Source organism: Rhinichthys klamathensis, unplaced genomic scaffold, assembly GCF_029890125.1.
Source record: "Rhinichthys klamathensis goyatoka isolate OS25496 unplaced genomic scaffold, OSU_Roscu_1.1 h1tg000369l_1, whole genome shotgun sequence".
Classification (NCBI taxonomy): domain Eukaryota; kingdom Metazoa; phylum Chordata; class Actinopteri; order Cypriniformes; family Leuciscidae; genus Rhinichthys; species Rhinichthys klamathensis.
The window spans coordinates 232,863-372,721 of NW_026606877.1; the positions used below are offsets into that span (position 1 = coordinate 232,863).

The 139,859-nt window shown below is 39.1% G+C and overlaps 1 protein-coding gene across 6 annotated transcripts; it reads left to right on the top strand.

Annotated features, from left to right (window-relative positions):
- The first annotated feature begins 42,232 nt into the window (after positions 1–42,232).
- Positions 42,233–120,507, top strand: mef2cb (myocyte enhancer factor 2cb). 6 transcript variants are annotated; one of them, XM_056233348.1, is made up of 12 exons: positions 42,233–42,335; positions 51,249–51,348; positions 74,039–74,229; positions 84,106–84,309; positions 101,407–101,466; positions 101,665–101,802; positions 104,410–104,554; positions 105,726–105,773; positions 116,421–116,593; positions 117,531–117,660; positions 118,180–118,315; positions 119,301–120,507. In XM_056233348.1, the coding sequence occupies exons 3-12, from the start codon at positions 74,176–74,178 to the stop codon at positions 119,662–119,664; spliced, it is 1,452 nt and encodes a 483-aa protein (XP_056089323.1). In that variant the 5' UTR covers positions 42,233–42,335; positions 51,249–51,348; positions 74,039–74,175; the 3' UTR covers positions 119,665–120,507. The 6 variants fall into 6 exon arrangements, with proteins under 6 accessions (XP_056089323.1, XP_056089322.1, XP_056089321.1 ...); XM_056233347.1 differs by lacking the exon at positions 101,665–101,802 and having other exon boundaries at positions 42,236–42,335; positions 101,407–101,553; positions 119,397–120,507; XM_056233346.1 differs by lacking the exon at positions 101,665–101,802 and having other exon boundaries at positions 42,237–42,335; positions 101,407–101,553; positions 105,726–105,800; positions 119,397–120,507.
- The last annotated feature ends 19,352 nt before the right edge of the window (positions 120,508–139,859 follow it).

Consider the following 139,859-nt stretch of genomic DNA (forward strand, 5'->3'; position numbering starts at 1 on the left):
CCTAAGATTGATACTTGTCAAGTCACATTGTGACATGTCAGTTATCTGAAAATAAGTTTGTGGCATATATCTTTGTGGCATATATAGTGAAGTTTAGCACTTTAGGCAAATACAAGTTTTTTTGTTTTTTTTTCATACAGTATTTACTGTAAAACTAACAACATATTGTATTCACTCTACTGCACAATTAATTATGTATATTGTTGTATGCTGTACTGTATGTCAAATTGCATTGTGTATACTGTAGAGCTAACATCAGTAAAATTTTTGCAGTCCTAACCACAATCTATTACAGGTTTTTTTAAGTTTTCTTTTTTTTTTTTACTGTTTATATTTAAGAAAATATACTATTTTAATTTAAAGTCTTGTTACAGTAATTGTCTTACCTTTCATTCTAACATTTGCCCAACTAAATAATTGGGTTTCACTTTATTTTGATGGTCCCTTTTGAACATTGTGTTGACTATAAGAAACTAGAAACGTTGCACCTACATGTTTACTAAGTCTCATTAGAGTATTAATAGAGTATCAGTATACTGGCAGGGGGTTAGGGTTAATAAGCTGATTTAGCTAATTTACTTTTAATCAACATAATGTTCAGAAGGGAACTTCAAAATAGAGTTTTACCAATGATTGATCGGAAATGATCGGTTACATTAAATTACGTCTAATAAGAATCCAAAGCAATAAACAAATACCTAGTCAAAACACGTTAAAAATAATGTCTGTGACAATTTTACCTCCATTTTAACTGTGAAATAATTATTACTAATTCTTTTCCCTCTGTAGGCCTATATTTTTTCAAGGAATAACTATTACAAATGTGAATGCAAATTGACATCAGCATGGTGTGCGGTTTCTACAGTACAACATCATTGAAAATATGGCAAAACTACTGCTATATTTATCTATAGCTTTATGCTCGTAATGCCTAAAAATTGCTGTGACCTAGTTTGGTCTCCAGACAATTGAGAAATTGTGCAAAGGACAGATCAATTACTATAAACTTTAGCAAAGCGTAAGACAAAATTCCACTTGCAACGATTTCTTGCTTGGGCTGTACTAAGCTTGTCCTTAACCAATTAATCACCCAGAGTAGCATTGCCAGAGCCATTTTCTGGTCTACGGCACAATAACAGAACAGCCCCAAAGAGTGAAGCAGTGGCCCGACGGTACAAGCAGAGAAGGATGTGCTCAAATGTGCCAAACACTCAGTTTATCAAGCATAACCCTGTAGAAACAGCACAACACCTGTGCTCGTTCCTCTGCTCAGTGTTCACTCAGGTAGTTCCTGCTGGCCCCCCTCAGAGATGTGTGGAATATACTCTCTCTCTCTCCTGCTCTTCTTCCTGCTCACTGTTTGAGTCGTCTTCTGCCTCTTTTTCTCACGCTTTCATTGTGCGTCTGTGTTTTTTCTCCCTCTGATCTCGTCTCTCCTCTAGACATCAGTGTGGTAGACTACGGAGGGCTCTACGAGTGAGTCTCTCTTTCTAAACCGTTGGCTCATTAAGCAGCATGTTTGTATAGGCAGACTTAGTATTTTTAGTGTGTTGTTTGTTTTACGTGCCCTCTGTTCTCACAGTGGAAGAGAGGATGCGGCTTTTCGCTATGTTACGCTAAAGCCGAGTTCTTTGCGCTTTTGCCACACTGCAGGGAGGAGAATTGCAAAACTTTTTCGCCTCTCATTACAGCTGCGTTTCAGAGCGTCTGGGAACGCTGTGCTGATGGCACGCCTTTGGTCGCTTCCAAAATTACCCCACAGCAGGTTCTGTGATGTGGTGTTTTCTTGTAAACAGGTTTGAGGATGGCTGTTCCATAGGCTTGGAAAAGTAGGTTTAGTGTAAAACTTTCACCGACGTCTGAATTCTCAGCATGCTCACCTCCAGGCACTGCCTTCGAGCCAGCAGTGTTTGTGAAGGCCAAGGTGGGAGTCCTGGCGATCCAAAAGGTTCTCAGACGTAGTGATTACTCTCAATACCGCAATGGAAGGGATAAACTTGCCCTTTGTGATTTAAAAGTGTCATTAAAAACACAAAAATGTTTCAGAAACCGCATAAGTTCTGCTGTGTCTTTGGAAATGTGTCAGTTTGCAAAAGTAACGTGTAATAGGAATTAATCTTTTGGTTGACAGCAATTCGATTTATGATTTATTGGTTTGTTTGGTTTCATTTTAAGCTGTTAATGAAAGAGCTTTTCAACATTATATACATATAAAAAAAGAAGATATAACCCATTAAACATGATAAAAACAATCATTTAAGACATGTCTCCTTAAATAGAAACTTTTTGGGATAAAGGGTTCTTTAAAATTGAGTCAAGAACCATAGGGTTGTGTATATATAACTCCATTAAACCTTATTTTTATAAGAGTGTATATTTTCAGCTAGCACAGCATCGTTTTATTTAGTTAATGGTTGATTAAGTAGAAAATCAATTTCTCTGAGATAATTCCTTTCCTTTAGTCACAAAAGGCATAAAAAGAAATATTTAACAAGAAGTTCATTCTTGTATGTTGTCATAAGACCACATCCTCCCTCTTAGCGGACAACAGACTAAATAATGGCCCTAACCGTTTACGGCAGTTTCCTTCACTTTGTGGCTCCGACAAGTGGCCTGCTTGCATATAGTCCAAACAAGCTGAGGATGACGTCTACCCAGCCGTTGTTACCCTTTCTTGGTCACCTGACAAGCTAACTCAAATGAACAGGCCGCTGCTCTGGTCTAGTTTGTCCTTTGCCATCCATGTCATAAATATTTTACTTCATACACATTTTTTTGTGGCAGTGAGAGATTCCTCCCTGAAGAACCTGGTGATGTCCTTTATCCAACAAACATCACAAATTATAATGACTGAAATGATCTTTGTGTCTATAAATGACTGAGTCTGGTTTACTTGCTTTCAAGTTATGTTGTTTATAGTAGCTTTTTTCCTCAGTGTATTGTTCCAGAGAAAACACTTATACAAACATTGCAGTACAACTCGACTTTTGTAAACAGAAGTATCTCCTGAATGGAGAGTGACCTGCTAAAAGGTTTGCTGCAACCAATCGATACTCCATGGCTTCTCCTGTTGCCTGAGGAAACCACAGGTGCTCTTAGATATCCCAACCTCCCTCTCCGGTGAGCAGTTTTATGTTTTCTTTCAGGACTTTAGTTGACTTTAGTTGTGTGTGCCTGTTAAATAAATCCCATCTAGGTTACCAAACTATAAGTAACATGTTGTTGTGTTTTCCTATATTTTGTATTGAGGCCTAGAGGCTAAAATATGGGTGGAGAATTCCTTACACTTCAATTGTTATAGGGGAGTGAATCTTTGTGTTGGCATTGCATTTATTTGATTCACTTTGATTCGGGTTTTTTTTTTTTACTTGATTTTTGAACATTGCACAATTTGATTAAAGCAATTCCTTTCAGTATTTATTTTAAATGGACGTAGAATATTTTTTTTAGGATTTATATGATGGTTTCCATGCACACTGAAATAGAATGATTTTTTAATAATTCATTTTTTAGTAAAATGTTTATAAAGAAGATAAATTTACCATTGCATAACATATACAAAAAGTGTATCCTGAATATTTGTATTTTGACCCCAGAGTGGAGCCCAAACCCAGGTTTTAAAACCTCACAAATGTGTGCGGTGAGGACCAGGACCAGGGAAACTCTCGACAGCCAAGCTTTTGAAGCAGCCATACTACTAGTGGAGTGGGCCCGGACAGCCATAGGTGAAGGCTGGCTGGCCGACTCATATGCAAGTGAGATGATAGCCTCGACTACCCACTTGCTCATCCTCTGCTTAGATGCTGGGAACCCTTTCCTGGGTGACCCAAAATATACAAACAACTGGTCAGTTTTTGCCACAGGGCAGCTCTGTGGACATATGCATCTAATGCCCTGACTGGGCAAAGCAGATTTAGCTTCTCTTTGTCTGATGTCCGAAAGGGAGGAGGACAGAAGGCCTGCAGCACAATCGGTTGTGCCACATTAGTGGGTAACTTAGGAATGTACCCCGGTTTAGGGTGGAGAAAGGTTTTCACCATACCAGGTGCAAATTCTAAGCATGAATGAGATACCGACAGGACTTGTAAGTCTCCAATTCTTTTGAGAGACGAAATGGCAAGGAGGAACACAGTTTTGAGAGTGTTCAACTTTCTGAAACCACTTCGATAGGCTCAAAGGGAGCCGTACAAAGGCCTTCCAACACTATGGCCAAATCCCGAGCCAGCACTCGTGTGCAAACTGCAGGCCTCAGCCTCAAAGTGCCATTGTACCAACCGTGCAGTTGACTGGGTTCAGCTTGCAATTTCTGCACCATGAAATCCTCTCCATTTCAGGGCATATGGTTTCTTTATGGAGGGAGCCCTGGAGGGAAGTATGGTCTCAACAACCTCGATCGAGAGACCAGAGTCTATGATCTGGGCCCCCTCAGAGGCCAAACCCAAAGCTTCCACAACTCTGGACGGTGGTGAAGGAATGTCCCCCCGGGTTGAGACAGAAGGTCCCCCCTGACCGGAATCTTCCAAGGAGAGCTGTTGAGGCCAAGGTCCGAAAACCAGTCTCTGGCTGGCCAGAACGGGGCTACTAGCAGAAGACGGGCCCCGTCCCGGCTAACTCTCTCCAGATCTCCTGGGAGCAAAGCAATTGGTGGAAATGCGTACAAACATAGCCTCTGCCACGTCTGTACCATGGCATCTGCCCAAGAGGAGCTGGATGTGTAAGGGGAGAACCATAGTGTTGTCTCCAGAGATGAGAACAGATCTACTTCCGCTCGGCCAAACCTCTCTCATAGGAGCTCCTCCACCTTGGGATGGAGTCTCCATTCCCCGAGCCTCAGTCCCTGCCTTGACATGATATCTGCTCCCTGATGTTGTTGCCCAGGGATATAAACTGCCCTCAGTGAGAGGAGCTTCCCTTGGGCGACAGGAGGATCTGGTGTGCCAGTTTGTATAGTGGGTGCGACCACAGACCCCCTGCTGATTTATATAATAGACCACCAATGTGTTGTCTTTACAAACAAGAACATGACAGCCTCTCAGGTCTGGGAGAAAGCGTTTGATTGCTAGAAACACGGCCATCATTTCCAGGCAGTTTATGTGCCACGAGAGATGATGGCCCCGCCACAGACCTTGAGCCAAGCGACCACTCATTATTGCCCTCACTGATCCCACCGCCAGCCTGTGAGGGATGAATCTGTCGTAAGCGATACGCGATGACAAGGAGCCCACAGCACAAGATTTCTTCCACATTACCAAGGCACGAAAGCACCTGCGCTTGACCTTAATCATGCGGAATGGGTTTCCCCTTTGGGAAAACCCCTTGGTTTTGAGCCACCACTGCAGGGGTCTCATGTACAGCAGGCCAAAAGGGATTTAAGTCGGATGCAGCCGCCATGAGACCCAACAGTCTTTAAACTGTTTGATAGTGAGTGACTGGCCTACCTTTAGCTCGTTCACGGCTGAGAGAATCGAATCAATATGAGCATGAGACAGACGTGCCTGCATCGTCGTCAAATACCATACCACGCCTAGAAAAGTGGTTCTCTTAGCTTTTTCAACTTTCTCATGTGGGTGAGGATGACGAAGGGCCAAGTGCTCTGACTGAAATAGAATCAACCAATTGTTGATGTAATTCAACACATGAATCCCCAGGATTTGCGCAAAGGAGCCAGTGCTGCATCCACACAACTCGTGAAAGTGCAGGGTGACAAAGCTAGGCTGAGTGGAAGAACCTGTGGGGAAGAACCCACGGCTCATCCCCAAAAAAGAACCTCAGGAACTTCCTGTGTTGTGGGAGGATGGATACATGGAAGTACCTGACCTGACCTCCTCGGACCTGATTTGTGACACGATTTGCTTTAGTGTAAGCATCTTGAATTTGAGCTTCTATCTATTTAGTTGGCGCAGATCTAAAATCGGGCGTAACTCCCCATCCTTTTTTGGAACGATAAAATACCGGCTGTAAAACCTGAATTTCATGTTCCATGACCAGAGCCTGCTTGAGGACTACCACTGTTGTTAGCACCTGAACTGAATTCTATAACCCTTTTCTACTGTCTGCAGGGCCCATTGAGATATATTTGGCAGCAGCTTCCACTCTGCCAAAAAATCTACTAAGGGAACCAGTCTCTTGACTGGTATAATTTGAGTAGCCAACTCGGTGGTCTGAAGCAGTGAACCTGCAGGGAACCACCGAACTGACTGCTCAAAAACCCTACTTTCCGGGCGGACACAGAGACATGAGCTCGTTGGAAACGGCTGCGCCCCGAGGCACATGAGGTAGTGGGGTTGGCAGAAAGGTCCCCCGAGGGCACAGAGGGGAGATGGGCACTGTATAATGAGGTGTAATCTATTTCCCCCCTGAGAGGTCTGCCCTCAGAAGCCCGACACCACTGGTGTCAGGGGTTATTCGCCGAAGCCTTCTTAGAGATAATAATTGTCCTCAGATCCGTTTCACCATTCAAAGGCTTCGCCTGCGCCCAATGAGAGGAGCTTGAAGATGGCAGAGACCTGAGAGTGGCGAGGGAGAAATTTCTGGAACACCACTGCTTGCTTTTTCTCCTCCTGAAACCCCTTTGACAACTGGGGTGACAGCGTCGCCGAAGAGGCCTCTTATCTTTCTCCTTAAAGCTGCCGTCGGCAACATTTTTTTTGATCATATTCAGTGAAATCGACACTATAATCTGACAGAACAACATAAATAAAGTGGTTTTAGAAAAAAACCCGAGCTTCTAACTCCACCTGGAGCGTGTTATTTGTTTTGCAAAAATCCACAGCTCCCGGTTCATCATGTCCAATCAGCGCAGGGGGGTGTGAGATCTGACTGTCAATCACAGATCGGGCACACGCCACCCCTCGCGCACGTTACAATCACATGCACACGCCTCAAGTTCGCGGAAGTTCGCGCAGTAACGAAGAGTGATGGCGGAAAATCAAGTAAGCTCATTTAGAGTATAAATGATGTTAGCAATTGCAATCTATCTGTAGATTAGCCAGGACAGCATACCTCCAAATACTCCATGGTGTTGATGGATGCTGATGAGACGGGCGCGTTCCAGGGCTCTCAAGTTTTGAAGACAGGTAAGAGTGACACCCAGCCGACGGGGGGTTGGATACATTTTTGTCATTGGCAGAGGTGGGTAGTAACGAAGTACATTTACTTCGTTACATTTACTTGAGTATTTTTTTGGAAAATTTGTACTTTTAAGAGTAGATTTAATTGTGGGTACTTTTACTTTAACTCGAGTAGATTTCTAATGAAAAAACTGTACTTTTACTTCGTTACGTTTGGCGACGTTCCTCTCGTTACTTTATTTTAATGCAATATGTTGTTAAAAGCGTAGTTTATTCTAAGCGCGCGCTCTCTCTTTTTTCTGGGCATGAGCGATGCTCAATTCACAAATGAATCACTCTTTTGAGTCGATTCTGTTCAAAGACTTCATCAAACAAGTTGGGCAGATCTGTCTAAATCGGTTCGCGAATCAGTTTGAATGATCTGTTCAGTTTCCTGCACGCACTGAATCGTCTCGGAGTCGTAACAGGAAGATTTAAGAACATCAAGAACATTGTGTGGCGGTCCATAGTCTACAGTACAGTCTAGAAAGTAAATCTGCAAATGCATCATATTTTTTGCCAGCGATGAAGATCTTTATTAGTTGAACTTGAACATCTTCGTATACTTCGTAAGCTGTCTGTGAATGAATTATTCCACACGACGATACATTCGATTTCATTCAGGTAATACATTTTACAACCAAACACATTATTACGCCATATAGCACTACTACAAAGTATGGCATTACCCTTTTTTTGGACATATACATTACTTTATACATTAAATAAGCTATCATCGTCCAGTTTATGAATGTGTGTACACACACAATGTATTCTCGGTGTTGTAGTGTCGGTATTGCGCAGTGGCGTGCGAACTCGACTTGAAAACGAATGCCTTTGCCTGCCTTATTAGACTCAGTTAACCAGTTTAAAGATGCTTTCATAAATATAGCCTACATTTAAATACATTTTGGAGAACAGACAGAAGAAGATCCGTGCATTTGATCGTTGTTTATGTTGGGCATGACATGACTGCGAGCACATGTGCAGAGTTTTAACACTTTCTAATCTGTCAATGGTTCCCATCCCTTGAATGCAAAACTCCATAGAGTCACTTTATTCCGACATTGTCTAATAATCCAAATGTAGTTGTATAAGTTACTATACTATTATACAAACCAAAGGACAGCCAATGGTTTTCAGGCTATAGATATACAGAAATAATGTTTGTCTCTTCTGTTTTTGTTGCAAAGATAGCTTATCTAATTATGATAATAATAGTCATTTAAATGAAAAAAAAAATCTAAATAATATCATGTTACATATACAGTATATATATATATATATATATATATATATATATATATATATATATATATATATATATATATATATATATGCCTATGTGTAAAGTAACTAGTAACTAACTACTTGAGTTGTTTTTTCATTGGATACTTTTTTACTCTTACTCAAGTAACTTTTAAGATTATTACTTTTACTTTTACTTTGAGTAAATATTTCTATAAGTACTTGTACTTTTACTTGAGTACAGTTTTTGGATACTCTACCCACCTCTGGTCATTGGTTGTTGCGTTAAATCTTACCCAGATACAATAGTGCTATTTTATGATTGGCTATTGTGTAGCTCGACGAACAACACCAGAGGAAACGCGCTTGATTCATGCCGGTTCCACAGTGAGAGCGGCGCGGCCAGAGTTTTGGGCGCTACGGCATATTAAATATATTACAAATAGTTTTTCAGCGTGAGAAATACAATGTGTGGCGGGAGAGCGTGACAAAAGACCGAAATGAGTGACTGAGTGACTGTCAATGCGTGACACTTGAGAGCCCTGGCGTTCACTGAAAATCTGGTGCACACGCACTGACGAGCATGAACTCGGTGGGAGGGTATCCGTTGATAGTGGGGGAGGGGCATGAGAGTTGTAAACATTCAAAATTTTCCTAAATCCACTCAATCTGCCAGACTTGCCGACTGCAGCTTTAATATTGGACAGATTCAACCATAAGTGCCTCTCCGTGGCCACCAGCACTGCCATAGAACGGCCTATTGACTTGGCCGTCTCCTTGGTGCCCCGGAGAGATAAATCTGTAGCCCAGCGCAGTTCTTTAATTGCATCAGAGCTTACTTTATTTCCCTCATCAAGGTCTCTGAGCAGGTCGCCTGGTATACCAGCAGGATAGACATTGTGTGCAGGCATGCTACGGCCTGACCTGCAGCCGAATACGCTTTACCCACCAGCGTTGATGTGGTTCTAACTGGCTTGGTGGAAAACGTCAGGGCTTTAAGGGATGATGCTGACTCAGGGAAGACATAGCTGGCAAGCATCTCTTCAACCCTAGGCATCGCTTTTTGAATAATTAGATGTTTGGGGACTGAAGGCGCGGTAGGAAACCGGTTTCCTCAGTGTGGAGATCGGGGAAAAACAGTAGACCCCAACAACGAGATTGTGATCAGGACAGCAGGCGAACTTTCTTTTATGGTGAACTTCCTGTATCTCGATGTTCAGTCTGGCCACGGCACGAGTCACAACCTCCAACAGCTCCTCATATGCAGGAGTGTGAGGTGGCGAGTCCTCATCATCTCCTGTCTCGATACTCACAACATCCAACTCCTTAGTGCTGGATGGTTGCAGTACATGTGCTTCACTCGAGGAGGAAGAAACCACTGAGCTTTCTTCCAAACCCTGAGATAAAGCACTGAATCCGGCAGGTGAAGGCAGACCCTGTCTCCAACTCCCTCTACCAGAACCATCTGCGAACCCCATGACCGGAGTCACCACTCTGCCTCGGCAGTAGCGGGGCCAGAGCCGCGAGGAACGTGTGCCGAGACGCCCTCCTTAAAGAGCGCCCGGCGGGTGTGGAGCGCACTTAGCGGTAGCTCCCACAATGTTCTGACCTGACTTGAGCTTGCTCCGCTCAAGCAACACATAAAACAAATGGTAAATGGTAAATGGACTGCATTTATATAACGCTTTCACAGACCCAATGGCCACCAAAGCGCTTTACATTTTTGCCTCACATTCACCCATTCATACACCGACGGCGGTGTCAGCCATGCAAGGCGCCATCCAGCTCGTCGGGAGCAGCTGGGGTTAGGTGTCTTGCTCATGGACACCTCGACACTTTGTCAGGTGGAACCGGGGATTGAACCACCAACCTTCCGGTTTGTAGACAACCTACATGAACCACTGAGCCACTGCCGCCAAACAACACATACAAACCATACAAACAACATTCATGACACAATCACACAGAGGCGCTCCCACAGCGTCTTCGATGCAGCACGAGTTCCCTTGAAAGGGAACTGCTACTGCTATGAAATAAAATATAATGCACTTGAATTAAAGCAAAAACAACATCTTAGTGTTGCTTCTCAAGTAATTATTTCTTGTTTCAAAGATTTTTCAAATGTTTTGATAGTAAAGTTAGATGTCAAATTTAGATGTCATCAAGAACTGATAAGAATTTAAATGTGTACCTTAAAATGCAATGTAAGTCGCTTTGGATAAAAGCGTCTGCCAAAAGCATAAATGTAAATGTCAATTTTATTTACAATACAATGCAGCATTTCATTCCAAAAATGTGCTCTATATGTTGCCAATAATTCACACTTGTGTGTGTATATACACAAACAGTTCATGATTTCATTGTTTTTTTTTAAGCATTTTAATAAGATTTAAAATAATGGTTGATGATTTAAGAGACATATTTTTTATTTTATTTTTTGTCAATCCATTGAGAAAGTTCATGCATTGTCAAGTACTTTGTTGAACTCTCTTTATATCCAGTAAAAGTAAGGCTGTAACTTGACTTTCTTCATATGGTTTAGTGGCATTGTTGCATTGATTAGTGGCATTGTTGCTTGAATTGTTACATAGGGAGAGCTATTATTTGTTGCATTTACAGGTCTGATTTTTTGAATGTGAAGTTTTGACATCACCAGGTAGACTTGTGTGGGAGGACACCTGTAATTTGTATCAAGGTGGAGGCGATGGAGGAGAATGCAAGCGTTGTTGAGATACATAAGGAATATTAAATCAAATAACACTGCCAGACTAGCACAGCAGGTTCTCAGGCCCCAGTACTTTAACTTTCATTAGAAAGCAATTGGTCATGCTCACAGCGGGGATCGTCGGCCGACTACATGGTTGAACATTGTCGGCGGTTCCGGAGTAAGTTGAGTTTTGTTGATTTCTATTTCTCTTTCTTTCACATTATTCGTGTGCTCAGAATGGGACAAAAACAAGAAATTAGATGGAGACCGAACACGGTTCTGGGAGATTTAAATGCTGCTTGGGCGCACTGCTGTGTCCTTGAATATGGCCAGTCACTGAGAGCCGTAGGCAGCTAGTAAAGAGAGGGGGTGGTGTGGAGAGTCCCAGCAGGCCGTTTGTCTGGACGGTGCTGTCTAACCCTCCCCTCCAGCTGGGCAGGGCTGAAAGAAGTAGAGCCCTCACTGACTGATTAGGTCTCATGTAAAGTACCACCTGGGGAGCCTATTAGAAACACCAAAGTCAATGACAACGCAGACAGATGACGCACCTGCACGGCCACTGAGCATCTACATTCCCTCTATCACTTTGCTATCTGCTGGTGTTCAGTATGGCTCTGCAACCATACTTGACTTGTAGTTGGCACATTGTGTTGTTGCTTTATGCAATGTTATGGCAGGATCGTGCATCATTCAGAATTTATACATGTTATTTTCCAGTTCAGTTTCGCAATTTGATTCAAATTGAGGTAGCAAATAGAAATGCCATTTGAAAAGTGCAGCTTTAAAATTAATTAAAATTCAACAAATTCAGGTTTGCAAGGTTTGTTTCAAACTTTTTTGGAAAGAAAAGATGAATGGATGGATGGATGGATGGGGCATGGCCAATCCAGTTCAAATTCACACTTATGAAGTGAAATGGAGCCAATTCTGCAGTTCTGAATGTTGCATAACCATGCATTACGCGGCCTCCTTATTCATCTCCTCGGTCTTCCTGTGCTGTCTACTGTATAGACCACTGTGACTCTGTTAATCAGGAAGCCGCTGAACAATGAACTTCTGCCCAGCCAGATCTGTAAGCAGTAAAAGACAACCCTTTGTTTCTAAAATAAGAACTGTTTGACATTTGAGAGGAGACACAGCCCGTTCCTATGAAGTTCGCCGGCATCGGAGCACAGACCGGAACCCTTTAAGTTATTTCCAGCCTCTGTGAATACCAGTTATTGTGAACGTGTAATTACAGGCCTAGACGCTGCACTTAATTCCCAAACAATATGGTGTACTTATACACAAGGACATAAAATTATACTCAACCCACCATCTAAAAAATGTTGTCAGAGTGTGGATGCCAAAGCTACCGTACAGTGGCCGCCAAACCCTCTGCCACCACCCTCTTCTGCTTTCTCATTATCCAAAGGCCCTGCTCCATGGCCCTAATGATGATGATGGAGAGGAGGCTGCCTCCAACCGACCACAATGCCTTTCACAGCTCAAACAATATCATGCCCATAAAATGGTGACCAAAATAGACATCACAACTTGTTTGGTTTAGGGAGAACATTTCATTTCAGCAAAGTGGGGTTTTGGAAAATTGATTTTGAACCTATTGTAACAACCTTGTTTTTATCAGTCATGAAGTAATCAGAGCGTTTTGAATGGTCATCCAGTTTTAGAAGCTCTCCAAAAGCAGCAACAACTTGAGAAAATGTGATCCTGCTCGAGCTGCCCTTAAAAATACCATTGTAACACAGCAGAAAATTGTGCTATTTAAAAACAGAAGCTATGTTTTCGTAGCGAAAATGAATTGTCCCCTCATATAGCTAATGCCCTTTACTTACAAGGGGCTCCGGGGGCTCATTTTGAATATAGTAATGGAGGACAATGAGAGTTTGTTCTGGGTCCCTCCTCCTCTGAAATGTGAGTTAATGTGTTTGCTTTTCCTCCCTGATCATTTTAGCTCTTGCTCTGCTGTCAGGAGGACTGAACTGAGACTCCCTCAATTATTAGAGGAAATGACAAATAAGTACTTCCAGTAGACGAGAAGAAGTGAAATGAAAAGGGACACGCGTCAGAGGTTTCAGGAGAGGAAATAGGAGGGACATATTATGGCGTCGTACAAAGGATGGAGTGTTTCAAGCGCAATGCATAGCACCCAGCTTTTTGCAAAGGAATTGAGAGGACTCTGGGTCTTCTTTTTTTTTTTTTTTTTTTTTTTTTCTCTCTTTCTTGGACAAGCTGATGAAGTTCCTGAATTGCCAAATAGCCCAACAACAAACCCCTATAATTTCCCCTATGCCTCAACAGAATAGCATGTCCTTCAAAGGAGGTCTGAAAGGGACCCCTGTTTGAAAGGACTAGTGTTTATCCTCAAAGCCCATTCTGGTAAGAAAAGTCGTCCCTCTGCCCTTAATCGGTGGAAATGTTAGCAGCGTTTGATTTCAATGTACATTGTAGAGGGCAGAAGGCAGATGACAGTCACTGTATTGCCAGCCCATTGACTCTGGTCTCGTCTGTGCCACCAAGCTGGAGAGGCTGCCAGTCAGCATTAGGCCAAGGATTCCCTGAAGAGACAGCCATTTCACGCAACCAAGAAATTATGCCATTTGAGAGCAGAATTTGATAATATGCTTATTTTCTCCGTACAGCCGCAGGGAGTGGGGGAGAGAAAAAGGGGAGTGGTGGAATTATATGCTACGTTAACTTTGGAGACATCTCTAAGGCGGCGAAAAACGTCGGAGAGCATTTTTCTTAACTCAGACTGGCTGCTGTGCCTGTGAATTGAGAGAGAGAGAGAGAGAGAGAGAGAGAGAGAGAGAGAGAGAGAGAGAGAGAGAGAGAGAGAGAGAGAGAGAGAGAGAGAGAGAGAGAGAGAGAGAGAGAGAGAGAGAGAGAGAGAGAGAGAGAGAGAGAGAGAGAGTCACTGTGACTTAAACGTCTCTGGAGACTCGTACACCCTAGGTCTTTCTGTCCTCTGGAAAACGTGCATGTGGTTTATCTTCTTTGAAGTGACGACTCAGCTCAGTGTTTGAAAGAATACACTCATTTCACATCATTGGAATGGCTGTATTCCAGCAAAGGTTTGCTTTGAAGAGTAACAAAATCAGTTAAATAATAATAAAAAAATAAAAAAACACAGGTTTTCAGTTTATATTTTGATTGAATGAAAAAAAAAAAAGTTATACAGTAACGGAAATGAAAAGGAAATGAAAGCATTAAAAATGTTACTTTTCCAGATTATTGTCAAAAATGATTTTCCCCTCTGTACTTCAGGTAAATATTTACCTGATTTACTTCATGGTACGCACAATTACTTGTGGGATCCAGATCTAATTATATACACATCAAATTTCCATTCATCTTTATTTGGTAACACTTTAGAATACGGTTCCTTCGTTAATGAATAACTACACAGGAACAAATGAGTAACACAATATTAACAATCTAGTAACTACTATTAACTAACAAGAAATTCTGATTAACGAATTAGTAAGTAATAGCGCACAGATGAAAGTGGTAGTTCACTATTAACTAATTGATAACTACTTTTTTTTAATGCTTCCCAGAGAACTACTGAAGAAGATTAATAGTTCATGCAAAACTAATCAATAACTAATGCAGGACAAATGACTAGCACTACATTAACATTAATAACTGCTGTAAACAAATACACAAGGTTTATCAATATGTAATAGCATAGCAGACTTATGATTTGGGAAATAATTAGCCTATGCTCTCTCCTAGAGGACTATTTATCAACTGAATAATTTTAAAGAAATGGCTTTTTAAATGCAGTTGTCGGGACCTTACTTGTCCTGTAGTGATTCAATGCCAGTCCAGAGGAATGCCAGAAAATTGTCCAGAGTCACGGTGACGGCTGGAACATATTGAGTTATCGGCATCCAAATACCATATACAGTGATTTTATTATTTAACCTATACCTAAAAAAAAAAAAAAAAGATTTTATTAATGTCTCCTACCTCGTACGTGTGTGCACATATCTTGTGAAGGATTAGAAGATTCTACACTTTAGGATTGGCTTTTCATGTAAGAATCATGATAACTAACTAGTAATGACTCAAGTGTTACTACATACTTCTAAAGGAATGACTAATTATTTGGATCCGTATTCTAAAGTGAAGATCATGGTAACTAACCAGTAATGACTCAAGTGTTACTACATACTTCTAAAGGAATTACTAATTATTTGGATCCTTATTCTAAAGTGAAGATCATGGTAACTAACTAGTAATTACTCAAGTGTTACTACATACTTCTATGGGAATTACTATCTAAAACTTCACCAAAAACCTCAAAAGCTTAAAAGAATTAGTAATTCCTTTAGAAGTATGTAGTAACACTTGAGTAATTACTAGTTAGTTACCGTGATCTTCACTTTAGAATACGGATCCAAATAATTAGTTATTCCTTTAGAAGTATGTAGTAACACTTGAGTCATTACTAGTTAGTTACCATGATTCTTACAGTGGTTCTCTGGGAAGCATTAAAAAAAAGTAGTTATTGATTAGTTAATAGTGAACTACCACTTTCATCTGTGCGCTGTTACTTACTAATTTGTCAATCAGAATTTCTTGTTAGTTAATAGTAGTTACTAGATTGTTAAAATTGTGTTACTCATTTGTTCCTGTGTAGTTATTCATTAACGAAGGAACCGTATTCTAAAGTGTTACCCTTTATTTTTATCAGATTGAACAAAACAGTAAAAAGTCACTGCTAAGCTGGATACCTGCCATAAATTACACAGAAGAAAACAGATTTCTGATTGGTTCAGGGTTCAGCTAAGTGCACTAATAACATCCTGGTGGTCATACTGAAATGCTAAATGTAGAGTCCGGCCTCTCTAGAAGTCAACACAAGATAGTAGCTGTCTCCGGCAGCTCTGGCATGCATACGACTAACCGTAGCGGTACCGTGTGACGTGTTCTTGCTTGAATACAGGTATTGAGTGCTGAATTCCAGAGTGTACTGGATTATACTGCACATTCAAGAGCAACAGGGGCTCGTCAAGGTAAACATCACCGCCTGCCAAAACAAGTCAAGCATTTTGATTTCATTTCTTTTCTTTAATTTTGCACTTTGTGCTTCGACATTGATGTCTGATTTTAAAAGACATGCATTGGATGAAATTACACTCACACCAGGTTAACTAGGTCAAATATGAGCTGTAAAAAAAAGTATTTCTCAAGTTCCTAGCTTGAAATAAAAAGAGATTTGTCCAAATTTGTACACATAATTAATCATCAGCAAGCAAGCTTAATTTTCAAGCCATCAATCAGGATTGGATAGAAACGCCAAAGCTAATAATTACACCTTTTTTTTTGTTACCGTGGATGTATTAATTAATTGTAACTGTGAAACTGTGAAATAAGCACAACTGAAATGTGCGCTTCATCTTAACATTGAGGAAAACTAGCTTCAACTCAGTCATCTGAGGCACATTTGGACATAAACAAAAGATCAACATGAGGATGTGGAGAAGACAAACACATGCTGGAAAAACAAACAAACCCACAATGTGCTGTTGCCGGGCGGCTTTATCTCCATGTGTTCCTGTTTGTTTGTTCTGCTGAGAAGAGGGCTGTGGATAAAATGTCATGAAATGATAAGTGAAGAGCTCTTGATTGCACAACTCTACGCATTACAATTCTCAGGTGGCTGATGAAAATCATAGTATGAGATATATGAAATTCTTGTTTAGGCTTTACCTGATCTGTTCATGTGCAAACAAGAACAGAAGCTAAAATGCTATTGGCCCTCCATCCAGTTATAATGATTAGATCTTACTGATGTCAAATATCCATGGCGGTGTCAGTTTTACAATATCAGTGCCCCACAGGACATAATCAAAAAAACCATGAGAGACAGGATGGCTATTCTCTTGTCAGGCCATAATGGGGTCACCTGGGAAAACCTGTTGAGTTTGACGAGGTGAATAAGTCCTAGAATGGCCAATGGCATGTTGTAAAATACAAGATGACCAAATACCCTGGCCAAATCTGAACATTATTTCAAACACAATGTGTTTTGGTTGTTAAAGGATTAGATCACTTCAGAATAAAAAATTCCAGATAATTTTCTCACCCCCACGTCATCAAAGATGTTCATGTCTTTCTTTCTTCAGTCGAAAAGAAATTAAGGTTTTTTAGGAAACGTCTCTACACGGCTGGGATCGTGTAGAGCCCTTTGAAGCTGCATTGAAACTGCAATTTGGACCTTCAAACCGTCGTACCCCATTGAAGTCTACTATATGGAGAAAAATCCTGGAATGTTTTCCTCAAAAACCTTAATTTATTTTCGACTGAAGAAAGAAAGACATGAACATCTTGGATGATGTGGGGGTGAGTAAATTATCAGGAAATTTTAATTCTGAAGTGAACTAATCCTTTAAGGCCCCTTCACACCAACAACGATAACTATAATGATAATAGCGTCCACACCAGCGGATGATATTGTTCTGTTTTTTTCTAAGCGCGTGCTTATCTGTCGCTTTAAATGCTCTAGCTCACTATAGAAGGATTGATTCTGATTGGCTGTCAATGTTTTTATCATTCATCAGCTGGATAAAATCGTTCTGAAAGTGATTCCAGCTAAATTGTTTCTCTATAGCTGTTGTGTGGACTCTGCTATTCTTTAATATTGAAAATGAATTTAAGAACTATTAAAGCATTTTAGATATTAAAGTCCACTTCAAATGTTTATCCAAAAAGTTATGTTATTATTTAATCACCCTCATGTCATTTGCTTTGGTCTGTTCCTCACACAAATAGCTTTAGAAGACTTTGAATATAGTTCACAAGTCATGAAAACCATGGTGCTTCTGTGTCCATTTTAAAGCTTGCAAGCCTCAGTTTTCGTGCACTTTATTTGCATAAAAGACCAGAACAGTTTATGTTCGGTTGAAGAAAAAAAGTGTCAAGCAGTTTTGGAGAAAAATGAGGCTGAGTAAATGGTAGATATTTAATTTGTGGGTGAACTAGCATGAAAAGTTTTGATTTCATTGACCTACATTTTAAAAAGGTGTAACAAACAAATTATAATGGGAACTTTAATATAAGAAAATTAGGTATATTTACTAATCACCTAAAGTCATGATTGTTACGTGAAAACGGAAAACGGATTAAAGTCTATCTCCCTCAGCGTGGGCTACAGACTTCATCAGGTGCAACAACTGATCAAGAAAACTCATGTATCAGCCAGGCATGGAGCACAGTCCAAATGCTTCAACATTAATCAAACATAATTGGTGCTTAAAGACTTAAATTATTTATTATTGTGAGATCTGACAGTGCTGCTCAGAAGCAAATTGGGATCATCTTCCATGACCACTAAGGATTTGGAGATTAAGCCAGAACTAAGTTTATTTCCTCCATACGGCTTTTATCCCTGCAAACGAACCGTTTAAACGGATCACCCGCGACAGATAACCACGTTACTGTAAACGAGAAATGAGGCTGTTCCTCTTAAGATCCTCTTCTCTCCCCCCACCCCCCCTTCACCCTGGTCTAATTGTGCCGTGGATCCCCGTGGGTTTAGATGTTTGACACTGCGAAATGCTCTTAAATCCTCCTCGCTTCTCTCTTCCTTGCGCTGCGCTCCCTATCTAGAGCCAAAAGGATGTATGTCGAATTCGTAAATTTATCACTTTGCAAAACGGTGCATTAAATGAGTACAGACACGCTCTGATTTGAAATGCTGACTTAAGAAAATAAGTTCTGATGTTTCAAAATGAGTTTGGATCATGGCGCCAACCCTCCCCCCCCTCGGGCCTCCCCTCACACCCTCCTCTGCCTCTCGTCCTCTCTTTTCGTCTTCCGGCAGCGTATATCTGTAATCTCTCTCTCTCTGGCTATAGTCAATCTAAAAAGTCCACTGCTTTCACTGTCTCCTCCAGTCCTATACATGCAAACGTCATCCTATCTAATAATTAGTGTTTATATGCGGCTGGATAAACTGAAAATTAAGTAGATTAATTAATTAATCTGGTGCTTTGATGTTATTCTGATTTAAAGAATCCATTATATTATGGCAGACTCAAATATGGTATTACAAGACACCAATGTTCGCAGTTTTACTTTGTATTTAAATCACTAACTGAAGACATAATCCATCTTAATCCATCAAAACTGCTATGTTAACTACTACAAAACATGCAGTGTTAGTTTTATTTTCAAAGTGTAATCCTATTGGTCTTATTCCTTTGAGACGACATGAGCCCAATGGCGTTCTGTAGTGTTCTTCAAAAAGTCTGATGACCTGCTGACACAAAGAACAAAAATGTAATTCCTATAGGTTTAACTTTATATTGTATATATTTTACTTAAACAATTATTCTTTTTTTTTTTTTTTTTGTTAACTTAATGTGGCAATAGGAAACTCTCAGTCAACACAAGGCCCAAGGAGAATCAGATTTGATCATGAAATTATCATTATCTTTTATTTGTGACAAATCTAAATGTATATTCATCCTACGTGACTGCTTATTTTTAATCGTTTTTTACTTGGTTTATGTGAACACAGAACAACTTGCAATATTGCAAAAAAAAAGAAAGAAAAATACCTAATTCATCACTTTTGGTTGAGTCTTGTAAAGATTTGTACAGTTCTGTTACTTTTAAGTGTTTTATTTATTTTTGGTCTCAAAAATGGACGTAGTAGTGGCAGGTCACGTCACAGTTAACACACTGAGCCAGGTCTGCAAAGCTCACATTTGCTTTCTTTGGCGATATGTGTACTTTCCCTCTGATATGTTCTTTCTTGGATTGCAGATAAAGTTGCAGTATAAATCATGCTTTCTGAACCTCTCAAGTCCCAACCCAGTGAATAGAAATCTGTATAAAGTGTGAGTGAACTTCTGCCATATATTCAGCATCCTCAAGAGACATTTAGACACGACTGTGAAAGGCTTTGATGACAACCAAGACCAAATAGCCCCCCTTTTCCCGGGCCGATTTACACTGAGAACTTTCTCTCTTTCTGAATCTTTGGTCACCACTGCATTCTGCTATCTCTCTGTTCCCTCTATGTGTTTGGACAGTGTATGAGACCTGCTACAGGGCCTAGTCTAGACCCGGTAGCCTTGATTGCTTTGTGTGCAAGGTCATGTTGGACACATAATATAGCTTGTCTAGCAAAGCAAGGTCAGAACCAATGGTCTGTATAATAATATAGTATCTAATACACATCACAGTCCCATTAAATCCATACCCTAAACTAAAACGCCACTGCTTGGGACGTGTTGAAATGATGTGCTGAGATTCTGTTGCAGAGCCTCTCCTCTTTCAACAAGTAAACAAGTCATAATTAATTGTACAGTGTGTAAATTTATCCCAGAGGCACGGAGGCCATCTAAACCCTCACCGCAAGGAAAGGTCTTGGCAAATAGCCACAAATTATTTTTAATGTGGCCTTTTCCTGTAAGGCCCAATAACTGTGTTTTCTGTGTAATGTCTATAAATCCAGATTTTTTTTTCTGTCATTTAAGATTATAATAATGTTTCAGTGTCACCAATGTGTTGATTATCCAATATAAAGCATGAGTAACACAACAAGACTTTGAATCATATGATGGCAGTGACAAAAGTGAGAACGATGTCATAGATAGCTCTAGCAATGTTTACAATATGCGCTCTCAATATAGATAGTCTAAAAGGGTATTATGGGAGAGCTTTTCAATCTACATGCCGAGACATGCTTATACATGCACTCACCCACGTTCTCTTTGCATGTCTGATTTAGTAGCCCCCTCATTTAGTAACCCCCACAGTGTTGGGGGTAACGGATTACAAGTAACGTAAGTGAGTTATGTAATCAGATTACTTTTTCAAGTAACAAGTAAAATAATATATTACTTTTCAATTTACAGCAAAATATTTGAGTTACTTTTTCAAATAAGTAATGCAAGATACTTTGTTTTCCAATTTATTTACTGACTCCTCTCTTGTCCCCATGTTGAAAGAAATCAGGAGTAATATGCAGAGAAGTTGTGTGCACTGTGTGAACATGCGGTTATTGTAGTTGTAGACTAAATGCTAGCATGTATTTACTCATCTCACTTGCACACAAAAACAACTGATTCAGTATTCGTTAAGGAACGTGCACACTGAGTCCGAAATTTTCGCATGTTAAAAAAATACGACCTCACGTTGTGTCATTCACGTTTACACACTGCCTCCGAAACTTTCGTCCGTCATAAAAAAAATTCGTATTGGGTTCAATTTTCTGCGTTTTTCGCATCCGTAGCTAGCATTTTTAGCTAGCATTCCAATTTGCCTCGCAGCACAAAGCACTGTATGACAAAGTGCGTAATACAAAGAGACGGAATATAAAGACAAAAGCATGATAAAAATATAAAGCAAAGCATCACACTGAGCCACTGACATCCTGAAGTAAACTTTGAATCGCTTTCGAAAATCCCGCAACTCCTTGATAAGGAGGTGGAACTCTCCTTCCTCTCTACGCAATTTCAGGATTGGATGGACCCAATATTTCCTCTTTATTTTTCTCTTTTTAAGAAGAGAGGGGACAACAAAATCATCCTCACTGCTTGAAGACCATTTTGTATTGTTTTGCGAATTTTTTCGCAACTGATTAATTAATACACATCGGACTCTTTGTAAGGCTTCTGTGCGCAACGAATTTTTAGGACGACGAATACGAAAAAAACACAAACGAAAATGTCGGACTCAGTGTGCAAGGACGCACACCTCCAATAATTAAATGTTAAATAAAATGCACATAGGAAAATGCACATAGGAAAATAACATTGATCTTACACATGGACATATACATGACATAAAAAAGTTGTTTTTGATAACATGGACTCTAAAGATTCCAGGAAGATTTTTTTGACAGAAAAAGCTTTACATTTCACATATGCCAGCAGCCATATCACCCTGTAGCCCAAGACCGATTGCCCACTGAAGCTAAGCAGGGCTGAGCCTGGTTAGTACCTGGATGGGAGACCTTCTGAGAAAACCAGGTTGCTGCTGGAAGAGGTGTTACTGAGGCCAGCAGGGGGTGCTCACCCTGTGGTCTGTGTGGGTCCTAACGCCCCAGTATAGTGACGGGGACACTATACTGTCAAAAGAGCACCGTCCTTCGGATGAGACGTTAAACCGAGGCCCTGACTCTCTGTGGTCATTAAAAATCCCATGGCACTTCTCGTAAAAGAGTAGGGGTGTAACCCCGGTGCCCTGGCCACATTCCACCCATTGGCTCCTGCCAATCATGGCCTCCTAATAATCCCCATCCACTGAATTGGCTCTATCACTTTCTCTCCTCCCCAACTATAGCTGGTGTGTGGTGAGCGCACTGGCGCCGTTGTACTGTGGCTGCCGTCGCATCATCCAAGTGGATGCTGCACACTGGTGCTGGTTGAGGAGAGACCCCCTGATATGATTGTAAAGCGCTTTGGGTCTACAGTAGTACATATGAAAGCGCTATATAAATGCCTCATTCATTCATTCATTCATTCACATTTCCTAATAAAATTTATGAAATTTAAAATATGAAACTTTATCAACAGACACATAACAGTCAAAATTCAAACATAATTGCTGTTCTTCACAAATTATGCATTACACACATGCAGTTTAAATAAACTCTTTGCTATGTACTTTCTTTTAGTTACATGTCCTATATATTTCAAATTTAGCGAAAAGTAGTGCACCTAAAGTTAAAGCAAGTGAGACCATGTCCTCAAAAACTTGATCAGGTCATCCGGCCTCAATTCGGCCCTAAATCAGTACAAATGAACTGATTATTTAAGCGTAAAATGCAGTCTGTGCCAGGTGCGTGCTCTCAAAGGTGCGTTAGATGGAGCAAGTCAAGGCGTTAACATAAGGCCGGAGCGTGGATGTAGCAGCGGGGTCTTTGAACCCTCCAGGTGCAGCTGTATGTTGACTGATGGAAACAGGCTTCGGCCCGCGATCGCAAAGCCTAGGATGTACTAAACAGGCTCCGAGAGGAAGAATCGTTACACTTTGACTTGTTTATCAAAGAATAAGTTACTGAACAATGCATTTTTTTCCAGGAGATAGCTGAGGTCGAGAGATTGTGTTTCTGTGTGTCTGAGACACTCCAGTGGGGTCTTATTTGGCAGTAGGAGAACACAACTGCATCTTTCGTGAACATCCGCAGGCAAGTTCGCACTGTGTTTTCCTCTGTGTGTAGTTGCAAAAACCCTCTTTCTTTGAGCAAAGAGTGTGTGTCAGTAGGTTTACACACATGTGCAAATCCCACTGGGCCTATAGTCTACGTCGAGCTCCATTTTATCCCCTGTTGTGTTGCTATTCAAAAGCTGCTGTCCTTGTCTCCATCTATGTGCCCACATACTCATTAAAAACAAATATGTCCTCATTAGCGACAAGGCATAGATTACACGTGTACACATCAGTCTGCCGAGCGCATTCGCGCAAACATAACAGCCCTCCTGTCATGGATCTCAAAGATGTTTTTCATTTTACTTGTTTTATATCTCACACGACAGCGTGATGAACGCAGTAGCACTTAGTTATAGAGATGCTATACCTCTCATCATTTTCACCCTATTTCCTTTCACATAAGTCGCAGGAAATATAATCAGTGCGGGTTGTAGAACTCAAGTGGAACCGTGGAAATGGCAGCATAGCTAGAGGGTTCTGTCGGGTCAGCAGGGATGGGGAAGAGTGTAAGGCAAAAGGAGGTGAATGAAAAACAGAAGTAAAGCAAATCTCCTCAGCTTTTTGCCCTCTCTTTACACTTTCCCTCCTCCAGATCCATCCGTACCCCGCAGCACACCGCTACTCTTTCTGGGGGGGGGGGAATTGAAGAGAGCAAGGAGCAAGCGTTCCGTGCGCTCTGCACTTATTGCCTTGGGCCGTGATGTGATATCCTCCTCAACCTCTGTGAAGATTCCAGTGTCTCCTCCTGCAGATGTCCAGGAACATCTAAGATCAAAGCGCAATAAGGTTTTCAAGGCCTTGTGTGGCATGGGATACGTTAGCGAAATGAAGGTAAGCTCGACACATAGATAAAATGAGGAGAGTGGTGGAAGAAGCAGCAGTTGATTGGAGGGTCACCATGCTGTGTAAAGGACACAGATTGAGATCAAGGCATGGGCTGTAATTAGTGAGGCGAAGCTCTGAATACGAGCCCCACTGTGCAGTGTGGGGAAGCAACATGTTAATTGCTACCTTTATCAACGCACGAAAATACAGCAGGAAGCGTTCATTCAAACCTTATGAAGGTGCAGAGAAGGAAGAACTTTGACATGAAGACAATAATGAACAAACTGTGTTTTGGTGATATTGTTGTCATGCTTTGAATGCATGGCAAGGGGGGATTAAACAATTGCCACATGTCCTGATGCAATACTGTATCATGTATGTTGAGATGATTAATTAGCTCATTTGATCCGAACTCTTAATGAACTCTGAAAAGGAACCCATGCTAACTTTACGTGAAAACGGAATATGGCATCGATTCAGTTTGTAAATATTTCAGCAGTCTTGTATTTCTGTAATATATAACAATATGTTGTCACTGATTGGTTTTACGTGCACATTTTGGGGTAAAGCAAAACACAATCAGTGCATGTAGATTTGTGTACCATTCAGAAATTTAGGGTCAGATAGAATTTTTTTAAGAGATGAATACTTGTATTCAGTATTTAGGATTGAATTGATAAACAGGGTCAGTATACACTAATCAAGTTCCAAATAAAATACTAATAAAATAAAATAAAGAATAATACTGTTAAAAATAAAATAAATAAATGTTGTTCTACTTAACTTTCTATTCATCAAAGAATCCTGAAAACAATAGTTTACAGATCACAGTTTACACACACACACAAAAAAAAAACTGTGTTTAACAATGATAATAATAAAAATATGTTTCTCAAGCACCAAATCAGCATATTAGAATGATTAGATGAAGGATCATGTGACATTGAAGACTGGAGTGATGACTTTTTTAAACACATTTATTTAGATTTGTAGTTACATTTCACAATATTTCTGCTTGTACTGCATTTACCAAATAAATGCAGCCTTGGTGAACATAAGAGGTATCTTTCAAAACCATTATAAAAAATATATTAGGATTTTGTTGTTTGTACAAATGTACATGCCCTTAAAAGTATTATTCAATATCAGCTGACTCCCCTTTTACATGTATTATTGACTTCAGGCTTTAATGTCCTGTTTTGCTAACACAAGATACACACTTGCTTCTGCTATCTGAAGACATCTGACTGTGTGACAAGCTGATGTACTCGTTTTTGTATGTATTTCATTTTAACAAAGGTCTCTTGTGGGCCCTCCAGACTTGAAATACTTGGCCATGGCCAATGGCATGCCTTCGAGCGACATACTACATTCACTCAACCTCAAGGCTGGTGAAACCCTCTGCAGAGATGTCAGTCATTGATCCCTCTAGCGTGGACATGGTCAGGGGACAGGAATATCATGTCTGGGCTGAAACTGACTTGCCCCTGGAGACTCTAGACTGGTTGTTTTGTCTTGGGAAGTGGCGCTCACTGCTATGATGGAAGCCAGTCGGTTTGTTGTCATGGTGGTATGGAATGTTACACCTTGTCACGTTGCTCCAGTAGACGAAATGTCTTTCAGTGACTGTGTAAAGAGATGCCTCAGGATTTTCTTTGTCAAAGACACATCAGAGAAGGTTGTACAAAAGATGTTTTTAGAGCTCTCTAGAGGAAGAATTCTATAGGGTCTGTTCTGGTCGTCTCGCACTATATAAAAAGCCAGAGTAGAGCAAGCATAGCACTTGTCTAAACTGCTGCGATTTTTAAGTCAGCAAACTTTCCAAACATGATAACAAGCTGGCAAAAACTATAAACAGCCCACTTACCATTAGGTAATTGAAAAGAAAAAAAATAAGACTCCAGTTCCCCTCTGTGCCACCCTCTCTCCCTTTTTTGACATTTATCTTTAGTTAGAAAAGGCGAGCATGTAAATTGCCAGAGACAAGTGTTTGCAGGATTATCTTTACATACTCTGAGATTAGTGGAGGATGTTACGCCATGGTTGTCGGGAGAAATTAAAATTAATAAAACAAAGGGCTAATGAGAGTATGGTGGATATCTTAAATACCTTCTGCACCTAGGTTAACTGGGTTTGAAGTCCTTTTGAATGTTGTTTTGCTCTACTTAAGATTTCAGCCGGCTTTGAACTGGCTTAGAGAGAAAACATTTGAACATCGTCCTATAATATAATATAATATAATATAATATAATATAATATAATATAATATAATATAATGTAATATAATATAATATAATATAATATAATATAATATAATAAAATTAAGCAGGCAATTTTTTTATCACTAAATAATACCTACATTCCAGCATATTGTAGATGAATAAAACAGCTTAATTGCTTTCCTCCTGGAAAACACACACAACTAAATTACTGATAGTTATTGCAATTGCTTGACTCAAATTAATTAATAAATTCTATTTAGTTTATCGAGTGCTAATACAATGTATGTTTTGAATGATACTTGTTTTTATACAGTTTCTCAATTTAATTACATGTATCATTAAAAGCAACACATTTGCAGTTTAATTTTGGTGCTCTGTTTAATTGACTGTGGAGTCTTTTTTTTATAAATAGAGTAATTAATTTGAATCAATAACTACACTCTAGCTTATCTGTGGCAAAGAAGTGCCAAACTAATGCTTTTTGTTCTTATGTCAGTTGTTTTAGTATAATTGCACTTTATCATGTGTAATGGTATTTAATTTGTTTATGAGTAATGGACCTTTAACGGTTAGACGATATTTCAGTTATTTGCTATATGTGATTCATTTTTTACAAGAACTATTACTATAGTTCTTGTTCTTACTATACTAAGAACTATAACTATTACTATCTAATGCACATTTTAAATACAATTCAGATAATTTCAGCTGTAGAGAACTAAATCAAAATAGCTGCACAAGAGCATATATTAGATTGATTTGGAAACTCTTAAAATAACTCTTGTGACCAGAATATCTCTCTCTCTGAGTCTTGCAGACACAGTGAGGAATCTGATGAGGTAGTGTTGCATTTTTGTTTGTGGGTCTGTTGCAAGTGCCGTGCTGGAAATCTCTCGGCACCAAGATATATAAATATGCCTTAATATCATAAAGGATTTGCTCAAATAAAATGGTTTTTTCCCCTACTACAAAAATAACCAGCCAGTGTAAAGTATTTTGTTTGTATGCGCATGGCCTTCTCCTCACAGCAACAGCAAATTGACTGATTTGTTGAAAGGTGTCCATGAGCATGACAAATTCTGCCGTGCTTGATAGTGTTGTTCATTATCAAGTGAGGAGCACTTCATTATTGCATCGTGCCGCTGTGTGAGCCAACCATAATAAACACGACAGGTTCTTCTGAATGATGCCATTAAATAATACTTTTTAACATGCATGCATATTTTTGAATATGCATTTTTAATAAGAGCCTCAAGTTATTTGTCATTTGCAAATTTGTCTGACAACCTGCCATTGTTTAATGAATCTCAAGATCAGATTCCGAACAGGTGGTGTAAAACATACTATGCCACTAATATTTTAAACCCAAAAAGTCGGGGACTGAGATAAACATCAGTACGGATCTCGGCACTATTTATTACCCCATTATAAGTGTGCCCTGGAAGAGTGACGTTAAGTATAACACAAAGTGTTGGCTTAAAGGATGTCTAACAGATGGCTTACAAAACCCAGGATGTTTTTGAAGGGAAAGACCTCAGCTTACATTATTAAGCTGTCACATCTGCACATAGCAAATATGCTGGCAGGGATAAAATCAAATGAACAGAGTAGTAGCAGCAAGGGAGCGGTACGAATAAGGGAAAAAAAAGACCCGGACAAATCTCTCTCTTGCTAAGTTAATACGGAGGTCAGCATTGCGCTTGCCAAAGCAAGACGATATGAACTTTGCATGCGTGGAGTTCATCCCTCGTTCCTTACCCATCAATGTAGCAGCTCATTTAAGCCTTCATTAGACCTGCAGAGAAGCGACCTCAGCCGATGTCATCAAACTCGGGTTCATCTCGCATGGCCTGGCAGCCTATCGTGCACAGAGCTGATGGCTTGGAACAGGTATTTGGGACGAAACCGAAAGCAGATGTTTCGCTTTAAGACCTCTCTTAGATGTCTAATGAATCCGAAAGTTAAGGCCTGTTTATCCAGAGCTGTTTGATTTGCCAGTGGAAATGGGGCATCACATTCATAACGAGAAGCATTACCTAATCACAGTAAGGCAGCGTGGGCTCTGGGGGAGTGGTGGACTGGGGGGAGTTGGGCTAGGAAATGAGTGCTTCTAATGCCTCCTGAATGTTGCGAATGAATCATTGGTGCTGAGTACACACTGCAGAGTCCAATTGATGTCTCATTTCCTTTATCCTACCGGGATGCGGAGAGCACTTCAAACTTGCAATCAGGGAGACCTTAGAGAAAATCACTGAGACCTACACAGACCTTTGAACGGTCATGCAACTGAGTGTGGGTTAAGCAAGATTTGCGAGACTGTGATGGTCAATTTGTGTGTTTGTATGTACTGGGAGTAGGATACATTTTAGCATGCTATACTAGGTGTTTTCAAATGTGCATCTACATGGATGGCATCATATTTCAGTTTTAAATACTTTGCTGTGTGGTATCTATTATTTTGCATTATTTAATTATGCCACATATTTTGCATTATTTAATTATGCCACAATTCATGCTGGGAACTGGAGTCCTGCATCCAGCCAGAGTTGTTAACTAAAATTAAAGCTATTTGTTAATTGAAATAAAATGTAAATATTAGATGAACAACCTTAAAGCTAATCAAAAATTTGAAATGTTGCCTCAGTTTTAGAATAAAATTACTAAAACTAAAATAAATTAGCAAATTAACAAATAATTAAAGCTAAATAGAAATAAAATTACTAAAACTGAAATTAAAAGGAAAATATAATATATAAAAATAAAATATAAATCAGGTTATAATAATAAATCCCATAATAGTATATAAATAATACTAAATACTAAGTCGAAGTGCTCCCAAGCACTTGCTATAGTATTCCGCCATACATTATAGTTATCCACTTTACACGCTTAGAAAAGCGCAACGTTTTATTTTGTGTCACCATTCTTGGTCGAGTTACACTACTCGTGTAACTGTATTTAAATAGGGAAAACGTGGAGGTGTTTGGTCGCTTCTCTGGTTGGATCCTAATGAATGAACTGGGCTAAGTTAAGTGCTATCAAAGTGTCTTGCGCGCCAGAGCGATTGGGTGCACGCACTGAGACGAGCGAGGTATGTATCAACTCGTCTTAGTTAAGGGAATAACATAGTTTAATATGAAAAAACGGTGGAGTATCCCTTTAACACATTCTGTTGACTATATGTAATGTTGCACCTACATGTCAACTAACTCTCTTTAGAGTGTTAGTTGAGTATTAATAGACTGGTAGGGTTAGGGTTAGATTAAGTTGACATGTAGTTGCAAAATTACTTATAGTCCGTAGAGTGTCTGTTGGAGGACCATCACAATAAAGTGTTTGCAGATATTAAGCAGACAATCTACTAATACTCTGATGAGAGTTAGTTGACATATAGTTGCAAAGTTACTTATAGTCAACAGCAAGTTCAAAAGGCACCATCAAAATAAAGTGTTAGCAAACATGGAAATATTTCAGTGATGCTTTGGTTGAGCAATATATAAAAACGGCAATATGAAGAAGAATGATTTAGTGTAATTGCTGTTCGATGCCGCTTTATTAAGGCATATCGCTAACCGCTATTCACGCACTTGAACACCGTTCCAACGGGTATTTTAATTTTTTTACTGATCTCCCGCAAAAAACATGCTTCCTCATTAACGTTGAAACTGGAAGAAGCAAGAAGACTTAACCCTCACACCGAATTATTTTTCATCTACTTCTTATCCACCTTATTCCTGACGAGTTTACTGCGTTTTGAATTATGGGTGGCACTTCCGGTTTGGGGAACTTCCATTCAAAAAGACTGAAACGAGTAATTTCAAATCATAAGATTGCCTTACAAATAAAGCTGATCCGTCAGTTTGACTGAATGAGCTGTCAATTTTCCTTCATGATTTATTTTCAGACATCATGAGAATAACGTAACACTTTTTAAAGCTGCAGTCCGGAGTTTTTCCTCTTTGTCGCCATCTCTGTTCGAAATCTGCAACTTCAGTTGTTCGCGGAATTATCAACTTTACGTGAGTTGTACTTCGACACGACACAGCGCGGATGAACACAATGTTTGAGGAGAGTGTGCAGCTGTCAGTCACCGTGCCGGTGTGGATACTGGCATTCGCAATCACAGATTATTCTTTTTGGAAGTATGACCAACATAATAATTTTCACCAGAAAATGTCATCTGAACACCAGATGGGAGAAATTCCTACACATTGTCCATTTAAATCTAAAAATCGCTTATATCACGCAAAACCGTGCAAATTATACTTTGTTCTCAAATTGTTAATGTTAACAACGTCAGCATTGCGTGACATGTAATGTCCTTCCGATATGTATCCTTGTTTTCGCATGGGTCCGGTTGCAGTCTCTTTTTTTCTGTAGCCACTCCGAAGTCCGAACGAAGTCTTTTGCATTTTACAGCGGGTGAATCTGTTGTCACTGGTGATTGTTGTTTGAACCTTTCTGGATCCGCCATCAAATTGATGAGTTTAATTATATCAAGTGCTGTGAGAAAAGGCTATAAATCTCCACCTCCAACATCCTCACTCGCAATATAGCCTACTAGCCGAGACTCCTTCCTTTGGAGGAGATGTGACGTAATGACGCAAAGACATGCTCGAATCTCCCGCGGAAATCCACCAGTACCACTGAAATTAAAAACATTATTACAAGCTTACCGCTTTGAATCGAGCTAAGGCAAGCAGAGAGTTTTGAACACTTGCTGGTTATGTATTTTCTCAAACATGTATTTTGGATCATTTTTAACCCAAAAAAAGCTACGGACTGCAGCTTTAACGTGACATGTTATAACAAGAATATGGCAAGAGCTCGTTTCAGTTGCTGCATTTGTTTCCTCGTGATAATTTTCTTTTTTCCCCTTTGCATTTCGCTGTTATGAAAAAATGACAACTACTGCACCTTTGTGGTCTGTTCTCCCGATTTAGTTTACGACATATCCCATTAATAATTCACTGGAATGGAATCTGAAAATTACGGAAATCACTTTTAAATAGTATCACGCAATGCTGAAGTTAATGAACATTTTTGATTAAGGCAATGTATGTGACATAATACAGATATATATTACTGATATTTAACCCGTCTGTTATTGCCGTGGAAAGAATCTCGCTTTTGGGGTTATTTATGGTCTCTAGTTGAAAGTAGGCTACCTTGTTGATGCTTTTACACTTTTAAATGTCCTTTTAATGTTCGATGGTTGAAGGGTGAGTAGAATAATATCATCTCATTGTACCCAACGTACAGAGAAAAAAAAAGAAAAACGTATAATTGCGTTCATAAAGCGAGCCTTTAAATGATTGTTTACAGCTTAGCGGAAGTTACCCCCATAATTTGCGCAAAGCTTCATGAATCCGTCCTTCGGATGAGACGTTAAACCGAGGTCCTGACTCTCTGTGGTCATTAAAGATCCCAGGATGAAAAAGAGAAGGGGTTTAACCCCGTCATCCTGGCCAAATTTGCCCCTTGGCCTCTGTCCATCATGGCCTCCTAATCATCCCCATATACTGATTGGCTTCATCACTGTCTCTTCTCCACCAATAAGCTGGTGTGTGGTGGGCGTTCTGGCGCAATATGGCTGCCGTCTAAAGGGTAAAAACGCAAAAGTCTGCTAGACAGTGAAGGCACAGATCTGCTCACGGTGGCTTTCGTCGCGTACGCGTTTACGTCACAGGCATGCGCCAGTACAGGGAAATAACAATTACAGCAATAACTCCACCTCCTTGTCTGTCCTGACAAAATTCTCAGCTTTTGCTGTTCGCTTTGCCATGTCTTTTGACTTCGCGCTACTAGGGAGAGAAGTAGAAGGAAGGTTGAACGCAGGCGCGCGGACTTGGTGTTGTTGTGTGGCAGTGCTTCACATTGCCCCCTAGCCGCCTGGAGTGCATACTACATTGAATTTCACACACTTTTGCGTCACCATATACACGCAGATTTCCCACCCATAACGCTCGTCTAAACGCAGAATAAAAAGTGATAACGCAACGCCACTTTTGCGTTTTCTCTTTAGATCGTTTCCGTGTAAACATAGCCTTAATCTGGAACCCATACTGAAAACCGATAAAACCCCTTTCAATCAGAAACCTACATACAACAAATCAGGTTTCCGGGGTGGAACAGGGATGGGTAGTCACAAGGTGACATATTGGACATGAGCTTGGCTTCTGACGTCACACTTGGATGTGGGCGGGGTTGGATGCCCTATACTTGCTTTTACTTCAGCAATTAAAAAAATAAATAAACAACTGTTAAACTGTTTTTTTTTTCTTATTATTAGTATGGTTGAATTGGATTGTTGAAGGTCAGCAACAAATACATTGGTTAATAAAATGAGATTGCATGCATGTGTAACATGTGACCTTGTTTTCCCCCAATCTGTTTGATTAGTCATTTCATTCACCCGTGTCCTGGTAATTTACAAAATAAATCCCTTTGTTGGCTCTGTGTATTTAGACCCTGTGTTCTCCTTCAGTCTTCGTCCGTTCTCGGTAATATATATATATATTTTTTTTTTCTGGTTCCTGAGTGTTTATGATTAATATATGTTTCCTAGATTATTCCTTGTTGTGCAATTTACTATTATACACGTTACGTAACAGCATGAAGTGTAAATGTATTGTTTAACTTAATTATTGCTGGTTTGTGTAATATTCTGAGTTTGCATTTGACTCTTTTTTTATTCATTTTGAGGGATACTGAATCTGTTTTTGTGTAAGTGAGATGAGTAAATGCATATGACATTTAGTCTATAACTACAATAAGCATTATGTTCACACAGCGCACACAATGCTTCTGTGCCTTACTCCCAATTTCTCTTAACATGGGGAGGTGTCAGTCAGTAAAAGGGAAAACAAAGTAAATTATTTGAAAAAGTAACTCAGATATTTTGTTGTAAACTTTAAAAGTAACGCACTACTCGTTAATTGAAAAAAAGTAATCTAATTATGTAACTTGCATTACTTGTAATATGTTACCCCCAACACTGTTCCTAATATTCATGAATTTGAGAATAGGCACACACTATTTCAACTTGGTCCCCTCACTGTCTGTAAATTTCTATCCTTGTCAATTTTGCACACAGTTCTAAGTATGTATACTGTATATATATATATGTGGTCTTTAGCATCCTTCTTAGCTCCCGTGCCTCCCATGCCGGACACACAGGTTGGAATCCTGCTCGGAGCAGGTCCAGTGGGAACGGTTACATTTGGTGCTGTGACCCGGATCGGAGTGAGGTTTAGGGATGTAAGTGTAACTGAGACAAGCTAGTAAGAGCTGTGCATATAAACTCCCCTGGCCTCATGAGGCACACTAGCGACTGACACTATAGGCTGCGGTCTTTAGTGTCCTTGTTAGTGTACCTGCCTCCCATGCCGATTAGAATCCCGCTCAGAGTGGTGCGAGTAGAAATGGAGGGGTAAGCATCTTTTTCCCACATTTTATTTAGGTCAAAAGTTCTTTATTATTAATTTGCATTGGTAGAAGCATACTCTACCAATTATAATCCTTTTTCATAATCCTCTTTGCTGAATTGTCACTAAATAATATTTTTGCTGAAGCCTTTTGGGCAGAATATTGCTCTTTGTTGTTCAAAGTGTGTCATGAACTTCACTCGAACCTGTTCACCAAGCCTTTCAGGTCATTGTCTCATCATATTCTCAGAACAGTAGCCAACCCTCGAAACATGAGTTTGTAGCTATTTGTGCTCTTTCTGGTAGCGAAGTGGTGGGACACTTTAACCTAATAGACCTTAATGCTTATGGCTCTCAGAGGCAGTAATTGCGCCCCATATCTGTCTGCCCTGACCTCTCTCACCACTGCTGTGCTTTGACAAGAGCAGCTCTTTCAGCTAAGCAAGTGGACTCATTGCCACCAGAATAGAGATGTGATGATGTCTTTTGCGGTGTTTTAATATTTCTTTGTTCTATTTTATGTGAATAATGTTTTGGAGAGGATACTTAAAAAGGTAATTAAACATGTCTTTAACATATTTCTTTTCAAACTTGAATATAATGAATTGTGACAGTCCAATCCATTTTCTATTTGTCTTTTTTTAATCTAAAGAAAACCACTGGTCTTTTCTTCTATAGCCATGGCAACATGAAGGCATACCAAGCTATTTAGAAAAAAAACACTGTCATTTTAACATACGCAAAGTGATAATAAACAGACACATAATCATCGTTATAATTCATCAGTTGCGACAAATTAAAGGGGCAGCCACATAGCCATGACCTTTGACATGTCTTACACCTCTGAGCTTTCATCCTGATGGCTTCATTTGTCACTCTGCACTACCACTAAAACAGCATCACGCCAGCTATGGTGAGATTAGAAAATTACACAAATGGAAGGGTGGAAAGGTATAATTGAAAATGGCAAATGGTTGAATGGGGAAGACATTTAAAATGAGTGCTCTGTGCTGTTAGGCTGGCAGGATGTTGGGAAGCCTTGGAGGGGCATGCTAAAGAATCATTACACTTTGTGACAGGGCTCCAGGACAGCGCCCGTTGGAGAAAGCTGGCACGTCGTGCCCAGACAAACAAGAGTAGAGTTTAATCACGGAGATTACTGCAGTGCCGCTGCTGCCATGACAGGGACTAATTGAGGAAATACAAGACACCTTCTAATGAACATCTAATTAAAGCCACACAATGTCCCAAGAAGCATCTTGAGGAACGTACTAGGGAAAATAAGACATGGCATGGTGCCTTCCAGAGCGTAAGTGGTACTTAAGCCGCTTTGTCTTTGTGGCTTGTTTCCTGAAAGCATTGTTATGCATTACTTAAATACATTTGGAGGTTTGAGAAAGAGTGATAACTGTCAGCCAGCAGCACCTCCCATTTAAGTATGGACATTATTATCATGAGCTGTAGCGATCCAAAACGTGAAGTTTAGAAATTTGTGTTTTTAGATTTCAAGAAAAAAAAACATCCAATGTCACTATTCCGTAATGAAATAACATACAGAACAATTTATATAATATATATGACCACATGTATTTTTGCAAAAGAATGGCCAACGTTCGATGATTTCTAAGCTGTCTCCTGAAGGACCTCCTGAGTATAGTGTCCTCATGTTGGCCTCTTCTTTAACATTATCGTCTGACATGCATTCAATTTAACCAGGGTGCCAAGTTGGATGCCAAGAATGTAACCTTAAATGGTACCATAATTTGGACCACTGCTGGTCCCATTATATTTAGATTCGCAGAAGTCTTGGAGTTGCATCAGAAAATGACCCTTAGCAACCAAGGCATGTAACAACATTATTATCTGCATTCTAACAAGCCGGAGACTTTTTGGAGTGCCTTTTGACATTGCCATTCAATTCTGTCTTGTATAGGAGGCATAACGAAGCCCACTCTGAGGACGTATGCCAAGGATGAGACACATTTTCAAGCTGTCACTTTGCTGGTCATTTCACCCTAATTGGGACATCACCGACCTGCTTTCCCTGAAAATATGTCATGGTTTGCCCTTGTAATTATGCTGTACCTGTCAAAGGCTGTAATATCACACCAAACAACTCAACTTTTGCTTATTTTACTAAAATAAAGCAGACTTTCTATGATATGTGACCTTAGAAATAGCGCTCGTAATATAACACCTATTTAAACACCATTTGAAACCATTTTGTTTTATTGGGGGTTCTTTTTGCACCCATTCACTCCTTGGAATATCAGTATACAAATGTAAGCAATGTAACAGATTAGACAAATCCATTGCCAAGTTTAATCTTAATCTTACTGAATTTTCCATTTTAAAGCTTGAGTAGTTGCTCAATTTATTTTTATTTATTTTATGCATGCCCAAACAAATAATCTGAAGTTGCTGAATGCCACTAAATGTTGGGCTTTCCTTTTTATTTTCCTGAAATGCTTTCCAAGAAAGTTGGGGTAATTGGAATGTCTTCTTTCATTTAGAAATATCACCAGAGAAGGCAAAAATCAGTAATCTTTTTATATATGATGGTAATTATAATATCTTATTTCCTTGCAATTTTTGTGTTTGTGGATGTTCTTTATTGTGCCCTTCTGATGTCTGTGATAACATTATAGCATGACAATCCTCTGGTTTTTGTTGTTGTATCATGCGTTGGATGCTAAATAGGCTCATTCACTCTTTTTTTCTTTTTCGTCAGAATTTTTTTAATCCAAGAACATCTTTAATATGAAGAACGTCATTGAGGTTGTCTGAGAGTATTTGGAGCCAACAACAGGGACAAATTGGCAAATTACTTAGCCAAACATTAAAATATGCTAAGTATACTTACCATCACAAATCCAAAATCATATTCATTGGGGCTATTTTTTCGTCTACATGATTACAAGAACTAAATTTGTGCAATAGAAGGGATCTGGACTTTGTATAGGTTTTACTTGGCTTTCACCACAAACAATCTGCCACCAAGACTTAGTCAGGGACAGAGACATGGCAATAGAAACATACCCTCAGGTTAAAACCCATTTTTTTTATGGATGTTTTAAGTGGCAATCTTTAAAATTCAAACCATGGACATTAATTGAAGAACTCTTTAAAAGTCAAGCTCAATTTACCCACAGGAGCTTTAGTGAATGGTATTCACGTTATCAAATAGTTTGCCAATTTTACTCTTTACTTAGCTGCTAATATGTTTGACAAGTCCTTCAAATCAGTGATACTGAGAAGGCTGTTTGATTGCACTAGTTGTCACTTTAAAAAGGATGCCTGAGGCTGGTGATTGACTCACTCTAGATGGAATGAGAGAGCTTTGTGAGGGATGCTGCTCTGGAAGTGTCCGTTGGATTAAGAGCTATTATGGGAACATCTATTATGACACCTAAATCATCAGCTGCAAGGCGCAGCCAAATGCACCATGAAACGGACCCGAGAAGACCTCGCTCCTCACACTCCATCTGTGCTGCTTGTCACACGCTTTTCAGCGAGTGGAGACAGAGCTGCTAAGAAAGAGCGGGCTGGAGAGAAACAGAGGGATGCACATATGTAAGCGCTCGATCTGTATATGTGGCGCCCAACGTAGGGCACATGAAAGGGTCTCATTGAGCTGCTCCCTTTAGGTGAGATGCCTTTGCTTCCTCCAAACACACTTGGGGTCTTTCCATCACCTTCCTGAAAAGTAGTTTACTCTTTGTTCTGCTTCGTCGCGTTTCAGTTTTGTTATGAAAACAAACTGAGATGTTCTTCATTTGACATGAACAATCTATGTCAAAGTCCCATTATGGGAGCTGACTTATTAAATTTAGTCTTTAGAATAAATCCCGGATTATGAAACAGATATACAGTACCGAGATAACTTAGATGAAAGGGCCATGCAGGGTCTTGCCCCACTTGCTCTTACCTTGAGGTGAGTTCCTTCCATCTAATTAGAAGATAAAAGCTGCCACTTTCACAGTGCTCAGGGCATGCTCGGAGAAACTCGGAGAGTGAGTGAAGCAGACAGAGAATGAGTGGGGTTGAGTGCGCTCTCAGGTTGCCATGGACACCTGCCAGAGCGTTCAGGATCGAGATCTGTAAGCACTTAGGAGATTGAGATGTGAAGATCTATGGCATTTTCAAATGAAGTGAATTGAAAACAGGCCATATGTTCATGTGATTTTTTTAAAACAGATAATAAAAGTGTGTAGATTTTCATTTTTTCATTATAAAATAAAAAACAAAATAAAAAAAACATAAATTGTATAGTAAGGTAAATAAACAATATATACAGCAATACAAAAAAAAACAGTTCAATTCACCCTTCGCCAAGAGTTTGATTGACAGGGGATCTGACCAATCATAATCCGCCATCCGCAGAATCTGCCATTTTGTCCGACGGTCAGGAGAGATAGATTATCGTTGGTGGACTTGAACTTGAAAAACGGTGTGTACTGATGTCTTTCCACGGTTGAAACAACATTCCTTCTGATGTTCATTCATGTTTATTTGATGCTATAAATGAACTAGAAGGAAGAGATGATCGATTCACAAGCAGCTTTAACTGAGGTGCTACAGCTACATCTGTCACTACACATTAAAGAGCCACAAAACTTTATTTACTGTTTAAATTTCTTAAAGAAAAGACTAAATTTGAAAGCTGAGAATGTTTCATATCAAGAACAATGTTCTCTCACCATTCCTGATTTCCAACACGCACTCCCCGCGTTCGCCGTGGTCTTGCAGCTATCAGAGCAGAAACGAAAGCTTCTGCTCTCCGTGTTTTTTCCGCTGTCTCCTTTCACGTTCATATGTACATTTTGTGAGCTTATTTCGTCCATTAGATCGAAAGCTTATTTCGTCCATTTACCTGCTCATAGACCCTCCCCTCAAAGAAATCAGGACATAAGTGGTCAAAAGTTTACAAAAGAGACAGATTAAAACACTAGGTGTAACGGGAATGTGTCTCCCTTGTCTACTTGTGATCCGATCGACCAATACCAGGTGTAAACAGGTCCTAAAACCAATCTAACTAATAACAAAGAACCTGCTGCTGCCAAAACACATTTTACATATGACTGCTTCCCATGCATTTGTGACTGTTATTTAAAATATATGTAATGTGAAGCTAGTAGAGAACTATAATTGTCCAATTAATTCTTATTATTAAGAGCAACACATTTTGAGCACCATTTCATTTAATGAACATTCAGAAGGATGCAGTTGACAAATCTAGTTTGATATATGGTAGAATAGCACATTCTTTAAGTGAGCCGGTGTCGAACGTAGCAATGTTCTTTATATAAATGTAAACCGGTGAAGTAAAATAGTTCTTGACTATTTTCCATGTATCCTAGGTCTGCTATTTTAAAGCATACTCAGATAACCCATTGTTTCCCCTTAGTAGATTGGAGAGCTGTTCATGCAGCAGCAGGGTGGTTGTCATCATAGAGGGTCTCCATGCAAGCTAGTGGCTGTGTCTGTGGCAACCAGAGTGGTAATAGGGGAAAAAAATAAGTTGAGGCACCAGCCGTAATCCTGCGTTCAGAAGATCCAGATGGCTAACCTTTCAGTCAAAATATTGTTTTTGGAAAGAGGTGTGTGGACTCCTACCTCTCTCTCTCCCGCTCTCTGTCTAGAGCTCTCGCCTTCTCCAAGCCCCCAATCCCTCCTCCTTTATTTCTCTGTACTTCATCAGATCTATCCAGGCTCAGAGTTCATCAGAACGTTCTAGAATGGAACATGAAATCATGTGATGTTCTTAGCGTGCTTGCACATGTGTATGTGTGTGTAAATGAATGGATGGATATGCGTGTTAAACGTGGGCTCCCCTCAGTCTCCTGGGCAGGACACACACAGAGCGACCTTGTGTTAAGGAGAGGGCTGACTCGAACCTGCCCACGCCACTCAGTACCGTTGATATATAGACCACCGGTGGAATTTCCAACACAAAAACACAGTTGCTGAGAGTTAGCTGAGAAGTATGCAACATATGTCATGGCATATTTTGATTTGGGATATTCAAAATAATGAAATGGCCTAAATATTTTAAATAATTAGCCCAGAGTGCATAGAGCAAATACTGCTGGAAACATAAACTTTTTAAAGAATGAAATAAAGTAAATGTTATCAACATGGTTCATAATACTTCTCTATTGTATCAAAGAAAAATATACAACTTTAATTAAATATTAAACTTAAAAGATTAAAGGTTAAAAAAAAATCTTCTTTTAACATTTTTTATAGTTTTTTTTATATGCTGGTGCTATTTTGTTGCTCTGAAGTACTTTTTTATTAACTGTGCTGCTATAAAAACAAATCACTAAACATAAATCTGTCAGTAGATCATCAAGATAATTACTGTTAATGTGCTGTCAATGACTAAACTAAAATAGTAATTGCACTGAAGGCTAAAAAATGAAACACGGCACACTGCCTCAGGAAAGATGCCGCTTTGGGCTTCCTGTTAGTCCTCTGTCACCTTTAAGATAACAGAACACATGGTGTAAAGTACAGACATACTTCCCACACTAAAATATACACATAAAAAAAGTCGAACAAATCCTACTCTTATTCTCTGTCTCTTTCTCCCTCACACACACACTTGGGTCCAGTCAGCGTGCCTCATGGGGGGAGCCGGGCTGGCTCCTGTGGTTGATGGTTGGGGCGTCTCTGCTGCTGTGCATTGCCACACTGGTCCTCTTTCCTCTAGAGCCGCACAGACAGCCAGACTCCTGCATGCTGCTGCTGCTGCTGCTGCTGCTGTCGCTGGAACACACAGCTTGTGTCCAGCATTGAGCGCTCTAACAGCATGGCCAGAAAAGACAGAGACATTCCAGCATGTTAGACATTCCCATTAGTTTATTAAATATAGGAAAGAACTGTCTGTGAGTATTTAGTGGAGAGAAAAGAGACAGCAAATAAGGAGAAAGTGAGAAAGGTGTGCTGACTCAGAAATGCAGTTTTCCAGGTTGTCGCTCTGGATGCTGAATGAGGCTTGGTATTGTAACTAAGTTACAATAAGTGGGGAAGGCCAATAATAAATGCACTTACAGTACAAACAAATTATGCTTTTGATACTGAGTGCTCTGTACAGTAAGGGATAATTATGCATTTTTTCCCCCTTAACAGTTTCCTCTTCCCTTGTGACTGACCTCGGCTACATCCTGTTGCAGTGTTTTTACAGTAAGCAAACATCTTTTACCGGTTTTTGTCGTATTTTTGTGCCCCGTTTCAATAAAATCCCCATTATGCTATTGTAACATTAGATATGTATGATGAACTCATTCCTTCTTACCAAAACCCATTCCCATTAAAGGTCAGAAATCCCCAGGATATTGTAAACAGGGTCAATACAAATGTGATGTCACTGAGAGAATGGAATTCCGTGAACCCGAGGGAATACACTTTTGATGCGGTAAATGCTTGTCTTCCCTGTACTTGCGCTATTCCAGGTTAAAATATCCTTCATAATTTAATTAGTATAAATATGTCTTGAAAGTCCACTTTGTGTCACTGTCAGTATAATGTGTTATCGTGTGAATTTAAACCATACAGAAATAATGGCGATCAATGACAGGAATCACTACTTTTATTCCACACTCTCACAATGCTTTTATATTTAAAGGACAGGACAGGACAGGACAGGACAGGACAGGACAGGACAGGACAGGATAGGATATAGGATATAGGAAATAGGAAATAGGAAATAGGAAATAGGATAGGATAGGATATAGGAAATAGGAGATAGGATAGGATAGGAGATGAGAGGATAGGATAGGAGAGGAGAGGAGAGGAGAGGAGAGGAGAGGAGAGGAGAGGAGAGGAGAGGAGAGGAGAGGAGAGGAGAGGAGAGGAGAGGAGAGGAGAAGACAGGATAGGATAGGATAGGATAGGATAGGATAGGATAGGATAGGATAGGATAGGATAGGATAGGATAGGATAGGATAGATGGACAGACAGACAGACAGACAGACAGATAGATAGATAGATAGATAGATAGATAGATAGATAGATAGATAGATAGATAGATAGATAGATAGATAGATAGATAGATAGATAGATAGATAGATAGATAGATAGATAGATAGATAGATGATAGATAGATAGATAGATAGATAGATAGATAGATAGATAGATAGATGGATGTTCTTATGCAAAGCATGTCCCATTTTGTTTGATGTTCTTGATGACAGTTGCTACAGCAATTCCAGCACTTACAAATGTGTCATTGATATATATCAAGCCTAAATTTACCTCTGAGCCTGGAGAGACGGGAACAGGTGGAGATCAGGCACTGCCAAATACTTGTGCCACAAATCTTTTGGGCCATTTTTTCATGGGGGTGTGTGTTTAGGGACCTAGTGTCTCATTTCTGTGTGTATGCATAGCACCCTTTTCAGAACAACAGAGTTTGCAGGGCAACACAACCCACATCAGGGTTTCTGTTCAAAGCCAGCTGGTCTGGCTTTATTAATGCAGGGCGTTTCTTTTGTGTTCATTTTTTTTTATATATAATTTTTTTTTTTTTTTTTTTTTTTTTTTACTGTTTGATTAACCTGGCCCACAGCTGGAGCTGCAGGGTGTGACTTCCTGGGGAAGCACAAGATCGGCACCGGTGAGTTTTTCCTCTCCAAGCTCTTCCCTTCCTCCTTTCCCCTTTTGTGATGAGCCGAAAAATTGTGTCTGTGGAAAAATCTAGAACTGCACAGTGGCCAAGCATAGTATGTTGTAGGGAGAGGTTTTTACATTTGTCCTTTTGTGAGGGGATTTTCAGTTCAAATGGTGTGAGTGGTGAAGTTTGGGGGGTCTGAAACATATCAGGTAAAACGAATTGCTAATAATCCACATAATAATTTGTACTAATTTATATAATTAATCTACAATTGACACAAGGACTGTCTAATCATGAGATTATTTGCTGTTTTTATGTTGTTTTTATTCCTCAACGTCAGACTAAATTATTACTCCCGTTCAGAGTAATTGAATCCAACAACTATTTGCTTGGTTTGAAATGAAGCATGGGGGAAACCTCCTAGTCTCAGAACAGCAGTGTTGATTCTTCTCACTTGTGAGCTAGCTGCCACAACAGAATCAATATCAATTTGAATCACTCTGGCCTTAGTACAAGTTTGACATTGCTAGTTTAAGTTTGAAATAACAGGGGAATAGGTTAGCATACACTAGCAGTAGCGGTCTGAACAGTTTGACAAGTTTGCACATGAGAACTCAGGGAGTCTGTGGGAAGTGTTTAAAATGAAAGAAAACAGATAAATATTTCATAATTCTGAGACATACAGAAAATGTAAATACAAAGTTATCACATACTGTATAATAAAGATGAATGCCTGTATTATTCAGAAAACAATATGTTGCAAAGACGAGAAGATGTGGGGTTTTTTTTCTCAAAAATAATATTTTTCACTCATATGTTATACGTATATATATTATATATATAAGAAATACATTTTGCAGTTTAAAACAACAACATAAGCTTAGTTTTTACATCAACTTAATCCTTATATGAAAGTAAATATTTATACAATGTAGTGTGTGTGTGTGTATATAATTACAAAAAATGTAAGTGCATTGTTGAAAAAGTATATATGTATATATATATAATAATTCTGTACTTTAAATATTTACAATATTATTAAGACTGAACAATATACGCTTAGTTTTGACATCAGCTTAGTCCCTTGAGAATAAAATCGGGATTCAATCTGCTTCTTCCTCTATAGTTTATTTGCATTCTGAGAACAATATTTCTGAGGCAGCATATTTTTAAGAAAGCATCCCTTGCAAGCTTTCTGCCATCTAATCCCTCTCTTCCTGGGTGTTCAGGGTGTGACATTCAGCACCCCCCACCAACCCACCCCATGGAGACACCGGCAAGGCAGCTCTGACCCAGTTTACCAAAGCTCCCATGTTTGTCATTTGAAAAACTTTCTCGCTACCAAAATAAATAAATAAATAAAAATCTTTGATCTGAATTGTGGTTGGAAAAGAGCGTTGTTTTCTCGCAGCAAAGGTGGTGCACTTTGTAGAGGAGGCACCCTTTTCTTTTTGAACCCTTCTCTGTCTATTCGCCAGTGGCTATGTCAGGATTCAGTTTGTCTGCCTGTTTGTGTGTGTGTGTGTTTCCGTGCACTAGTCCTCTTCTCCCAGCTCCCGCAGGCTCCTGTGTTATTTGCAAAATTTGTAATAGCCCCAAATTAACCTGAAATTACACAAATATGGCAGTCAGCCTTGTTTGCTTTTGCTCATATATAAGAGCATTTAAAAGCATAAGTGATCTGACTTTAGCTAAGAACTGAAGCCACTCGGCTTTACTGGTGCGCCATAAACAGACCTATTTGTGCACTAATGCAGTCTACAACTACGAAACATATATGGTGTTGAGAAATGAACCCCCCACATTTATTTATATTAATCGAAGTTGGCACGCAGGCGTCGCAGTAGTTACCATCCTTATGTTGCATATTGCAGATCCAGATGCCATGTTCTTAGGTTTCATGCTTCCACATTACTCTCTATTGGAGGAGAATCTTATATTTAAAACAAACGGTGACATATTAAACACATGGAAACAGTTTCATCTCTGTAGCGTTGAAAAAAAATGGAGGATTATCTTTAACCTATAATTGCTCACAGTGACGGCTTACTTTTCTTTCTCCTCTCTCTTTTTCATAATCTAATTCCAATATTTCACACTGGAGCTGTAGTCTTGGCCGTCTGACGTTGCTCCTTTCTTTATTCTCTTTCTCTGTTTCTGCTCATCCACTCCTCTGCCCCTTGGAGAGGGTGGCATCGGCGCAGCGCTCCGCTCCGCTCAGCTCCTCCGTGGGTCTTACATGTTGGATGGGGCCCGTCTGAATCTACAAAACACGAGTGCTTCACCGCCTTTTGATCTCAGGCTAATCTCTGTTGCCTGCCTCCAGTCTCATCTTGTTTGAATAAGAATGAGTCTGGGGTGCTATTGCAGGCACAAAGAGGTTTAGGCGGCATCCGTTCAGCAGAGCAACGCTGCGCGGGTATGTGTACAGCCAGATTCACTTCTCAAGACTCAGCGCTCATATGCTTCTATATTCTCCAGTGTGAAGCTTCTGCGGGCGTGTGTGTGTAAAGGTGGTTTTCTGACTTGTTAAAAACCTCTGACGTTTCATTTTGTCTAAGTAGTCAATGAGTGAATTTCCCTGTAAATATAATGGGAATTTGAGATCCAACCATGACTTATCTAAAGTGTCTCGTATTGATGAAACCTTTAAAAAGTCACCGCATATCTACAAAGGCACCAAAAATGAAAATGATGTTATTATTTACCCACACTGATGTGCTTTAAAACCAGTGTGACTTTCTTTCTTATGTGGAAGGATACATTTAACAAAATGTCCAAGCTGTTCTTGTCCATACAAAGAACGTTAATGATGAATATGACATTCCACCTCCACAAATTGAAAAAAAAAAAGTGAAAAAATTTTTCAAAGCAAGATATTCTGTGAATAATGACTACATTCAAAAGTTTGGGGTCAGTATGGTTTTTGGTTTATTTATTTTTTGTAACATTTTTTACAGTACCTTTGTTATAAATGTTACATGTAGTTAGGTACTATAGTAAAGTATATGCACAACTACTCTACATGCAACTAACCCTAAACCAAACCCTAATCCTAACGATAAGTGCATGTATTTAATTAATATTGCTCAGTCCATTACACTGCAACAGAGACACCTTAAAATAAAGGGTTATGTGTCCTTGTCACAGTGTAATTATACAATTAAGTACTAAGTAATAGTGATTAACTACATGTACTTACTTTATAATTAGGGTTAAGGTTTGGTGTAGGGTTAGTTGCATGTAACTTTGCATAATTGACTGTCATTACTATAGTAACTACATGTAAAATGTTTAACAGGGTCGCTGTAAAATAAAGTGTTACCAAATAAAGTGTAGCCTTTTTTCCCAAAGAAAGAAAGTAATACATGTATAGTTACACTGTAACAAAGACACCTTAAAATACAGTATAACCTTTTTTTTCTTAAACAGTTATTTTAAAATGTAATAATACTTCACAATATTACACTTTTTACTGTATTTTATTCATCACAGTATAAATGCAGCCTAGGTGAGCGTATGAGGCTTCTTTCAAAAACATTAAAACATTTTAGAATGGTAGTGTACATTTTTGTATTCTCACATGAAGGAGATAAAATAATGACTTGAGAAATGAGTTTTCTTTTTTGGGTGAACTTGTAAACGTATGCCTTGTAAAATCTTGGTTTGAGTAATTTTCGTGTAAGGCTATTATAATAGCACAACCTTTCCATTGTGGTGTAGACCTAAGATCCAGTCTGTTCTGTAGTTTATGTGGCATAAAGAGGGGCTTCTCAGTTCATGTCCTCGGGTCAAGAGGACAGTGGTCCTGTTTTTTGGTTTTTTTTTTTTTACTACAGTCTGAGAAGAGAAAGCAAGAGAGTTTGATTTCTTTACCACCTGAAGTGTGCACGAGTGTAACTGGGCAGCAGTTTCAAGAAAAGAGAGAGAATGAGAGAACAACACAGACAAAAAGTGAAGGGATGAAAGAGTAAAATAACTATATTTGATGTCTAATAAGAGTTTGGGACAGAAACGTTCTCTTAGAACACACACACACACACACACATCAGACATACTTATACATGTACGTAACCACCCCCCGCACAGATAATCTACACTGTCTGGTATAGCAACTGTTATGTGACCAGTTAGGAATATACATAAGAAAATACAGGTAGAATTTCCATTGCCTGTCCATAATGCCCACCATCTGTTAAGACCCGACTTCTGCACAAGCTCAGGAAACACCGGTTGGCACTGTAAGTCTGGAGACAGAAAAATGTGATGTTGGCATCTTTTTTAGTGTCGCCGTTGAGGGGAAAAAAAATTGAAACAATGAAATAACTGTGCAAGTTTTGAAGAGGTTATGAGTGAATTAGTTTTCACCGTTCAAAGGAGGAAAAATCATTAGAGTATGATTTTATTTTAAATATTTTTATTTTTCCAGCTTTTAACATTAGACAGACAAAGGGAACTTTGAGCTAAATGGTAAAATGTACAAAGATGTAAAATAAGATGTGATTTAATCAACTGCGTAATTTAGGAAGCAGCAGACTTTCTGAAATAAAGAGACTGACAATTTGAGGTGGTCTAAGTATGGGACAGAGAGTAAGTGCCAGTGCATTTATTGAGAGATTTGTACCTCATATTTATTTATTTGTTTAAATAAATGCATGTTACTGTGAGTCAACGTATGCTTGCTGCTGTATCGATTTGACTTACAGTTAAACTATTGTATTTAGTTATGATGGAGAGGGTTGACTCTTCTGTGAGAAAGCCTTAGTGTGCCCCTGCTGGCAGAGGTATGTATTGCAGTTACACATTTTACTCACAAGGCAGAGAGCTTTTCCAAGAAATTGCCCTTTAAGCTGTGCTTTTACATGTTTGGAGCTAAAGTAAATATAGATTTTAACTTTTACTGTCATTTGACACTAACTCCTATTCAGGCCTCCATTAGCAAGTGGGACAGAGTACAGGTGTATTGACAGGGGAGATAAAGACTTCAGTAGAGTGCAGGGTAACTGGAACTGGGGTGGCTTTTTCCAGCACACAGCTTTAATACTGAAACCAGAGCAGCAGCATCCTGCACAAAGGCTTAACCGTGTTGTGCTGCTTGTGGTTCATTTATAATGAATCAAAGGTGTAGCGTTCACGCGCTGTTTGCCCAACAGAACATGCAAATTACCAAATTTGTCCCCACACGAGTCAACACTTCACTACCGGTTTTCTTCCAACCACAATATGCGTTAGCGTGCTCAGGTGTTATTTAAATGCAATGAAGAGAGGGCTCAAACCGTGATGAATTCATCAGCTATGCGCTTTCAGAAGTTTCTAAGTTACATGCTTGGAAAAGTTAAAGTTGCACTATTACTTTGAGATGGATTGAAAGTTACAACTACATGTAAAATTGCTTGCTGTAGATAAAGACTTTGAAGGGTCAGAGGAGCTAATGTAAAATGAGATCTCAGCTTCCCTTGAGAACTTATTGCTGAACTTGTTTGCCTGCCCACAAATTGTCAAAAAAAAAAAAAACCTTGACAAAATGATGGCACTGATTTAATTAGTTAGCTGGGTGGTTACAAAATAATTGAATTAATGAATCTGTATGAGTAAAGGTAAACATGCAGAGGCCTGTTGTATCTATCTATCTATCTATCTATCTATCTATCTATCTATCTATCTATCTATCTATCTATTCAAATAGATAACAATTTCTGAAAAGTGATATAATATGGCCTAAGATATAAAAGTAATATAATATAAAAGTAATATCTGCCTGCCTGGATTTTGACACATAAATATATGAATAACTTGAAGGGAAAGTTTCAAAAGTCAGTTTCAAATTGATTGATTGAATGATTGATTGATTTGTTCACTCACTCACTTCGGCCTACTTACTTTGCTTACCTACTTACTATATTTACATACATTTTTTCCCGTCATCCTATGGCTAGCGTTACATTATTTGACCACGCTCTTATTCAGGCAAATGCTTTTAACCCATTGAAGTGTGATCAGACACAAAAGAGAATGCAGCGTGGCACTGGCGCACGTCTGTGTGACAGACACAAACGACTCACGCGCACAGAAAAGCAGCTTCAGACAGCGCTTGAACGGACAAAAACACACAAAATTATGCCAAATTGCCTGTTTTGTCGAGTATCCTCGCAAGCACAGTCTTAAATTAGTTTAATTAAGTCTTAATTGAACGTAAAGAGTTGTGAGAAAATGGGATGCGTGTGTCATGTGCTTTATGGTCTTAAAGTGACAGCAGCCTAATTAACTTACTGCTGTGCCAATGTTAATCAAAGAACAAAAGAAAAAGAGAAAATCCCTCACTTGTCTTGACTGAATAACTTTTGTAGCTTAATAAGGATTCATCTATATTTAATTTTTAAATTTATGCTGGGAAGACTGTGAAGTTTTTGACAACTTTATTCAATTTCTGTTTACCCTGTTAGATCTACCTGAAAATCTTAAAGCACTGTTTACGAGGTTACATGGATAAAAGACAATGAAAACAACTTTTTGTGAATTTTCACAGGGCAAGTAAAAATCTGAACTGGTCTGACTGGGCCAATAGAAAAAAAAATGTGCCCTGATATATTGAAGAGTACAGGTAAATGGCATTTATTAAAATGGGTTTATGTTAAGATTTTTTTTTATTATTCACTTAAATTAAAAGTTGTTATATTTTTTAAAGCCTAATAAATGTTCAAATGTTTTCAATTATGTAATGCTGAATGCCTATAATTAATGTCTAAATTTGAGGGGGGGGGGGATCTCTTTCATAGAGACATTAGCAGCAGTCGTATCAGTGATAGTGGCCTTCTTTCAAAAAGTGATGCAATTAAACAAATATTTAAAATATAGGCTACTGTCTTTGTTGTTTCTACATTAATTTGGAGATTAAATGCAAAATAATTACAATATAAAAATATATTAAAAACTTTAATGGTAGGTGTGATTAATCGTGATTAATTACAGAAAAATGTGCGCTTAATTGGCTATGTTTTCAATCGATTGACAGAACTATAATTTAGATATAAATGCATACTGAACTGAGGCAGAAACTAAAGTGCCATTTCGTAGCCATCTTAAGCCATTTCTAAACTCTTTTTGAGACTCTTACATAACTTTGTGCTGCATAAATACCCCAGTTAGTACATGTGTTTTTCCTCTACCTGTCTGTATGTGTCTATCTGTCTAAATCTTCAATGTTTAGGAGAGAAAAGAGGGCAATAAAAGGGAAATGGGTGAGATTAAAGGTGGCAGAGAGAGAGAGAGTGCGAGAGAGAGAGGGGAGGGGAGGGGAGGGGAGGAGTGAGATAAGCAAGGAGGGGAAAAGAAGAATCTATGATCTGGCCAGACCTGGGAGACAGGCTCATCCCCAACGTTCTCCTGCACTGTGAAAGCTCAGCGCTGGTGTTTGAGCACTTGATGGTGACAGACAGATTGTGTTTTCACATGAGTGTGATCAGCAACAGATTACACACGTATACTCACGCACACACTCATACATTAACAGCCTTGCTTGTTCCTGTTTGCCAAAGAAAATGTGTTGATGTTTATCGTGCTCTTAAAATAAAACGAAATAGAGGCCTTGTCCCATATCCTCCCCGAACACGCTACTTATGTCTGACTGAAGATAATAAGACACACGTGGGTAACTACTGGGCTCCCGAAAAGAAAACAACGTAGGCGGGATTGTTGTCAGCCACTAACATTGTGTATTTATCTTCCATCTTCTTACATCTGCTCATTACAAACATGAACAGATGAGGTCGAAACCTCAAAATTACCTTTCTCTGAAAAGCCTCTTGTATGTGTATACGAAATGACATAACTGCTACTGGACACTTTCCTTGTGGCTTTGAACTTACTGGAAATCGGATTGTTGATCCTGAGTGATGGCAAGCAGGTTCAGTTTGGACCGACAGTCTGGTAGCGAACGACAGCCAAGGAAAACAAGAGGGAGAATAATTCATGTGTGTGCATGTATACAGTATGTGTCTGTCTGTTTGTAAATTAGGTCATGAAACCTAACTTAACATTTTTTTTTAATGTTTCAATTGACATAAATCCCCTTTTGAGATATTACAGTAAAGTGCCTTTGGGGAGTGTCTTGACACGACAGGCAAATTTAAAAATTTGAACAAACTCATTAGTCAGCTCTACTGCACAATGCTTAGTAGACTGAACTAATGTAGTGAAAGTTACCAATCTAAATAAAACCAAATATTAAAACATATCTAATTATTTAAATGTATTTTACAATTATGTTATAGATTTTATTTGGTCTTAAAGTGTTACATAAATGGCACCTTTAACTATATATATATATATATATATATATATGGTGAGAACTTTATATATATATATAGTTTTTAAAAGAAAAGTAAATCATCCATTAAACAACTTTCTGTATAAAACTCCTCTTTGTAGAATTTAAACTGTGCGAATAACAGCCCAAACTGGTCAGAGAGAGGGAAAAAAGAGGCATCAAAGAGAATGGCAGGATATGACAGGAACAAAATGTAATAAACAGAGCAATTCCAAGAGGGTCCTCACACCATCGGTGCTCGGGCCCTAAATATTTACTTGCAAATGTGTAATAATTGCGATTCTCTGCATATCAAGCTGATATCTAAGGCAAATGATTATTTATGTTTTAAACTGCAAATTCTTATTCAGATCTACATCAATGAGATACGGTATAGTTGCTGTAGTTACTGTTGTTTCTGTTCCTCTTCCTGTTCTTTATCTAGTTTACCAACCACATGAATATGCAAGAGGCAACTCAATAACGGTGTTTATATATTTATTTATTCCTTTTGTAGTTCACCCAGCCATGCAGTGTGTCTTGAACACTGTGCCTAGATATAGCTATTAACACAGAAAGAATTTCTCTCTCCCTTTGTGTCTCTTCACCAGGTGCCAACTAAACAAACACAAGCGCACACTGAAACCTAAGAGGGTCTTCCTGCTGAAACTGTGCACTGGAGCTGGAAGAACTGAAGGAATTGTGAACACGGTGGGTATAACGTAATATACATGCTTTTCAAATGGACGTACGATTAATAAAAATTAGTTTGTGGCCTGAGCTTGAGGCTAAAGATATTTTCATTGATATAGTGTGATGAACTGTCCATGTAAATATACGTATGGTGAAACAGAGAATCTGATGAAACTTAGCATGTGCTATCATATAGCTGGTGGAACCGAAGGCGTATTGATCTAGATATTGAAATTACCAATAAAAATGGAATTCAAGATTACAGTGTCGTGTGACCCAGAAGTGGGATCCCAGGGAAGCTGATGCCCGTGGGTCCAGTTACAGTCTGTCAGGGAGATTAGCAGGTTTTATTAATTCATTTACTGATTTCATGTTTTACCTCTGCCTCTGGTTTGTCTGTCAGTGACTCAAGTGGTGCTTATGGTTAATTCTAAAGCATTCATTTTATGAAACAATGAAATATCAGTGTGAAGCAATTCAGATGACCGCTCTAAGATGGGGAACTGAAAAAAAAACAGCAATATGATAGTTTCTGTTCTTTTGTCAACCCCTTAAAAGTGAATTCAACCATTATTTTGAACATTCACAGGATGGTCTTTGGTTTAGCTAATTCTCATATTTTAATTCATTGGTAGATGTGTTTAAATCCATTCATGGTGGGACAGATCTGTCTGTGATTTATTCATGTTTAGCATGTGTTAAAGTACTTATCTCCAGTGATAAGGAACCTCATTTAAATATATGGTGAGAAGATGGGTTGTCTTGCTGGGCTGTGAGAGGGCACTAATGCTTATATGAGAAATGTTCACTCTCTTGAGTTGTCTTGAGTCCTTTGTGTTATTTTATAGATTCTTCAGATCTGAGTTCATTGGAGCAATGCTTCGTAGATGGTTTTCGAAAGAACTTACAAACTTAAATTACAAACTGTATATTTCATCTACTTACACTAAACCTACCCCTCACAGAAAACTTCCTGCATTTTTACATTTTCAAAAAAACTAATTCTGTATGAATTATAAACTTGTGTACCCATGGGGACCTCAATTTAGGTCCCCACAGTGACACAAGTCCCCATGAGTCTGTGTGCATTTAGGTTTAAGTCCCCACCGGGTACACACACACACACACACACACACACACATAAATAACTTGGATTTTCATGTTTTAAGGGGACATTACTTTTTATACTGTGCAAACTATATTCTATCCCCTAACAATTAGGCCTACATAATATAGGCTATAGTAAAATATTCAGTTCAATAAAATTAATTAAAAATCTACTTATTATCTCATAATATCACATTGTTAAAAAAAACTCTGGGTACAAATGAAATTAAAAGTCACAAAGCTAAAGGTAGCCTACCATTGTGTCTGTGCACAGTTTAATACACGGTGTGATTTAACTTGATCAGGTAGGAGATAAAAACGCATTAGTGTTGCGCTTCTTTCATTAAAACACTGGAGTGATGTAAGCCCGTCCCCCTTCAAGAGTAAACCCGATTATTTGCCCTGCGTATAGCGAGAGAGAGAGAGAGAGAGAGAGAGAGAGAGAGAGAGAGAGAGAGAGAGAGAGAGAGAGAGAGAGAGAGAGAGAGAGAGGCGCGCGCGGAGCTCAACATCATCAGTCGCAATAACGGCTTAATCATTCCTCACCGTGGACGACCGACACCAACCTCAGCATCTGAAACGCTTTATTAGACACGAGAAAAGAAACACGCATTTAGAAAACGACACTTTTCCCAGGTGCTGCTGGTGATTTTTGCTGGATTTTAAGTGTGAAGCACCAGTCCACCCGGCGGCTCAACACCTTCCTTCAAACCGCAGGACAAACTTCACCGGACACACTTCAGACGCGCCATGAAGTAAGTGTGACACTGATACCCTACACCGGTGTGTGTTTGTTCGTTGATACATTGTGTGACATTGTTGTTAAGTAAACAATAATATAATGAGTTAACATCACCGTTATTTCGTGAGATCATAAGGTAGAGAGTTAAAGTAGCTCCGTTAAGAAAGTTGACATGACAACACATGTCACTATTAGTGTTTCTGTAGCCTATGTAGACGTATTATTATTTTTGTTTACAGGCGCGTGCTTTTGTTTGGGTCTTGTAAAGTGCTTTATCGGCTCGCAGAATAAACCAAACCACTTTACAGAGGTCATGCATGGATGTACTGTTACTGCCGTCGCGAATACAGTCAAAGAGCTGTGCGATGTTGTGTGAAGGTCCGAGGGTCATCAGACTAAAAATGCAGTATTGAATTAAAACTGGCGTTCAAATATGATCAACATTCATTCGTGTGACAATATTCATTTCTGCTTTCTATTATCAGACTATATGCAGGTAGGCTAGTTCATGTGCTACTGCCTAAAAAAATTATTTGACCAAACTTGTGGTAGCAAATCCACACATAAATAAAACTAAAAACTCACGAAAAAAAAAAAAAAAAAAAAAAAAAAAAAAATCACAGCATCCTGATTCTGATCAAGAATAGCAACAAAGTCATTAAATACTACACTAACTCAGGCTGAGAGACCATCCGTTTATTATATATCCAAAAGTCCATATTCAGTGTTCAGTTTTATGAGGGTTAATTATGTGTTCTTCTCCTCAGTAGCCTAAGCTTAAACTTAAGAGTGTATTTGCTTAAAACAAGTTTATAGACATACAAATTTGTGAGTGTGTGTGTGGTGTATATATATATATATATATATATATATAGCCTATTATTCCCAATTAAATCTAGAGAGAACAGTTAAGTTGAGGGTCAAGTTTCATTTCATGCAACCATAAATATTAAAGTATATATCAAGGCAAATAAGTGCGTATTTGTCTGTATATATATATATATATATGTGTGTGTGTGTGTGTGTGTGTGTGTGTGTGTGTGATATTTGTGTTTGTGTGTGAGCAGTTGTAAGAAGCTGTTATAATCTAATTACATTTTGAAGTAACAAAATAAACTGGTATCTGCTAAAATGTGACAATCTGCATACTTTAACAAGTAAAGGTGAAGATAGATACAGATGTAAATGAATGAATGTGATTGTTTAATTAACAGGAGTTATTTTTTGTCACTTTTTTGTACTCAATTTTTTGTAGCATTCCTGTGCTTATAGGAAATTACCGTGAAATAATATGTTATGTCATTGTTTTTTGTAAAAAACAGTTTAAGCTAAATTTTGACTATAGATACAATTTCTCCACGCAAAAAGGCGTCACGTATTGTATTTCTGTCACTTCTACCACAAGTGCACTCTTTTTCAGACTATACTGTCAGACAGGCGACACAATCAATGAAGCTCCTGTATGTGTGTGCATGTACGTGTGTGTGTGAGTGTCTCACCTGTTGCTCTCCTGGGATTTAGTGTTTGCTTAATCTGCCCAAGAGGAAAATGAACACACTCACATGTGGACTCATATGATTACACTCAGAGAGTCCTCTCATAGCCGTGCACATATACGCGCACACACGCACACACACACATGAGCGGTCGTCCTCAGACCTGTCGTATAGGAAATCACTGGGGATTAGGCTTCTGTCGATTCACAAAACCAACAGTGACAACATGGCCTTACACTTCTCTCAAAGAGGGATCAGCTCTCCACGTGTCACTCTGATTGGCTGAGCTACTTGAGCCGATTGTCAGAGGCATTTACAGGCACAGTTTGTGTACCCCTCCAAAGCACAAATGTATTGTCTTTAGATTTGTCCTAATAATCACTAGGATTTTTTTTTTTTTTTTGCAGTTAGGTAAATTACACTTTTGCGTGGAGTGGGATGAATGATTATTGATCTTCAAGCAAAGGTAGGCATTATGAAAAAAAATATATATATAGTAATGAATAGTCATTAATCTAAATGTGTTCTATTCCCCCCCAAAAAAAACAAAAGTCATAATATATCTTTAAACCAAACATTTACCACTATCTCCTAAGTTTCATGAGCTCAAAAAGAAACACAGAGTCTTTATTTTCATTGTAACTCTTCAGCAATAATAATAAAAAAGTAATATCAGCCCGTTTTATTACACAGCAGTGTGTTAATTTTGAGTCAATGAAGTCAAACATTTTCTCATTTCGTTTTTTCCGTACTCTCTTTCTCAGCTTCATTTACTTGGCTAAAAAAATAGTTTAATAAAGCAAATAAACCAGCTCCAGATAAGTCATTTTTACCCTCAAAGAGGTTATGATATTTGGCATTAGCTGAACGTACCCAACGCGTACGAGTCCTGGTTTTTGCATAATGAATTTAACTTTGCTTCTGTCTCTATTTTGTAATTAGCAGTGACGCTTGGCAACTTTCTTTCCCGCTGTAAAGTGGAAGGTGGTGTATGGAGTTGATTCACCAGAGTGCTGCTCAATCACAGAGGAATAGTCCTGCCTTTGATGTTTAATTATATTGTGAAAAGAATACTTCTGCATAAAATTGAATTTTTCAGCTGAACGTTCTGTGTTCTAAAGATCTGCTGTGGGCTTACGTGGTACGTAACGAACACACAGTGATTATTATGTATGCTAAAGAAGTCTGCGTGTATGTGGCTGGAAATAGTTCTGAGAGTTGTGTATGTGGATGTGCATTTGCATGATATGAGAAAGAACGCTATTTTACTGTGTATTTGTACACGAGCAGATGATAGAAAGCTATGAAGGATGGTAGAGGCTGCCACGAGGAGGCTGCGATGACAGACAAGTCAGTGTGCGTGCGTACACCGAATGAATGTGCGCAACATATCACGCTGCGGACATGAAAGAGGTGCTGCCCCCCCCCCCCCCCCACCCCCCACACAAAAAAAAAGGTGACTCCTGTTTCTTATAAACTCCTCTTCAGATTTGGGTGGTCTAGCAGGGAACCTTTTCTGGCCTTAAGCATCGAAACGCTTCCACTTTGGTCAGATTCTTAGGAAAACAGAGCACATTTTATGCTAGATAAGAGTTCACAGAACAGTAGACACAGTTTAGGAAAGGGTACATCCCTGCATTCGAGAGCACATTTTATCTAGCCGTGCATAATTGATGCAATCCAGCATTTTATATACAGAGAATGTACGACGTGTTGTATTGGCTGTTCTACGTTAGTTAGAGTTTGAGATTCAAAAAATCAGGTTCAGAGATTTCACACATTCTCTAAACGCACCAAACAGTATATGATGACGAAAATCACAGGATCGTGACACTTTGAAAGTGTCAAGAAGACCTTCGAGTAAAATTGCTAAAAATATACACCTCACGTATCCGGTCAGTTTTACTTGCAAAACTTTTCATTAACCATCTCGATCTGTGTTTGCCGACTCCATGCTTAAACGCATTGTTCCATGATAAAGCACAGTGGCACGGTGTGTGCGACTTGCTTCACGGCACACTGGTGGATTCGGGCCAAAAAAGCGACGAAAAACTTCAAAAAAAATAAAAAATGAGAGACGAGTCGAGAGGTTAGGGGAGGGGAAAAAATGCTGAAATATTTTCCAGCAAATGTAATTTATCTTTGTCAGTGGGGCAGCATAGCCCAGTCATTCTGTAAGGCTCTCCGGTGAGAGGGGGGACAGAGGGCCCTCTATGCCCCAGCTTCACATAACATTCATAACCCCGACGTCTCTGTCGCCGAAGCTGCCCGTAGCACAGTGCCGTGTGGCAAGGCGTATATTTTTAGCAATTTACTCGAAGGTCTTCTTGACACTTTCAATGTGTCACGATCCTGTGATTTTCATCATCATATACTGTTTGGTGCGTTCTTTTTTTTTTTTTTAGCTCGTTGGGTAGTAAACACGGGCCACTGCGTCTGACAACTGACAGACGTGATTCAGATACGTTTGAACATAAAACGTCGGGAGGAAATAAGAGTTTCTTTTCATTAGTGTGAGGTTGAGGTGTTTCATTCAGCCGAGCTTGCAAAGACAGCCTCTCAGGCGGCTCGCAAGAGCAGCTTCTCACGAGCGGTGTCCTGCCAAGCTGCACACGTGTGTCTTTCTGCAGTCATCTGCGCCCTTCTCAACAGCGGCCTGTCAGCAGCGGAGGCTGAAACTTCGGGGGAAAAGCGTGCCGTGCTGGACACTCGAGATTCAAGGAAGAGAAAGAAAAAGAAAAGTCGTGAATACAGAAGGGGAGATGTGTCTGTGAGCCTGGCATTGTGACACTTAATGCCTTTATGTTTGTGGTGGCGTTTACAGGGTCCTTCAGCAGGCTGTCACCCACCTCCAAAATAACCAATCAGACCAGCCAGTTTCAGCCTTTGGCTGTCTGCTCTGTCTTAAGTCGGTTTTATTCCACAATAAATGACGGGTGCTATTAATTTTAGACTGTGTAGAGTAATATATTAGAATAATACATATAGCACACATTTCATTTTCTTTCTTTGTTTTATATCTAACAGTCAAGGAACTATCAGTTTTTTTCTTCATACTTATCCCCCCTCCCCCTTCTCCACAGTACACTGTTTACTTTGATGTATGTCTTTTCTTCCAGTAGTTACTCCGAAGTACAGCCAATGATGTCATTAATTTTATTACAGATGCTCCATCTGGAAAAGAGGAGAATAAAAGAGAGAGATGGAGAGAAAAACTAGAGTGAGAGAGAGAAAGAAGGAAAGGAAATGTGCGGCACCGACTTGTATGCATAATTAATAAGACCAGCACTTCATTTGAAACTTCAGGGTTTGCTGGCCAGTGCAGGACGGGACGTGGAGTGCTCAGCTTTATATGGTGAAGTGTGGAGGTGGCTCCTTTCACCTGCAGCTGCTCTGTTACAGCCCCTCTGGAAAAACAAATAACCTTGTGCGTGCGTGCGTGCGTGTGTGTGCGTGTGTGTTTATGCCCGTGCTCAACCCTGACAATGGCGGGAGCTCCTGACATTAGACCATGTGACGCAGGCGTGTCATTAAACTGCTTGCTGGCCCGTAGCCCACACTTCCTAAATGTTGCTGTCCCGCCAGAAATAGCTCAGCCATGAGATTGACTTTTTTTTTCCGCCTGTGTTTGTCTGCATGTGTGTGCATATGTGCGCCAGGGACTACGATTGTGAGCCTGCAGTATTGTTCAGGTTAAAATTGGTCACTGTCTTATTTTTGGATCAGAGCGGCTCACGGGTTATAAATAGACAAGGAAAGGAAGGGAGATACCTGCCGAGACTCTGGCGAGCTCTGTTGTCCCCCACCGCCTAATGTTCACGTTGTATCCTCTCTATATCATGCTCTCCTTAAACAGACCTTGATATGTGTGGTTTTAACAGGAACTTATTAAATGGAAAATAGTCATATGACTATACGTTGCAACAGAGCTTTTAGACTGTTGTATGGTCTTCACGGTTGGTGAAGAGAAGAGAATAGAGAAAAAAAAATAGTGCGTAGGCACGGAGTGTAATCTAATAGGGCGATGTCCACATTATGGAATATTTTTAGAAGTGAGGTACTAATTTTATTTCTTCATTACAAACTTGAGCTGTTTAGGAACTTTAAAGTATTTTCCCACCTCCAGTAGATTTACCACATTCAACGCCACTATGTGAAAATAGTTTCACTAAATAAATAATGAGAGAAAAAAAAAGGTTTGTCAGGAACTTACAAAGTGTTTTATATGAATGTGGATCTAAATATTAAATTAAAAAAATATTATTTATTATGACTCAGTCAATCTGAGAACATTAGATTACACAAACAAAAGTGTTTTAAGGGTTAGATCAAGTATACGTATAGTTCCTTAAGATAACATTCCTTAAAGAAAATTATGCTAAAGATAAATTGCATAAAATTAGTCTCTGTGTAAAACATTACTTCAAGGTACTTTAAGAAAATAGTTTAGTTTACATAATATTAAAAAAATTGGGGTAAGAAATTCTTACTTTTGTTCAGAATGGATGCATAAAATGAATCAAATGTGACAATAAATACATTTATAATGCTGCAAAAGATTTCTGTAGTAATGGCTGCTGAAAGAAAATCAGCTTTACTAAATAAATAAAATATATTTACTACATTTTAAAATATATTGGAATCTTTTAAAATTGTAATTAAAATTGTAATTGTCACAATATTACTTTTTACTGTATTTTTAATCAAATAAATGTACTGCTGATTGTAATATAATCCCTTTAAAACATTTAAGAATCTTAAAGAGTGCAAACTTTTGAACGCTAGTGTATATTTGATTGACAAACCTCAGTGTGAACAGCTCTGCACTTATGTCCCCAGCCCTGTTGCCAACGGTTAAGATTGTGAATTAATGATGTGGCATGATTGAATTTGACTCGGCAAACATTCCTGCTAGCTCGCCCCAGTTTCCCGCTGGTGTCTCTCTAGAGGGGTTGTGTATTGGACCTCTGGACTCTACGTTAGCACCTGTAGACCGCAGAGAAGCCTGAACATAGGCCTGACACCTTGGATAGATTAGGACAAATTTAGAGTCTGAAGAGGAAAAGAGGCGTATTTACTTGCATCTGCATTATAAATGCACAAAAATGATCTCTAAAATATATATTTTTTACTGCAATTTTCTCTTTCAACAACTTTGGATTGGTCCCACCAGAGTAGAGGACACACAATGGACATCATTTCATTATGTTGACATGGTTGCTTTTATCCTCAGGTTATTGTTACATAGGTCAGATTAAAAGCCCTGTGCTCTGAAGGCCTGTTAACGTAGGAGGTGTAATCTTATTAGATACATCATCATCTTTCGCAAGAAAGAGGAACTGCTCTTGTCAAGCTTCAGTGCGCAGGTGAAGAAACCTCATGTTAATAAAGCGGCAGTTAGCCTCTTTTCCTCTCTCCCTGAACGGGCATGTGCCGTTATATTAATGTGTTTATGACAGTTTAATTGGATAAGCAGGCCGCTCGTAAAAAGCCTACAACTGTTTTTCGCTAAGGAAAGCGCAGACCTTTTTTTCTCCACGTTCTGCTAGGCAGCCCGTCGATGACCCACTTCTGAGATGGTCGAGAAAACAAGGAAGAGCCGAGAACAATTTGTGGAGAATGACGGAGAGAGGGCAAAAAAAGAAGGTTAATTTTGTTGGGAAGTCGATTCGAAATCCTTTTTCACTTTCTCGCTTCCTTGTCCTGAACGCAGCCCACTTTTTTTTTCTTTTTTCTCCAAGCTCCCCTCCAGCAGAATCGGAAAAGAGAAGGACTGGGAATGCTGGTGTGGATTAGCTTCCGATGCTTGGCTAGCCCCCTCAGTTAATTACATGTGTAATGAGTTGTTTATTTGGGATAATGCGCAGCTGGAACGTCTGCCTAACGCCGGAGCTGGGAGCAGACCCAGGGAGAGTCAAGGATAGAATAAGAGGATGGAGGAAAGAGGAGACAGGAGAAAGACAGTCCCCAATGTCGGCGCCAGAGCAAGGAAAGGGAGGCTCGGTAGGAGGAGGGGTGGGCATTCACATCCCATCTCAGGGTCAAACAGCCATAGGATTTTTCTCAGGGGTGGGGGCAAAAGAAACCTGTAAAAAAACATACAATGCTCAATAAGAAAAACAACGTACGGTGGAGGGGGGGTGGGCTGATGTGTGCCCAACAGTGCAGAAGGGAGTGGAAAAGTCCATGGGTGCAAGCGCAAAGGAGGGAGGGAGAGACAAGTTGTGCTATCATAAGCCGAGGGGGACAGCTGGGGTTATGTGAACGCTGCAGCTGGATCGGGAGCCGAGGGAGATCGCTTGGCCGATCCCTGTGCTGCCGAGTAGCTGGAGCCTTGAGAAAAAGCTTCCCTCCCTGCGCAACCTTCTGCAGGCTGCACTTTCCCAAACCCCCCCCCCTTAAAACAAGATGGTGTAGATAAGCCTCTGGAAAACACACACACACAGACCTGATTTATACAACACCGGCTGTAAGCACTTGCTTTCACTTGTTTTCTTTTCCGCCCTTATCGAGTCAAATCGAGAAGCGGTCATTATTTAGCTAGAGTGAGTGATTACCATCAGAATAACAGCAATTAGAAGAGTGATTATTTTTTATATAAATGCCTGAAAAAACAACATGTGATATGCATCTCACAATATTTTATTCTTCCTCTGAGCAGAGATTTTTCCTCTTTCTTTTTTTTTTTTTTTTGTATGACTAGCATTTTTTTTCTCCTTCATCGAGATGACTGAAAAGTGTGAAGCAGAAAAGTGAAGCCGTTTAATCCGGCGTGCGGCATCGGAAAACTTTCGCTGTCACTGTTTTCTGATCACCTATAAAAAAAACAGGCCCGTCACAGCTGCAAGACACAAGAAGCACACAGTAAAGGAAGCTATGCAAATGCGTGCAACACTGACACGCTACTGAACAACAAGGTAAAGCCTGAAAAAATAAATAAATAAGTAGTGAAATACACGCGCGCACATCACACGCTACACATGGATACTCCTGTATGGAGGATTTGATAGGAGAATAAAAAAAAAAGGTACAAGTTGTGGAACATTTTCTTTGTGCACGCAGGGGAGAGACTGAGATTAATTGCAGTGATGCATGGCAGGACATCTTGAATGTCACTGTGAGGCGGAAACATGGAAACAATGAAATAGTTACACTTAAAAGGAAACGTAGCACTATATATACACTCACCGGCCACTTTATTAGGTACCCCATGCTAGTAACGGGTTGGACCCCCTTTTGCCTTCAGAACTGCCTCAATTCTTCGTGGCATAGATTCAACAAGGTGCTGGAAGCATTCCTCAGGGAGTTTGGTCCATATTGACATGATGGCATCACACAGTTGCCGCAGATTTGTCGGCTGCACATCCATGATGCGAATCTCCCGTTCCACCACATCCCAAAGATGCTCTATTGGGTTGAGATCTGGTGACTGTGGAGGCCATTTTAGTACAGTGAACTCATTGTCATGTTCAAGAAACCAATTTGAAATGATTAGAGCTTTGTGACATGGTGGAAGTAGCCATCAGAGGATGGGTACATGGTGGCCATAAAGGGATGGACATGGTCAGAAACAATGCTCAGGTAGGCCGTGGCATTTAAACGATGCCCAATTGGCACTAAGGGGCCTAAAGTGTGCCAGGAAAACATCCCCCACACCATTACACCACCACCACAAGCCTGCACAGTGGTAACAAGGCATGATGGTTCCATGTTCTCATTCTGTTTACGCCAAATTCTGACTCTAACATCTGAATGTCTCAACAGAAATCGAGACTCATCAGACCAGGCAACATTTTTCCAGTCTTCAACTGTTCAATTTTGGTGAGCTCTTGCAAATTGTAGCCTCTTTTTCCTATTTGTAGTGGAGATGAGTGGTACCCGGTGGAGTCTTCTGCTGTTGTAGCCCATCCGCCTCAAGGTTGTGCGTGTTGTGGCTTCACAAATGCTTTGCTGCATACCTCGGTTGTAACGAGTGGTTATTTCAGTCACTGTTGCCCTTCTATCAGCTCGAACCAGTCTGGCCATTCTCCTCTGACCTCTGGCATCAACAAGGCATTTCCGCCCACAGAACTGCCGCTCACTGGATGTTTTTTCTTTTTCGGACCATTCTCTGTAAACCCTAGAGATGGTTGTGCGTGAAAATCCCAGTAGATTAGCAGTTTCTGAAATACTCAGACCAGCCCTTCTGGCACCAACAATCATGCCACGTTCAAAGTCACTCAAATCACCTTTCTTCCCCATACTGATGCTTGGTTTGAACTGCAGGAGATTGTCTTGACCATGTCTACATGCCTAAATGCACTGAGTTGCCGCCATGTGATTGGCTGCTTAGAAATTAAGTGTTAACGAGCAGTTGGACAGGTGTACCTAATAAAGTGGCCGGTAAGTGTATATATATATATATATTACGACTAAAATACATATCTTTGTGTCAACTAAAAATAGCTGACACAACAAAGTGGGAGGAGCTTGGCCTGAAGGGTCACCTCTGTGACGGGTCCAGAAGCTTGTTGCTAAGTTAGTCCATTCAACATGTGTGTGCGTATTGTAAAAGTCGTGAAAATCTAATATTCACTCTTTTTTACGTCCGTTCTTTCTTCCTCATCAAGGGTTAACCACCAGCTCTTTATCTGATCACACTAGCTCTATGCTCTAAACCTCCCGTTCATGTTTGAGGTTTTTCTTTGAAAGTCCGGACCGTTTTGATTCACCGCAGCCGCGCTGACTCTTTAATCAAATGCTATCTTTTCACTGCTTTTGCCCCGTCTACCCTTCCCTCTCTCCCTCCCCTCCCCTCCCTCATCCCTTAACGCATCTTAATTGGTTGCTTTCTGTGACAAATTACGAGCGCGTGCTTTGATGAGGTCAGGCCGAGCCGATACTGGAGTAACTTGTGCCAGCCCCTGGTGGTTCCCCCTCACCACTACAAACGGGGGGTGGGGGGGGGGGGGGGGGGGGGGTAATGCGTCGGCATCCTGAAACCGTAATGAGAGACTGGGCCCGGGGCTGCCTGGTCCCCCTTCACAAGCTGTGAAGACACCAAAGGGGGGGTTGCAGGTATCTTAGCCAAAGAGATCCGAATTTTGAGACGTTTTTTTAATATATATTATATATTTAAATATTGTTAATATAAATGTATATTCATAAAATGTATCTAAATATTTTTATGTTTTTTCATAATAATGAAACAATCATTTTTAAGTTATTTTAATACACACATGTATGTGTGAATATGTGAACATATATAAATCAGTATAAATATTTAAATGTATTTATTTATATACATTTTTAGCGGTTATTTTTTTATTAGCATGCTTACAGTGTGCTTTACTTTCATGGTTACACAATTAAAACAGCACAGTAAAACAGTTATCTAAAATGATTTTCATTTAAAGCATCGTTGCTACAGCCATACGCATTCAGATCGGCATCATATGACGTTGAATCACATCTCGATCTGTTTTTGAGCTTCCCGCCATGAGTGTTGCTTTTTTTTTTAAATGACAAAAAATAACTCTTCTTTTAAAAACTAGTCTCAGAACCCCAGTGTGCGTCAAGCTGTTTTTTAAAGCCTCCCTAAGGGTGCACCTGAAAACAACCTAATCAAACAAGCCGACAAGTCATTCATGCAAATCTCCAACTAGTCGATTTAGTCCACATCCCTAGTCCTGCATAAAAAGACGTGAGGCCATAGAAGGAGTGAGTCAAGAAGAAACCATTAGAGAGGAGGAAAGAGAGATAGGCGTCACCCAGTCATATTGGCACTCATGTTTAGACAAACGCTAACTGCAACAATCACAGTTTAATGATCCGCAATGTCAACAGCGCAGCAATGCTTCCAACAATCAAGCGGATCGGCTTGCGCTCAAACCAAACTGTGACATCACTTTGGAAAACCGAGGACGGGGAGGGCGTAATAATGGCATAACATTTTGCAGCAGGAGATTTGAGATAGTGTCTGGGCTCACGTAATCTTCATCTCCTCTTCCGCGCTCTCTTCCTCCCGATCTGGGTTACTCGGTTTCCTCACAGAGCTTTGGGACCGGTGAGAGAGAAATGTGGAGGGTAAAAAAAAAAGAAAAAGAGTCAGGTCAACATTTTGAAGGACATCTTTGCTGAATGGGTTTCAACTTCAAATGATTTTCTCCCTGAAAGATCTAAATGTGTTTTATGATCAGTTTAGATGTCTTCAGGTCACCTCAAGGGGGAGGTCAGAAATGCCACGTGTGATCCCAAGGTAGGAATTGATTCATTTCTCTGGTCAGTGTAGGTACAGCGAACAGTCATTTGGGAATATTGCTTTGTCAGTTGGAAACTGTGGCCCTGCGGTTCTCAGTTATATAATTTGCTTACAAGAGCAGGTCACAGATCAGTCAGAAGTATGAATTTGCATTGCTGAGTTTCCAACCATAAAAGCCACACCGCCCCGACAGACACCGACCAATGGCGACAATCACTAGATTGCAGTGTCACTTCTGAGACATTTCAAGACCTGACAAACATGTTCAATCGGTGAAAACAGCCGCCGACCAGCGCTGACAAAACCTGACGAATTGTTGGTTCCCTTTGATCAGCGTCTGGTCTGCCAGTGCAGTGAGAATTTGCTTTAACGGAGAAACTGAGAGCTACATATTGAAAAATACTACATACTATACATATGAAAATGATACTTGAGATTGCACATTTGATGATATTGCTATATCAGACTGACCTTTAACCTTTTTTTTGTTTTGCTTGTTATTGACTACAGTGAAAGTGAAAGTAACATCTGGTCACCAACTGTTTCACCATCATTACTGAAACATCACTCATAAAAAGAACTTTCTCGCAATCACTGCCGATTGATCAGAGAGAGGTTGCTCAACTTCCCTTTTCCACCTTACCCCCTTGCTCCCCCTTCAACCAGCATCTTGTAAGGCCACTGCAAGAAGGAACAAAAAAAATATACCCTAAACAATCTTTAAATCATTGCATTGAGATTTTTGTACATGAATTAAAAAAAATCCAAAGGAAAGAAAGAGAGAGAGAGAGCGATGATAAAGTGACAAAGGAAGTATCTTGGCCCTCGCTCTTGCCTGGTGAGCCACGTTAGCCTCTGGGCTTAATTGAAGCCAGGAGGGAGCGTTTAATAATTGCTGTCAGAAGATCAAATTTAATTCTCTTTTCACAGGACCGCTGTAGGGTAGAGTGAAACAAATTGTCATCGGAGATTTCCAAATGAACAAAGCTTTTAATTAGTCTGATTAGAATGCCGTGGTACAGAGGGAGAAGAGGGGATGAAAAAAAATGTGCGATGAAATAATCAGAGGATCATCCGAGCATGCTTTCTGATGTTGCGGGGAAGGTCACATGACTTTGTCTTCCCTCCTAACTATCGCCCCCTACAACATGGCTAACATTACAAGACATTGTCGTTCTCTGCTCATTATAGGAATTATCAAGTGCGGAGAATGAACACCTATGTTTTGACTCCAGAAGTGTACAGAGCAGTGGTTGCTGTGTCTGGGCTAGTTTTATAATGTGATAAACTATGCAACTCTTCACAGCTGTTGAATACCCTTGTCATTCCATTTTCATCGCAATCAATTATGCATTTTCACACATAAATTCAGGTTTCAACGAGAGTGACTCTGATTTCTATAAATGTTCTGACTCTTACATGTCAGACAACAACTAGTTAATACAATGTGAGACCAACTGTGCATTTGCGTCATATCATTTGTAACTTTATGGTGTTGACAAGTCGCCATATTTGGCAATTACTATAGTCACTGTCAGTATGGTTACAGACATATTCACAATTAAAAGGGGCTTGGCTTTAGTTATTACTTTTTACCGACATTAATCAGTTCACTTCTGTAAGATATGAACAGAACAATTTGAAAGTCACACCTGTTAGTAAATATGGTTGTTCATCTCAAACACTGGCTGTGAACATAGTCATAGAGTTTTCGTTGACATGCTAGCGTAGTTGATTATTTCAGTTCTCCTTTCTTTCTTTAACTCTGTTCCACAGTACTAAGAACTCACCCAGAAGTCTGAGAGCTTCCTTGAAGTAATGCCTTCGGCATACTGACCGATGAAACCACCCAAAGAAACCCACGCAATCTATTTTTTATGCCCACCACAGGGCCATTGCCCTGTTCACGAGAAGACCGAGCCACTGTCAGGGCTGTTATTTTTCCCTTATTTCTTTACTAACAGCTGGCCGACCAGAACAGGACTGATCAGACACCATTCACTCAGTATGTGTCTGTCAGCTGAGCAGCTGGTTTCAGCGTACCTCTTTCAGTAGAGTTGACATAGTATGTTGTGCCATGCTTTCCTTGGGCCAGCACCCAGTCGCTAATGGAAAGATAGCTCTCACCTTCCCTGGTTCTGGCTTTAGTGGGCCACACTTCCCTGTTTACTGACTTCATGAAGGATGCAACTGCTGTTAACACCCTTTCATTCTGTTTTCCACTGTGGCGCTTGGTCACATGCCTCCATATGAAAGACTACAACACTACGGCACTTTTTCATCAGACCTTGCATCGAAAATCCATACTTCCTTGTTACAAAGTATTAAAAAGCTTTTTCTTTGTCTGTAGAGTGATGGCACTATGGAGTCAAGTGCTTTTTTAAACCATTTAACCTAAGTTTAACATCACATTATCAGCTCGGAAAATGCGCTAACTCGACTTAAAAGACCGAAAATGTAAAGCATCATTTCACTATGAGTCGGGCGAGACTTTGAGGAAAAAGGTAGATAGTATGGATGTATTCGATTTCGGACGCAACGTTTGTTTTTGAGATCGAACAGATTTACATGTTACTGGAAAATGATATAGAAAACTGTAGAGAGCTCAACAAAGTACTTTAAGTAGTAGAAAATGGTGGTGGTGATTTAAATCTGGATTCAAACCATATATTTCTGCAAGCAGTGTAAACCCACAAACCTGACAAGAGCATGTCATATTTATGTCTTACATGATTCTATGCCAAGAATTTTAGCTGTTTTGACAAAGAGAGGGGAAGTCAGAGGGGCCGGCGTGTTATTTTAAGGTACATGTAGAACTATTTAAGTAATTAGCTGTTGATTCCTGTAGAGACAGAAGGAAGGTATTGCAGCAGAGTCCTGAAAGAGCGCCCTGTATCACATAAATAAATCCCTCCACCCAATGCCCTAATCTAGCAAAGCACCTGAAAAGAGCTATTCACTAATCACTGCAAAAACAGAAAAGCAGTTCATCTATAATTTTACACTTTTGCTAATAAAATCTCACATTTTGAAAATGTCTCTCTTCATCTCTGCTCTTTTTTTTCCCCTTTGGGTTGAAATGAGTTTATGAAAAAACAAATGACTTGCATGGTTTGGAAAATAAGAATGGCTGTGAAATCAGTTTTACCATCACAGAATGAGGTTGTTTTGTGTGATGAAATCTAATAATGTGGATGCAGTGATTTTTAAACCATATCCGCTGCAAGTATGTTTGTTAAGCTTTGTCATTAAATTTTTGGCCATCACTAAGTGCTTAAAAAGTACACACCACAAGCCGTTTTTGACTTCTTTTTTTGTTTTTTTGTTTTTGTCTGGGGTTGCATCAGTGGAGGCGGTTTGTTTACAGTCAGCTGTGGCTCAAGCCCTCAACTCTTTTTCTCTCTATTCTTCTCTTCTTTTTTCTTCTTTTCTGGCCTGGAGAAGGAAGCGCAGGAGTTTTGGTTCCCATTTTGTGTACGCTGGAACAGTTTAGGAAAGGAAGCACCTTTACACCTTTGATTGTCTGTGGCTGCTGATGTCATATCCTTCCACCATTCTGTGTGTGTGCATGTATGTTTCCTGTCACTATCCAGTCATACAGTGGGGGGTGTAAATGACCATGGAGGAGCCCAGATAGACTCCTGCTCCCTTACAATAATGATAATATGAGTCTTACAGTAGCTTTTAATATGTTTTGATTGCATTCAAAATACAGTCGGTGGAAATTAAGGGGGATTTAAATCAGATTTGTTGCACTAAATGTCCAAATATTAGTATCAAACTGTAAACTTGTTAAGCAATATGCTATCTGAATTGCATCATAGTAAAAGAGAGTTTAACATCTGATTTTTTTTCCTGCTGATCCACAGAATTAATTGTTCAATTTGTATGTTGTATTTTTACATATGCATACATCTATATTGGAATAATTGTCACACAGTTTTACAATTACTTTAAATGTTTTCTTTACTTTTTTCATCACAACATATTTTTTTATTACATAAATATTTAATATATATTTGTTTCTTAACAAAAACTTGCAACAAACTAGAAATGATGTAGCTGCCTTTGATCTCTATAGTTGGTCAGAAAACAATTTGTGATACAATAATGTGTAAGATTTTTAGTGGCAACAGATTTCTGTCAATTTGCCCAAAGTCAGCCTTGTAAAATGAAAATGTACCTAAATATTATGTATCGTTGTAGCTGTCCCTTTTATTCCTGTCCACTTTAATTCAAATTTTAAAATCCACATACAGTAAAAATGTTGTACACACTTTTTACTGTGTATGTGGATTTAGCAGCACTCATTAAGATCTGTACTGCCAGGGTTCCTCCCACACTGATCCTGATCTCAGGTTCAGGTCACCCGTCCTGTGTCTTTTCCACTGCCAAGATTTATGGGCACTCTTCAGCTTCGTCCCTCAGGCAGACTCTGCCACACTTAAGAAGCACTGGCCATAATGACTTTATACAGACAATAGGCTGTTAACTCTCTCGGTATGGGCTCCCTGCCCCGTTTTAAGTGCAAACCACATAAAAATATGTGTGTAAAAGAAAAGAAAAAAAAAACATGGGAGTAAATAAATATTATTTTAGTTTCAATGAGTACAGCATGAACATTTTTTAAGATTAGGATGTGGTAAAAAGTGTCACATCCAAGAAGGTTCAAAAGTGTACCATTGTGTTCAAATTGTTCATAAGACACATTATTAAAAATTGTTGACCTCTTCAAGGAAATGGTAGTTTATTTTAAAAGAGTGAGGGTTTATTTAATGTATCATGCACCTCCTAAAAGGTTTACTTTTTGCCCATAATATGTTATTTTAAATCTTCGTGACCACATTTCCCCACGAGGATAGAGGATACTGCCCTTTTTTCAAACACACACTAGTACCAAATGTCTTGCAGATGTGCTGTGAAGAAAAGAAAAGAAAAACGGGGAAAGTGGAAGCGAGAGAGTTTACAAAGGGTGGCAACATAGTGCTGAGGTCGATTTCTCAAAAGATCAGCTCCTGTCTGATTGTAATAATAACATACAGATGACTTTAATGTGGTGGGAGTCAAGCAGCGCTGCTCTATAACCCCCCTGCACCTCACAGATTACGCCAGATCTCAATAAAAGCGAAACCTGCCAGAGTTGTATATCTCCTCAAAACAAGTGTTTCATTATCACATACAATCTCTGTACTTTTTTATTTTTTTATTTTTTTTTACAAATTTAATTCATGGTATTTGCATCTTAATCATTTTTCATTCTCAACACGAGACCCCTTAGAGAAATAAAAAATTGCTTTGTTTCTTTTTCCCCTAACAAAATTATATCGCTGAGCACAGAGAAGTAGTCATATTCGCTTTATTAAGACTTTGACAATACAATCGCGTGCAAAATATATATACTTTTTTTTTTTTTTTTTTGGTGGAACACTAGGGACCGAGCCGACCCAGAATTGTGCCTGTTTATGAACGTACTCATTGCCCTCACAGTTCCATTTCTTAAAAGGAGAGAGAGAAGGAGAGAAAGAGAGAAAAACACAGCACCTCATTACATCCCAGTGCCGGCACCCCCACCTCTCTCTCCTTTTCCCCCACGATTTCTCCTCGTTCCCCCACCACCCTTGTGCTCTGTGGCAGAGAAAGAGAGGCATGGTTAAGTGGACGGCAGCCTCTCCTCCCTTTCCTCAAGAGAGACTTGCTCACATCTTTCTGCTTTTCCTTTGGTTTTCTCCCTCCGCTCATGTTTGCTCTTTGTGCTCTTGCTTTGAGCCCAATATATCAATTGAGAAAGGTTGTGGGTTAACTTGTCTTATCTTTCCCTCTCTGTCCTGTAGCATCCCTCCATGACCCTTAAGCCCTTGGTGATGACCCCTATTCCAGGCTTTCTTCTCCCTGTCACACTATGCCAAACCTGTCCTGAGCTTCTTTTGGGGGAGGGATCTTTCTGGCCCTTGACTATCTCTCTCTCCCTCTCTCTCTCACCCTTCCCATATGGTTTGGCTGTGGATTAGTGAATTGGCTTAGCAATGCAGAGAAAGCCTGTTAGTAGTCCCTCTTCGCCTCACTCTTTCTCTCTCTGGTATAATTGCACATATAAGCTTTAAAACCTCCTCACACACATATTTGATCTTAAACACACAGTATTTGTTCCTGTGCTTTTGACAGGATTCAGCCACACTTGTGCATCAGACATATTTGATCAGATATTTTATGAGAGTCGAACCTTATTTTCACATGTAAAGCGCCGCTGGCTACTGATCAACCACAACTTGTCTGCACTGTAGTTCGGCTTTACTGGTGTAAATTGGATTGTGCTCATCTGTGGTAATCTGAAAGCAGATGAATGTGAGCATGTGTACATGTGAAGGAGGGGATGATGTAGAGAGAGAGAGCTTTATGCTTTATGCCGGAACACATTGTACGATTTTGGGCTGTCCCAGACGAAAGATGACCAATGGTGGTGATTTCTGGGGCCGTGGCTCCTAAACGATGGTCCTACGTCATACAGTAAGAGAGGTTCAAAGACGTCCGTTGTCGCGGTCTTGCGACCAAAGATAGCCTGCGATAATTTTCTGACAGTGTCATGAAGCATGGCACTAAAACTTAAAACTACTTACCTCAAGCTCCATTTGCAAAATCAGCTTGCCAAGTTGGCTTCTTTTCCCATAGCCATGACCGCCTCTCCATAATCTCCTCTTTCGCTTCCTCCTCGCACATAAAAACCACAATTGCCAAAGTGCGATAAATCGTTCTCTATTTGTTTATCACTAGCGCATGCGTATTACGGTTTATTCGTCTGTACTAACCTGCATTCTTCTATACTAGCCTACTAGCCTATTAGCCATTACTTCTATCTAGTAATGATCTTATAGGATTGCTGAAATCGCACAGTCTGTAGCAAGCATTAGATAAAATATCAACACCTTGTCACATTAATTTAACTTTCTGACAATAAATAAATAAACAAACAATACATAAATCAACACAAATGTATTGTTTTAAATTGTTATGTGTATTGATCTGGATGTATAATTGTTTTGATTTTCTTTTATCTATTGTACTTTTTATTGCATTACTCTGAGGAAGGTGAGGAAAGTTCTGCAAAAACTTGAAAAACTTAAAAAATAGAAATGAAAGAATGAATGAATGGTTTTAAAAAGTGAATTTCTATCAAGGTATATCATCATGTTTGATATTTTGTCAACTTTTATGCTGTAAAGTTCATACTTTAATAATTGTTGGTGCCACTGTAAACAGGAATCAGTGTCCAGATGAAGCCCATTAAAGAATGTTTAAAATGACGTAAGGCACAGCAGGTCCACGTTGAGACTGTGGCTTGATTGTCTCAGGTATTACGGACCTGTCGTTATCAATGAGGAAGCTCCTCTTGGATTCGCAGCCAAAGACCCTGTTTTGATTGAGTTAACTACTTAATCAGCTTTCAAGTGCGAGCAGCGAAATCGCACTCGGTGACGCCAGGTTCTGCTGGCTGCACAGTGGGTAAATATTTACACAGGCGTCCAGTCATTATCACCAGCTTGTAGTTGAGTTGTTTTGCTCCTTGTATTATGTCTTTTACAGTGGTCCTCTAAACAATCATCAAGCCGCTTCGGATTTCGCCACATACACATTAAGACGTGCTCGCTAACAGTCCAGCTAACAACTCTTGGTGAAGTACAGAGCGCTCTTGTTTGTATGCTAATAGAGTGTAATCTTATTCACAGTTATTATTAGAGACAATGGAAAATACATTATATCAACATCAGCACACGGTTGTATTTGTAGAGAAGAAACTATGTATTTAACAACTCTATTTCAACAACACCGAAGGAATCCAACAATTATGTGTGGAATTTCGTGGATTAGCAGCATCCTATGAAATGAAAATGGATCTCAGCCAATGAAATTAGAGTTTGCTTGCGGTTTAACTTGTATGACATGGAAAAGTCTCTCGAACACTTTCAAACCCCTACTCCACCCATAAACACTTGATTATTAATAAATGAGAGAAGCATGGCAGCGCGGAGAGAGACGTGAGAAGCGCAGCGTATCCTTTAGGTGTATCTACATCAATGTTCCTTGCTTGCTCTGGCAGGTGAAATCTGGTTCAGAAAGAAGAAAAAGAGCCAGAGAATAAAGAGAAAGCAATGGAGGGCTTTTAACGTGACACCACTGACAGCTTTACTGCATTACAGAAAGCTTAAATAATGGGACGCTCATTTGCATAACGAGGGACGTTATCACCTCTACTGTCAGAATAAAACACAACAACACTTCTGCCGCTCCTCCCAGAGATGAATCGGGTTGGCCTACTTTACGGCACCAAAGAGGTGCGCACATGCACACAAACACCGGTGCGCGCACATGTGTGTTCTGTGATCGCGAGCTCTCGCACTGTGTGGATCTGAGCTGTGAGCACTTTATAGAAAGCCTGGGTTAGCTTCTCGGGTGAGGGCAGCCTTTCAAAAGGCTCAGCAGGAGGGCCTGATAAAGGCCCCGCACACCTTTTTCCCTGAGAGACGGAGAGCGGAGTGAAGCCGTGACGTGACAGCGGGATCGTATTCCAGAGCGGGTTTGACGAGGGCTTAATCAGGATGGCCCAGGTTTCCATTCAGGTTCTTCTTCAGATCTTATGATACGTGGATAGTAGAGCCTCATCTTTCAGGGCACCGTAGCTCAGCCACAGTTTTGTTGCGTTCACACAAAATTTCAGCTAAAAGGGAAATACAAGTGTGTTCGTTCAGCATTCTAGTGACAATTCTATGCGATGTTACACCGGCGTTGTTTAGGAAAGTGCGCTGTTTGTCGTTCAGGCGACAGTAAGCGTTACACTGCAAATGATTAGAGCTGTTAAGTTAGTGGCACTTCCAAAACACTGTCAAATTCTCTGTGACTGTAGAGAGAGCATGACAGTGCTGTCTACCCTCATAGTCGCAGCCGAAGCGCGAGAATCTGATTTGCATGATATTGATGGCAGAAAACAGCGCTGCCTCGAAACGTCTACGGATTCTTTTGTCTTTATTTGCTGTCCCATGTGGCTCAGACTCTGCCATTCCCTGTTTTTTAACGTTGCGGTTTTGCCATTTTTCATCTGACTTAATGCCTTTCTCTCTCTGTCTTTCACAGGTACAGCTACTGGAATCTTTGAAGTGAGCGGAGGAAGTCAAGAGAAGAAAGCCTGGTTTAAAGAAATCGCAAGCAAAAACAGAGGGACAAAAGAATAAAGTTCATTGGTGAAAGAGAGAGACGAAAAGACGGGGACAATGGGGAGGAAAAAGATTCAGATCACACGGATTATGGATGAACGCAACAGACAGGTGAGTCACGCTGACCAGAAGGACCCAAAAACTAACTCTAGACAGCTTCCTTCACAAAAGTTTGATGGGTTATTTTGAACTAAAATAGACTAAGTAGGTGGTGTGCGCACGCTAATTGTCGGCGTCCTCGCACGCTGCCACCTCTTGCTTACGGCAGTGGAATATTACTTTAGCAGGGGCAGGGTGGGTGGAGAACACAAACACGCAGAGATGGCAATGGTGGAATGATGCCACATGCTTCAGGGCTTTAGGTGGAGTCAACACAGAGGTAGAAGATGGCCCTCCAGGGGCCCTTCTTGCCTTAGTAGTTTTCCTCTTCAACTCGGCTCTCAGATCACTGAGCTCCTGTTCATCATCTGTAGCTTTAGCTGAGTTCATAATAATATAAATTGTAATTGTAATCCCTGGTGAAAAAAAGAAAAATCTGCTTAAGGTTTTAGCTGTTTTATGTCGGACTGGTAGGTCTCCAATTCTGGCCAAGCTGGTTTTCAGCTAGTTTAGCTGATTGGTACGATGGTTTTCTGACCAGCAGACAAGTGCCCAAAACCCCTCTAAATCCAGCAAACTAGACCAAAAAAGCTTTGACTAATTTAAGCTGTTTTATTCTACATGGATGACACTAAAATCTAAAAATAATTAATTTGGCTTTTTGTGTGTGTTAGTGTTCTTCAAACTAATTCTGTTAATGCGTTCAAATTTGACCAATTAGAAAAACGTTCTGTTTCGTATCTCCATTTCTCTGGCCGTGAAACCAAGTCAAGTCAGGAACACACAAAAACAGGCAGATATTATGCATAGCAGATACTGTAGTTGTATTGATCGTATTGGTGCCAGTTACATAGACGCTTGTTTTACTGCAAGATCAATAAATGTTCTTTAGGCTTGACATTTACATTTGTCCCCCTTATAGAAAAAAAAAGAAAAAGCCAGGAAAGCCTAGAAAGCAGTTTGCAGTTTGACAGAAAGTAACCTTGACTAGTTTCAGGTTGTTCTATTTGTCTTCTGTGTTGTAACTTGACTCTCTATAAACTTTCTGAACAGTCAACCAGAGTCCTCACATCCCTTCACAGGATGACACTTTGTCACAGAAACAGACATTTGTAGTTCCTCAGTCTGGTCTGGAGAAAAAAAAAGAGTGATTTTGGGAAAAGGACTTGGCTAACAGTTGATATGACTGAGTGAGACCATACTGCTGCAGTTAATGGCTGCTGTCTGGACCTTGGTGGGTTGATCAATTATTGAAGATAGTGTGAGGGCCTGAGGAGAAGTGGAGGAGAAAGTGAGAAAAAAAGCGGGTGAGGAAAGTAATGGGCGTGTCAGCCGGAGCAGACGGAGGGGGCACAGTGACATTAGTCATTCAGTACTTGTGGGTTGAGTAAGTTCTCCCCCTTGAGGAAACCAGAGGCTCACATGCATGTGGGCTTTCATGCCAAAAGCTGAAAGAATGAGTCAAGGTACTTCTCAAACCAGAAACTTCTCTGTTCTCTGTTTCTGTTTATTTTCGAAAAACCAACAAGTTTTGATGTTAACAAGGCATCATATTGAATTTGCTTCTGAGTATAACATACATATATAGTTTGAATTTAAAGGTTTGTTTATGAAGAATGAAGTATTGGTGAGTGTATGTGCGCTTAAAAAAGTAGTTCACCCAGAAAATAAGTGTTTGTCATTATTTATTCAATTCGACTAATTTTAGTACAACTTAACACACATTTTTCACGAGTCTTAATGCAGCTATTTTCCATACAATGACCATGCATATCTATCAAGCTCCAAAAAAGAAAGAAGAAAAGCATCATAAAAGTAATCCATCTGAGAACCAGTGATATTTTGTGTCATTGGTCCCTAAAATTTGTGATGGGAAGATTATAATATATCTTATATTGCAGTCCCACACAAATCTATTGCATTTATTTTATTTAATTTAATTTATTTTTTTGTAGTTCATTTATCTAATTATTTATTAGAGCTTGACACATGCAGTCACTATCAACCGATATTAAATGGAAAATAACTGCATTCATTTTCAAATTTCTCCATTTTTCATCCACAGAAAATATAATCCATAGTGACAGAATTGTCCTTTTCAGGTAAACGTTTTGGTTTTACATAACCTTTCAATGCTCTGAGACACAGAGTTTCTAATCATAAACACAGATGAAAAGGAAAGGAGGAAAGAAACGGAGAGAAGTAGGAGGGGGGTGGTGGGGGGCCGAGGTCAGGATGTTTTTGGCGAGGCTATCGGATTGCACAGAGAGCATCCTGTCTTGGTGTTATCGCTGTTCTCTTCTCCTTCTCTCTCTCTGTTTCTCTCACTCCCCCTTAACCAGACTTCAAGATCAGAGATTGATACAGGAAGGACACCTGATGAGAGTCAATGCCACAGATTTCCAGGGAAAGGAAGAAAACAGTGACATTTATTTCCTTTTGGCCAGTTTCTTTAATATGGTTGAAATTAAGCATTTTATACTAATTAAGTACTTTTGTTCTGTGAATGTTCAGATGTGTCACACTGTGTGGAATTGACCTCTTGGCACACTACAAAAAAATAAACTTCTAAGCTGCACGATTGCAGTGTTAAGGGATAATAGAGATAACATGTTAAATTTGTATAATTATTTGTAATGCATTACTTATTAAACACAGAAGCCCTAGAACATGACATTTATCCTTTTGCCAAAATGTGTCATACTTTTCTATGCTTAATTTCTAGTATCACATCATTAGCCATATGTCAACAACTTTAATGAAAAGTAATGCCAAAACATACTGTGGCCTTGCAAAGTGATACAAATAAGCTCATCAATTCTCAAGAGAGGTTTTGGTCAGAAGATGCTTTGCTGAAAACATGCATCATAAATTGTTATGTATTTATAGACTATATGCCATGTTCGACAGCTGGCACAAGGGTTATCATTGACTCTTGTCCTCTTGCTGCCATTCATCTGGGGCTGTGGCAAACAACCCGCTTCATTGTATTACCAGAGAACCGTGAAGACAGACATCACAAGACAAGAATGGGGGACCTTTGACTTACAAAGGGTTTTTTCGTTTCTATTTAGCTTTTTCTCTCCCCTCTAGCTCTTAATGTGTTGAAGACGTGGCTGGGGCTGTGCATATTTTCACTTCCTCTTTAAGGAAATCTTTCCATACCGAAGCCAAATAAACAACAGACTGATTCAATGGTGTTACCTTAAGCACTGCATTCTTGAGATGTTTGCTCTTTTTCATGCAAATGCATCTAAATTCTGTAGCAGAGTTTAATCTATATATATATATATATATATATATATATATATATATATATATTCCTGTGGTGACAAAGCTGGATTTTGACAAAGTCATTACTCCAGTCTTCAGTGTCGTGTGATTTACTTCAGAAATCATTTTAATATGCTTATTTTGTGAAAACAGTTGTGCTGCTTATATGCACTTAAAGGAATAATTGGAAAGGACTTTTTTTTTTTATTATTATTTACACACTTCTACTTTTTTTTTTAGAAAACTGAGCACACAGTCGTTATGCAGCTCATTTGCATATAATGACAATTCATATCTCTCAAGCTCCAAAAAAGACAAAAGCACTAGAACACTATATATAGTTTTTTTTTTTTTTATATATAGCTGCTTAGTTTTTTTGTGGAAACCGTATACAATATTTATTATACATAAATTATTTTAAAAAATCTTATTGACCCCAAACTTTTGAACAGTAGTTTATTTGAAATTGTTTTCTTGTTATCCCTGACCCTAACCCTATGTAATTCCTCTGTACTTAATAGTATTGCATATACTTTTTATTGCATTAATTAACCGCTAAGAGCTTAAATACACTATAAAAACCTAAACCCACTCGGCCCATAAAAATCATCTGAATGCTCAAACATTTTTGGCCCATGCTGTCGTCTCCCATCATTTCCTTGCTGATATCACCTCTCCCAGATTGGCAGCTTCCCTACGGCCCACCCTGTCTCTGGCGCCATGCTTATGGGCACAAGGCCTCAGCCGCCCTGGGCGGCCACTTTGGCTGCCTATAGCCCACCTCCTGAAAACACTTGCGAAGAGCAAGGCTCCTCCAGCAGGCCTCCCTGGCGTTGACTAGCTGCCCAGAAGCTTAGACAGAGGGCATCAGTGTGAGGAGCCTGGCTTTATTCCCCTCAGCCACTCAAACACTTTCCTGGGCACGTCACATGAAAGGACCCCCTGTGTCATAAAAGTGTTAGCCACATCGCTAACAAGAGCATGCTTACTGACTCATTTTCACACTGCTACACAGCGTACACTTACAGGCACGTTTGAGAGAGATGAATCTATCTAATAATTATTTCAAATTCAATTTGATTCAATGCTGATTCGAGGCCGGGACAGTGTCTGATGTTGATAAGGGCGATGAGAGATTTGCTTACTTCTACTTGAAGAATAAACATTGCTGATGCTGACTTGTCTTGGAAAATAAAATCAAACACATACAGATGATTGTCTCGTTGACTCGTTGAGTTCAGGAAAATGGTATGGAGTCTTTGATGCCGTCTTGTAATTGTGCAGCATTGAAAAAATGTGTTATATAATATAAATATTAAGTGGATATAGAGTGACATTTATAGTTTTACAAAACTTTTCTATTTGAACTATATTCATCAAAGAATCCTGAAAAAAATAGCACAGTCTCCACAAAAATGTTAAGTAGCATGTTTTCAAGATTGATATTTCTTGAGCCCTAAAATCAGAATATTAGAACAATTTCTGAAGGATCATGTGACACTGAAGACTTGAGTAATGATGCTGGAAATTCAGCTTTGCCTTCACAGGAATAAATTGCATTTAAAGTAATAATAAAATAAAACCCTTTTTACTATTATTTTGATCAAATAAATTCCACCTTAATAAGCATATCTTACTGACCAAATTTGAATAGAAGTATAATAAGAGAATATTTTGTATTCCATTTCATTTTTGTTTACTTGAATAGGACATGAAGGGAATTATGATGGTTTACAAATAGCAAAAAGAACAATGACAAAGATTACATTTTGGGATTTTCTTCGGCAGAAAGCCACATAAATAGGGTCAGTAGTTACTTCTGTGTTAGAAATCAGGTTTCTGGAAGTCTCCGTATGGTGGAAGTTCATTCAGAAGTACGTACTTTAATTGGCGCTCAACATGCTTGTGGTTTTCACCCCTCTAACTGACTTGGCAAATGCAGGCACCACACGTTCAGTAGGCTTCTGTTACCTTTCTTTTCATCTCTGCCTCATGATGGTGTGATGGCATGGAGACGGTGCTTGATTCAGCCACCCATGACAACAGAGGCGTCTCTCCAATCAACAACAGAAAGGTGTAAAACAGTTTGAGTGAAATTAACAGCAAGAAAATAATGAGGCCCTCTGGGTATCCCATCACCCCTTGCTCTCCCCTCCACGATTCCCACCTTTCTCTTGTGATCGTTACCTCTGCGCCTGTCTCCTCACGAAACATGCTGTGCGTGTTTTTTCACTTTTTCATCTGTCTCTCCCTCTCTCTCTCTCTTCTTTCTCTGCTTCTTCACCAACATCATCGGGAAAATTCCTTTGCTTCCGCGAAGTGCAACTTCTCCAAATTTCTCCTCTTAGAATGTATCTTCTTAAAATTCTTTTGTTCCTCTTACGCTAATTGTTATTCCACTTTTCTTCTCATTATTCAGAGCTTTTCTCATTTTCATTTTTTCACGCAGGTTTTGTTTCTTATTATGTTTCTGCTGATGACCTTCAAAATATTCTCTTTGTCACAAGCAAGTAATTCTCACTGAGGCTTTGAAAGCGATGTGCTGAAATATCGCATGACTTTTAAACAAATTGTGTTGCCGTCAGTGTAGCTTAGCATAAACTGTGAGTTTGTTAACACAAAAGCAACCAAGCAAATATGTATAGAAAGGGAACAGAGCAGAATTTTGCTGGGTCACACATATAAGCTTGATGTCTATTGTCAATACAACCCCTACTGTGAGACTTTTACCATTATGATTCATACAGTATATCATGAAGCGTGAGCGGGGAGATTTTGGGGTGCGTGGGTCGCATGGATCATGATTCAGGGGCAGATGGTGACAAATGGACATTCATCCTCCCTGTCTCTGTCCTCTAGAGGAACTCCCCAGGGGGGAAAAATGCACTGGAGGCGGGAAGCAGAAGCGAAGCCATTGTGAAGGGGAAGCTGTCAGGCACTTCCTGTTATGAGAGGAAATGCATACAAATGTGCTTCCTGACCTCCCCCCTCCGACTCCCCCTCACACACGTGCACACACACACACACACACACACACACACCACACTCAGGCTGGGAATCAGACCTTTTTTCTCCTTTCTCCTTTTCATTCTTTCTGTTTGGCAGTAGAAAGTGATTCTCAGTCCTTTGAACAGCAGTTCAAGCTCACCTTCCGAGCGCAAAGGCGCATTTATGTCTAGGCAGTTTGTTTGTCACGCATGATAAGAATGTGCTCACATGATAAGGGCTTTACACTCCTGCGGTCTACAGGTTCAGGGTTCGAAGAGACAAAATCGTGATCATCACGAACCGTGGTCCTTCAGTCTTTGCAGCTCTCACCACATCGAGGAGGTGTTGCAACTGGCATTTTCTGCAATTAACACGCTGGATCGCTGAAGGCTCATGAGCTTTACAGATTGTGGAGGCAGGTAGTGAGCAGGAGAGGAGGAAGAACATCACACCTCAAGGTCCTTGTGATCACATTATACCAGCAAGTTACATATTATGGTGAAACTAAAAATTGGAGACAAAGAGTGAGCGAAAGCTATTATGATGTTTTCTTCATCAGATGAGATAAAATATGTAGTACTTGGCTAGTATTCAGTCATGTGATCCCGAGATCGTGGTTACAGCGAGGTGACTCCCTTAAAAACATTTTTCTTCATCTCATGTTGAGTGGACCTGATTTGAAAAAAAAAAAATTCAAAGTAAAACTTACTAGGATAGTTCACAAAGAAACCCTCATGTCGTTCCAAGCCCGTATGGCTTTCTTTCTTCTGCGTAACATGAAGGTAGATATTTTGAACAATGTTGGTAACCAAACAGTTTCGATGTCCATTGACTTTCATTGTATGGGCGAAAAAACTGGGACATTTCTCAAATATCATCTTTTATGTTCCACAGAAGAAAAAAAGTCTTGGAATGACTTGATGATGACAGAATTTTCATCTTTAGGCGAGCTATCCCTTTAAGAATAAAATATTGTGGGCACCGCTCACTTAAAGAGGAATATATGTGACCATGCCGCTTTACAAAAAAAGACTATGGTGAAGTATCTTTAGTATGTGTTGTTTTGTGACTGTGGGTGTTGATGTCACTAGCCACAGTTATGAGCTTGACCACAGTGATTATTTAAAGTCCTTATATCTTCTTATCTGAGAATGTGTGATACTACTTCCTCTTTCAGAGAACTGCCCAGTGCAAATTTTGGATGTGTGAATTAATTACTGACTCTATTTGTTATTCAAATAATCCAAAATTCAAAGTCTGTTCATCAAACACATTGTTCAGCTTTTTCTTTTCTCCACCTGCTGTCATACTGGAGGATTTGTGGCTTATTCTTTTTGCATCTTGTCACACTTGCCAAATCTCCAGAAGCCTCGAGAAGAAACCTCTCAGAACTGCTAAGCCACAACGTGGAAGCTTGAAACTCTCGCTTTGGCTTTATCTTGCAAAAAGGGAGCTGTCAAAACATCAGTTGTGTTCTTTAAGTGGCTGTTCGACTTGTCAAAATGAACGTCAAAATGATACATAATCAATACATCATTTCTTCGCTCATAAATTATTAGAAATATGATGATAGAAGATGACCAGCAGGATGAGATTCACTACTCTATCTTTTTTTTTTTAAACTATAATCTCTAAAAGATTAGAAAGATGAATCACTGTCAAATGAAATTGGTGAACTCCAGTTCAAGTACACACATTACAAAAACTGGTAATAGGTAATTATTCTCTTAAGGGGATATACACTGTAAAAAATTTAAAATATTTATATATATATATATATATATTATTTGTTATCACAACATTTTTCTGTTGTCAAGTCAACTTAGATCATTTACTGTATGTGGTTCAGATAATATTTTTTTTGAGTTTCTGGTGATTAAACCAATCTCCTTCATTGTATTAACTACATTTTTTAAGGCAACCAAGTTACTTACTTTAAGTTAAACCAACAATATATATTTTTTTACAGTGTAGTTCACCCAAGAATTAAAATTCTTTCATCATTTATTCACCATCATATTGCACCAAACCTGCATGGCAATCTTTATTTTGTGGGGCAATCTTTTTTTGTCCATACAATGAAGGTCAATAGGGTCCAGTATAATTTTGGACCCCAAACTTTTATTATGTGGACAAAATTATGTGTTCTCTGCAGAAGAAATAAAGTCATACTGGAATGACATGAGGGTGAGTAAATATTTTTTTATTTTGCGTGGGAACTATCCCTTTAGGAAGCAATTACTACCTTTTTCTTGGCTAATTCAGTCATATTAAATCTAAATTTGGCTTGAATAAAACCAGTTAATTTAGATGTACATGAAGTACATGTGTAGGTTACCTGACAACACTTTTTATTTTACAGGATACTGTTTCCTTTGCCATTTTAATAAAGCTACACAAGTTTTTTTTTACCATATTTTTTTTAATTAAAGCACAACCTTACTGAAACAAAAACTTCATCTACTCTCTCATATAACTAGGGCTCATTCTTTATTTTTTCATTTACCACACCAGCTAAGCTAAATAGTTTCACCATGACAACGTCAGAAACAAATTAGCATCATCAAAGAAATACCTTATGCTAATGCATGCTAATTTTCTTCCTTATCAAATTGCTTTGGTGATTATCACACTCACAATATATTTTGTAAAATTATGCATTTTCCTTCTGCAATAAATAATGCATATATTTGCCAGGTGCATGGGGACATTTTGGTTACATTTATGAGGTGAAGAGTTTAGCGGTTAGGCCTCAAGGTTTCTCCTCTGTGTTGTTCTTCTCAGAAGCTGGTCTGTGCGTGTGTGGTTTCTCCAGCGCTGCATTTAAGTGCTCAAGAGACATGAAACCTATGAGGTCAGAGAGAGATGCTTCTTATTTTTAATGCTGCTAATTTAGACGAGAACATGCACTGAGAAGTCATTAACAGCCTCTCAAACACTCCGTGGCAGCGATGATCTTCGTGCGTGAGTGTGTGCGTGTGTTTGTATGTCTGCGCATCTGCTGGAAAGTGCATTTGCACACAGATGCACACGCGGAGAATTTGCCTCACGTGCAATACAGGTAATCGAATTGTTTCCCCCCAATTTGCTTGAGGTGAATATGGTTAACCTTAATTATGAAATAAAATCCTAATTATATAGTTGAACTATTGTATTAGAGGGGCCAGGCACAGATAGTGTTACTGTATTAATCTTAAATGAAAGGTTATTGCATGGTTTTGGAGCACACAGGTTATAAATTTCAATTATTAAGCTCTTTTCGTCTTATGAATGTAAGAATAATAGCAAAAGTGAAATAAGTATTTTACTTAGGATTAAAGAATGGAATTTTTAAAAGATCTTCAGTTGATTTATGAGAGGAAGGAGCTATTACGCTACTGTCTATTTTTCCTGATAATTTGGAAGAGCACAAAGGAAAATAAAAGAAAGTAGACAGAAGGAAAGAAAACTAACATTGATTTTCCGAAGAAACGCTGTATTTAGGACATCTCGGGAGTCAAGAATATTTAAGAGTGTATTCAACGCGCTGAGTAAACACACATAGAGTCATCCATCTCAGTTTTTATACGGCGTCAGTGAAGCCTATGACTTGTCTAACCTTGTTTCCCCTCTTCTGTCTCTCTCTAGGTGACATTTACGAAGAGAAAGTTTGGCCTGATGAAGAAAGCCTATGAGCTGAGCGTGTTGTGTGACTGTGAGATTGCCCTCATCATCTTCAACAGTACCAACAAGCTGTTCCAGTATGCCAGCACAGATATGGACAAAGTGTTGCTCAAATACACTGAGTACAATGAGCCACATGAGAGCAGGACCAACTCTGACATTGTGGAGGTGAGTTTCTCTAAACACACTTACCTGACATTCCCACACTGTCAGCAGGTTATTAGTATGGCTATTATAATGATTTATTTATTTTTATAATAATAATAATAAAAAATAATAAAAAAAACACTACTGTTCAAAAGTTTGGGGTCAGGGTCATCAAGTTTGTTTTTTAAAAGAAATCTCTTCTGCTCACTAAGGCTGAAATTATTTGATCAAAGATAGAGAAAACTGTAATATTGTGAAATTTAATTACGATTTAATAATAACTGTTAATCATATATTTTAAAATGTAATTTATTCCTGTGATGGCAAAGCTGAATTTTCTTAAAATTAAAAATGTTTCCACCCCCAAAAATGTTTAGGGTGGAAACATATATAATACATTTGATAATGATCAAGGAGGCAACAATGAGACTGTTTTTATTAATTGAAAGTTAATAGAAAGCATTTATTATTTAAATAGAAATCTTTTGTGACATCATAAATGTCTGGACTGTCAATTTTGATCAATTTAATGTTGGAACTAAATCACAGGAACTGAAACCAGAAACATCAAAATAAAAAAGTCCTTGAACACAGAGACACATGGAATCGTGTCAGAACACCCCCCTTAATGGACATTAACTTATGATCTGATAAACGTTTAGTTGCTGTTTAAAATGAAACTTATGACAAAATGTTACATAGAATAGAGTTTGATTTTGGGGGTCCCTTAGGATGTACCTGTATGCAAGTCTGGGTGGGGGTCTGTAAAGGTTGAAAACCCCTGCAATAGTGAGTGTGTATGCTGAAAGATGTACATAAATGAGTGTTTCGTGTGTGATATTTCAGTTAGCGAAATGTATCATTAACACGTGACTATGACTAGATTCCTTGTGCATAGTGCCGCTGCACCCTTATTTTCAGCTCAACCCTTGTCACGGTGAGACACTATAGACACAAACCCAACAACATGTTTTTGCAGTCTAATTGACTAGAAAATAGACTATATGAAAAGTGCACTAAATACATCCAGTGTCATGCTTTATTTCATTGCACTGTTCTTTTTGAATGCCTGCTGCTTTAATGTCTGCATTTTCTCAATCAGCTTAATGCTGCTTAAGGCAGGTCTTAGAGACACGTTTGTTGGTTCCTGCCTTTAACCTAACCTGAGGTCAGGCCATGCTAAGCGATTGGCGGCAAACATCCAAAAGCATGTTGCAGCGTGAGCTGGTCACGTAATCTGCTTTTCTGAGATGTCACAACACATCTTGACAAGAAAAGGTGACACACATGGGTTGACAAGGTGGTCCTCTGAAGGACTAAAGGGCTTTAAAAAGGTGTCCTCTTGCCATGCCTACAGCGCAACAACACACGAACAGGTCCACATCCCCAAACGGTTCTTAATATCACTAGATCTATGGGTGAGTTTGTGAAGTGAGTTGTTCTCAATCTAAGTGCAATCCAATTGCTTTGCACTTAGAGTCAGAAAAAAAACATGTTTTTCTGTCTACTTCCTTTTTTATCCCCTCACTCTGTGCTCAATCTTCATTTCAGCTGTGTGTACACTGGCTCAATCTTTTTTTTTTCGTTTATTTACATATTCAGCAATACTATTTCCATATGCATATATCTTATAAAGCCAGCGTGACATCTCTTTTCTAATTTATATATTTTTAATTTGTTTTTATGCGCTAGAAAATTATCATCTCAAATGCAAAGATGGGTTTTTGGAAGTTCATCTGTCATAAAGTGTGAAACATGCCCTCTGTTTTTGTCTCTTATACAAACTCAGACCTTGATGCAGATTTAAAGGGCAAAAAAGAAAGTGCTTGTTATACCTATAGTGCATCAAGGTACAATTATAAAAATGCACTCCAAGCATTAGCAGCTGTGCATTGCACTTGAGAAAAGACTCAAGTAAATACTAGATTTTCTGTGATTTATTCTTAGAATATTTATCATTCCGATTCATATTGAAATTCTCAGAAACTCTCATTAGTGATTGAACAGTCATACTTTTTAGTGTGTATTATAGTCCATACTCCATGGCAAGTGGTTTAGAAATTGAAGGAAGAAATGTATAAAGATCCCAGGTCCAATTTACACTGAAATGGTGGTATACCATTCAAGTTCAAATTTTTCATTGCAATGTTGGAATCATCAGGGGAGATTCAAATGGAATGTAAAGTCAGATTCATGGCCCAGCAAAAAGGAATAAAGATGTATACTTTACCTGACATAATTTTAAGTGGACTTAAAAAAAAAAGAAAATCTAAATAATTTTTCATTAAATGTACCTGTACAATAAACAGGAATAACAATAAAATTAGTTTATTTGATTTGTTTTAGTATATATCATACATATTATAATTTAAAATGAAAGATGGAAAATACACCGCTATTTAACACTATGCCAGCTATACAATTCTAAAGGCAAAATATTAAAATGCATTACATTTCAAACATTACTTCATGCTTTCAAGACTATAACGAGTCATTATCACAATTTTAACAAAACCTCGTTTAGTTTAGTTTAGTCTTTTAGACCTGAAATTGTCTTTATTATTGAGTTCTGAGATTGTAAAAATATGCTTAACTTTTTGAAACCTTGTAAAACAACTGCAAAGTGCTGCACTCTGCTTAACGGGATAGTTCACCCAAAAATGAAAATCCTGTCATCATTCACTCACCCTCATGTTGTTCCAAACCTGTATGAGTTTCGTCCTTCTGTTTAACGTAAAATAAGATATTTTAAAGAATGTTGGTAACCAGACAGTTGACGGTCTTGGTCACTTTGGAAGTCAATGGCTACTGTCAACTGTTTGATTAGTAACATTCTTCAAAATATCTTCTTTGTGTTCAACAGAAGAACGAAACTCATACAGGTTTGGGACAACTTGAGGGTAAGTAAGTGATGACAAAATGTTCATTTTTGGCTGAATTATCCCTTTAAAAAGCAGGTCCTGTGTATCACGGTTTGCTTTGCCATGTGAAGACAGAAATATTAAGCACACTAAAGAATCAGCACACGCCAACATTGAAGTAGAAAGGAAATAAAAAAGAGCATAGCGAGTCAAACTGCTCCCATCACCAAGCAACAGCTTTAGTGGAGTTTCTTTCCAATTTGCCAGATTTCGTGTTTGAGAAATCGATTTTGAAGGTGGCTAAAATGCCGCCCTAACTGGATTTGTCGACGCTGAAGCGTTGAGCTCCTGCAGGGCCCCGTTTTTCTGCTGCTAGGTTACATCACGGCCAGGGGATGTGGGCGGTAGGAGGTAAAGAGGAACAAAGCAGACTTCCTGTTGTGATGGCAGGATGGGGACGAGGCCTTGGGGTGGGCCGGAGGGGGAACTCGGCATAGGGGTGTCAGTGCCATAGTTCAGCTTTGAGCTGTAGAGTGTGTGAGAGTTTGCTTGTGTGATACACGTATCGGCTTTGGACGGTCTCAAACGTGTGCTGTACGCACATAGACTTAGCATTGTTTAAACGGGCGAAAACACACACACTCATATAAAACACACAAATCCGAGCAATCTTTCCTGTCTTTGCCTGGAGTGCCTGTGGGGTGCAGTGGGAGGATAAGGAGAGGCAGGGGAGCCGGGCGCAGCGTGTGGGCGTCTTGAAGAGCAGCCCGCTACATTAGCAATAAAGCTCCATGTAATTAGCATGTCTTTGGTTGATAATTAGCGTTGTTGGGAGAGAGGCAGTGAGAGGCTTGCCCAGCCTCTTTAGCTCTATTTATGAGAGGCTAGAGGCTCTTCTACCCTACTCTACTATCCCTGGCTCTTTCTTTCCGCTTATGTCTTCCGTTTTCGCCCCACTTTTATCTCTGTTTTCGTAGGTCAGGCTATTATTTCATTCAGCCGAAATGTATGCGGACGTGCCTTTCTCAATATGGCATTGGCGTAATTAATAACATAAACATGAGGATAGAGACATGAAAAAATATATAATTTGCAAGAGAGGAAAATGTTCTCAGATAGATTTTACAAATGTTTGTCAAAAGGATCTGATTTTATTTATTAAACAACTGAGTTTATTGTAATGTAATAGAACATAGTTTTCAATTCTTACTTCTTCATGCCTCAGTCGAAGCACCTTTCCTACCGTGTTTAGCTTTCACACAAAAACTCATTAAAAGTCTCCTACGTCTTAACATCTGAGGCTAGACGAAAGGTGGGAAGGTCCAGATAATTACACCTTAAGTCGTGAAGAAAGAACAAATTACGAGTTCTTGTGTAAGGTCAAATTATCTAGTTTTAGATTAGCAGGGGGGGGGAAACAACAAAAAAAAACAATGCAGCATTTATTTGGCAGGTGATTAAAAAACGTATTTCCCATAATGCACTGAGCCAGGACAAGTTTTCACAGCATAGAGAATTGAACTCGCAACCTTTCAGGTTACCTGTCTGACTCTCTAACCATTAGGCCACGACTGCCCCCAATTAAGATGTCCTACACGGGACTCAAACCCACAATCTTTGGATCAGAGTGCCTGTCGCGCATCTCGTTGCGCCACTGTGCAGACATTATATTACAACACTATTCTTGCCTATTTTATTGGAAAATCGTATTAAATGCAAAATTATATTTAGCGTCCCATTCATTGACAACCATATAAACATTCACCACGCTATCTAGATAGTCAGCTTGATGATGATTCTGGAATTCCGGTCAAATACAAGCTATTTCCGGTGTGTATAAAACATACAATTATGCTTCAAATGATTTTTCATATATGTAAATATGCATAACTTTCATGAAAAGACAAGGCGATGTCACTGTTGTGGAATAAATTAATTAAGAATATCAGTCACAGCAGCAATCGTTTTTAAAGTTTATGGCACGTAAAACATAGGGTCTTGGGTATCAAAATTATTCCTGAGCTTCCCAGTGCTAAATATGACTTGAGAGGGTGTTCATGTCCAATTTTTAAGTAGGAAACTCATATTTGCTATAATTCCGATAGCATGTGAAGGCGGCATTACCACTGGTTTTGATTTTGGTGCAACCGATGACAGATCAGTTGTATTGATTCTCACCAAACTTTTTACTTTATTGGCCATTGCATGAAATCAGTAAATTAATGAATAATGTAAAATATATCAATATGAAAAAAATTGAACAATATAAATACTATTTAAATGTAACATTTCTATTAAAATTATATAAACTTATGAATAATGTAAAATTATAATTAAAAAAAAATTAAAAATAATATATAACTAATATATAGTTTTAAACAACATTTTATTATAAGAAATATATAAAATTAGTCAATTATTGAATGATATTATATATATATATATATATATATATAATGTGAAGAAAACAAAATAATATATAATTTTATATAACATTTTATTACTTAAATATATTAATAAAGGCAAATTAATGAGTAATATATGTAGCTTACGGTAGAAGCGCCAGCTAAATGACTAATTAATAAGCATTATTCACATTTTTATATTATTATTATTAATTCAGAACAGTTTTAACAGTATTAAAAACGAGCGAGATTAACATGAAAGGAAGCACGTTGTGGCTGCATGCCTTACTCATGTCAACACTCACGTCATCACATGGAGCGGTCGTGTGAACATTACACAAACACTTGAGAGAGAGTTTGCCAAGCCCCTCCCATCGTAGATTAGCTTTATCTGAACATCAACCTTTTAATCTTCTCTCTTCTCTCACCTCTACAACTTCTAAATGAATCGGCAACAGAAAGGAGCGCGTTTAGCTGCAAGCGGCGGGAGACAAACTGAGAGAGAGAACGACAAGGAGGGAGGCTGGTGATTATTTCCAAAGGTCACACTGTTAATGACTACCTGCTTGGTTAATGAGATTCCACAAAGCTCCCTCACGATGTTTCACCCTCATATGTGTTGCTGTGTGCTGAGATGTGTAAGAAGGGTTGCAGGCGTCAGGCTTCTCTCAACTTACATCTGTTTAAAGTAGAAGGAGAAGTGGGGAAAATAAATGAAGATAAACACAGGTTCATTAAACGTCTTGGAGAATGCTTGATGTGGACAAGGTACACTAATTAACTGAATTTCATTTTCATTTCTTTTCAAAGTGGCAGTAAAGAGTTAATTAAAAGATATTTTCCTCGTAAGGACTTAGCACATTAGCAGGCTCCTCCGGTAGAACATTCCCTCAGTTGTTTTTTGAAAAGACTTTCTTTCTTACTAGTTTGAGTAATCAGAGATCAGAGAGAACATTAGCCTACAGCGGTTTTCTCTCAGTGCCGAGACTCAATGACCATCTATTTAACTTACAAAGGCCCGCTATGACATAACACACTCACATAACTGTGTCCTCTTACAGACAAACATACATCTGATTGAGGGAAATATTTGTGTACCACCATAATCTACCACAACGCACACGCATACTATTAATGGCTCACGCAAAGAGTCAATAAGTTTATGCTAATTTAACCGAGTGATGTTCAAGCTCAATGTTTTTGCCAAAGATTTTTATTAAACTCAGAAGAGGCTTTGTCTAGTTAAGCAAATAAACCTTGTGACATAGACAAGTCAACAGAGGAGGAGTGTAGATGAACAATGAGCATCACAAACAGGATGCAAAGCCTAGTATAAATTATTCGTTATTATTCTTAGAGTATGTTATACACTTGATTGCTTGAACAGTTATAATACACCTTACAATTGGTTGTATTTAAGGCATCTATGATGAGCCTAGTTTGCATAATAAGGCGTGGTTTTCCAATGACGTAATTTAAATATTAAGTGAAGCACTACATCAGTGCACTTCTTCTTGTTAAACTAGATTGTTGTCGGTTAACCTTTAAATCCATGAATGTTTCACCATTCACCGTTCATTTTTAAATATCCGGCTCTTTAGCGCCCTCTAATCTATATCTAACACGGATGGATCTCTACCTGACGCGATAATATAAAACTCTCTTGATATTAGAGTAACAATTAGAGAAGAATCAAATAAAGCATATTTTGTTACCTTTTGGAGCTTGGAAGGGTTCAGTTTGCACATGTTTTATACCATCATCACTGTACTCATTTCCCAGTACATTCAGCGTCTGGCTCATATTCGTGATCTGAAACATATTCTCAAAACTATCATTTTCCACATCTTCAAAATCAATATTTGATTGATTATTTGATTTAACTGTCAGCTTCTTCACCAGATCCACCATCAAGTGACAGTGACACTAATATCTGATTGCGTTCAGTTCTAATCGCTGAGCCATTTCGAGTTTTGCTGATGATACTTCCTATTCTTTTGTTTTCTGCCTGCAGTAACTATGAGTGAAATGTCACTTCATCATTGTGTATCAGACATTGCTCTTGTTCAGTCATCAAATATTAAATTATTGTTGTGCAGAAAAAAATATACAAACACTGTTACACACCGCGGGTCTTTGGCGACCCTATACAATTTTTACAAAAAAAAATATGGGAAAACAGGCATTCTTTTATTCTTTTATTCTTAATATATTGTTTATAATTAATTGATTGCGGAATACTAAGAAGGTTGATGTCCAACTTTAAAAAATGAATGAGGAGGAGGGTATAGTGAATGACGTCCCGGGTCACTTAATAAGACATAGGACTGAGATATTGCAAAAGTGCATGTGCAACTTTTTAGTGAGTTTTTTCTGTATCAATTATATGGTATAATGCATTATACTACTTCATGCTGTATACAAATAAGTAAATATTGTAATGCATTTATAATGTTACAAAATATTTCTATTTCAAATAAATGCTGTTCTTTTGAACTGTTTATTCATCAAATAGTCTTGAAAAAAGTATCACGGTTTCCGCAATAATATTAAGCATCACAACTGTTTTCAACATTGATACCAATTAGAATTGTTCCTTGAGCAGCAAATCAGCATATTAGAATGATTTCTGAAGGATCATGTGACACTGAAGACTGACAATTCTGCCTTGCCATCACAGGAATACATTACATTTTTAAACAAATTAAAATAGAAACCAGTTGTTTAAAATTATAGTAATATTTCACTAAATGATTTGACTTCCTGTAGGCTGTGAGATTTGGAAGCCTTTGCATAATAACAAAGCAGAATATATTTTCTACGGTTCCTTGACAAGTTGAAAAATAACTGTAAAATGTGACAAGCGTGTGAGACGTCTGCCCAGCCTTCAAAGCAGATCTCATCGCTCATTCAGTGTGAAGCAGCGCCGGTCCAGAGCATGTTGACCCCACAGCCTTAGAACAACTTGTTGAACTTCTGCCACATGGCATCTGGATGTTGACGAGAAAAGCATTTGTTCTGCCTCTTTTTCTCTCTTTTACTCCGTCTAAATCTCTCGTGTTTTCCTCTACACTTCCCTCTGATTGGAAACAGCTGCAAAGCGTCTACGGCAACACTTTTAAAATGAGTGTATTTCAGATGTGTCCAAATTAGGAGCCCCCTCCCTTTCCCCCTTCCTCCCTCTGTTTGTGTGTGTGTGTGTGTGTGTGTGTGATGTGGGTTTGTGTGTGTGCGTGCATGAGTTTTTTTTAGCATCCTTCCCCTAATAAATGTCTCAAAAAATGGTAGTGGTCTAAAAATAGTGTACTGTGTTGCTAAATTTAGCACTCTTGGCTTATTGCGCTGGCAAAGCAAATGGAGAAGAATAGGCGTGGAGAGGCAGGGTGAGTAAGCAAGACTCTATTCATTCAACAGCTTATGTGGAGGACTCTAGTGAACCGCTGCCCTTGGACTGCGTTCCTCCCCTCCACCGCCAGACCTGGGGGTGCCACTAAACATTTGATCCAGGGGATAAAAGCTGTTATTATTCATTTATTTATACAGACTCTAAAGGGTTTTTATGACTAGTTTAACGGATCTGAATGGCTTCTCCAGTGATTCAATGTCATAGACACTGAAGTGCATGCACACAATATATTGATATTTACAGAAACGGCTATGATTGTAGATTACATTTTTTTATGAATTTTATATGAACAATTTTAGGTTATAAGATTATAACTAAAAGAGAATAAGAATGTATAAGTAAAATGGCCCGTTCACACCAAGAACAATAACCATAACAATAGCAATATCTATGAAGTTTAAAAAATCTTTTTTTCCAGCTAATTAACAATACAAACATTGACAGCCAATTGGATTCCATCATGCTATAAAGATCTTAAAGTGTCAGACGATATAATTGCTACGTGCGCTTATAATAAACAGAACATTATCGCGTTTTGGTGTGGATGCTGATATAGTTATGTCGTTATAGTTATCAGTTATACTTTATTTTGACTGTCCCCTTTAAACACTCTGTTGACTAGAAGTAATGTTGCACCTACATGTCAACTAACTCGTATTAGAGTTGTTCCCTAACCGTTAATTTGAAATCTTTCACCATGTTTTTCATTAGTTTATTTTTTAATGGTACTGCAGACTGACAAATGCATTTTCAAAAGTACACATATTTCATGTAGATTTAGTTAATATAATGTCATATAATATTGCATATAATAAAGCTAATAATTATAAAACATTTTAAAAAAAAAATACAAATTATTATAGGTGGAATATAATGCCACTGCAATGACACCCAGTTTCAAGTTTAAAAAAAAATGTAACTGATACATAAGATGAAAGATCGGGTCTATTCATCAGCATGAAACTCATAGACTGATCAGCATAGCACATGACATCAGCACATAAGATACAAGAAACAAGGCTGTCCTGTCTGGCTGTCCCTCTTACTGTCAGTGGAAAATGAGCAATCTATTTCTGTATATGGGTGTAGATGGCAGTGTTCCCTCACACAGGGCCCGAAGGGTGTGGAAACACAAGGTCATGCCAGAGAGGTCAGGTGCCTGTGCATTGTTCCTCAAAAACCCTCTGCCCCTTCCTGTAATGCAGCTGCATGATAAGAACCCCTACAGACAAAGGCTGATAACTGATGTGTGTGTGTGTGTGTGTGTGTGTGTGTGTGTGTACGCGCACAAGTGTGATTATAGCTCATTGCATCCAAAAAAAGAATCACAGACCTTTCAATGTGTGTGCGTGTGATAGGTGTCCTTCTGTCTCTCTAGAAATAAAATAAGACATAAAGACATAACCAGCGTGTTTCAAATGGAAAGATGGCCATGATATAAGCACCCCTTTATTTAGCTAGACTGAGTGTCATTGTGTGCATGTATGGGATGCTCCATTAGGTCATATGAATGACTTGTTTGTCTGTAATAGCCATGGAGAGAGCATATGAGATGATACGCTTTACGGTCATATACCAGAATCTGAAAAACATGGCACAAATGTTCAACAGAGTATCACATTATTGTAAAGATAGTAAATAAAGACACAAGCATATTTCGTACAGTGGTTTATCATTGTTAAGAATAATGTTTCTTTGAGTAACAGCTGTACTCTTGAAAATAGCTAGATAGCTATTGTCTTTCTCTCTGTGAAGTACTTCACTTAATGCCTGTGTATTGGGAATAGCTTTCATTTTAGAAATGCCTAACTATAGAACATTTTAAGTGAATTTTCCCTATGTTCATCCATTCCAGGATGTAATTAGATGCTCAAGGTATGATATTACTTATCCATTACCTACTGTAATCATGAGAAATCAAATTTCCCTTGATCGGTTGAGGTAAAAGAGTTCATTGTGTCAAGAAAACATACTGTAACTTTTAGAATGGAAAACTTCTCAATTGAAAAAAAAGACGGCTTGTTCGTTCTGCAAATATCTGAGGTCAAACCAATGAATATATCCGAACTCATATAAGAAAAATTTGAACGGTAGTGTGTATATATATATATATATATTATATATGCTAAAATATTGTTTTACATTTTATTTAAATAACTCTCTTATGCTCACCAAGGCTGAATTTGTTTGATTAAAAATATTCTAAAAACAGCAATATTGTGAAATATTATTACCATTTAAAATAACTGCTTTCCATATTAATATATGTTAAAATGTCATTTATTCCTGTGATGACAAAGCTGAATTTTTAGCATCATTACATTAGTCTTCAGTGTCTCATAATCCTTCAGAAATCACTCTAATATGCTGATTTGCCGCTCAAAGAACATTTCTTATTATCATCCATGTTGAAAACAGCAGTTACTTAATATATTTGCAAAAATCTTGATCAAGTTTTTTATTTTTTATTTTGTATGATGTTCAAAAGAACAGCATTTATTTGAAATAGAAATATTTTGTAAGATTATAAATGTCACTTTTAATCAATTTTTTCCACCCCTGCTAAAAGGTATATAACAATAGAAAAATAAAAATAGTATTTTTGAATTTGATAGTATTTTTGGTGCAACATTTTTCGGTAACCTCATGGGGACAAAAAAAAAAAAGTCTGATATGACCTCTGTTATCAATATCCATATTAACCATAAAATGGCAGGCCTATAGTTTGTCTCTTTGATGTGTGATTATAGTGTAGAGGGGGAAGGGCTCAAAGCAAGAAAATTACAGTGAAGTAGCTTGTTTTTAGGAGTTAAGAGGTGCCCACTTCCAAAGGCTGAAGAGCATGATGGGTTAGTTCAAAGAAGGATGGTCTTCTGTGATGCACCACCTCACACTACCATCATGTACACATGCACACAGAGACACAGGCACATATGGAGGCCACATCCTTTGTCATCTGCATTCATGTCTCGCTACACTGTCGTAGCATGTTCAAACCACACTTAATTAAACGGTGGCTTCCCTGCTTTCTCTACAGCCATATGCTTCCAATAAGGTCAAGACAGACTGGCTCTCTTCCTAAAGTTCTGCACTCTCATGTTCAACGGGAGCAGGATACTCTGCGGTCCCCAAAAGTACCATATCAAAGCACAGAGTTTTTAGTGAGGCCATCTGCGGAGCGCTTTTAGATCGAGTGCGTTTCTGTCACTGAGCTTTCTCTGACCTCCATCCACTCTGTTGAAGCAAGAGGCGTGTATGACTGTACGCAATAATTAACTCCAACTTAATCGCAGCACACACATGGTGGAGGCGTGACTGTTGAGGTGCATGATGTCATCTCTGTTGGCCTAATGGGACCACCTTGGAGTTAGTGGCTTTATAGTGGATTTGTATAAGAGAGAAAGAAGTGGAAAAAACACTAGTACATGTGCTGAGCAAGGAGAGTCACTGAGCTGCCAAAATAGAGCCCTGTGTGAAATTATGTCTTTTTTTTGTAAACCACTAACGTGAGCTAATGAAAATGAATGTAAATGCTAGGACCTCAAAGTAACAGTGCAAACTTTGATTATCAGTGCAAGTTCTTTGAATCTTTATGGCAGGGACACAGAAATGTGATAACTTATTTTTTCTCAACATTAATAATCATGATTATTAGTCAGGATTGTTGTCATTTGAGAAATTTCTGTTTACATTTCATCAAAATTATTACACTTCCACGGACGGACAAATCAAGAGAATGTCAACACAAACTCATCTAGTTTCCTGACTTAACAGTTATGAAAACTGGTCAAACTTTAAGAAGCTTCTGTCAAAAGCTAAAACAGTAATTAGTAATTTTCTTATAAAACAACAAAAAAGTAATTGTATTGTAACACAGGAAGTGCATTTATTCAGCAACGACAATCGCAAATAATGTAGTCGAGATTCATGTTTGGATTTAACCATTTTTTTTCACTGAGAAGGTTTGGTCACAGATTTACTGGCAGCAAACAAGCACAAGTGGACTTGTGAAGGAGCACAGACCGGCTGTATTACAATTTTATTTGAGCAGAATATCACAATTGAGTTTGCTAAACTCCAACAGTTTGACTGTGTTTTCAGAGAGAGTATGTGTGCATGGTCACCAGGTTGTGTATTAGTAAAACACTTGGCAGAAACTGTATCCAGTTTGAGAGCAATGTTTAAGAGAAAAGATCTGATTGGGGAATTTAAACTGTCGACATCTTGCAACCCCGCCCATACATAAAAGCCAATGCAAGATCAATTCTAAAAAAAAAAAAAAAAAAAAAACGGTTTAAGGATAAATAACCAGTGGACCAATATCATAGACAATTATGTTCAATTAATCGAGGGAAGCAGATATCGTGATCATCATTAAAATACGATTAATCATCCATATTTTGTTGGAATTAAGCTTGTCTGTTCGTATCTCCATGGTCTCCAGCAGAATATTGAATGAGGGACTTTCGCCAGACTTGCCTGCAAACCTGTCATCTCCATTCCACAACAGAAACCCTCTTAAAAATAAACCATGAGGTCTGTCTGGGTCAGAATCCCTCATCAATCTGGCCTGGTTTTAACTAGATGTCTAAATGAGCACTGGACACTGTTCAGATTTTAAAAAGAGGTCAGAGTAAAATGATCAGTAGTGAAGAGAGTAGGGAATCATCCTTTGGCTACTTGAGCTAGAGTTTTTCTGGCTTGATTACAGCTGGAATTGCAAGACCGTAGTTGATATCAGTCCATTATTTAGGCTTCAGCCCGGAGAGGAGGTCTGACAGAAGGAGCCAGGAGAGACGAGAAGTATGAAGGAGTTTAATTAGGAGCATACCATTGAAGGAGACATTCCTTCCCACTCTTTTCCCTTCCTTGTCTTCAACCATGCTTGATTCTCAGAAACCTCCAGCCGCTCTACCCTTCCACAGCTCTATATTGACTATATCTGTGCATTTTAGCTTTTTATCAGCCCCCCTCCCTCACCACCGCCTGGCCATTTTCCACTTTGTTAGATTGATTACTTCTCATCGATGTTTTGGAAGGACAATCATGCAGCTTTCATCTCGCAGAGCTAATAAGACGTCAGAATGTTCTCACTGCTTGGTCCAAGTACAGGGTGTTTGTTGTCTACTGTATCTTATTTTTAGACCGGCAAACTATAGAAGCATTAATTTTGCCGTTGCTTCTTGGGAAATCAATTGCATTGGCTGTGTGTTTTGCCTTCTTGTAGAAATGAAGAGCATAGGAGTGATTATGAGTCATTATAAACCCATGGGAAAGAAAAAAATCTTTTTAAATTCTCAAATGTTTCTCCTAAACAGTAATGGCATTAAATGGAGTTCAAATAGAGACTTTTGCTTAAGTGAGAAAGAGACCCCAGTGACGTAATGTGTCTTCTCTCTCAACGTGTCTCATTCTGTGTTCACATTGGCCCTTGAAACCAAATGGATCTCATTTGTTTCTCACAAGTTCAAATAGAGAATTTTGCTCTACTGAGATAAAGACCCCGATAAATATGCTCATATTTGCCAAGTCTGCAATCAAAAGTCACATCTATGTTCCATTAAAGCCATGATAATTAATTTTATAGCTCTGTACTCTTACTCTCTATGTCTCATTTGTGTACATTTTTTATTTATTTGAAACTATGCTTCAAAGAAGTAAGACATCCACTAAGCCTTCTGAGCTATGAGAGAGCAACATCTGAGCGCATTTTGTTTCTCTCAGGGGAATGGGTGTTTGTTTAGCCATTTATGGCCATCTTCAGCATACACTCTGTGATTGGCTAGCTCTACCACCCTACAGCAGAACGTGTGTGTGTGTGTGTGTGTGTGTGCGAGGGCTGGTGACAGGTGTGGACACTCTGACAGGTGCACATATCTGGAATGAGTGGCATAGCGGCGGACTGTCAGGGGGTTCAGAGCGGCTTCATGCTGGGTCTTAAACTGCCGATCCCTGCTTGAGCGCTCACTCAGCCAGCATGGCCTCCCATCAGCACACTATAGTCTACTCTGCCTCTTCGCACTCCGTTGCTTTAGATCGACAACACCGCAATCTTCCCCCACCCTGGTGTCGAGGCAATACCTGAGTTCTGCTAGTTAGGGGGCATCCTATCATTGCAGGCGAGAAAAAGAAAAAAAAAACACTTTTGAAGTAACCAATTTGATTGGACTACCACAATTAGGACATCTGGAGCAGTACTTTACGGATATATAGCATTATAAAGTTGTTTAGTTTGTCTTTTTTAATAACTGAAACTCAAAATCCGTCATTTTCTATTTCAGTCGCACGAAACAACCAGACTGGTACTCATCATCAAAGCATTTGATAAGCTCAATATGTATAAAGGAAGAAGAAAAAAAGCTCCCATCTCGCAGTGCCACTCTCCACACATTCCCTCAACACCTAATAGAAGCGTGTCATAGCGAAGAAAAGAGGATGAGAAACCCGTCTTCATCAAGCCCTCGCGTCAGCAGAGTAAATTAATTCTTGTGTGATTGATGCAGACAGGCAGATGAAGGCAGAGAAGGACTGTGTGTGAGAGCGCAAGCTGCACATATGTTAGCTGGTGGCTAATATCCCGCCACGCCACACTTAAAGCCAGTTGATCCAGCGGAACGCGTCCCGCTTTGATGAGACGTCAGACTGCTCGAGAACCTTGTGCAGATAATGTCACGAGACAGTTGAAGGGGGTTGGGTCTGGTGTGGCATGTGGCAGTGTGCCTCAAGTTTTTATTTCTTCTTTTCACAAAAAAAAAAAACACAACAAAACATAATGTCTCTCAGAATTTCTAATATTAGCTGATTTTGTATCTCTCAGGATGGCAGAATCTCTTAACTACATTGAATGAACACAATGGCTTGATGGTGAATTAATAGTCATTTAAGATGTGTTAGTGTTAATACAAAAGTAATACTCTCTCATAGGTGACTTTATTGCGAGAGGAAGATCTCATTCCTACAAGAAGGTGGCCATCAGGTGGCAGAGAGAGAAACTGCTGCTTTAATATATCAGGGGAGCCCACAATTCTTTCTTGTACTGTTAAACTAGCTCGTTTGCTTAAGCATAGCACAACTTTTCAGCTTCATCACACATTTTTTGTTTACAGTATGTTAATGGTTATATCAAAATAATCCCCATATCTTTTAATATGTTCCTTGAGCGTCTCTCTGTTAATCTATTTTGGCCAGGTCTATAGGCGTCTCTCTCATGTGGTCAGTAGCAGTAGGGCTGTTCCTTGCTCCTGAAATCACATTTAGACATTTTTCTCTTTGGTACCCAGATCTGGTTAAATATTAACATTTATATTTTAGGTTGGTCCTTCCTGTCATGTGTGTGTATGTGTGTGTGTATCATCTTGTCTCTCGACAACTTCCTTTACACCGACTTACAAGGAATATGTATGATTATTTTATATTACATAAATATAAATAACCTGACCATAAATAGTCTAAAGCAAACAAGATTCTAAAAAATAAAATGTCAGCTTGAATTCCTTGGTTAATAAAACTTGTAACGTTTCTACACTAGTGGTTCTCAAGTGACAAATAAAATGTGACTTGTAAAAAAATGTGCCTAAAAATTATTAAATTAAATTATTATTAAATTCAATATATACATTACCGTTAAAAAATTTGGGTTTGGTGGGATTTTTTTTTTTATTAAGAAGTCTCTTATGCTCACCATTTATTTGATATATAGTGCAAAAAGTAATATTTCAAAGTATTATTACAATTTTAAGTAATTGTTTTCTGTTTTACAATATTTTAATATTTAATGTATTCCTGCGATGGCAAAGCTCAATTTTAAGCAGCCATTATTCCTTTATAGTCTTCAGTGTCACATGATCCTTCAGAAATCATTCTCATATGCAGATTTGCTGCTCAATAAACATGTATTTCTTGTAAAACAGTTGAGCGGCTGATACTTCTTTTTTAATATTCTTTGATGAATTTTTTTTTTTTTCAAAAGAACAGCATTTGTTTGAAATAGAATTATTTTGAAACATTCTAAATGTCTTTACTGCTTTAGCTTCAACTTTAGCTTAATTTAATGTGTCTTTGCTAAGATGTATTAATGAAATGTAACTTTCGTCGGTGTATGAGTGAGTGTGAATGAGTGAATGTGAGGCAATATGTAAAGCGCTTTGGTGGCCATTGGGTCTGTGAAAGCGCTATATAAATGCAGTCCATTTACCATTTCTTTCTTTCTTTCAAAAAAAAAAGTCTCACTGACCCTATAATCTTTTGAACGATACTGTACATAACTGTACACAACACTTTTGAGGTATAGTTTCCCCCAAATACTGGAGTGGGCTATAGTGTATATGTTGGGTTTTGAACTCTGGAAAGCATTCAGTTTAATCCTGTCTAAATACAGCTTGTATGACCCACCTAAGGGACTACATGGTGGTTGGTATTTGAACTGTGTGCAAACTTGTATTTACAGACCCTGAGAAAGAAGGGTCTAAATGGCTGTGACAGCCCTGACCCCGACGCAGACGACTCGGTGGGCCACAGCCCTGAGTCAGACGACAAGTTCCATAAACTCAACAACGACATTGATCTGCACATGATCAGCAGACAGAGGATATGTGTAAGTACCTGCATTTCAGACTAGCCCTCTCACACTTCCTTTCTCTTTCTCTCTTTTTTTTCTATCTCTCTTTGTGCTCTGGCTCACTGTTCGCTCTGTGCGGGCCATCAGGCATTGAGCAAGAAGGAGAACAAAGGCGGCGAGAGCCTGGAGCTCGAGTCTGCTCTCGCTCTCACTCCGCGCACGGAGGAGAAATACAAACAGATTAACGAAGAGTTTGATCTAATGATCAAGACTCAGAAGATATCTGTAAGTACAGTGAAGAGAGGAGAGGCTGAAAACTAACAGCTTTGTGGAAAAGCTAACAAACATATTTGGAGAAACAAAGCAGTTCATTCTAATCTTGATTTAACCTTATGTACCGTATATAGATCTCATATAAAATATATATCATGTAGATATACTGTATCTAGTATATACACTGGCACTGCCCTTGGATGCATGGGTGATAATTGCCTTTCTGGGATATGACTAAAACAAGTAGAAGTACAAAGACAATTACTGTGAGAAAAACAGTCATTTTAACCTCCAGAGTGTGTTTTGTGCGTTGGAAGGCCTTCCACCGATTGGTATTCAGAAATAGATACTCTTCATTACATGTTCGAACCTACAGCCTGATTGATTTCAACAAATTAATTTGCAGACCTTGCATGTGCTTTCCTAGCTACTTATGTGTCAAAGAATTAAGAGAAATAAAACAGCATGCTCTACTAAAGACAATATACTGCATGTTTAAAAAAGCTTGAGAGTCATGATGTTAGCTTCATATTGATCAGTTCAGTATTATTTCTCAAATATCTCAAAATATGGCACAGCAAAAACAAAATAATTAAATAAAAAAATCAGCACAAATCTATCCATCCATCTATCTATCTATCTATCTATCTATCTATCTATCTATCTATCTATCTATCTATCTATCTATCTATCTATCTATCTATCTATCTATCTATCTATCTATCTATCTATCTATCTATCTATCTATCTATCTATCTATCTATCTATCTATCTATCTGTCTGTCTGTCTGTCTGTATGTCTGTCTAGGTAATTTGCCAATGCTGTTAGAAACAAAAGATCATCTTCAAGGAAAGTTGGAAGTCTTAGCACCTTGCATGATTTTGATATGTATTTATTTTGTGATTAAAGATACTGTATGTCCAGTAAGCTACAGTGTTTTATTGGTTATAGGAATTAGGTTGGGTTGGGTGGAGTGGTAAATACAGTAATAGTGGTGAAGATAGTTGCAGTTCGCTCTGTGGTCCCAGTGACTGAGTTATATTTTTACCAGTTAGAGAGTACAGTAACACAAAAAGGAAGAAAGGCACCATGCCGAAGATGTGCAGCCTCAAGTACACAATAAGATGTGGAAATCTCTTTCATTTAAAAATAGGGATGCAGTTCAGAAATCTTAGCAAAGATGCTAAAGATTCCCCGATGTTCTGTTTGACGCTTGACTGTTATTATTGCTTAGGGTGACCTGAATCATGTACCTATTAAACAAAAAAATAGTAATTTAGATATTGACCCCTTATTTTCTTTTCACTTTTAATACATTTTATTAAAAACAATTATATAATTAAATTAGGCTAATATTTACTGAAGCAGTATCCCTCTGTTTTGTCAGAGAGTAGACAAGCACTTTTTAGGTATGTGGTCTAATAATATATTTGACTATTACCCCAGGAAAAAAATTTCAATGTACAATAACTGATTGGTGTTATAAGGTTAGAATGTGGTTTATAAATTAGTTCTCATACAATTTCAAAAAAAAGTCATGAAGCATCAAACTAATATTTTTCAAGCTATTAAAAGGCCTTAGGGTCTCTGAGACTCCAAACAGAACATGAAGGTAAAGACGGAAAAATGAACACCTAACAAAAGTGAAGCTGTGCCCGCCAAGACCTCTGCGGAGAGAAAATATTTGGCTGCCTCAAGCCATGATTGCTGTGGCCTTGTGAGTTAATGAAGAATGAAAGAGTGAGAAAGAGCGAGAGGCTCCTCTTCAGTTCCTGTCAGTTGATGCTCTCCCAGATGAGCACTTACAGACCCTTAGGACACATGGCTACAATTAGGGGCTATTTTGTCCCTAAGAAAACATAATGTGAAGGAGGAAGGACTCTCTTCAAGGTTAAGCCTGTGTCTTTTGGAGTGACATGAACAAAAGGATTTACAGAGATTTAGAGAGGTTAGAGTCATCTCAGCCTGTTCGTTTAGGGTAGATAACAGAGAACATGGACAGAAATACTTCTCGGGAGTTCTAAGAATTGATGCCATTGCTATGGAAGCTTGTTTCCGCCACGGAATAAAACAATTTAAAAGATAATTGCGACTTTTTATCTCACAATTCTGACTTTTTTGTGAGTTATGTCAGAATTGTGAGATATAAACTCGCAATTGCGAGAAAGAAAGTCAGAATTATGTGATATAAACTTGCAATTACGAGAAATAAAGTCAAGAAACTCGAAATAATGACTTTTTTTCTCAGAATTGCGAGTTTATACCTCCCAATTCTGACTTTATAACTTGCAATTTTGACTTTATATCACGCAATTCTGAGAAAAATAATTGTGAGATGTAAACCCGCAATTGTGAGAAAAAAGTCAGAATTGTGAGATTAAAAAAGGCGCAATTATATTTTTAAATTTTTTTATGTGATGGAAACAAGCTTCCAACATTGCATTCAATATATTTGTCAAAAAAAAAAAAATTTGCTTTGCAAAAGGTTAAGTATTCAGTTTTGTTTTCCCACTGCTTTGCCTTTGTATTCAGTGTGTTTAACTTGTTTTCACCATTATTATTGTAGTTTGTTACTAATCAGTATTTTAAAGGTATTTATTGCTTCTGTCTCCAACCAGGCGGTGCCCTCTTCCACCTACGAGATGCCCATCCCAGTGAATAACCAGATCTACCCAGGCAATCATAACCTGCTTCCACTGGCCCACCACAGCCTGCAGAGGAACAGCATGTCACCCGGGGTCACACACAGACCCCCTAGTGCAGGTAAACACACACACACACACACATACATATATCATATTGTGCATAGTGTGACTGTAAAATATATATATTTCATTAAAATATAACTTTCATTGCCTCTGAAACTACTTTTTTATCCTGCTGATGTGACCAAGTCCTATTAAAAAATACTATTAAAAATAATAATAATTACAATCGTATTAAAGTTAGACGTGTTACAAATTCTCTGTCATACATACAGAATAATATTACCAATAATTAATTTAATACTCACCATTCCCCTATATTTATATTCATATGTCCTTTTGTCTGTATTTCCCTATGGCCAATATTCGTACATTTTTAGAAAAAAAAGGTTCAGTGGGGCTCTATAGGCGTAAAGCTTTTATTAGGAGAAATGTCTTAAATGATTGCATAATACTTTCATGTTTAATGGATTATTTAAAAAAATTCTAGTGATAAAGCATGTTTACAAGCCGTTAAAAGTGATACGATTGAATCAAAATATAAAATGAATTCAAATTAAATTAATTAATGAAAAAGAAATCCATAAAATGATTCCATGATGGGAACCCAAAAAAAGGTTTTATATATGATGCACTTGACCAGAACCCTTTAAGGTTCTGTAGAGAACCTTTTCTTTTAGAGCGTACAGCACGATCCCGTTGGCACTTTGTTATTGTTGTGTTGTCTTGCTTCATTAGACAGAGTCTCTCACCCACAGCTCTGTCATTAAAACAGCTTTCTCCTGATGCAATCAGCTCTGTGTTCCAGGAGCGCTTAGCTAAATATGAGTTTTGGCCCAGCCTGCACGCCTCTGACCACACTTGCTCCCCTGCATGCTTAAAAATAAAAATGTGTAATTTTTCTTGGACACGGCGGACGAGCCCCGTCGGCCACATCGCTTCCTCCTTAGAAAAGTGTGCTGAGGTGGAAAAGGACAGTGTTTTGTTCTTCTCAGACACAAACACACGCACGTCTCTGTCACCTTATATTTGTCTTTCGGTCTCCCTCGCTCTTAAACATGCTGGGAGGGAGGATGATCTCTATGGCTTGATGGAGCTGAATAAATGATCTGACAGTTTTAAGAAGGAAGATTTTGTGGTAGGATATGGATGTCAGCTGCAATGAAGTGACTGAATCTTTCTCTCTCTCTCTCTCTCTCTGTCTCTGTCTCTTTCTCTTCCCATGCTAGGTGGTCTGATGGGCACTGATCTCTCCACTGGCGCGGGCACCAGTGCTGGTAAGGACGGCATCCCCACATACTACAGTATGTTCCCTCTCCATCATGACTTTTACTCAGCCAATAACTGCACGAATTCTCTTCCAGCTCTAACCAGCCTCGCAAATTTTCAGCAGAACGTTCTGTTTGTTTAAGCTGGGCTTGTATTCACAGTAATTTCTTCGCAGACTTTAGTCATTAAGTGAACTGGACTGAACTGGATTGGTTCAAACCCCAACAGCTTCAGTAACTGAAAATATTTGGTTTTGTTTTTTCACTTCAATTCTTGCGAAATAATTACTGTACAATAGTTGTGTTGTGTTAACGTGCGTATCAGTATTAGCATACAATTAGCATATTAGTTTAAGCAAAAAGTTGAGGAGTCGGTACTATTTTTTTGTACTTTTGAAAGAAGTCTCTTATGCTCACCAAGGCTGCATTTATTTGATCAAAAATACAGTAAAAACAATAATATTGAGCTGAATTTTCAGCAGTCATTGTTTCAGTCTTCAGTCAGTGTCACGTGATCCTTCTCACTGATTTGGTGCTCACGAAACATTTCGTATTAGTATCAATGTTGAATACAGTTGTGCTACTTTACATTTATTTGAAATATGAATCTTTTGTAACATCATAAAAGTCTTACAGTGATTTTTGATCAATTGAATGCATCTTTGATGAATAAAAGTATTATTTTTTTTATAAAAATAGATCGTATTGACCCCAAACCTTTTAGTGCAATTAGCATTAAAGCATTTCCTTACTGAATTTGTCAGGTTTGGTGAAATCAAATGCACGCACTCTTGTTGTGTGCTCTTCAAGCATATAGAGATGTTGTTCATCCCTATAAGCTTTGTAAATATCAGCTTTTTTAGTAAAGAGGTAAACAAGCATATTGGCATTAGCAATATGCCGTACTGTCTGAGCCATGTCCCTTTGTTTGTTTGCTTCAGCTCTTGTCTGAAAATGATAGCGCACACAGCTCCCCTCTCACCCTGTACTTCTGCTTTATGTCCTTTGTAGGATAAGGGCTACCGTGTGTTTGGAGTGAAACATACTTGGAATATTTTTTCCATCTAGTAGCCCAGTCCTTTTGGAGAATTTGTATATGAGTTTCTATATACCAGAACAATCCACTTGAAAGGAATAGTTATACAGTCGGATTGGTGCTTTGGCTTGTGGTTGCCTCAGAGTCTGTGGGTATATGTGGACGTCTGTGTATGCGTGTCTGTGCATCTGTTTGCGTCTGCGCGCGTGTGTGTGTGTGTGTGTGTCTGCAGTCTTAACCACTAACCAGTGGTCACTGCAGAAGCATGGCTTGGATATTTAAAGCAGGACAGTAGATGTTTTGAACTTGGCCTCCGGGTTGCTGAGACACAGCTGGGTAACCTTGTCTGGCCCTGAGTCCATTGTATGAGGGCGAGGGTAAGGTCTGTCAACTGACCCCCTCTCCTCACTGTCTCGAATGCACAAAAGTACCACTTGTTGGTGTGGCCCTGCTGTCCACATTCAAGGTCTCCAGCCATCAAATATAGCCATTGTGCCGATGACAGGCTAACACAGGGCACAGTGTGGAGTTGATGTAGGCCACAACTCTGGAAACAAGAGTTGAAGAGAGTCAAACGACACAAGCAGCCTTTTAATGGTCTAATAGAGAATACATGAATATTCATGACTCCTTTTCTCTCGCTCTCTTCTAGCAGCCTTAGTTACTTATTGATTCCAAGACTTTTAGTGTCCTTTTTTTTTAATGACTGATTTATTATTATTATTAGTATTAGTAGTAGTATACAGGCATTGCATTAAGAATGAAACCATAGCAATAAATATATAAATCTAAATATACTATTAATACAATAATTAATAATATATAAGTACTTTTTTTTATATATATACCAGTCACAAGTTTGGACCCAGTAAGATTTTTTTTTTTAAAGAAATTAAAATTGTATTCAGCAAGGATGCATGTAGTTGATCAAAAGTGAGAGGTTTTTTTTTACACAAATATTAAGCAGCACAACTATTTACAACATTGATAATAATAATAATAAATGTTTCTTGACACCAAATCAGCATATTAGAATGATTTCTGAAGGATCATGTGACACTGAAGAGTGAAGACTGGAGTAATGGTGCTGGAAATTCAGCTTTGTCATCACAGCAATAAATTACATTTTACAAATATTAAAATAGAAAACCGTTATTTGAAATGTTTTTATTGTATTTTTTGATCAAATAAACAGCCTCGGTGAGCATAAGAGACAAAACCATAAAACAAAAAAAAACTTTTGAACAGTAGTGTCTAGTGTGTATATATTTGAACATATTTTTTCAAGTTATGTTATGGAGTGGTGTTTTCTAGCAAAGTGTGCCATGTTAGGATGTCCGTCGCAGACAGTTATTTGTTTGGCTGTCAGCCTGGCATTCTCAGACAACCGCGAATCCTCTGCTACGTGTATTTATGCATCTGCAACACATGTTGTGCTATGAGATATGGAGAGGTCAGCCAACACATGAGAGAAAGTCTATTTTATCTCGAAGGAGTGAGTTGCAAGTCCATTAAGTGTTTTATTTCTCTGTTTTTTTATTGTTAATTTACCGCTTACAGGCATTTGGTCCAACCACACCTCTGCAGTTTACGGGTCTTTGAAGTAGCAGTGCATGTGCAGTTCTTTCAGTTGCTTGAACCGAGGCTGGCCTGAAACCTCAACACCGAGTCGACAAACACGGACAACAGGATTAATGCGACCGTTACACCACAATAAGAAATCAGAGAATGTCCAACTCGCAGGGAAAGCAAACGTGTGCTTAACCACACTAGCTGGTCAGCTCGCTTTGACGCTGAGTGGAAACTTAGGCCAAGCCCATTTACAGTTAAGCCTCCTCTGCGGAGCCCCAGAAATAGAATCGGCTCCTTTATCACGTGTACACATCAGGCGATTTGTGTGTGAGGAGGGGACCGCTCGTTTCTGGGCAGCTGTAATTTTAGTACTTCCCCATTGTGAGGGCGATAGCTGGGCCACAAGCGCACAGGGAAGATACTTGTGTGGCTTTTGCAAGGGAAACAGCGTGAGTCAGAAGATGGACACTGTTTTGGCCTATAGCGCACTGGTTTTGAATCTGAGATGCCGTTTTCAGTGACTTACAGAACAAGCAACGGCAACAAAAAAAAAAGCCTGAGATAAATGAGTTTCGTGCTACTTTTTGGCCACCTGAATCCCAGCTGTGCCGCTTCTGATCCATAAATCAAGTCGCCGTGGCTCATTCATCACCAGTGTCTAGCACACGTCCTTAGTTGAACTCATCGTCTCCGTCTGTCTGCTGTCGACGGGTCACTTTAACTCTTGCTTGGTATTGCTAATCACCAATGGCCAGGCCTGTTTCCAGAATCAAATCACTGAGGGTGCTCTAGTACAGTGCAGATGTAGGCTGAGCAACGACTCCTCCATAGCAGTGTACAGTGAGACATTTAAGGTTATTTACAAGTCATCACTTTTACCAATAGTTGGAATAGAATTTATTTAAAAAATTTGCTACGAATATGTTTCTATTAATCTATTAGTCTGCCTTTATACTGCTGCATTACTATTTTAACATGCCATATTTCTATCCTGTACAGAGTGAATCCGAAACTTTGCAGCATGCAATTGGCCGTCGGTCCTTTTAGCAGCATGACAATAGTTTTATTCAATGGATTATATAGGCTGTAGCCTCGAAAGCGAGCCAAGATCGCTCCCTTTACAATCACTAAAACGCTGTCGCTTTGTCAGTTCATTGCGATCTCACAAAAGTCCATTAAAATCAATGAAGCTGGCAGCAATGCAGAATAAATCTCTTACTTGTTACGAAGCATAGGAGACGTTCAGATCCAAGTGCAGCTTGTCCTTTATTTAACAGAGTAGTCACCAGGCAAGGGTCAAACACCAGCAAACACAGCAGAGAAGATCAGGCAAAATCGTGGTCAGTAAACAGGCAGGATATCAGGGCAGGCAGCAAACAGGAAGGATACAGGAACCAGGCAGAAGATCAGGAACAGACAAGGTCAAAACAGGCAGGAATATACATGGGAAAACGCTTGGAAATGTTCGCAGCAGCAAAACAAGACTTCGCGGTGAGTGAATGAATGAGCATGGTATATATGGACTGAGACTAACAGGATGATGACACACAGGTGAATGCAATCAGAGAATGAGGTACAGGTGATTGTGATCAGTGATGAGTCCGGGCAGTGAGTTATGGGAAATGTAGTCTGTGAGTGAACGTGAGAGTCTGATGTGGAGTCCCCTCTGGTGGCTCTCAAGGGCACTCCAGCTGGTAACCGTTACATAGCCCCCCCTTTAAGGAGCGGATTCCAGACGCTCCTCAAATTGTCCAGGAGGGAGGTGGAGCGGAGGCGGACCTGGGGGCGGGATGGAGGGCCAGGCCCATGGAGCGGAAGAGGACCTGGAGACTGCGGCAAGACTGGAGACCAGGGCGGAGCAGGCAGTGCAGGCGACCAGGGCGGAGCAGGCTGTGCAGGCGACCAGGGCGGAGCAGGCTGTGCAGGCGACCAGGGCGGAGCAGGCTGTGCAGGCGACCAGGGCGGAGCAGGCTGTGCAGGCGACCAGGGCGGAGCAGGCTGTGCAGGCGACCAGGGCGGAGCAGGCTGTGCAGGCGACCAGGGCGGAGCAGGCTGTGCAGGCGACCAGGGCAGAGCAGGCTGTGCAGGCGACCAGGGCGGAGCAGACAGTCCATCGGGCGGCCAGGGCGGAGCAGACAGTCCATCGGGCGGCCCAGGCGGTGAAGACCCTTCGGGCGGCCACAGCGGTGAAGACCCTTCGGGCGGTGAAGACCCTTTGGGCGGCCACGGCGGTGAAGACCCCTCGGGCGGCCACGGCGGTGAAGACCCCTCGGGCGGCCACGGCGGTGAAGACCCCTCGGGCGACCACGGCGGTGAAGACCCCTCGGGCGGCCACGGCGGTGAAGACCCCTCGGGCGGCCACGGCAGTGAAGACCCCTCGGGCGGCCACGGCGCAGGAACAGGCACCGGCTGAGGAACAGACACCGGCTCAGGAACTGGAACAGACTCTGGCTCTGGCTCAGGAACAGGAACAGACTCTGTGACGACGGCCATCTTGTCCGTAGACACTGGCTCGGAGGCGGCCATCTTGTCCGTAGACACTGGCTCGGAGGCGGCCATCTTGTCCGTAGACACTGGCTCGGAGGCGGCCATCTTGTCCGTAGACACTGGCGTGGAGTCGGCCATCTTGTCCGAAGACACAGGCGTGGAGTCGGCCATCTTGTCTGAAGACACAGGATCAGGATCAGGCTCAGGATCAGGATCAAGATTGGCAGAAGTGATGTGAAGCTCAGTCGCTGGATCGGCAGAAGTGACGTGAAGCTTAGTCTCTGGATCGGCAGAAGTGACGTGAAGCTCAGTCTCTGGATCGGCAGAAGTGACGTGAAGCTCAGTCTCTGGATCGGCAGAAGTGACGTGAAGCTCAGTCTCTGGATCGGCAGAAGTGACGTGAAGCTCAGTCTCTGGATCGGCAGAAGTGACGTGAAGCTCAGTCTCTGGATCGGCAGAAGTGACGTGAAGCTCAGTCTCTGGATCGGCAGAAGTGACGTGAAGCTCAGTCTCTGGATCGGCAGAAGTGACGTGAAGCTCAGTCTCTGGATCGGCAGAAGTGACGTGAAGCTCAGTCTCTGGATCGGCAGAAATGACGTGAAGCTCAGTCTCTGGATCGGCAGAAGTGACGTGAAGCTCAGTCTCTGGATCGGCAGAAGTGACGTGAAGCTCAGTCTCTTGCTCGGCGGTCTCTGGCGGGACGGTCTCTGCGGGATGAGACTCTGGCTGGACGGTCTCGGCAGGACGAGACCCTGAAACAATGGCCCTCTTGGCACCACGTGCAGACATCAGCGGGGAATCTGCCACGCTGGAAACCAGTCCTGGGCGGCCATAGACCGATCTGGTGGCAGGCTTTATGGTTGGTGTGACGTGGAGAAACTCAGGCTCGTCGTGGCTGACGTGAAACTCAGGCTGAGGGGATACTGTGGGTTCACGGAGTTCCTCATCTACCACACCCACCGTATACACTGAACCGCTTAACAGAAGGGCCAGTTCAATATAGCTCTCTAATGTCCCGTGAGGGTCATGCAAGGGCATGAATGAACTGAGCGGTTCAGATAGTCCTCCTCGGAAAAAGATCATCTGGCACTCTGTGTTCATTGAGGTGAGATGTGCCAGTTCAATAAACTCCGCGACATAGTCTTCAATGGACCGATTCTCCTGACGGAGACGCATGATTTGGACGTCTGGACTCATAGTTGGCATCGCTGCTGGATCTCGGTGTGGCGAAGTCTTCTGTTACGAAGCATAGGAGACGTTCAGATCCAAGTGCAGCTTGTCCTTTATTTAACAGAGTAGTCACCAGGCAAGGGTCAAACACCAGCAAACACAGCAGAGAAGATCAGGCAAAATCGTGGTCAGTAAACAGGCAGGATATCAGGGCAGGCAGCAAACAGGAAGGATACAGGAACCAGGCAGAAGATCAGGAACAGACAAGGTCAAAACAGGCAGGAATATACATGGGAAAACGCTTGGAAATGTTCGCAGCAGCAAAACAAGACTTCGCGGTGAGTGAATGAATGAGCATGGTATATATGGACTGAGACTAACAGGATGATGACACACAGGTGAATGCAATCAGAGAATGAGGTACAGGTGATTGTGATCAGTGATGAGTCCGGGCAGTGAGTTATGGGAAATGTAGTCTGTGAGTGAACGTGAGAGTCTGATGTGGAGTCCCCTCTGGTGGCTCTCAAGGGCACTCCAGCTGGTAACCGTTACATTACTTATATCGTGTCTACACTTTGTTAATGAGAGGTTTCACAAGCATTCATAACTCAGCACTGAATATAAAAAGGGCGTTTTGAGCCATTGCATTCAAGAGATCAATAACTATATCTCTGATTGGCTACATTGCTCACCACTGCAAAAACACATTGTAAATAGATACATTTGACGTTCTTCAGAGCGCAAACACATATATGCACTGGAGCATTTGCCAAATCTGTTTCACCAATATATTATTACAGTATCATATGAGGGTGCTCTTGCTTGCGTTTGAGGGTGCTTAGCAATGTGCCTGCCAATGGCAGCGCTCTTGTTGTTAAATAGATCTCGGTCCGTGTGATGTGAGCAGTCCACGTGTTTATGATTGGCTCAGGGTGTACTGTACTGTACAGGCCCCTTAACCTGCACATATCATGAAATCACATGTTTCTATGGTTACCAGAGCAGAACAGAGGCCAGTCTCTATTAATGGTTCTATCGATCAGTCCTTTTGTGCTGTAATAATTACAGAAAGTGTTTGGATTTTCTCACGGTGTATTGGTCAAATAGCTTGAACCTAAAAAGTTTCAAATGCAGTTGCACAGATATTCAGTAAACATTATATATGGTTAGTTTATTTCGTTAAAAGACTTTAAAGGAATATTTTGGCTTCAAAACCAGAAACAAGTTAAGCACAATCAACAGCATATGTGACATGATACCAGCACACATGCTGGAAGTGAATGGGGCCACTTATAATGGACGTGAATGGGGCCAAAAAAATATATATATATATTTAAGGGGGTAACATTTTAAAAGATTTAAAAACGGAAACGTGCAGATTATAAGTTTATAAAAGCAGGTACATTAATTCATCTGTTAAATCTTAAATCATTATTTTTACAGTAGTTTATGGCATTGCGTCAAAGTTATAACTTTACACGGAAACTTTAAATACAAATGTTATTTTTTAGAAAACAATTCTTAGTAAAATTGTGCTATACTATAGAAACAGTGAATATTTGTATGTGCATGAATTGCCCCGGTTCACGTCTATTGTAAGTGTTGCATTGTAACCTAGATTACTGTTTTTTTAGAGAGAGAGCGAGAGAGAGAGAATTTTTTGTGGCAATCAGCATTATGCCACGAGTGCTGTCGATTGAGCTCAACTTGTACTGAGCCCGCCGTTATATTCCTTTATAAGTGTGGAAATGTATTTTAAGGGGATCAAATGCAGTTTTATTTCCTCATCTCCACTGCAAACAATGAAGTGTGGCTGTTTAAGTGTTTAGAGAAGAGCTCCAGCCAGCTGTTTTTCGAGCCCTGTACTTCACTATGTATGAGGAGACAGGAAATGCATCAGTGCACATGGCACTGTACGTACATCCACCCGCTCACACTTGTACTAACACAATCTCTCACAATCACAGTTGCTCTTCCTGGTTCCCGACTCATGTCCTCCTTCTTTTCCTTGAATCGTGCAAATTGCGCTTTCAAGACTCCTCATTTGAAAACAACAAAAACCATCGCCTTCAAATTAAAGAAAGATCACCAGGGCGAAATTGCTGAGGACGACATCTGCGTCTAGTTTTCTTTTTGAGTGTATGATTGGGAAATTCATTTATGTCTACCGTATAATTCCTAACCCTCTTTTAAGTGGCAAAAGCCATGCAGCACTTCACATTTTCCCCCTCGAAAGCAAAAAAAAAGAGGGATTTGGATTGAAACAAAGACTTCTTTCCTCAATCCCTCCTATTTTTTTTTCCAGTTATAATGTACCCCTCTGGTTCTTTGGAGATGATGAAGTTGGGTTAGCAATTGTGGATGAGGAATAAAGATTGCTTGTCTGATCCACTTCTGGTAGTCATAAGAGAAAGCCACATGTGCACACATGTATTTATCATTGATTGCCAAATGACGACCTTCACTGTCAGTAGTTAAGGGCCATGCATTTTATGTCATTCATAGAGACTGCTGCCTTGGGAAATGAGATGTGATAGTGGCAACCTTCCCATTGTGCTCCAGATGGGACTTGGAGTGATCCTTTACAGTTGAAATAAAGGGTCTTGAAACGACTGGAATATTCAAAATCCATTTATGAATTTAATTCATATAAAGTGTTGGAACAAAACCAGTGGTGTTCTGCTCAAAAAGAACAATAATACAGAACTAAAATGTTTTACCTAATGAAGTTTTTACTGTTTTGCTCTCATTTGACATCAGCTCTTAAAGCACCATGAGTTACCAATGCCACCTGTCTCTATTCATCAAACACCTGGCTCCTTACCGCAAAACCACGAGAGGAACAAAATGAGCCTCCTCTCTCTCTTTATCTTTATCTACCCACACTCCACATTTTCATCTCTCAACTTTTTTAAAGAGACATGATGCTGCAACAGTTTGCTCTGAAACAGAAACATTTAAGCAGTCTGTCATGAATACGCCATAGCTGAAGACCAAAGACCTCACTTAAAAGAGACGAGGAGAGGATCAGTGACTCGCATCATAGTTTTCACCATAATGCATGTCATAAAGAAAATATTAGCATGAATTAAACTTTAGGCCCGGCCTTTTTTAAATTAATAATAATAAAAAAAACGATTAATCCTACCAAAGTGTTGTTGTTTTTTTCTATTTTTTCAGTAAATGTTTTCCTAAATACCAGATACTGTTGACAAAAAAAGTAGGTGACAGAACTGTGAAGCCTTATGAAACCTTATCTTTTTCTCCGGCTTTGGTTTGGTTTGGTTTAGTTTAGTTTAGTTTAGTTTAGTTTAGTTTAGTTTAGTTTAGTTTAGTTTAGTTTAGTTTAGTTTAGTTTAGTTTTTAGTTTAGTTTAGTTTAGTTTAGTTTAGTTTAGTTTAGTTTAGTTTAGTTTAGTTTAGTTTAGTTTAGTTTAGTTTTTACTTTAGTTTAGTTTAGTTTAGTTTAGTTTAGTTTTTACTTTAGTTACGTTTAGTTTAGTTTAGTTTTTACTTTATATAAATAGGCCTACATTTAAAAAAAACATGTTTAACTCTGCAGCTTAATTTTAAGCTTATTATATTTTACAATTTTATTTTATATTTATAATTTATTTTTGTATTATATTTTACATCTATATAAAGTATTGCATTTTTAAGGGGTTTAAGGGATAATGAGTGATAATGTAACATCATCATTTTGACGAAGAAAATAAATACAATTTTATTTAATCTCTGCTTATTTTCAAAGTTAAAATGTTACTGTTTTAAAACAAATATTTTCAGAACATGTTTTATCTTATGAATCAGTGACAAAATTAAGTAGCTTATCCGTGACAATCGGTTGAACTGTGAGCTTGGATCTTTTTCCTCATGCAGCGGCCGAGAAAAAATAATATGTTTAATCATAATAATTTCATGAGTGAAAATCATCTGAGCGTGACGGGGTGATTTGGGGTAGCTGAATTAGTCTGGCTTGGTTTGATGGAGGGTGAATGAGAGGGTGTGTTGACCAAGTGCTTGGTACAAATGAATGGGTGGTGGAGGAGGTGAAAGTTGTGTGAAATGGTGTGGAAACATTGAATTGAAAGAGCACATTCTTGGTGAAAGATGCTTGCAATACTCCAGAACGGATAAAACAGTGTTTAATGGCTGCATGTGGTGAAGGCTCACTAGAACCGTGTGGAGAGCTGCAGACAGGCTTGAATGGAAGCTTCACAGTAGATGACGGTGGAAATGATGCATTCTGGTGCAGGCGAGAGAGTGAAATGAAGCTTGCTTAAATTGGGTGCCATGGTGAAAGTTTGATGTACTCAATTTGGCTCTGTTGTGTCTAACGCCTTTCCCCCCTCCCTTAACGCCTTTTCCCCCTCCCTTTCTGTCTCTCATTAGGAAATGGCTATGGAAACCACCGTAACTCTCCAGGACTTCTGGTGTCCTCCGGAGGAATGAACAAGAGCATGCAGGCCAAGTCCCCTCCACCGGTGAACCTGGGGATGAACAGCCGTAAGCCTGACCTACGAGTGCTCATCCCACCCGGGGCAAAGAACAACATGCCCTCCATCGTAAGTGTGTTGTGTTGAATTTTACTAACAGCCACGATAGTACCACATCCATAAAACCACACGCCTCGGTTCCTTCGTAACCCTCCGTGGTTCTCCTCTCCTTTCTTCTCATTTCCTCTCCAGTAGTTTCACTATCTAATAAGCACAGGTTAGAGTCCTATTAGAAACATCATACTTAGTCTCCTCAGCAGCTTTGGTGTTGTTTGGTGAAGTACGGGTCTGTAGCTTCACGTAGTGTCGTAGGCGGCTATGAGCTGCACTCACTGTCAGTCAATGACACTAATTCTGGATTTATCACCCTCCCTTTACTGCCATCAGTCTGAGGATGTTGACCTTCTATTGGTAAGTGACACTGTCACTCAAACCAGTGACATGCGTAGGCTAGTAGATCTGAAGGCCATTTGTCATCCTCATACACATCAAATGATCAGACCAGTGTGTGGTCAGATGTTGTTTAGCTTATTGTTCTAATGCCAATAGGGCGATGCACAAGTGCTTAAACGCAATTTCGTATTAGTGAACTAGGAACATCTACACAAGCAAGCTCCAGAGTGACATCTAGTGGTTATAAGAGTCGTCTCGTTCTCAGGTCTTATTGACCCCTCCATGTCCATCTCTGCTTATCGCTGCTTTTCTTTTCTTAATCTCTGTCGCATAATTCAGTCATCAAGCCAGGAAAAAAAAAACCACCTCCAACCCCTCTTTTACTGGTTCTGTTGCCTTGGAGACCTTGAGTTTCTATAGCGACCAAGTGCCCTATGAGGGATTGTAAATCATAGGTTGAGAAGGTTCAGTGGTGCTTCATGTCAAATGGCCATTTTTTTCCTTCATTATTTTGGCTCCCTCGTTTGTTTGATGAAGATACAGATTATGTTCAAGCCTCTTGACGTGACAAGTCATCTGTATGTGTTCTTCTGCTCTCTTCCTCTTCTTATAGAACCAGAGAATAAACAACTCTCAGTCTGCACAGTCACTGGCGACCCCAGTGGTTTCTGTAGCGACACCCACTCTACCGGGGCAGGGAATGGGCGGTTACCCATCAGCCATTTCCACCTCATATGGTACTGGTAGGTACCTCAACTACACTAAATCTCACAACATGTTATACACACATTAACATCTTAATCAGAATGTTTCAAATGTTTTACTATAGAGGAATATTTTTTTTTTTTTTATAGTTATACCATTAAATTTAGTCATTTTAATGTTTAATGTTTATTAATAAATAAATTAACAAATTTAATATAATATAATACAATTAGTGCATCAATTTAAAATACTGTTCAGTAATCTATTACTACTGTAATTACTGTAAATGAGCATAATCAGATGTAAAAATTAACCTACGTATTTTCAAATAGATTTTCATATTGCTTTTTTATTATTATTATTTAGCTCTTTTTATATGAATTAAACCCAGAAAAAAATTAATTCAGAATCTCATCCTTTTTTTTTTTCTTCTTTTTTTTTTGTCTAGTCTGTGTGTAGCTCTGTCTCTCCAGCAGGCGGAGCTATTGTTATCTAGAAAAGCTGCATCAATTGTTTAGGATGCAAATATTAACCCTGATCATGTGTTTTTCTTCTAGAATATTCTCTGAGCAGTGCAGATCTGTCCTCTATATCTGGCTTCAACAGTGCCAACACTCTGCATCTGGGCTCAATGAGCGGATGGCAGCAACATCAGATTCAGAACATGCAGCACTCTGCTCTCAGTCAGCTGGGGTGAGTCACACACACACACTTAATTACCAATACACACATCATTCCTTATGCACTTAAAGGTACACTATGTAACTTTTAGCCCTCTAGTGGTTAAAAAACAAAACTACATGCATTTTGCAGAAGAACATTGTTTTGGTTGTGCTTCGGCTTTGCGAATATGAATATTGTTATCCTACTGGTCATAAAATATTCACTACTAGGATTAGGAGATATAACCAGTTTAGATGGAAAGGATCTCAAGCTGACTAGCTGAAGACGTTACTATAGCTTTACCCATTAACAGACACAGTACTTCCTTGAAAATAAACTCCAGCACGCAGCACTTCAACAACCATAATGAAGTGGCCCTTCACAATAGATAGTGCTTTACAATAAGCTCTGTTGGATAGCTACATATGGTGATGTATCTGTTCAATAAAAGTAAACAGTAAAAACACCATCTCCACATCGCTTTTACAACATTTCAAATCCCTCAGTTGTTTAAAACAGGTGATTCCCTGGAGGTTGGAGATTTAGCTGCTCCATCTCAACCTTTATCGCTCATTGTGACATCTCCCACACCATACTCACGTCAAAGTAGTCGGAGCAACTTTTCTCAATTTACAGATTTGACAAGACACGCACAAGTGAGTGACGTCTGCCCAATTTAGTGCGAAAAACATCTGGACAAGTCTAAAATATAAACACTTATAATAGGCTTAGCATAGTGAATCAGGTTAAGACAAACATACGTTTTAGAAGAAGGTATTGATGAGGTATTTTGTTAATTTTGAACAATAGTGTACCTTTAACATGTACAATTTTCTCGCACTTTCTCTTACTGTTCTTTGTCAATATAGGAAATAAACATCGTTTCCTTTCTGCAATAACCATGTTTGAGTACTTTTAGACAAATGTCACTGATTTGATTGTATCTCTGCCACCTGTGTACAGGAGTGCACGAGCACTCGTTCGTAACCCCCTTCATTTCCTTTCCTTCCTACAGAAATTGCTCTAGCTCTCACTTATGTCAGGGTTCAAATCTCTCCCTGCCCTCTACTCAAAGCCTGCACATCAAGTCCGAACCTGTTTCTCCTCCTAGAGATCGATCCAGCAGCACCACACCAGGAGGCTACGGCCAGCTACCGTCTCACCAGCAGCACCAGGGCCCGCTCACACAGGGGCGCCAGGACTCGGGACGCTCCCCGGCCGACAGCCTCAGTAGCTGCGGCAGCTCGCACGAGGGCAGCGACCGCGACGATCACCGTCCCGACTTCCATTCGCCCTTAGGATTGGGCCGGCCCGGCCTGGACGAGCAAGACAGCCCATCCATCAAGCGCGTCCGCCTCTCGGAGGGGTGGGCCACATGATAAGCGGTGCCCCCTTTGGACAGCCCAATCCTCGATCTTGACCTCCCCGCGCGATGCCACGTGGTTCCACGGCGCCTCACTCGTTCTCGCTTTCTCTCTGCCGTTTATGACAAGTCACAATCATTGCGCTCCCCTTATTCTCTGATTTGCTGTGGAGAGGGGAGGAAGTGCTCTCGTAATGACCTGTAACATTTGTTTTTAACTATTATTATTTCATCAGAGTGTGTCTGATATACGTATTGTTGTGATTGACGGGTTTTCAGGGAGGGAAACAGGAAGGAGGACTAGTACAAACCGGGTTGGGGAGGGTTTAGTGGGCGGGCTACTATGCATTACTTGTGCAGTGTGTGGAATACAATGTAAAGAATTACCACATATGCATATATATTTACACGTTGTGTAGGTGTACATGTATGCAGAGTAAGAAACCAACAAAAAGTGTCAGGTACTCTTGGATCTTTTTTTCTTTCTTTTTTTTTTTTTTTGTAAAGTCCTTGCCTCAGTGATGTTCAGCCACAAGAGGAGCACAGCAGAGAGGTGACAGCTTAGCACTTGAGTTGATGTACCAGTACAATATGTACAGATTCCTTTTTTTTTTTTTGTGCCACTCTATTCAGAGGGCCCCTTCGCTAAATGTATGTTATGGGTGACAATGTCATGTTGCAGGTTCAACGTATTGTACATAGAGACAAGGCTGGGACACGGGGGAAGGGTCAAGGTTGGTCAATATTGCTGATTTCACACAAACAAAACTGTTATGCAAGAATTTCGAAGGATTGTACTGATATATGTGCAGGTTCCTTGGTTAAGTTATGGGGGAGTGGGTATTTCAGGAAACAAAAACTCTCCTGCTGAAGGAAAGGAAATAGCAGGACAGAGTGGCATCGCCGAGATGAAGGACTTTCAATTAAGAGCCATGTTACTTCAGTCTGATGACATTTAAACCTAGGACTTGCAGTTGTTGTTCAGTATTAAAAGAGGAAAAAGAGAAAAAAAATGTATGATACACTTGCTTCTATTTTCATATCAAAAAGGAATACAATGCAAAGCATTTTTGTGGCTTTTTGTAGTTTATAAGAGCCAGAATGTGTTTTGATAGCTTTGCTTATACGAGAAATGATAGTAAAAGAACGAGAAACCTTGGGCTTTTCAACCATAAGCCATGAAATCTGAGATAGTGAATCCTTGCTTTGCTCAATGTTTTTTTTTTCTCTTTCTCTCTCTCTCTCTGTCTCTCTCTCTTTGTAGAAGTTTTGTTTTTAAACGTGTATTTCTAAGTATATTGAATAATAATATTAAGAATCTTTTTAAAGAATCTGTGAAATTAACATGCTTGTGTATAGCTTTCTAATATATGAATATATATGATAAAAAATTATGGTCATAACTTTTTTCCCCATTACAGGGAATATGTGCAGTTGCACACCTTTTTGTTTTGTTTTCTCCTCCTTTTTTTTCCCTTCACCGGACTGAGTCTTTCAGGGGCAAATACATTCAGAATGACATTTTAAAATTGAAGTCACACTCTTAAACATGAATCCCCCACCCCCACCCCCCCCAGTGTCACATTAATCGACATTGCACTGACGATTTTATAATATAAGACAGCACAGTCATAGATACCTCATGACTGCTTGTGTAATCTTGTATCATCATTTAGTGGATTGTGACTAGTTTTGTTCAATTGTTATACATATCTATCATTGTGCATTCTGTGATTTTGACAGGACATATGTTAGTCTGTTTTTTCTACCAAAGACAAAAAAAGTAATGTTATGTTTGCCGATCCATTATCCTTTCTGGGTTTGAGACCATTGTGTTTCTTCACAAGTTGTTCATGCTAGTGGCTGGTACCTCTGACTCACCCTCCCAGTGCCTCAGATTACCTTTCAATGAGTTGGTCTTGTCGAGAATTTGGAACTTTCTCCTCCAACTAACGAGTGTACAGTATTGTGAAACAATGCCATTGTTTGTTATATAGATTTCAACTGTCAATATATGACTCTCCGGTTATTTTTATTGTTATTTTTTCCTGTTTTTTATTTTTGGTTGAGCTTTTCTGTCTCTCTCTCTCTCTCTCTCTCTCTCTCTCTCTCTCTCTCTCTCTCTCTCTCTCTCTCTCTCTCTCTCTCTCTCTCTCTCTCTCTCTCTCTCTCTCTCTCTCTCTCTCTCGTGTTGTTTCCATTAAGTATATAAATTACAAAATAAAAAAATGAAAAAAATAAAATGCTGAAAAATTCTGTAGTAACAAATGTAGCTTGTATAAACCTACAATGGGTAAGGTTGAAAGAAAGTGTCTTTTTGTTTTCTAACCAGGAGAAAGAGGCTTTCAGCGGCACAAGCTGGACTTTGTCGCCACTTGAAGACAAGATGTCATTAAATTAAAACCACATCTCTGTATCTCAAGGGACTTGATTCAGCTGTATGTAGTAAACATTAATGTATGGAATAAAATTTGTTTCTCCTGCTGGGACTAAAAAAAAAGGTATTTGTATTTTGAAGAGAATTCAGTAAAGTTACTGGCTTTCTTAGTTACACAGACGTCCTGGTGTGATTTTTGTGTTCTGTCCCTCACCTTGATTGCAAGATTTTGTGAAAATGTATTAAGTCAGGTAGCTCTAAATCAAAACATAAAAGTTATTAATCACAGAACCATTCAGAATAATAAGGCTAGTATGTTTTTTATGCAGCAAAAGAGACTGTGGTCATCATGTCTGGGCATATCTTCACACAGAGGTGTAGGCTATACACAAGGGTTTACCACTTTGGATTTTGACTTTTCTAAATATAATAGGCCTATTAGATCATTTTTATCATTCGCACATTCATTAAACCGCTCAGAACATTTTCGTTTACAATTGATGTTGCTAAATCTCGTTGACACATTTCATCATGTGTAGGCTATGCATATGTTTGTTAGCGTTGTGTGTGTGTGTGTGTGTGTGTGTGTGTGTGTGTGTGTTTGTTTGTTTGTTTGTTTGTTTGTAGGCTACTCCATGTTAGCGTTTTTTGTGTGTTTGTTTGTTTGTTTTTTCGATTGCAGGCCTACATAAAATGATCCTAAAAGATGACATTCTTAAAAGATTTCATTGAATCAACTCTCCAAATATAGCCTATCTCTCGAAAATCTACGATAAACGTAAAATAAAAAAAAAGTGATCGCGGTCAGACTGTTTTTTAGCCAATCAGAAGGCTTTCAGCGGCTTTGTGTCGCGTGCACATGTGTCCAGTCCACATATGGAAACCGGAAGCTGAGGGCGTGAAATAGATTAACTTGGGGCACTTTCATGAGTTTGAAGGATGCAAAACCACGGCACGTACCAGATTTCTCACCTGTCAAGAACGGCCTACACAGCTAAACCCCCTAAAAGGAACACTGGGAGTAAAATAAAGAGACCAAAAAGTAATTAAACAGTGGTGAATCCTGTTTGAGGGAGGTAAGAGCTTAAAAACGGTTAAGCAAACTATAACAAGGTTAATATTAACGACGTTTTTCGCTTTGCTTCTGCTTTAAAAGGTAAATATAGGCTATACTGTCTGGTCAGCATGGTAATGCCAACGTGACAGGCTTGTGGGGCGTTGGTGGCTTTTATAATGAACATTCTTTAAAATTGCTGACGTCGCCCACAACACCTGCCTGTCATTCTTTCTTCTAGGTTCTTATCTAAACCCCCAAATCCCCCTAAAAATTTTTTAGCTCCTGCACATTAAGCAGGTAACATGTTTGTTCTTTAAAATCCAACCACAAAGCTATAACATATAGCCTGTGTATTAGTAAAATTAATCTAATATGCTTTTGTTATAGACTACCTATAGATGTAATGTGTGAGTCGACTTTTGAATGTGTAATGGTTTGTTAATCTTTTAATAGGCCTATTCTATTTTTTTTATTTTTTTAAATGTCAGATCTGAGGTGAACCAATGCAAATGAATTGCATTATTATGGAAACAGCAGAGGCTGTTGAAGAGACAATGAATCCTTTTGGCCACAAGATGTCACCATTGTTCATATTTTAAAAGATTAGGACCGCCTTTATTTGATTGCATTCACACGCTTATGAAACAGATATTACCGAACTTATGCTTCAACGATACAGGCTAGGCCTACTGCACAAATTCGGCGTAGACTACACATTCATATTCTTCGATTAGTTTTTTGTATATTTTATTTGTATTGGATTTGAATTGTATATGCTATTTGTTTTGATTGCATTTTAAGTTATTTCTAGCTAGGCTATTTGATCATTAGTTTGATGTTGGCCTCAAAATAGGCTATAACATTTTTAGTGCATAAAAGAGGCTAATTTCATCACATATTCTTATCAGATGTAAGGACAGTAGGTAGGCTACATTCCCTGCTATTCTCTAACCGTTGATACTTGGTTTATATAGGCCTATATTAGTAGCCTAGTCGTATATAATACATAACATGTTACATCTAAAATGTAAGTGTTTTTGAAAGTATGTAATGATCGAGAAGAAAGTCACAACAAAGAGATTATTTCAACGTTTAATCAACAGGTTTTCGTCAGGCATTCTGTCTCCTTTATATGCAGCATGACAGAAGATATTCTCATTTAAATCACACTTTCAGAAATCTTTCAAAAATACATTGTATATATGAACACAAACAAAAGAAAGAGAATCAATCAAAGGCGCACTTTTCTTTTGAAAGAATTTGCAATTTGCATTTCCTGCCAATTAAATCTTGGTTTGAGGTTTAGATTATATGAACAATTAATAACCGCGTTTTTCCAAACACACAATTAACAAATTAACATGTAGGCCTATTATGGGTTAGTTGAGCAAACTTTTTTTTGTTTTGTTTTTTTGTAAAACGTATTTTGATAATCTCATCCCAAATTCGATTAAACATTTGAACGCTGTGAAACTTTCCACGATTAAAAATAAATGATTTAAAAACAAATAACAGATATCATTACAGTAAGCTCATTCTGAATCCAGAAAAACAATTTAAATTAATGTTGCTTCAAGATTCAAAGATTTCTGCGGAAAATGAACGAAACCATGCAATAGCAGTTCCACTGGATTAAAAGAAAGAAGAAAAACTACGTTCCTTTTAAGTTACACGGCCTTTGGTCATTTTTAATCAGCCAAATGCAATATGTAATTTTTGATTCGTCTATTAAATTGTTGCAGATGATTTGGCATTAATAGCTAATCGAAAATTACTAAAAATTACCATGTTACGTTCCCTAACCTATGGGACGTAACAACCAGATAAATATTATAATAAATAGGCCTAAATATATTTTTTAAATAAAGGCCTATATAAAATAAATAAAAATTTCGAAACACCTCGAAGACATTTTATGCTTAAAATAGAAAGGGGGGGCTTAAATGCGTTTTTAACTAGCCTACATCAAGTGAATGGTAAGTTCAAAGTTGTTTTATGAAGATGAAATCGAATGGGCTACATAATAGTGTCATAAATGTGAAAACTGTTATCACAATGTAAAAAAACATTAAGGCTCATAAATGCATCAGATTGAGAACGCATTTATAATCTGTCGTTTGGCCATCAGTGACCGCGACTTTTTAGAGATGTAAGACTTTGAAATGTCTCTTTGTTTACCAGCACATTTCCTGGCTTTATTAAAGGCTCTGGCTTAAGTGGACGCGGAGAGAATGAACGAGCAGGACTTTCCTCCATATTTCCCACAGTTTCCATGCAGGTGTGTCCGACAACCTCGCAGTAGCCTACTGCATATCATTTAGAGTATGAGCTGTTAGTCATCACTCATAATTGAGGCCGACATAACCGGATCTAACAAAGAAATCTATCATAAACCGAGTATTTGGATAAATGGTGTGAAAACTGTTGCGTTGCTTATGTGTGTGCTGAGTTTTATTTCCCAAAAATAGTAAATTGTGAAACGTGCACAACGAAACGAAATGGACGCAAAACTCATATAATTTAAAGAAAGCGATTGTTTTGCCCTATTTATATTTAGCCTACTTCAATAGTTGTTTACAATTTGAAATCGTTGTAGCCTCAATCAGTTCTGATAACTAGCCTATAGTCTTGATGGGAGCTTTTATAGAGAAAAGAAAACCGTATGCATAAACAAATATAATTATAATGATGAATTGTTTTTCATTACTGAATGGTATTATCGCATGGAATTATCGCTCGTGTCCAACTTAAATCGTTCCATTTGTTTCTGCAGCAGTTTCCGTTCGAGCATTGCACCACTAGATGTCGCTGCGCGTTACGGAAATACATCACGACGACTAAATTGTTTTACTTCGAATGAATTTCTTGAGAATCAATGGCTGAGGCAATATTTATAAAAGGCTTGAAATATCATTTAGAATATAGTTTAACATAGAAATTGCTGTCTTACACGTTAAGATAAATTGTGATAGCCTCATCAATAATCATGAGGTAGACGGAAAATACAAATGTAGTCTAACAGTTATAAGGGGGAAGTTTGAGAAACCGCAAACCTGAAGTTTTTTTTCTCTTCAGTTTTTAAAATAGGCTATTTGTAAATACCCACCGTCATTCTTAATTTATAAATCTCTGTTAATCTTGAGGTGTGCACTACATTATTCGGCAGAGCTAAACAATGGAAAGAAAGCATGCATGTGTTTGTATTGAATTACCTGGAAACCAGCCTCTCCTCTGCCTCTCCGCGCCTTTCTCTATCTATCACACGTTTAATTGACTTAAACAACTCTCTAATCATATCTTATGTAGGCCTATGTTATAGCTATATATTCAGTGGTGATGATATCAATGATTGTAAAAAGAACAAGAACAAAAAAAGGGGGAAATGAGGTGGAGAATGAGAAATAAGCCACAATGCTCGTTTAGACGCTATAGACATTTTATATTTTCATGTTCCTATAATTTACCCTCGTAAGGATTAGGCCTACAGATGTTTTTGTGATGCTAAAAATTGCCCTAAATATGTTATTCTCCCTTTTTTAATCTAGCCTACATCTATAATACGATTGATATTAACTTTATATTTTTAATTAACACCCAAGTTTGTAGATTTACAGGAACACATTGGGGAAAAAACGATAATCAAAAACAAGAATATTAATGTAGTGTCTGCTAACGGATCTAATATGTGTGGAAGAAGTGAATACAAAAATAATACAATTTTTTTTTTTCGTTGTGAAACGTCTATTTGTATGGGCCTCGTAAACAGTCTCAAAGTTATTAAAATAATTTTTGATTATATATTAGGGATGTCATTATGAATTCTCTGAAATACCTTTTAATTCTCCGCGAAGTCGAAATCTGACTATATATAGGCTATATTAATTTTATACTAAGACTAGACTCCTCAATGGCTAAAAAAAACCGTTAAAATGCTAAGAATTTAATGCAAAAAATTACAGTAAAAATAACATTAAAATGAATTAAGATTATAAGATAGCCTAATAGATCGGTTTCATTATCCAATAATGGCACACAATAATTGTGTGTTATTATTCAAGACGTGGTGAGTCATTGTCACCCATTATAGTTTATAGGAGCTGTGGGAAAGTTTGAAACCCTTTTCTCTGTAGGTTTTAAATATGCATAAGTATGGTAATCGCGGTCCTGCTGTGTTGCAAACAGGCGCAGCGGAGCACACATGTGCTACACAACTTCGGACCGTACGAAGTCGCCAAGATGAGGACAGGCAGAGTACAAGTAAGTCCTATTTATCTCATTGACGTCTGTTCGTATAAAGAGGCATAGGCTGCAATGCTGTCTTAAGTTTGTTTTAGGCGGAAAACATGCGAGCACGTGTGTTGACCCATTGGGAGTAAATCTTTACGCGTGCCCGTCTGACCACTTCTATTGGGTGCCAGATCAGTTGAGCAAAGGTTTACAAGATGAAGATCAGACGCTTTACGATGAACTATGAAGGAGAGATGCCTAAGATTGCGCAAAAAAAAGTTATGGGAAAGAGTCATGTCTCGAAAGTGAACGCAATAATTTTAATAGGAAATGGATATTAGGCCTAATGATGACTTTAGCGGTAAGTTTTGAGGTCGACGATGTTTGTGTGAATGGCAAGTTCAAAACAATAGATTTCGTTTGTCAATTAATTTTCTAAGCATTTGCCTCATGATTTCATGATTTCTTTTTGCAGACCAATTATGTGATTTAAGGCAACTAGAAAAAAAAAACTAAAGATAGGATGCTAATTTTTGAATTATGTATTAATGTACTACACCAAAATGTATTTAATTCTAATTACTATGTTAATACTGTTAGGTGCACATAAACATCATTTTTACTTTACTCATTTTATTTCGAATAGACGTCTCCAAATTGTATGCGAATATTTGCTTTGTCTAATAGGCTGTAGTATCTGTTAACCGACTGTTTCTGAATGAGAGATGTTCTAAATTAATTATATGCTAATGTCACAATGCTCTTTGTGCCTTTTTGTTTGAGCCGTTCAAATGTCTTTGTTCGCTCATAATGCTTTTGAATGTGCATTTTATAATATTTGTATCTTTTGGCGGATCCTAAAGAATGAATAAGAAAAAAAAAACATTATGAAGTGTTGTTAAATCTTCTCAATGGTTGAAATTGTACAATAATGGAGACAATGCTTTAGCATACAATGTAAAATCCGCATCGCGACGAGCCAAAACACTGTCAAATGCGATGGAAATAAAGACAACACAGCCATCGTGAATGCAAAGGAAATTCAAATATACCTTTTAAATATGCATCAATATTAAAAATTATACACACGCAAGGACCAACTGCGGTGAAGATGTAAGAATGGCGGAGCAGGCGTCTCATTATGCATGATGGCTCCGCTTCTTTGCTGCAATATCGTCCAAGTATTCACGCTCAAGAAAGGTGCTTCCTTTCAATAAAAACAGCAACTTACATATTCTTCCGAAAAAAAGAAACAAGCCACCTCGAAGCCGATGAGGGGAAATTACTCCGACCGCTGAAAGAAAGGCTATGTTGGGGGATTTGCATATTTGATGCGCTAATTTCCCTGATGTATTTAAATATGGCTGCACGTAGCCGATAGGCTTGCTACGTCATTGGACGTGACCTCGTTGTAAAATTGAAACGTGAATTCGTTTTAGTCAAACACAAGTGCTAGCAATAATTGAGAACTGTGGAAGAATAAGAATTAGGCAACATTATTTGGAAACGTTTAGAATCTCCAATGACGAGCTGTGTTTAAAATCTGAACGAGAGTCAGTCAATAAAACGCTTTGCAATAATAACAATATAAAAATTTGAAATAATAATTTACGGATATTCATTGTGTGAATTTGCTAGGGTTTGGGCGGGGGTCTGGCCCCCTAATTAAGGTTTGAAGCCCCAACATAGAATGTCAAAACAAAAGGTCTGGCATCAGGGTCTTACAAATAAATATGTCTATTTTGGGGTCTATGTTCAAAGTTAGATTAGAAGCAAATCAGTGCCCTATTTAAATAAGCTATAACTGGCGAACAGCAATCTCATTCGTCAGATGAGGTAACTATAGCAACTGCACTTTTTTGTTAGGATCATCATTGGATGAGACATTGACAAAACATAAACAATATAATTATTTATTTCTCCATTATACATTTGCCTACAGCATAAATGTATTGTTTAAAAAAGTATTTTGTTGACGTTGCACTAGGTGAAAATAAGATGCTGCCTTAATTTAAGTATAATCAACTTAGATGTTTAAGTCATTTAAACTTACATTACATAAAACTGACTTTAAAACAATAATTGAATATTGTATAATATATAAAGTTGAAAATTGTTTCTTATTTGATGAGTTAAATCAATGTAAAAACACGTTGTCTTAACTTATTGATCATATATTTTATTTTACAGTGCCAAAAGAGAATTCCCTGTAAAATTCTTTCTCACACTGTAAATGTTGCGTGTATTAGGCCTAAACATGCATGGCCTTATCTGTGCCTGCGTATACTCTTTGGGTTATGTTAAGTTTAAAGTGTAAAGATTTCACTTTTTTCTCTTTTCTTTTTCTTCACAAGCCATTACGTATCGGTGTGCAAGTTTTCTCCGAGCTAATGATGTCCTCTCAGTGTCAGATTGCCATTGCGTTCCGTCAGTCAAAACGTGTTGGGAAGAAGCGCTCGGAGCAAATTCATTACCGCAGTCAATCCGTAACCTGGTCTGGGAACTTGGGGCTAGTCCACGCCAATAGAGGAACAATGCCTCCTCAGTTCAAGTCCAACAAAAGACCTGACGAACTTGTTTGAATTTCAGAGCACGTCCTTTCTTTCACAGAGAGGACTGCCCCCTCCCGAACACCCTTCATGAAAAAAAGAAAAGGAAAGAAAGCGGGGGGGGGCGAAACATGCCGACCTTCTCTGCTCAACAGTGCACTTTTCTATTTGGTGCTGCAGACAAATAGGTTATGGGAAACTTCTCAACCCCTCCTTCCTCCCTCTCTCCCCCTCTCACTGGCTCTCGCTTATACGGTAGCTGTCGTGCTCGTGCGCTTGGACTGCGCTCTTGTGAGAATCAGAGCCGCTGAGGCACGCGCAATCAACTGAGTATTAGCGGCAATTTTAAACCGAAAGCTCCTCGTGCACGCCGGCTTCTTTACCTACAGCAGGAGTTGCATCTGGTCACGTCGGCTTCGGCATAATTTAAAAAAACCTTTGCTCAAGTGAGTACATCTGGAGACACTTCTCATCCTTCTTTTTTTATGGCCATTACGAATAATATAGTGCTATTAGTCGCATTACAGACTTTGACAAAAGAAATTTCACATTGATGGAAAATGGTGGTTTTAAATTTATTCTCGAGGTAAAATAACCATTGTAGAACAATGTCATATGTTAACATACTTTGAACTGAACTAACACAAAGCACTGGTCTCAAGGCCAAAGTCTCATAGCCTACTATATGTATGGGTGACAGTGACATATCTTGTCATTGTGCGCAAGGGAATTTCATTTTGCATGTTGGGATAGAAAACATGATATCTCTTCTCCGGGCAGTGATTCATCAATCACACATTTTATCTTCTCTCACACAAATTTCTGAGATGTTATGTGAGCTGTCATTACTACTTATTTAATCACTGTAATGTTGACCAGTCTCTCTTTACGATTATTGGAAGAAGAAACACACATAGATCGTTGTTGTTGTTTCAGTGAAGACAGGCAACTTTTACATGTGTACATGTTCTTATACATAATATGTGTTGATGCTTAGACTAGCTTTATGTGAGCTGTAAATTGCAAAGAGCCAAATGTTTTGTTCCTATTGATTTTAGCTTTGCTTTATGTTTGTTATTTGTGTTATGTTTTGATTCTTATTCATGGTTTCAAACTATTCAAACTATTATTTTTGCCTTTATAAACTTAAATGAACTGTTGCTGAGAGTATGTGTCTCACCCTGGACCAATGATTCAAAACTGCTGTTGTGACATGGTTCACCTAAACCAATTCAGTCAGAAAGCCATCATATCAGATTTAATGATATCTGTCTTTTGACCTTAAGCAAGGCCAAAATTTAGAGACATAAGGCGAGAGATCCTGTATAGGCCTAATAGAACACCTTCTGTGCTGACATCCATATTGTGACAAGTGGCTCAAATAGCTTATTCAGTGAGTGGGAAAAGTAAATGAAGACACATTTTATAAGATATGTGATATAGATAATTTTATTACATATGTTCTGCAGCTTTGCAAACACACACACACACACACACACACACAGACACAGAGAGAGAGAGAGAGAGAGAGAGAGAGAGAGAGAGAGAGAGAGAGAGAGAGAGAGAGAGAGAGAGAGAGAGAGAGAGAGAGAGAGAGAGAGAGAGAGAGAGAGAGAGGGGTACTGTGAGTCCGGCATTCTGAAACCCACACAGATGCTGGAATCACGTTTTGAATGATAGCCTATCCACTTACTTGCACTCAATTACAGTTCTTGTGGAAAAGAAAATCCACGTGAATATGTAATTAATTGAAAAAAATAAAGATTCTGATATCAGTGGTCAGAAAATGAGGGCATCGACATCTACTAGCGATGGAAATCACTGTACTCTGCCTAAAGTGCGATCTGCTATATTCTGCTAAACATACCTTTGTGTGTTGTCTGTCAATGCCAGAGGAATGGTCGCAAGACTCCTCGTGTCGCTGGCGAGCATTTTCCATCTCAGTCGCACAATCTAAAATCCTCGTGATCGAGGGTGATTGGCATTGCCTCTGAAATATTTCCATCAAGTAGCCTATATGCTCGTCGTTGAAAATGCATTATGCGTACAGAAATAGTGCGTGCAGGATTGCAGCTTCAACCTGCACGAGGGAAACAAACGCACTCTGGAGATTTCTAATGACATCATCATCCTCATCATCATCGCCTTGCTCTCTGGTCCGAGACCTTTGACCTTCACTGGCTGGTCCATATTTTGGTACTGGAAGCCCGTCCCCCCCGCCCGCTTACCCCCTCCGCCGCCACCCCCCCACTCCTCGAGATGTGGCCCTGTTCCCTCTCTCAGACCGCTGGCAGCAGCAACACAATCCTCCTCTCGTCTCTCTCACAGCAGCTCTCATGGATCTGTGGCATTACCGATCTCCTCCGTGCACGGACAACCTGCCACCACTCGGCCAAAAATAAGAGAGAGATCTCTCCATTCAGTGCCGAAACAAACGCGATGTTATTTCCGTGTGCACTTTTTTCCTCTGCAATCGGATTTTTTTTTTCCTTTGTATAATCTCGCTGCTGGTTCCGTGGGATATCTATCGCTGCTGCCACGATTTAATAGAGCCAAAGGAGCCTTTTGTGAGATTGGGAGGCAATTTGCAATGCAAATGATGGCCTGTGCGAGGATGACTGCTTCTTATTCGACAGGCGATCCCTCACTCCAACTCTCATATTGTTTTAACGTTAACTGCTCCGATGTCAAATGGATTATAGCTTCCGTTTTGATTCTCATTACCCTGTGAAGAAACTGTCATTTTATTTTTCTTGCGAGCACACCTACTTTTTAAGAACTACAAATGACAATTGTGAAGTCCCGTGCCTGTTTTATTGTGTTTTTAGCAACTTCTCCACTTGGATTTATTCTTACACAAGACACCGAGGTATCCGGGGATTACTGTTGTGGAATTGGAAGCGAGTTGTTATCTTTGGTTATCTAGCTGTATGAGTATTTTCCACTTCATAAAGCTAGATAACCGAAAGTAAAAACTGCCTCCTGGATCATCGAAAACTCTGGATGCCTAATGACACGAAGATACATTTACAAAAAAGAAAATGTGTTATGGTGTATTATATGTGGCAATACCTTTGGAAAGCTGATAGCTACACACAATGTCAGACAGAATTTGGGTTTTATTTTTACTTTTTTTAGGCTTCATTTAATAGCCTATTATGTTGCTTTGAAAAGTAGGCTATGCTTTTTCTACTCATAGCTCGCGCGCAAAAAAAAAATGCAAACCAAAAAAGTCAGCTTCGTTTTCCCCTAAGGAAGTATTGTTTTACGCAACAGAATAAATTAATAGACGTGCAGGGATTAAATTCATAATATTCAAGTTGATATGATCTCACCAAATTTACTGAAAATTGACACGTGAAGAGAGAGGAACCCACGTGCTCACTATTTATTTCAGCTCGGTCGCCTTTGGCCAGGAAACGGCGCTGGCATCCCAAACAGAAATAATTAGGACATATGAGAGCTGACAAAAATGAAAAGGGGTGGGCACATGGGGAGCGAGGGGGTCGGTCCTCCTTAATTGATTCCGTTAAACGGAGCGCAGTAGATGTGAACGACTGGACGCTCCCATTCCCACGCTCGAGGGCAAGTGGCAATGCCACGGCCCTATCCAGAATATGACAGACAGCGCCGGCGGGCTGGGGGGGCTGGGGGCGACATGGGTCATGAAAAGATGTCAAGTGCACCCGACTCATCTGCATCCCTTTAGAAAGTGGCGACCGTTCCCAGCCTCAGCAGACGCGGGCCCCAAAGCAGGAACAGTAGCCTATAACGGCTGTGAATATCTCACAATCATCATAGCTATATACGCTGCTTCTGCTGAGCTGAATAAGTGTGGGAATAAGGCGTGTGTATGTAAAAGAAGTGGCGTATTGAGCTTGAAGTTTTGAAGCATAGCTTTGCTGCAGACCGCGTTAGAACATGACATCACCACTATTGTCCTCAAAGCGCTTGTATTTGAACTTGGCATGTGTGATTTCTTTTTCTTTTTTTTCCTCAGGCGTAACGCCCTCTTATTATAGGCCTACTGTATTTATTCTTTGCAGCAGACTTTTAATATAGATCTACTCTATTATTAATTTATTCTGGGTCGGTTAAAAAATAAGGTAGCCTATTTTTTAGAGGCCTAATGCAAGTTAGTTGAAGATTAAATTAGATATTTTTAGAGGCCTAACACTGACTAAATTATTTAACCTTGAGACATATTCTCGCATTAAGGATAATTTCAGTAACATTGTTAACACAGTGGAATTTGTAATGTTATTACAAGGGTTAATATAAGAAATAGCGAATAGCTTTAAACATTTTAAACAAAATAATTATTTTAATATGTAGTCAACAACAATTAAAGAAATGCATGCATTAAAAATGTATTGTTTTTATAATTATTATATGTATAGTTTAGTTTTTCAAAATTATGATGTTACAGATAAATTGGATAAGATATAAATGTGCATTAAATATAGGCCTATTGGAAGAGCAAACAAATATATACCTTTGTTTAAATGCCTGACAAGTACTTTTTATTATAGACTCTTGTCTGTGAATGCTTGTTATAACAGGGCCTTAATTGTTACCTTAAAAAAGGACATGATATTGACAGGCAATTACCAGAATCTATTGTAAAAATGCATTGTCACCTTGCCTTGTGAGTACAATGGCGCGTTAAAAACAAAAGCCTGATTTTTTTTTCTATCCTTATATGGCTAAATTAATTTGACACATTCTCCTGATTTTTTTTTTTTTTTTCTGTTTCTTGGTGGTTTTTTTAGGTGTATTTTTAGCGTCTCACAAAACCATAGACTTTGTTTTTAGCATACCAGTCAAACTCATCATAATTCCTCTTATGATAATGTTATGTCTTCTCGTTTTACATATCCAGCGCTGGGCTGGCTTTGTATGCACCAGGACTTGACAGTCAATCTATTCAAAATGTCCGCATTGCAATTTAATGTGTACTGTTGAGAGGTTGAATGTCGTTCTGAATGTTTGCAAATCATTTGAGATCACCTCTTTCATTACAGCTATACCACATGCTTTGAGTGATAGAAATGGGTCATGTTTTTTTTTAAAGGATATTAGTAATACTATAAAGACGACAGCACTGTAAGCCAGCGCTCTAACTTATAACATAAAAAAATACATCATTGATATTGTATTTATTATTATTTATTTTTATCATTTATTTTTTGTGAGGATTTACTCCTGCTAGGTATCTTGATTTAAAAAAAAAATGTTTTATGGAAATGAGCAAAAAAACTACACTAAAGTGTACTCGCTCAGAGCTTAAACTAAATATTCAGTCTGTTTACATGATTTAGGACCTGGATTGAGGTGAACTCCAAGGTTCCTTTTGAATATGAATTTTTATGTAGTAGGCCGGCTGCCTGCAGCTCTATGAATGAGCCGTTTGCTAGTGTGTGTGTGTGTGTTAGACAGTGGAGGCATATTGCTGTCTTGTAATTGGCTGAATACTATAACCATGGCGACCATGGCAGCTTATCAGTATTCATTGGGCAAGCAATCTTCATATTTTTGGCTACTCCACAACCTCCGCCTTTTCTCAGTCACAAACTGCAGCGCTTCTGCACAGTTGTCTTTAATACTGTGCTCGTTGAACTGTTAGCATTTGGTGAATTGACATGGTTTGTCATCTCTGCTTATTTCCTTGAAGACATTTTGTCCTCTAATTGAAAATATACTTGATCATTGGATGCTTAGCCAGTTTAGTTTTTAACTTGTTTTCTCAGTTCCATGCTTAGATTATTACAAACATAAAATAGCCTAGGATCTTCTTCACTTTGATGAAAACACATGTTGAGGGAAAATAATTGTGTATGCAGTTGTAAATAGCATCTTTAACTGCTGTATAGAAACAAGAAACTGAATTTGACTTGATTTTTGTAATAGTGTATAGATAGATAGATAGATAGATAGATAGATAGATAGATAGATAGATAGATAGATAGATAGATAGATAGATAGATAGATAGATAGATAGATAGATAGATGGATAGATAGTCTTCTGTACATTTTAGATCTGCTTAGCTATATTTTTATTGATTGATTTTCAGGTTTACTTCTCAGTTTGTATGTCCCACAAATAATATTTTAGTTTGATACATAGTGACATTTAGTTCCACATGCCTCATATTGATACTTTTTACAGTGTTGTAATGGGACCAAGTGTGGCTTGCTTTCTCACCACTGATTTCTTAAAAAGCGATTCTACATTCACTAAGCTTCCGTGTTCTTGTGTAAGTTTACTTCCTTCAAACTAAAGGAATAACGAGCCTTAAAATGTGCTGAGATGTTAAACAAGCAGATACATGTTGGCACAGAGCATCCTGTAGACCCGCCTCTTCTCGACCAGGTCACATGTACAATGTTGTTCCCGCTGGTTGGAGTCGCTGTGGCAACAAGGGGGTGATCTCACATGCGTATGATGGCAATGTGCAAAAGCAGGACAGGTTCCATATGTGTGTGTGTTTGTGTGTATTAGTGAGTGGAAGATTCTTGCACTTGAATGTACCTTTGTGTGTGTTTCTGTTTGTGGAACTGTGATGGTATTAAGAAGCCACTCGAAAGTGTATGTGTGCATGTCTGCTTGCATTCTGATTTGCCGTGGTATTTGTGTGTAATTGTGTATATCACTCTTTCAAGGTTGCAGAAACAATCTGGTATCTCACGCTGAAATCTTGATTTATCAGAGTTAATGCACACAGCTCGTTGACATCTCAAAGCAGACAGATCTAGTGCCGACATTTTAGTTCAAATAGAACAACCCCACAGCATGATTCATGGAGCAAATTTACTTCAGTGTTAAGATTTAGAAGCACAGTGATATGAAAAAAGTCAAAATGTTTTCTTTTGATGCGTTATATATAAATAACCCTTAGTAAAATTTGACCCTGGATCACAAAACCAGTCACAAGTCGCACGGGTATATTTGTGGCAATAGCCAACAATACATATGGGTCAAAAAATCATTAGGATATTAAGTAAAGATCATGTTCCATGGGGATATTTTGTAAATTTTCTACTGTAAATATATAAAACATTTATTTTTGTGAGTGAATACAGCGCAATCGCGAACTGGACAACTTTAAAGGTGATTTTCTCAATGTTTAGATTTTTTTTTTTTTTGCACCCTCAGATTCCAGATTTTCAAATAGTTGTCTCTCGGCCAAATATTGTCATATCAAACTATACATCAATGGAACGCTTCTTCATTCAGCTTTCAGATGATGTATAAATCTCAATTTCAAAAAATGTACCCATGTGACTGGTTTTGTGGTCCAGGGTCACAAATGAGTAATTGCAAATGTCAATATTTCACTATTGAACACCACATTTAGTAGTTTGAACTATCTTGACCTTAACTTCCAAACCAGTTCAGTATGAGTAGGTTTTTTGAAATGGCTGAATTATTGATTTGATCTGTTGTGAAACACTACTGTTGTTTTTGTCCAAAATCTGTCATTAGGTATTATAATTCATTTAGTGTAGTTCCTGGTAATGTGTGTAATTGTAAAAATTCCATTGCATGATAATGACAGATATAAAATGGTACAAGATTGAGTAATATTTTTCCTCTATAAGCCAGAAGTAATCTGTACAATAACAGCGCTGTGACACCATATGCGTTTGGGGTTTGACTGAGCATGTCTGTTCTCTGCTGAATTTAGATTATGCAAATTCTTAGAGCTATAAATAAGTCAATAACTGCGTCTCAAATACCCCTCAAAACTATCAGATGAAAGAGCCTAAATGATGTATGTCATGTCAAGTTTGACAATATTATTTACAAAAAAGTAATGTAATTCAAAGGTTACATTGCTCATAAATGATCATTTTTTACTATACAGTATATTTTTACATTTAAATTTTTAAATAATATATTGAAAGGAATATATTGTGATATGTTTTAGAAATATTTCAGGAGTGAATAATACGGTTAAAATACAGTTATATAGCGGGTTTGTGTGCAGAAAAACCATTAGCATTTTGACCGTAATAATCAGTTTGGATTAAATCAGAATAATTAGCTTTGTACCAACTCATTCAGAAAATCTGAACAGAGAGGTGTGTGTGTGTGTGTGTGTGCGCGGCTAAAAACATGGGTTACAATCCAAAGACAGCATTTGTCATATATGCGAGTAATGTTGCACAGTGAAGTGCTGCATGTTCGCATACTTGCATTTTAATCGCTTGATTCTATGCAAATTTAATGCATGCGGACTCATGCATATATGCGGAAGCTCCAGACTCTCTGCTTAATATCCTTATTAGTGACGTGGGAATTAAAAATTTATCATGCAGGTGGGGTAGGCGAAGGGTGCCCCACAATCTTCCCAGAATCGCATTGCAGACTCTGGGTAGGGAGGAGGTGGGCTGGGCTCCATCAGCGCAGTAGCATTTCCTTCAAGGTGCCACCATCTTAAAGAATTTAGCAGTGGTGAGCATGCGAAAAGGATAGACCTAAAATGTCCGCTGGCACGCGCTTTATTACAAGCCCACCTCGCATGTTCCAATAAGGTGTCACCGCGTTCGCATAATCACGCTCACCAATTAGGAAATTAGTTAGCGTCGCTGGCAACATGCGTCTCAAGAAACCCATTTGCATGCATAAACCCGCCCCATTATTGTCAGCTACATATGCGAATTGCTTGTGGCAACCCTTGTACTTATCCGGCACAACACATGCGCCATATTCCAACACAGCATGGAATCCTTCGCATTTCACCCACTTTGTATTCATCTTTAGCCGTGTGCAAGTAGAAAATTCCGGATGAATATTTAGTTGCTACTCTATGTGGAATTGTGGCCCTTGGCTAAGGTTAAAAAGAGAGCCAATTCCTGAGCATTTAACACATTTTGACATGTTTCAATATGATTGTGTTGAATGCGATTACATTTAATGACCGTCTCGTTTATTGTAAAAATGTCATAATATAAAATTGCGGAGATTATAGTTTTTAATCATCAAATGAACATTAAAATGCCCTTTTGGCAAATTTAACAATCATTTGAATAGAGATGCTGTCGTAACATTTGCGCAGCAGTGTTGTGCCTGGTTGCTTGCTGTCTTTAGAAGAAGTCACTCAGAGGAATAGCTATTCCTCACTCGGGCTCCACTCCATTCCACGGTCTTAATTATTTCAAAGGTGGCTGTCTGGAATGGAACTCGCTATATGACACTTCCATTTGCATTACCTTTCATCTCCGCGCGTCCTCTTGGCACTGCCGAGGCAGGAGTGCTAGAAATGACTCTTAATGCTTACCTCTTTTGTATTTCACCCCCATATAGACGCACAAAAACATATAGAACACCGGCATAGGAGCCTTGCGTAATGCCGCATGCGTGTTCCACCTGCAAATATATTCAGTCTGAAATTAGATGTAGGTTTACTTAGAGAACATAGCGCTTCCCATTTATGGTGATCAACCATCCAACGGGGTAAAATATATACTAATAATACAAGGCCAAGCTAAGAAGTATGTTGAAATGTTCTACGTGCATCCGGGACTGTCATCGTTTGTCATAGAGTGATGGGCTTCTTTAGAGTCCTTTGAATTTAGTGTGGAGGAAAGTATCAAAAAGACATGATATTATAGTGCCGAGTGGCAGTGAGGCATTCTCATGGAGAACGGACAGTTACATAAATCACACCACCATGGTCCTGTGTTATCCTGTTTCGGAAAGAGTTAGTGCATGACTTCTACAGATGGGGGTGGTATAATGAGGCGGCATCGGTGAAGATCCGTTTCATGTGCATTTGTTGCTGTCAGTTAGGTATTTGTGCATGTGTATATATTATACTCCCGCACACACGTTTGTTGCAAGTATTGCGCGCACCTTTATCTGCTCGGATTGTTCAGGTCCGCGCAAATGTCCTCTTGAGCCTGTCATGTAGACTACCGTCACCGGGTATATCTAAGAAGTGTTAATTAGCGTGAAAGTGGGCAACAGAGGTGTCAGCAAAACTCCCTCCCTCTCG

Bases quoted from the DNA above. Each gene is read 5' to 3' on its own strand.
- mef2cb (XM_056233348.1), top strand. From the start codon at position 74,176: ATGGGGAGGAAAAAGATTCAGATCACACGGATTATGGATGAACGCAAC. The intron at 84,310-101,406 runs GTGAGTTTCTCT...TTGTATTTACAG, and splicing joins CCAACTCTGACATTGTGGAG to ACCCTGAGAAAGAAGGGTCT. The intron at 118,316-119,300 runs GTGAGTCACACA...TCCTTCCTACAG, and splicing joins TCTGCTCTCAGTCAGCTGGG to AAATTGCTCTAGCTCTCACT.